At 49.1% G+C, this 136,100-nt stretch overlaps 2 protein-coding genes across 2 annotated transcripts; one reads left to right on the top strand and one right to left on the bottom strand.

The window, feature by feature from the left end:
• Positions 1-14,679: 14,679 nt before the first annotated feature.
• On the top strand, positions 14,680-90,779 carry SCTR (secretin receptor). Its single transcript, XM_047082269.1, has 14 exons — positions 14,680-14,711; positions 17,959-18,142; positions 35,414-35,534; positions 52,981-53,088; positions 59,562-59,665; positions 66,784-66,881; positions 68,015-68,147; positions 70,309-70,462; positions 78,346-78,406; positions 78,723-78,792; positions 82,734-82,825; positions 84,507-84,633; positions 89,487-89,528; positions 90,609-90,779. Exons 1-14 carry the CDS (start codon positions 14,680-14,682, stop codon positions 90,777-90,779), a joined length of 1,497 nt encoding a protein of 498 aa, XP_046938225.1.
• Positions 90,780-93,383: 2,604 nt separating this feature from the next.
• On the bottom strand, positions 93,384-100,119 carry TMEM37 (transmembrane protein 37). Its single transcript, XM_047083117.1, has 2 exons — positions 100,099-100,119; positions 93,384-94,023 (listed from the first exon to the last, which is right to left on the bottom strand). Exons 1-2 carry the CDS (start codon positions 100,117-100,119, stop codon positions 93,451-93,453), a joined length of 594 nt encoding a protein of 197 aa, XP_046939073.1. The 3' UTR covers positions 93,384-93,450.
• Between the last annotated feature and the right edge of the window lie 35,981 nt (positions 100,120-136,100).

The raw sequence follows: 136,100 nt of genomic DNA, 5'->3' as shown, positions 1-136,100 counted from the left end.
TTTTCTTCCCTTTGAAGTCCCAGACCCCTATCCCCTCCTCCTTAGTTCAGAATGACGTACATAACTTACTTTGCCTGTCTTGGGAATTTCTTGTCTGTCTGGATTCCCTGAATGTATGTCATTAAGTTTTATTTTCCCCTTTTAATCTGTCTCATGCTCATTTGATTCTTAGTCCAGCTAGTAGGACCTCAGCAGGCAGAGTAAATGCTTCCTCCCTAGCACACTCCACCTCTCAATAGAAAAGTGTCAACATCTTTGGGGTGATGGTGGGGTTGTCCGGAGCTCACAGCCAAGAAAGAATTCTTGAAGACATCTTTGGTGCAAAAACATGATTTTATTAAAGCATGGGGACAGGACCCATGGGCAGAAAGAGCTGCACTGGGGTCATGACGAGTTACTAGTTATATACTATGAAGTTGGGGAGGTAAAGTCAAATGGGAGTCCTCCAGAGGGACTTTGATATGCTAAAGAGGAGAGGAGGAAGGGGCAAGAGAACCACCTGCAAACAGAGTCTGAACCACGCATTCATCCACCCTGAAGGACACTCTGTCTCCGGATTCTCTGTCACATAAGCCAGCACCCAGCCTTATTGCTACGTCAGCCAGTTTGAGTTGGTTTGTCCATTGTCTGCAGCCAAATGCATCTTAACTTGTATATCCAGACAATTTAATTGTACTGATTTTTTTTCAACCTCATACTGCTGAAAGATGGGTATTATTTGGCCCATTACGCAGATGAGGAAATTGAGGCCTGGAGGGTTAAAGTGACTGCCTGATAGCACATGGCTAATTGATGACTAAGTCAGGATTTGAATCCAGGTTTGTTTGTTGCCAGCATTCTTTTCTGAATGCCAGGCCAAATTGCCTAATCAGGCCGAAATGTGGGGAGCCTCTGGGAGGTCGGGGCATACCTCATCATTTTTTGCTCCATCCGGAGAAGATAAGGCCTTGGGAACACTGGCAACATTGTCTTTCAGATTTGGTTTTATTTGCCCTTTTTTAATTTGATCTGTTTTAACAAATATATTTCATAGAAATATTTAAAAGGATGCTGACAGGGGCGCCTGGGTGGCTCAGTCGGTTAAGCATCCGACTTTGGCTCAGGTCGTGATCTCACAGTTCGTGAGTTCGAGCCCCACATTGGGCTGTGTGCTGACGGCTCGGAGCCTGGAGATTGCTTTGGATTCTGTGTCTCCTTCTCTCTCTGCCCCTCCCCCACTTGTGCTCTGTCTCTCTCTGTCTATCAAAAATAAATAATAAAAATGTAAAAAAAAATTAATTAAAAAAATAAATAAATAAAATAAAAGGATGCTGACAAATGGAGGCAGAAAATAAGAAAAGTAAAGGAAAAACTGCTTTCCTGAGAAAGCCAGCCCACATTTCCAGAGTGTAAACAGTGAGCCTGGACCATAAAAACCTCATTAAAATGTCAGTGTTATACCTTTGTACTTCAGCACTGAATGGGAAATCATGCTTGCCCCATTATTTATGGCTCATCAATAATACATTAGCTCGGCTCCAGAAAAGCTCACATTCAAGAGAGGACAGACCTCTTTGTTTGGTTTATTGAACAGCTGAAGGGGCAGAGCAAGTTCATGTCATCGGTGTGTTCATTTGGTGAAGGCCCCCGACCTCCAGGGACAGCCAGCTCCTCACTCCTTCACAATGTCCTCCTCATCCCCTACCCCTAGTCCCTTCTGCTCACATATCACTTTCCCAGGGACACTTCCTGAAGTGTATGCCAGGGGAAATTGTTACAAGTGACAGAAATGGATTAGTGACAGAATGGATTCAAAAGTAAAACAAAGGTTAAAAACGTATCTACCTGTCTATCTCCTGTCAAGAGAGGCTTTAGTCACAGTTGCCTCTAGGTGCCAGAGGATGGGGTTAGGATTTTGTCTTTCTTTGTCTCTGGGTTCTCCACTCAATGTTGACTTCATTTCCAGCCAAAATGGCTTCATGATATGGGAGGGCCGCCATCTTGCTACTGGCTTGAGTATAATGCTAATGCCTAGGTTTGGTGGCGCCACTCTTATTGGCCCAGCATCAGTCAAGAAGGTGAGGGAGTATGAAGCAAGCTGAAGCTCTGCAAACCACCCCCTCCACCACCACCACCAGGTGGGATATGTGTGACATGCCTCAGGCACTCCTAGCTATGGAAGAACAAGAGAAAAGAAAGAAAACAAATGGTTAACTGATAGAGATCACAGTCAGGATGGACACTAGTCTCCAATTAGTTTACAAATGTCTTAGTAAATGACAAGAAAAAGGCAATCTTATCAATAGTCTAATCTCCAGAAACCTATAGGTTTCCTGGAGCCCCAACATCACCCCTCGATAGTGATGTGGGGAAAGAAGGCAAGAAGGAAATGGCAGAGAAAATTAAATTTCCTCATAACCTGCAGCCCTTTGACAAATACTGGAGGCAAATACAGAGTATAACATTTCTCCAGGAACCTTCTACCGTGCTAATGTTAATGACCTCCTAGAGGGAAAACAACCTTAGCTTGACCATAGCAAGGCCTCAAGTAGCTTAGGAGTCCTCTTTAGCATCTCAAAGCCCTCTGGAGGCTTGCCAGTTGACTTTACCTCTCCAACTTCATAGTATATAACTATATAACCAGTGCAGGTCTTTCTGCCCATGGGTCCTATCCCTGTGCTTTAATAAAATCACCTTTTTGCACCAAAGAGGTCTCCAGAATTCTTTCTTGGTCGGCAGCTCCAAACCCCCATCACTCCAAAACCCCATCAATGAGCCCAATCCTGAAAGCAGTTATTGTGGTTAGTTGCTGGTGGTGCCTCTCCTCGCCGAGGTCTGGGTCATATGCTCACCTCTGGGCTGCTGTTGATGGAAGTCCCACCCAAGCCACAAGGTCTGAGAGTAGGGGAGGGGAAGGGAGATCCTTATACCAGAAGAAGAGGGATTAGAGGCTGGCCAGATACAGCAGATGTCTGTTAGGTTGAACCTTATAAAATGATCGATATTCAAATATATTTTACGTACAAGAATGGTGACTGATATGGCTCAACCTCATACATTAACCCACGAGGCTTGGTTTGGTCCTTAGTACATGCTCCCACGGAATGTATCAGTTCACAGTACCATCCACTGTACACTCTGGAGTTGCTCACTTCAGCTGAACGACTGGTTTGTGAACTGTGTGGTTATGCAGGCCTCTCAAGTCTTGACCACCAGCCTCCATCATCTTGCCAGCCGCCCCCCCCCCCCAGGAGGGGTTGCAACTGAGTACCACAGGCTTTGTGTACAGGGTTGAGGTCGCCACACGGGCAATTTCCCCAGGCTTCTATCATTCTGGCACAGCCACCTGGAACAGAGTAGGAGCTCAATGAATATTCATCGAATGAATGTACTTAATTAGTTCTCCAACAAGTGTTTGTTGCTTTTGGAAAAATGCAAAAACAAAACAAAGCAAAACAAAACAAAACAAAACCAACTTAATTTCTTGTTGGAGAAGTAATTTAAAATAAAATCTCCAGCCAACTGGGTGAACCGTCTCCCCCAAATGAAGAAAAGAATGAATCAGTTTTATTGTTTAAAAAATTTTTTTAATGTTTGTTTATTTTTGAGAGACAGAGAGAGACAGAGTGTGAGCGAGGGAGGGGCAGAGAGAGAGAAAGACAGAGAACCTGAAGAGGCTCCAGGCCCTGAGCCGTCAGCACAGAGCCCTACGCGGGGCTCGAACTCACAAGCAGCAAGATCATGACCTGAGCCAAAGTCGGACGCTCAACCGACTGAGCCACCCAGGCCCCCCAGTCAGTTTTATTGTTAAGCATCAGACCAGACTGTGATGCACGTCGCTAAGAATCCCCAAAACAGATGCCAAAGACAAATAAGAAATCTTACCATTGTATGGAGCCCAGGCAGATACAATTCATTACACGCAAGTTAATTGTCTTTATCCAAAGGAAAAATAAAACTTCTCATATTTTTTTGACAAACAGGAAATTACAGCTTGGAGCCAAATGCCTGAGCCAACCTCCATGGTGACAGCCGGGGCACCATCATGCCTTGATGTCCACATTTCACGGAGAGGTATCCACGACCTTCAAGAAAGGCATTTCTGGGATGCAAAACTGGCAATAGGCTTATTTCACTTTTAAAAAGATTTACATACATCTCAAAGAGATGGAGATTTCTAATTACAAGGTTTCTAAAGGAAATGCTAAGATATGTGAGAGGAGAAAAGATCTCTTCCCCTTGGGGCTCCAGGGAAGTTTCTAAATTTAATTTTTGGAGGATTGTATTGTAGGGGAGGGAAAAATCTTTTACCCCCTACCTTCCCAGGTTCAATGGCTGAAGCTTGCAAATCAATCTGATAAAAGACAGCGTAACAGGGGCAAAAGCAGATGAGTTGGAGTTTCACAAGGAAATGAGATTCAGGAAGGTGGCCAGATGATTGAAGTGTATATACCATTTTAGGCTAAACAAAGGAAAAGGGGGTTGGGGACTTCTGGGCTGGGGGGGGCGAGTTATGAGAAGGGGAGGGGAGCAAATGCATGGTAAATAAGGTTTGTCTTCTTATGTGGACAAGAGTCTTTTAGGTGATAAGAGTTGTCTTGGGGATAGCTCTTTTCCCGGTCTGGAGACTTTTTTACAAATGTAAATTTCCTTTACAAATGTAAATTTCCTTTACAAAAAAGCATGTTTTATACTTTATTATTAGGTAGTGGGAGGTGGGGTAAAGAGCTTTTCCTGTAGCTGCTAGTTGTCAATTGCTTTTGGCTCAAAATAACCCTTAGACTGAGGCGCCTAGGTGGCTCAGTCATTTAAGCATGTGGTTCCTGAGGTCAAGCCCAGCGCTGGGCTGTGCACTGACAGTGTGGAGCTTGCTTGGGATTCTCTGCCTCTCTCTCTCTTTCTCAAAAATAAGTAAATAAACATTAAAAAAAATTCTTCACACATATTTCGGTGCCCTTCAGTTTTTACCCTTACATTCTGCCTCACTGGGGTGATAAGAATATCTGTATGAAATCAATGGAGAACAAGTTAGTTACCCTAGAACCAAATGCAGGACCTTCCATCCCCAGGGTAACTTCTTTATTATTTTTTTTTTATTTTTTTAAATGTTTATTTATTTTTGAGAGAGACAGAGCGTGAGCGGGGGAGGGGCAGAGAGAGAAGGAGACACAGAATCGGAAGCAGGCTCCAGGCTCTGAACTGTCAGTGCAGAACTTGACACAGGGCTCGAACTCAGGAACTGTGAGATTATGACCTGAGCTGAAGTCGGACACTTACCCGGCTGAGCCACTCAGGCGCCCCAGGGTAACCTCTAATTACTGTTAGGAGAACATGAACCTCCAGTGTTTGGGGTGGTCATGACTTACATGTGTATGCCCCACTCTACCGGCAGGGGTACTAGGAGAAAAGGATTAGAATCGAGATATAGAAAGTCATCAGAATCAAAGAGAGGACCCCTGTCATGGGGGCTGTAATGAAGTTTAAAGGGTTTATAGCATGGTATTTCCCCACAGTCCCCATAATGGTATTTATGGTCTCACACACTCTTCCAAAATCTTCTCATTCCCCCATAAAGAGGTTGAGTCTGTGCTGTCTTCCCTTGAACCTGGGCACGCTTTTGTGGTTGTCTGGATGTCAAGAGTGAGCCCTCTTGCTCAACTAGACCGCAACGGTTATAACCAGAAATAGACAAGACCCCTTAACTCAGCTCTAACTAAAACCCATTGTGCTTATTCCTTATCACACTTTCTTGAGGCTTTGACAAAGACATTTTGCAATAACTGGAACATTCCAACCACCAGTCTAGAGCAACCGAATGCCTAGAAGACCACTCCACATATCCCTTTCCCCTCCTGTGATCCTGTGCTGAGCACATACTGACCCCCATCTCTCACACACAAGCCCCCATCTCTCTCTGTAAAACTCTAGTATCCATCTTTCGGGCTAAGAGGTTGGTTGTTAAGGCATAAGCTTGCCACCTCCCCCTGCTGCTGGCACCCAAAATAAACTTATTTTCCTTTCTCTTTCCAAGCCCTAGTCTCTGGAGTTATTGGCTTGTCTTGCCACGGGTTTATCTGAGTTTGTTCAGCAAAGGTGTTGGCCAACTCAGCCAGGAGCTGTGCTTTCCAGGCTCCTGGGGATCCCACTGGGACAACCAGCTGGTCCCAGCAGAATGGTGGGGCTCATTTGTTCCTTTCCTCAGTTAACAATTATGAAAATTGGTAACATGGACCATAGAAAGCCGCAGCAGTAGCACTGTGTGATTTCCAGGGCTCGCTCATCAATTACAACACAGTTTCCGTCTACTCTTTCTTGGGATGCACACCTTTAGGATCCTGAGCTGCTACCCGAAGCTGCCTGTCCCTGAGACCACTCTGTGTGAAGAAAAAAAATCCAGAGTTTCAGTACCAGCAAGCCTACCTCCCAAATGTGTGATCTTGAGCTACAGTCTCATCATATCTCAGTTTCTTCATCTGTTAAATGGGTATAATGGTATTTCCAAGTGGGGTTGATGCGGTTTGAAGTGTTGGGGTTTGGAGCCAATGGCCAAGAAGGAATTGAGACATTTTTGGTTCAAAAAGGTGGTTTTATTATTTTTTTTTTATGTTTGTTTATTTTTGAAAGAGAGAGAGAGAGAAAGCATGAGCGGGGAGGGGCAAAGGCAGAGGGAGACACAGAATTCCAAGCAGGCTCCAGGCTCCGAGCTGCGAGTCAGCACAGAGCCCGACGTGGGGCTCAAACTCACAGACCATGAGATCATGACCTCAGCCAAAGTCGGACACTCAACCGACTGAGCCACCCAGGCACCCCCAAAAAGGTGGTTTCATTAAAGCAAAGCACAGGGACGGGACCCGTGGAAAGAAAGAGCTGCACTTGCGTTGTGAGGAGTGACTGATTATATAAGATGTTCTATCCTGTGGAGGGGAGGGTGATGCTACGGCTCCAGGAAATTGAGTCTATAGGTTTCTGGAGATTGCTCTTTTTTTTGTTGTAAATCATTAAGACAATTGCAAACTGGTGGAGAGTCACGTCCTGCAAGCCCGTGATCTCTATCAGTTAACCACTTGTTTTTCACTTTCCTTTGTTCTTGGGCAGCCAGGAGCGCCTGAGGAATGTCACACATACCCCCCTTGGAGGGAGTTTGTGGGGGTGGGGGTGTTAACTTGTGTTTTACTCTCAGCTTTCCTTTGTTCCCTCATCAGGATTTTTCTCCTTCTGCCTCATCCCTCCCAAACCCATTTTCTACGTTTTCCATCCAGCAGGTAAACTATGTGAATAGTTTCTTTCTCCTGTCTGTCCGCCTCGTCTCTGGCATTGGGTTGTGTTCAACCAATGGAAAACATCTCCAGGAGATCTGGGGACGGGAGAGGAGGGGTCAGGGCATTTATCTGACCTCCTGACCCCTTTGCCAGGGCCACGGTTTTGACAGTGGCTGCATTGCTCTATGCATTGCTCACCCTATGGGTGAGTCTAGGACAGCTCTTGCCAGCTTCGGGGACACTGTTTTCTCTCCTTGCCCCTTGTTATAGAAAACGTTATCTGACAGTTATTAAAATGGTAAAGAAGAATTCATTCAAGACTTACAATAGTGGTATTGCAAGAAGGGAAAGAGACGGAGCCCAACTTGGAACAAAGCAAGAACGAGTGGGGATTTATGGCCAAGGAGCACAGTGAGGGGGCAGTGGATGGAAGATCCCTAAGAGGAGATACCAAGGTGGGGGTGGGAATTGTTGCTAACAGGATTTAACAGGATTCTTGCTGAAGGCAGGCCGGGATTGAGACATCAGAGGCGGGAATGAGGGACTTGATTAGATATCAAGTTTGGTCAGCCATCAAGAGTTGGAAGGATTCTCACTAAGCTGAAGACGGCCAGACTCTTGCTAAGACTGGGCTGGGCAGGCCAGAGGCAGAGGGCACCAAAGTCAAGTCCTAGTCAAGAAACAGGCCCTGAGGAGCTGAGCTCAAGTTTCCTCAAGGAGAGAGTCTTTGCCATTCTTTTGGCCCACTGTTGTTGGTCCCTGGAACCTTAGTGTCCGTCATCGGTGCCCTTAAACTTGCCCACACCTCTGCTCCTTTAATGGTTCTTTCGTTAAATTCGGCTGACTTTCGTCAGTGAAACTTTTTGAGCCAAGGGTTCTCCCTCTCCTGCCAGACCTCCTGCTGGGCCTGCTTGCCCCATGGGGTTTTGAGGGTCAAACAAGATGATACACGCAAAAGCACGGTAAGGAAGTCATCTCTTTAAAAATATTTTTTTAGGGGCGCCTGGGTGGTTCAGTCGGTTAAGCGTCCGACTTCGGCTCAGGTCACAATCTCGCGGTCTGTGAGTTCGGGCCCTGCGTCGGGCTCTGGGCTGATGGCTCAGAGCCTGGAGCCTGCTTCTGATTCTGTGTCTCCCTCTCTCTCTGCCCCTCCCCCGTTCATGCTCTGTCTCTCTCTGTCTCAAAAATAAATAAAAAACGTTAAAAAAAATTTTTTTAAATAAAAAAAAAAATATATATATATATTTTTAATTTTGGGGCGCCTGGGTGGCTCAGTCAGTTAAGCCTCTGACTTCGGTTCAGGTCACGATCTTGCACTCTGTGAGTTCGAGGCCCACATTGGGCTCTGTTCTGACAGCTCAGAGCCTGGAGCCTGCTTTGGATTCTGTGTCTCCCTCTCTCTCTGCCCCTCTGCCTCTCATGCTCCCTCTCTCCCTATCTCTCTAAAAAAATAAATAAACATTAAAAAAAAAAACTTTAAAAAACTTTTTTTATTTTGGGGAGAGCGCAAGGGGGGAGGGGCAGAGAGGGGGGCAGAGGGTCTGAAGCAGGCTTTGTGTTGACAGGCATGACAGCAACGAGTCCCATGTGGGGTTGGAACTCACAAACCATGTCCGACGCGATGCTCAACCGCTCAACCAACTGAGCCACCCGGGTGCCCCAGGAAGTCATCTTCACGATTGAGAGGAACCCTAGTCCAGTGCAAAGGGCAAAGGGCAGAGGCTTTGCGCTCAGTCCTGGGTTTAAACCTTGCCCCCCTGTCCCTTGTTAGCTGTGTTGTTGGAGGTGAGTGCCTAAGCCTCAAGTGTCGTCAACCAGTTAAGGAAAGTAAATATCCCTCATATAGGCGGGAAGGATTGGCTACATGACCTATCCCAAGTTCCTAAAAGGTTCTCCAGCTCCTGGCAGGTACTAAATACGTTGTTCTTTCACTACCTCTTCCCTCCACTCCTATCATGGAGTTGTTTTCTCAGACGGGTTTTGCAAAACCACTAACTGTATCCGTGGCTTGTAAATGGGCTTCTCACCAAGCACTTGAGACCCTTTTCTCAATGCTCAGAGAGGCTGCCTCTCATTTAATGAAGAATAGCTTTGCCGCGGGCCAGAAATTTATTAAATTGCCCAGAACAAATGTTGCTCTGCTTTGTTACTGGCAATCTGTATACAGCACAGATCACGTTTTTGTGTATTGTTTTCTTGAAAAATTTTTTCCATCAAAAAAGCAATACATACAGCGGTTTACAGAAGATGTTCAAGCAACATGGAAGTCTAATCAGTAACAATGGCAAGTCCTTACAGCATCTTCTTTCGGATGCACATTTAGGGTGTTGGGGTTTCAGGGGCCCAGGAAGCAACATTCTTTCTAGCCTGAATCTTGAACCATTTAAGAATTAAGGTTAAGACAGATGAGGCCAGGGGCTCCTGAGTGGCTCAGGCTTAGGTTAAGCGTTGGACTCTTTGATTTCAGCTTGCAGGTTTGTGAGTTTGAGGCCCGCGTCGGGCTCTGTGCTGACAGTGTGGAGCCTGCTTGGGATTTTCCCTTTCTCTCTCTGCCCCTCTCCCCAGCTTGTGCTTTCTCTCTCTCAAAATAAATAAATAAACTTTTTAAAAAAACGTAAGACAGATGAGGCCAAATATCACTTTCATGGGTAATAAAGTCAATCTTGGAGAATGTGGTTTATACTTACAGGCAAGAGGGTTTTCTAGCACCGAACTGCAGAATTACATAGACCACCACCCTATCACTGGTGATACTGGCTCACAAGGGCAGAGTTGACCTGCAGTGACAGCCTGGCTACAGCAATCCAGTGACAGGCTCTCTGCAGGTGGGGGACCTGTCAAAGGCAAGGGAGGGAGGGGGGAGGTGCAGAACCTCATGCCAGTCCTTATCCTAAATGTGTGAATCACATAGAGCTCCCCCACCTGTGTGTGTGTGTGTGTGTGTGTGTGTGTGTGTGTGAGTGTGTGTGTCTGTGTTAGGGGGAGGGCGTTACTGAGCAGGTAGAGAAAGGTCAGGAGGGTTATACTCATGGCTGCACTCCCGGAGGAAGGAAATATCAAGGTGGGGCTAAGTGTTCCCCTTCCACATACATTATGTCCTGTTCTCTGGTCCTGTGACAGTGCTTCCACAAACATCCCTGCATATATTTCATTGAGTCTTTGGGTGAGTATTTCTGGGGCCAAAGTTCTTAAAAATGAGCTCATGTTCATGTATACTTTAGGCGGATACATACAGAGCATTTAGTGTGGAGCTGAGAGCTGAAAACATTTTTTCCCCTTTTATTTCTGCTGTGATTTACCAACTGTACCTTTATCAATAGCCTCTTTGGGTAGGGAAGGCTGCTAAGGGCTAGAATGTGTTGTTTTAAGAGCGAGCAGGTTAGCAATCCGACCAGAGGTCAGTCACAGAAAATCAGGTTAGCTATGGAAGTGTATGCAGACCCAGGCTTTTCCATCTGAACTGCTGAGTCGCATGTACCTGGCAACAGCACTGTTTTCTGCATCCTCAATGCCCTTCTCTGTCAAATGGGCATAATATCGCTAAAGGGGTGGGGGGGAATTCAAGGAGCTGATGTGTACTTAAAGTGCTGGGAGAAAGGGTAAGATAGGAGAGCCAAGAGGAAGGGAGTGGGCACCAGAGCAGAGAAAGAAAAACTTGAATCTAGACGAGCCATTTGAGGGTGCCTTGTACTGAGAGGCTAAAAGCCAGCCTCCAGGCGGTCTGGGCACTCAGACTCAGGGTTGAGCAGGCTACTGGGAAGACCTGCCTGGTGCTTAAATAGCTTCTCAGGGACACCAGGAAGCCTCCAGGCGGTTCTCTTCAGCACAGCCACCAGAATTCCTGGGTGTGCCACAGGGTCCCCCTGGGTCTCACCTGGTCACCCAAACTTCCCCCGGGGTGACAACGCCCATGGGCTTGTAATGTCCTACAAGGAGCGTGCACAACTTTAATAATGCATGAAGAAACACAAAGTGAAAATCAGAAATAAAGTGCCAAGTAGCTGACCCACCCAGTAGATGCAAAGGCATTCACGGAGCACCCGCTGTGCTATGCCCACAGAGCACAGGCACAACCTTCTTGCACCCCTAAGGTGGGTCTCGTTAGCCCTGAGACTCAACGAGGTAGCAGCAAGGTTGTGGCAGGGCTGCCCCAGAACTTCGAGAACTTCGAGAATGCTCTTTCCGGACTCGGGGGTGCTGCAGCGTGGAAGGCTAAGCCAGCATGCCCTCCCCCGGTCTCCTCCGCCCCCCGGGCTGAGCTTGCTGGAGCCGGCTGCAGCGCCCCCCCCGCCCCCCACCTCCTCCCCTGAAGCCCCCCCCCCCGCCTCCTCCGTTGTAACCTCCGCCCCCCCCCCCGCCTCCTCCCCTGCAGCCCCCCCCCCCGCCCCCTCCCGCCTCCTCCCCAGCAGGCCCGCGCGCCGGCTCCCTGCCAGTAGCGGCCGGGTGGAGGAGCGCGGGCGGGCGGGCGGGCGGACGGCGCGGCGTCCTTATCAATGGGCTGGGCGGCTTAGCGCGCTGCCACCTCTTCCGAGGAGAAGCAGTCCCGGGGCTCGCCGCGGCTTAGGTGGCCCTGCCATGGCTCCTCCGGCCGCGGCTGCCGGCCGGGGCGCGGGACCCTGCGGAGGGCGTTGAGCCCCCGGGCCGGGGGTGCGCACAGGTGCGCGGCCGTCGAGGCGCCCACGGGGAGAGCGCGGGGCACCATGCGTCCCCGTCCGCTGCTGTTGCCGTTGCTGCTGCTGCTCGCCTGCGCTGCGCACACCGTGAGTACCGTGCCTCTCCGCGGATACCCTGCGTGGCGGGCGTGGAGGGGTCCGCAGATCTTCCTCGATGGAGTGGGAACTCTAACACCTCGTCCCCAGCAAGGATCATCCCTGTCAGCTCCTCTCCCTATAGCCTTCTCTCCCAGGATAAAAACAGCAAGTGAGTCGGGCAAAGGCAGCTGTAAGATAAACCCCCTCCGCCCCCCAAGCCACCCCTTCCTCCAGGCTGCACTTCGACGGAAACTCTGGAGGCGCCCCTGGCAGCGCCTAATGTGTTCTGGGCACCCTCCATCCATAGTTCATTGGAACCTTACAATCGGCTGATATTGTCACCCTCGCTTTAGGGTCTAGGAAACCGAGGCTCTCGGAGGCCAAAAATCTTGCCCCAGGAAAAGGCGATTGGAACCCACATCCGTCTGCCCCAAAGCCTTGACATTTACACACACACCACACACACACACACACACACACACACACACACACACACACACGCACACATGCACACGCACACCGGACTGCAGAAGGGAAAAAACCTCAAAAAGCTCTGGCTGGAGCTTCCGGCTCTGTGGTGGGAGCAGTCGCAGCTCCCTCCCTCTCCTGTGGGATTTGGCTCCCTAAAGTCTGCACGTCTGGGGAGTTCTGGGAGTAGCAGTCTCCACAAACCCGGTCCAGGGAGGAGCTGGAAAAGAAAAGAGAAAGGCAGAGTGGGTGGCTTGTTTTCCTTTCCCACAGAAACTCCTGGGAATCCGGGGTCTCTCCCACTGGGATTTGTGAATGAGAGAGTGGCTGTACTCAGACAGGCTGGATGGAAGGAATAAGGAGGGGGTGCAGATTCCAGAATCACTTCTTCCTCCCAGCATTGCCAACTGGCCCTCAAGTCCTCTGTGCCAAGAAACTCCCCAGGAAAAGTGCTTGGGGACCCAATTCTGAGTCTCCAGTCTGTGTCCTGGGCAAGTCCTTCCCGGTATCCAATGACCTTGCCTTCGGTAGTCCTCTCCTGTTTGACTATAAGAAAAACCTTTGCTTCCAAAGCTGATGGGAGTGTTGATGCTCAGGAGATGCCCCCATCTTTCTGGCAACTCCGTGACATTCCAGCAGCAGTAAGTTTGGAAGGGTGGAATTTGGGACTTTCGTTCCCATCTCCCATGTAACCGCGGAGCCTCTTCTCATCAGTGGCAGTGCTGGTACTGGAATATGCTAGAACTACAGTACCCACTCATTAATCTGAATTCCCAGTTTGAGGAAATGCCACCTGGGACACTGGGGACAATTCAAAGCCTCTAGGTATGTTGTTATAAAGAGCCCAGGGATGGGAGAGGCAACAGCTTCCTCCTTGTGACCTTTCCCACCTCCTTCTTAAGTATTTGCAGTAACCCTGAGGTTGTCAGAAGAAATCAACAGGTGTCTGGGCTTCAGGACCGAGGGTTAACTTTTTCATCTCAAAGGGACCCCTAGGGTATGTCAAGAATAAGCAGTGGGGGAAATGAGAGTCTTCAGTGTGCCTTGGAAGGCTGCTTCCTTATGCTCTGGTCCAATTCCCTTATTGTAAAGATGAGCAAACTGAGACTCACAGAGAAAAGACACCTGCCCCAAATCTGCAAGTTAGTGGTGGAGCTGGGACTAGAACCCAGATCTCTTGATTCTCACTCATCCAGGGCCCTCTCCCTTATGTCGTCTTAAATGTCCTTTTCATACACTCATGTACCGCCTTGTATTATTATAAGATGGTTTCCTGTGTGCAAGTCTTGGTCCTCCGGGAGTTTCCTGGGCTTATCCAGACCTGAGGTCTCATACTTCTTGGCAAGAACTCCTTTAATAAATAAGAATGGAGCTGACCTACTTTGGTTGGAGTATTTCCCAGGCTTTGAAACCTTGCTTACCTTCTGGTTTTTTTTTTTTTTTTTTTTTACTCTGAGCGGTCAGACATTTGATTTAGACATTTAAGGGCATTCAAACAATTTTTTTATTCATTTGCCCCTCCCCCTTGAGGGAGATCACAGGCCTCTTCTTAATGGGCATTATTAAGCCAAATTGTTGATTGTCACTCCCCACCCCAGTCCCTCGCCTTGCCATACAGGGAGGTGTCAGGGGGATCCCTTGCAAATAGAAACCAGAAAGTGATGATGGTTGAAGGGGCCAGTGTTCTGAGACCTCCATAGGACATGTGGGCCACACTCCCCTTTGCTATCCCAGGCCCCGTGTATCTCATGAGGGCTTTTACCCGGAATGATATTGTCGTTATTTACTAGTGCATCTGTCCTCCTCCTCCCCAATACACACACCCTGAGAGTTCTTTCTATTCACTCTCTGTCCCTAGAGCCACCCCAGTGTAAGGAGGAGCCCAATGAGTCTGTGTTGGTTGAGTGAATGGGTGAATGAATGAAGGAGTGAAAGAATGAAACAGTGATACCCAAAAGGAGTGTCGTAAGCTGTGGCGCTCTCATATTAGCAGCGAGTAAGAAACAATGACACCCTGAGGACAATTGTTGCTTGCAAAATTGTGCATAAGCGTGTCAAGCAAATAAAAAATAGTCATTCAAGGTCCGGTTTTTTAATCTGTGGCATCTGGCAAGCTGCCAACTTGATAACCTTAGTGAGTTAAAATCAAGCGAGGTTTCTTGACACCCCTAATCCCGGATACTAAAGCTGAGTTTTCGGCGAGGGGTGCCAGGAAGGGGGCTATGCCCTCCCTCAGCATGGAGGAAGCGATAAGGTGGGAATAATGGAGACACGATGGAGAGAGGGGAGCCCCCAATTCTTTGTTGTGGGGGACTGGCCTGTGCCTCGTATGCTGTCTAGCACCATCCCTGGCCTTTACCCACTAGAAGCCAGGAGCATCTCCAAGTTGTGCCAACAGAAAAATCTTTCCAGACACTGCCCAGTGTCCCCTGGGAGGCTGAGAGGGCAGAACTGCCTGCGGTCGAGAACCACTGCCTTGAAGGTTGTCCTGTTTCCAGGGAAACGCGTTAGCGGAACTACCAACAGGTGTTCATCGCGTGTTGGATTCGGGGCAGTGGGTTTGGTGACAGGGAACGTGGGCCGAAGACAGAACAGGTATACCTGATGAAAACCCACTTCCCGACAAGCCTTGCACCGAGACTGGACTTGATCTTCTCCAGCCTCCCTCCCACTTTCCCTCCTGTCTCCATCCCATCTCAGTTGATGGCTCAGAAACAGAAGTCGTGGCACATGGCGTTCCTGCATCCACAGGCTGACAAGCTCTGTGGCAAGCCGGGGAGCAGACTTGTAGGAAGGCCTGCAAGGGTCCTGAGGGGTCTGGCTATTGATAACTCCTCAGAGGAGGGTCCCTGGGATTTTTTATGTACCTGAAAAATCACTTTCTCATTTTCTGGGGAAATATTTGTGGATTTCTTTTGAAATCTTTACTATCTCTAAAATTAACGTGAATGACGACGGTGATAACGGCTTGCCTTTTTTGAGCACGTACGTCACACCGGATACTCGGCCAAGTCCTCGCCAGCACGATCCAACGTCATTCCCACATCAACAATTGGAGCCTTTGGGGCCCCCGGGTGTCTCGGTGGGTCGATCGTTGGACTCTTGTGTTCAGCTCAGGTCATGATCTCATGGTTCGTGCATCGGCGCCCCACATCTGGCTCTGTGCTGATCCTATGGAGCCTGCTTGGGATTTTCTCTCTCTCCCTGCCCTTCTCCTGTTCATGCTCTTGTGCGTTCTCTCTCTCTCTCCAAATAAACTTTAAAAAAAAATAACGATCATAACCTTCATTGTGCAGAGGCAGAAACAGGCTCAGAAAGAGGTGAAGCCGTTTGTCAGGGTCGCCCAGCCAAACGTGATGTGAGGACCCAGCCCAGGGATTCCTAACCAGCACAGGCATCTGGTCCCAGAAAGAGGCCTGCACTGGTTTCTGGTGCCCAAGGGGCTGTCATAAAATTCTCTCCCAAGCCTATAAATGATATTAATTTCAGTTTTATCTAATCGTGTTATAAGACATAAAACAAATATTGAATTACACACAGCATTTTATTGAGGCGGGTAGAGATGAGCTTGGGGTCACAAAATCAATCAAACAGGAGGTACACTTCTCAAACTGGTTAGGGGGGTTCTTTCAAGAGATTGCATATAAGAAGGGGAGGGGCAGAGAAAGAGAGAGAATCCCAAGCAGGCCCCCCAGTGCCAGCGCGAGCCTGAGGCTGAGCTTAAACCTAGAGATCATGACCTGAGCCGAAACCAAAAGTCAGCCGCTTAGCTGAGCCATCCAGGCACCCCTAGGAGGCTCCTTCTCTTAGCTTTGACATCACCTTTCTGCATTCCCATGGAGCCCACCTCCCTCCACCCTGTCCCCCAAATCTCTGGCCTATGACTTCCTTCATGCCATGGGAGGGCTCAGCTCTCTTCCTGGCACCCCTCGCTGAAAGATCAGACTTCGTAACCAGCGTGAGAGTTCCCTGCCACAGTGGGACCCCCAATGTCCCTGATTTGCTCCTTGCTTCCCTGCCCTTAGCAAGCTGAGGTTCCTCACCACTGACCTTCACTGGGGCGTTGGGACGGCCTGCAGCCCGAGGTAAAACCCACAACACTCAGATCCTATCGACTTGCTTACATTATAAACAGAGGGCTGCTGAACATTCATGTGGACTCCAGAAAATAATAATATCCTGGTGCCCAGCCTCAGTATTCTGTGTCTGACCAATTCCAGAGGGCATTTGGGAAAGGGACACTCCTGCTTGGCCATGTCCTGCAGTCCCAGCCCACCATACTGCCAGGGCTCCCAAGGTTTCCAATCTTCTCCAGAATCCTCACATGTCCAACATCAGTCCCTCCTCTGTGGGCTCTCCATGATGTCCATGGGTCATCTCATGTTCCTAACGTTACCAACCTCTTTCATTTTCAATGGACAGGCTTGCTTCCTATTTCCTGAAAGTCAGAGAATGAACTTACTCTGACCAACATCTTGCCCTCTTAGACGTGCCTAATTGTCTGCCACTCCCCACCCCTGACCCATCCCCTTCCCTCCCATCTGTCTCAGTCGTCTTGGGCTGCCATAACAAATTACCACAGATTGGGTGGCTCAACCAACAGAAATTTATTTTCTCATGGTTCTGGAGCTGGATGTCCCAGATGAAGGGCTGGTAGGGCTGGGTTCTGGTGAGACTTCTCTTCCTGCTCTGTCCTCATCTGAGTGGGTACAGAGAGACAGAGTGAGATCTCTGGTTTCTCTTCTTGTAAGGACACTAATCCTATCAGATCAGGATTTCACTGTTATGACCTTAACCTTAATTACCTCCCTATAGGCTCTATCTACAAATATAGCCACAATGAGGGATGGGGTTTCAACATCTGAATTTGGGGAGGACGCATTCGGTCCATAGCACCATCCGAGTGGAAAAGAGGCTCTCTTGCTGCCTGTGTGGCCAGTCCCTACCCCTATGCTCCCAATCCTCCCACCCCAATCCATGGGGACCCCAATCCATCCTGAGATTACACAGTGAAGTCACTGTGCCCAGTCTTTACCGTCTTCCTCTTACCTGGCTGTCCCCATCAGCTGGTCAACTTGCCATGGTCTGTCCACCTGGTAAAGAGCCCTCCCTCTGCACTCTGGGCCTTCTAGCCACAGGTCCACTTCTGCCCCATAATGGCCAGTTACTTGGAAAAAGCATTCATGATGCCTCCCCTTCCACTGATTTCTCAGCCCACTGTAGCCTGCTCGTCCATCCCTCCCCCCCCCCCCCAACTGACATCAGTCTCTTCATTTTGTGTGGCCTTCATTTTGCTGTCCTCACTACACGCTTTTCGGCCCTGGTCCTACCTAGGGTGACTGCATGATTTAGGAGAGAGAAGGAAGGTTGTAAATAATGATGTTGAGACAGCAGGCATACACCCAAGTGTCCTGGGCAAAGTGGGCATGGGACCCTGGCCTCTCAGAGGCCTCTGGTGTGGGAACCTCCCTCCTCTCCACTCGCCTTTCTGCTCTTCACAGGCTCCTGGTCCCCATCCTGGGCCCCTTGCTGCCACTTTTGGTCCCCTATGATCTGGCCGCTGCCTTCACTGTGTCCTTTAGCTGTCGGCCTCTCTGGACCCTCTTGGACCATGAACTTCGAGAGCAGGAATTGTGTCCCATTCACCTTTGCGTCTCCAGTGATGAATCAATTGCTGTCCATAAAGTAGGTGCCCAGTGAATATTTGATGAAATTTTGCATTTTGAACTGGTTGTACGATAAGTTTCCTTTTCTTAGTTCTCATTGTATAAACTTGACTAGTATCGTATCTCCTTTTACTTGAAAACATTGAAAAAAATTCTTTCCAGTCTCAAGTTGGCAGGCAAGTAACTATATTGTAAAGTGTGTACGCAAAGTGATGTTGAGTTTCTTCATCTTCTTCAGAATTCTACAGAGTTTTAGTTTATCTCCTCCCACATTTTACCTTTTCAGATTCAAGTGTCCAGAGTTACACTAACAGAACTCTCGCTTGATGTCTTTCCTCCCTTATTTTGCTTAGTTATTCTCTCTCTCTGCAGACTGGATTTTTCTCTCGCTTTCTGAAGGATAGAATATGGTTGCCCCATAATTTTCAAGATTACATGCTTTAGGAGTGGGAGAGGTTGACCTTGATCCCCCTCCCTATACCAAATATCCAAGAGAGGAAAGTGCATTGTCCCAAACTGGGTTAAATTTCCTCTAATGGTCTGATCATTGAGATGGGACCTCACAGCATATCTCAGGATGAAGAGATCTTCCCAGGGAGGAGTTGTTGGCTAATAGGTTGAGCAGACACCTCAAAATATGTCTACCATCCGAGCAAATCCCCCTAAGAAACGGACAGTGGAAACTCCTCACAATCATCAAGCCACAGGTATGAACTTATACTGTAGTGGGCCAGCCATGATTAACTACTAAGTGACATTCAAAGAGTGATACTTACATAGAGACATTGCTAGGTACATGGTCTTAGAACGTTTACAATGCAAGTGACTTTCTAAAAAGAAATTACTGTAGGTTATACCCAACGAAGCCGAAACTGAATCTAAAATATGAGATACAGGGGAGCCTGGCTGGCTCAGTTGGTAGCACATGTGGCCTTTGATCTCAAGGTCGTTAGTTTAAGCCCCACATTGAGAGGCTAGTTTTAAAAAATTAAAAATAGGGGCACCTGGGTGGCTTCGTCGGTTAAGCATCTGACTTCAGCTCAGGTCGTGATCTTGAGGTTCATGAGTTCAAGCCCCATGTCAGGTTCTGTGCTGACAGCTCAGAGCCTGGAGCCTGCTTCCGATTCTGTGTCTCCCTCTCTCTCTGCCCCTCTCCCGCTCACTCTCTGTCTTTCTCTGTCTCTCAAAAAAAAAAACAAATAAACGTTAAAAATGTTTTCAATTTTATTTTTTTAAACTTACATCCAAATTAGTTAGCATATAGTGCAACAGTGATTTCAGAAGTAGATTCCTTACTGCCCCTTACCCATTTAGCCCATCCAGTAACCCCTCCCACAATCCCTCCAGTAACCGTCTGTTCTCTATATTTAAGAATCTTTTATGTTTTGTCCCCCTCCCTGTTTTTATATTATTTTTGCTTCCCTTCCCTTATGTTCATCTGTGCTGTGTCATAAAGTCCTCATATGAATGAAGTCATAGGATATTTGTCTTTCTCAGACTGACTAATTTCACTTAGCATAATACCCTCCAGTTCCATACACGTCGTTGCAAATGGCAAGATTTCATTCTTTTTGATTGCCGACTAATATTCCATTATATACATATATACCACATCGTCTTTATCCATTCATCCATCAATGGACATTTGGACTCTTTCAATACTTCGGCTATTGTTTATAGTGCTTCTATAAACATTGGGGTGCATGTGTCCCTTTGAAACAGCATACCTGTATCCCTTGGATAAATGCCTAGTAGTGCAATTGCTAGGTTGTAGGGTAGTTCTAGTTTTAATTTTTTGAGGAACCTCTACACTGTTTTCCAGAGTGGCTGTACCAGTTCGCATTCCCACCAGCAATGCAAAAGAGAGCCTCTTTTTCTGCATCCTCGTCAACATCTGTTGTTGCCTGAGTCGTTAATGTGAGCCATTCTGACAGGTGTAAGGTGGTGTCTCATTGTGGTTTTGATGTGTATTTCCCTGATGATGAGTGACGTTGAGCATTTTTTCATGTGTCGGTTGGCCATCTGGATGTATTCTTTGGAGAAGTGTCTATTCATGTCTTTTGCCCGTTTATTCACTGGATTGTTTGTTTTTTGGGTGTTGAGTTTGATAAGTTCTTTATAGATATTGGATACTAACCCTTTATCTGGTATGTCATTTGCAAATATCTTCTCCCATTCTGTCGGTTGCCTTTTAGTTTTGCTGATTGTTTCCTTCACTGTGCAGAAGCTTTTTATTTTGATGAGCTCCCAATAGTTCATTTTTGCTTTTGTTTCCCTTGCCTCTGGAGACATGTTGAGTAAGAAGTTGCTGTGGCCAAGATCAAAGATGTTTTTGCCTGCTTCCTCTTTGAAGATTTTGATGGCTTCCTGTAAAAATTTTTTTTAATTAAAAATAAAATAAAATAAAATAAAATAAAATAAAATAAAATAAAATAAAATATGGGATACAAAAAAGTGGAGTTTACAAAGGACAGCAATGGGCAGATCAGTTCCACAGTTCTGAAAAAGAGAGGATTTAGTCCGGAAAGTCTAAGGACTCCTTGAAGTCAGTTCCAAAGAGGTTCATAGACAATATTCCACAGAGCTGCTCTATTCAGAACCTTGGAGTGCAACTATGCTATGTAATTGACAAGGTGAAGGCTTATGGATTTTGTGATCAACAAGAAAAAAGAAAGTTGACTTAAAATTCTAGGAAAAGACAAAGGTATATGAAACATTTTGCAGTCTAAATATTTAAAAAGCCAAAGTTTTGACATGATTGCGCCAATATTTTTAAAACTCCAGATGTAAAGATGGGCTGAACTCAAAATCTGAAACTGAAGAAGAAAGTAATGTAATGTGTGTTTCTGTTTGGTTAATTAAAATAACAAAGGGGTGGCTGGGTGGCCCAGTAGATTAAGCTTCCCCTCCCAATCTTGTCTCGGTTTAGGTCAGGATCTCACCATCCCTGGGATTGAGCCCTCTCCTACCCTCCCCTTCACCACAGCATGGAGCCTGCTTGGGATTCTCTCTCTCTCTCTCTCTCTCTCTCTCTCTCAAAATAAATAAATGCATTTAAAAAATAATAAAAATTTTAAAAAGTACAATTTGGTAAATTTTTTTTCTGATAATCTCTTACTGAATTTATGGGGAATACATATTTTTAAAGGTGCTTAGTTCTGAGGTGCTATTTGGTTTTTTAAAAGTGTTTATTTATTTTTGAGAGAGAGCATGAGCAGGGGACGGGCAGAGAGAGAAGGGGACAGAGGATCCGAAGTGGGCTCTGCACTGACAGCAATGAGCCTGATGCAGGGCTCAAACCCACAAACCTTGAGATCATGAACTAAGCCCAAGTGGGAGGCTTAATGGACCAAGCCACCCAGGCGCCCCCTGAGGTGCTGGGTGTTTTTAAAAAATTTTTTTTAACGTTTATTTATTTTTGAGACAGAGAGAGACAGAGCATGAACGGGGGAGGGTCAGAGAGAGAGGGAGACACAGAATCCGAAACAGGCTCCAGGCTCTGAGCTGTCAGCACAGAGCCTGACGCGGGGCTCGAACTCACGGACCGTGAGATCATGACCTGAGCCGAAGTCAGCTGCTCAACCGACTGAGCCACCCAGGCGCCCCCTGAGGTGCTGTTTTTTCTACCAAACAGCATCCCATTCTTGGCACCAACTATTTTGGTATTTTCTGCTCAAAACATTTCACTTATGACACTAAATATGTGGTTTTTTTCCCCCCTCACATTGACAATCAATTCCCCAACTCTCCAGATACCAGCTGGGTGTTCTAAAATTCAATTCAGTTCTGACTCTAAGCACCTGGAATTAGCACAGACCCTACAGGTTGAGGACAGTCCACAAGATGGCTTCTACTTCAGACGCCAGTCCCAACCCCGGGCCAAGTGCCCTTCTGACCAACCAGCTGTACTTTGGGGGCTCCCGTGACCTCCTCCTTGGAATCGATCATTTGCTAGAAGGGCTCCCAGACTCAGGAAAGCACTTTACTTACCATTACTGGTTTATTATAAAAGATACAATGCAGGGACAGCCAAGTGGAAAAAATGCAGAAAGCAAGGAAGGGGACATGTGGAGCTCCCAGCATCTCCATGTATTCACCCACCAGGAAGCTCCAAACCCTGTTATATAGGGTATTTACAGGCTTAAAAAAAAATGTTTATTTATTTATTCTTGAGAGAGAGAGAGAGAGAGCAAGAGAGAGAGAAAGAGAGCAAGCAGGGAAGGGGCAGAGAGAGAGGGAGACAGAGAATCCAAAGCAGGCTCCTCATGGTCAGCAGAGAGCCCCACGCAGGGTTCGAACTCACAAACTGTGAGATCATGACCTGAACTGAAGTCAGATGTTTAATCGACTGAGCCACCCAGGCGCCCCTACAGAGGAATCATAGGCATGATTGTTGAAATCACTGGCCGTTGGTGATTAACTCAATCTCTACCCTGTCTTTCATCTCCTGTGGCCAGAAGGGCAGCCGGAAGTGCCAGTCTCTAACCACCTGAAGTGGTTATCTCTGCTGAAGTTATCTGCGACCCCCTCCCGCCCAGCCACCGATCATCTCATCAGCATTTGCAAAGTCACTCATCACTTCCGAGATTTGCAGGGTCTTGGAAGCTCTTGTATTAGAAGAGTCAGACCAAATATTATAACAAAAGATGCTTCTCTCACCCTTACTGCTCCGGAAACTACAAGCGTTTTAGGAGCACTCTGCCAGGAACCAAGGATGAACACCAAATGTATATTTCTGTTATATCACAATGTTACATGAGGACATCCAGTTTAAAATGGCAGATTATCCACAAGTGTTTATCTGCTCTTCCCTTGGGAGCATCCTTAAAATGATAGTAAAGGAATCACAAAGGTATAAGCCCACAAAGTCAAAGGGAACAAGATAAGACAACAATGAAGCAGAGATTTCAGGAAATCTTCAGGAATGAAACAATGGTAGCAGTCTGGGAAAAATAACAATCTACGTCCCTGCACCGGGTGGAGGGGGATTGATGACAAACTGTTTGATCGGCCCGCATCGCCCTGGAAAGTCTCCAAGTGTGGAGGAGAAACATAAATCCTGACTGGGGGGACCCTCTCAGCCTGATTATTATTATTTTTTTTTTTTTATAGCAAAGGCTACAAACTGTTCAGGCCCACAGTGGTTCCAAGGACCTCTTTTTTTAAATTTTTTTTTTTCAACGTTTATTTATTTTTGGGACAGAGAGAGACAGAGCATGAACGGGGGAGGGGCAGAGAGAGAGGGAGACGCAGAATCGGAAACAGGCTCCAGGCTCTGAGCCATCAGCCCAGAGCCTGACGCGGGGCTCGAACTCACGGACCGCGAGATCGTGACCTGGCTGAAGTCGGACGCTTAACCGACTGCGCCACCCAGGCGCCCCTCCAAGGACCTCTTTAGTGCCTCAAGTGTAACTGTGGCATTAATCGCAGCACAGGGAATATAGCCAATGGTATTGTGACGGTGTGGTATGGGGACAGAGAGTGTCTACACTTGTGGCGACCATAGCAATAAGGTATGGGCTTGTGGAATCATTATATTGTGCACCTGAAACTAATGTAATAGTGTATGTCAACCATACTTCAATTACACACACATATATATATATACCTACATGTATATATGTAGGTATACACACACACACACACACACACAGATACATACGTATGTATGTAGATATGGCATTGAGGAAGACCTCCAGTGTGAAAGCAAACAAACAGGAGAAAGGAACTTAGAGAAAATGTCGTCCATGCAGAGAGGAGGAAAAGATCACGTGACTATAATTAATATCCTGATATACAGTTCTTAACAAGGATGCCAGATTCAAGAAGAGGGACTGTGGGAAAGAGGGTGCTGGAGAAATGGAATCACCAGAGAGTAAGAAAGGCTGCCTGGAAAGTAATTGTATGATGATGACAAAACATTTATTAGGAAACTCAACCAGCATATCAGGGCGCCTGGGTGCCTCAGTCGGTTGAGTGGCCAACTCTTGATTTCTGCTCAGGTCATGATCCCAGGGTTGTGAGATGAAGCCCTGAGTCAGGTTCTGTGCTGAGTGTGGAGCCTGCTTAAGATTCTCTCTCTCTTTCTGTCTCTCTCTGTCCCTCTCCCCCACTCATGCTCTCTTTCTCTCTCTCTCTCAAATTAAAAAAAAAAAAAAAAGCATATGACACAACGGTAGAAGAGTCGAGAAAGGTGAAAAGATTAGAGGGTCCATCCACGTTGCCCATTATTCAAATAATATGAGTTCTAGGAAGACAGAACAGAGAAGATGAAGGGAGGAAATAATAAAATAAACCATATAACATTTAAAAAATTCCAACATGAAGAACACAAATCTTCAGATAGAAATGGCCCCTGAGTCTCTTGACCAATGAATTAAAAAAGGACCATTTCCTCAAGGAATTTAAAAGCGACTAAAAACAGAAAAATCCGAAATATTTCTACAGAGAAGAGAAAAGTCACATACAAAAGGTTTGGGAGCACAGTTGGGTATCTTATCAATACAGGAAGAGAGAAGGAGAAATGCCTTCAAGATCTGGAACGAAATTTATTTTCAACCTAGAATTCTCTGCCCAAATTATTCATTTGATAATTAATCAAACTAATAAAAGCTTCTTCGCTCCTGCAAAGATTTCAAAGTTTATCTCCTACTTACACTTTCTTAGGCGGCAACTTCTGCAAAATGAGGAAGTGAGGCAAGGAAAAAGATGTGGAATCTGCGAAATCAAAGTCTAGCCAGAAAAGTTGGGGGGAGGGTACCCCAAGCCACAGCCAGGCATCAGGCCCAGGTTGGCACAAGAGGAACGAGGACCGGCAGAGAAGTCTCTGGAGGTAAGACAAGTACAACCGTTGATAGATGTCCCACGGAGCTGTTGGAGCACTTAAAAAAATTAGCCATATGTACATAGAACGCTAATCAAATGAAAAAACAAGGTAATAATTGACCTCAGGAAAAACAAAATGTACAAGAAGAGACATAATCATTTTACATGGCTAGACTCAGCAGTGGACAATACTTCAGAGTCAAAAGAAAACGTTGTAAATACACACCATTCATTTCACTAAAAATTAAATCAGCAGAAGTATATGTAATATATGGGGAAAGAAGTATATGTAAGGAGATTTAAAAACATCTACATCTTTGTCTTCCATAACAGAGTTTTGGATAATGTCTCAGATTAACAAACCAAGAAATAGTAGTATAAGAACATAATTTTAAAATATGGAGGGGCGCCTGGCTGTCTCTGGTCATGGAGCATGGTCTCAGGGTTATGGGTTTGAGCCCCACGTTGGGTATAGAGATTACTTGAAAATAAAATCTTGAAAAAATATGGAGATAAAAAGGAAAATAAACAGCTAAAAAGAGTTGAAAATGATTGCCCCCGGAAAGCAGGTAAAGGTTAGAGAAGGGAACTGCTGTTTTTCATGACAATTTCTTTGGCACTAGTACAAGTAAAAGAGGGAAAAAAACCATGTACAAACACAAACTCAATTTTTTTCCAACTGTTTAAGGGTACTTTTTAAGGACTAATAGTTCTGGTTTTGAGGAAAGTTTTAGCAATTCTCTAGTCTTCATTTGCTGTTTCTCTTGTGAATTTTGAGTAAAATTATATTTAATAAGTATACAGAAATATATGAATAAATATACTAATTTTCAGCTACTAGTGGCTACTAATTTTCAGCTCCCTCCCCCCCCCCCCCCGCTTTTCTGGGTTAATTTAGATGGTCAGGGGGCTTGTGTCCCGTTTATTCTCCCTCTGATGCCTCTACCAGCTGGTTCCTCCATTGAACACACTCTTCTCAGCCACTCCCAGACCCCCGAAGGGCGCCTTTTCTTCTCTACTGGTCACCATCGGGGGGCCATGGGCTCAGTCCTTTCAGCAGAATGCTTTCGCTGTCTTTAGCGGGCATGCCACCACAACCCAAAATTATTTTGGCTTATTAAGTTTTATTGGAAGGATCGAGGGTGAAAGAAATGTGGAATGAGCCCCTTCACACCCATCAGGGTGACTGTCACGAAAACAAAACACAAATAGGGGCGCCTGGCCGACTCAGTCAATAGAGCATGCAACTCTTGATCTCAGGGTCCTGCGTTCGAGCCCCACATTGGGGGTAGAGCCTACTTCAAAAAAAAATACAGTGGATAAAAAACAAAACAAAACAAGGGTTGATGAGGATACGGAGAAAATGGAACCCCTGTGCTTTGCTAGTGGGAATGCAAAACGGTGCAGCTACTATGGAAACCATTTGGTGGCTCCTAAAAAAGTAAACATAGAATTACCATATGATTCAGCAATTCTTTCTCTGGGGATACACTCAAAAGAATCAAAAGCAGTGATTCAAAGAGATATTTGCACACCCATGTTCATAGCAGCATTATTTATAATAGCTAAGTGGTCGTAGCAACCCAAACACCATCCATCAACAGATGAATGGAAGAACAAAATGTAGTGTCTATACACAATGGAATATCATTCAGCTAAAAGGGAATGAAATTCCAATAGATTCTACAATGTGGATGAGCCTTGAAAACATACTAAGTGAAATAAGCCAGGTACGAAAGAACAAATATGTGATTCTACTTACGTGAAGCACCTACAGTAGGCAAATTTGTAGAGTCAGAAAGTAGACTAGAAGTCACCAGAGGCTAGGGAAGGAGGGAAATGGGTAGTTATTGTTCAATGGGTATGGAGTTTCTGTTGCAATGCTGAAAAAATTCTGGAAATGGATAGTGATGATGGTTGCACACCATTGTAAAGTACATTATAAATGTACTTAATGCCATGGACTTGTACACTTAAACATGGTTAAAGTAGGGGCTCCTGGGTGGCGCAGTCGGTTAAGCGTCCGACTTCAGCCAGGTCACGATCTCGCGGTCCGGGGGTTCGAGCCCCGCGTCGGGCTCTGGGCTGATGGCTCAGAGCCTGGAGCCTGTTTCCGATTCTGTGTCTCCCCCTCTCTCTGCCCCTCCCCCGTTCATGCTCTGTCTCTCTCTGTCCCAAAAATAAACAAAAAACGTTGAAAAAAAATTAAAAAAAAAACATGGTTAAAGTAGTAAATTTCATGCTATGTATATATCACTACAATTAAAAAAAAAGGGTCAGTCGGTTAAGTGTTCAGGTCTTTTTTTAAAAAATATATTTAATGTTTGTTTATTTTTGAGAGAGAGAGAGAGAGCAGGGTAAGGGCAGAGAGAAGGGGACAGAGGATCTGAAGCAGGCTCTGTGCTGACAGAGATCTCAACACGGGGCTGGAACTCATGAAGCATGAGATCATCACCTGAGCCGAAGTCGAACTCTTAACCAACTGAGCCACCCAGGTTCCCCCATTAAACATCCAGGTCTTGATCTCAGGGTCATGAGTTCAAGCCCCACGTTGGGCTCTGCAATGGGCATGAAGCTTACCTTAAAAAAAAAAACACAAATATATATATAAAGTTAAACTGTCTTCTGATTATTATTCTTAAAAAAATTTTGTTTAACTTTATTCATTTTTGAGAGACAGAGACAGACAGAGCATGAGCAGGGGAGGAACAGAGAGAGAGGGAGACATAGAATCCGAAGCACGCTCCAGGCTCTGAGCGGTCAGCACAGAGCCCGATGCGGGGGGACTCGAACTCACCAACTGCGAGATCATGACCTGAGCCGAAGTCAAACGCTCAACCGGCTGAGCCACCCAGGTGCCCCGTGATTATTATTCTTTCTATAGTCCAAGGTAAAACTGCCAAGGAAGTTGAACTTTTCTTGGAGAGATGTTCCCAGGATAGGTGTTCTGTCATTTCTAACCTTGCTCCATTGCTCTCAAGAGTCCACTCTGTGGGAGTACTCCTTTCTTTAACCCCACAGTGCAAATCGCCACCCATTTGGTAGAAACTTCAACTCCCTAAATCATGCACCTTGGTGCTGCCTCAGAATCTCTTTCCTACCGTATGTCATGCATAACAATCACAAAAAATCTCAGGGATATTCAGCAATAAGGCTTTATTTCTCTCATGGTGTTCGCAAGTCAACTAGGGTTTGATTGATCCAGGCTGGGCTCAGCTGGCTTGGCTCCAGTCCCTGGGTTGGGTACAGGTCTGCTGCACGACCTGCAAGATACCCCAGGTGGCAGAAATGCAAGAGAGCAAGCACAGCTGTGCAAACATATTTTGAGCCTCTCTTCCTATCAGATCTATCTAATACACCAGTGACCAGTCACATGGCTAGGCCCAAGGAAGGAAGTATACTCCGCCCACCTTGAACTCATATGTATAAACTCCTATATGGAATTGGGACTGATAATTCTGACTACGATATGCCTCTTTCCCTGTCCTTGGCAGTAAATCTCCTAAGTCTGTTACGAGTTACTTTGTCAATGTTAACACCGAAAGGATGCTATGAAGTGTGGAAATTCACAAGTGTAGTCCCCCATGGGTTTTGTCCTCTGAATCTGGCAACATAGTCAAGCCTGAAGCATTGCCCTCATCCCCACGATTGAATATGGCTCATCACCGTATCCACGCATGAAAGGGGGAAGCATGTCCCTTTCCTTTTATGGGCACGAGATTGTGCTTGCACATGTGTCTTTTGCTCTACTCCATTGCTAGAACCTAGTCATGTGGGTGCACTTTAGTTGCAGGGAAGCTGGAAACTCTAGTCTCCAGATGGGCAACCATATGCCCAGTTAAATTCTGATTGCAGCAGAGGAAGAGTAATTATTAAAGAGACAAAGATCAGTCTCTGCCAGAGAGGTTACAACTGGAGGTAGGAATGGGAACAGAGCCACGGAATTAAGTATCTACCTTCCTCTATATATTTACATATTTTTAAAAGTGTATTTATTTTGAGAGAGAGAGGGGGGCGGAGAGAGAGAGAGAGAGAGAGAGAGAGAGAATCCTAAGCAGGCTCTGTCCTGTCAGCACAGAGCCCCGATGTGGGGCTTGATCCCACAAACCTTGAGATCATGACCTGAGCCAAAACGAGGAGTTAGATGCTTAACGGACTGAGCCACCCAGGGGCCCCTACAATGTAAACTTTTGCCTCTGAGAGAATTGTAGATGGTAAGAAATAATGCGGAAAGATCCCCGCATAGCCTTTTGTCAGTTTCTCCCATTGATAAAATCTTTCAAAACTATAGATAGTACAACATTACATTGATGCAGTCAAGATACAGAATATTTTTGTCACCCCAAGAATCTTTCATGGTGCTCTGTTACAGTCACAGCCACTTCCTTCCCACTCCCGTCCCTTCGTTAATTCCTGACCACTAATTTGCTCTCTCTTTCTATAATTTTGTCATGTCAAGAGTTCATACAAATAGAATCATATGGTATGTAACATTTTGGGATTGGCTTTTTTCACTCCGCATACTTCTCTGAAGATTCATCTCCTTTTTATTTTTTTAAGCGTTTATTTATTTATTTGTTTTTGAGAGAGAGAGAGAGAGAGAGAGAGAGCACAGGAGAGGGGCAGAGAAAGAGGGAGACAGGAGACAGAATCTCAAGCAGTCTCCTCTGCACTGTCTTCGCAGAGCCAGATGTGGGGCTCGAACTCATGAACAGCGAGATCATGACCCGAGCTGAAATCAAGAGTTGGATGCTTAACTGACTGAGCCACCCAGGCAGCCTTAGTTTATTCCTCTTTATTGCTGAGTGGAATTCCATAGTATGGATGTGCAGTGATCTGTGTAATCATTCACCCATTGAATAAAAACCGCTATAAAGATTCGCACACTGGTTCTTGCAGGAATATAAATTTTCATTTCCCTGAGATAAATTGCTGGATCATGTAAAAGCTGCATGTTTAGCTTATGTAAAACACTGCCAACCTGTTTCCCAGAATGGCTACACCATCTTACATTCCCACCAGCAACCTATGAGTGATCTAGTTTCTCCACGACGTCACCAGCATTTGTGGTTACTAGTTTTTTGTATTTTAACCATTCTGATAGAGTATAGTGATAACACATTGTGGTTTCAATTTGTGTTCACTTAATAGCTAATAATTTTGGAAACCATTTCATGTGCTCATTTGGCATCTGTATATCTTCTGTGAAATGTCTCCTCGTGTCTTTTGCCTATGTTGTAATGATATTGTTTGTTTGTTTACTGTTGAGATTTGAAGGGTCTTTATGCATTCTAGGTATTAGTCCTTTCTTGAATATGCGAATGCAAATATTTTCTCCCAGTCTGTAGTTTGTCTTTTCATCTGCTTAACATGAAGTAAAAGGCTTTAAAAATTTTTTTTAATTTTTTTTTAAAGTTTATTTATTCATTTTGAGAGAGAGAGAACCCATGCACTTGCAAGCAGGAGGAGGGGAGAGAGAGAGAGAGAGAGAGAGAGAGAGAGGGAATCCCAAGCAGGCTCCGCACTGTCAGCACAGAGCCTCATACGGGGCTCGAACTCACAAACCGTGAGATCATGACCTGAGCCAAAACCAAGTGTCAGACGCTTCACTGACCAAGCGACCCAGGTGCTCCTTTTAAATTTTTATGAAGTCCACTTTACCCGATTTTCCTTCTATGGATTGTGCTTTTGTTGTCACATGTAACCCTGGAAGTCTGTTCACTTTTTGTTTTGTTTTTATTTTTTAATTTATTTTTTAGGGACATTTGGGTGGCTCAGTCGATTAAGCATCCAACTTCAGCTCGGGTCATGATCTCACGGGTTTGTGAGTTCAAGCCCCACATGGGGCTGTCTGTTATCAGCATGGAGCCCTCTTCGGATCCTCTACCCCCTCTCTCTGCCCCTCCCCAGCTCGCTCTTTCTCTCTCTCAAAATATATAAATAAACTTTAACAGAAAGTAATTTATTTTTTAAGGATTATTTTAGCGTTTTCATTTCACTTTTTATTTTCGTAAGTAGGCTCCACGCCCAACGTGCGGCTTGAACTCATGACCTCAGAGTGGCATGCTCCACTGACTGAGCCAATCAGGCCCTCCAAAGTATGTGCCTTTTTATTTTCAGTTTAATTTTTCTCTCTGCTGAGCCCTCCCACTGAGCTTTTCTACTTCAGTTATGGTCTCTTTCAGTTCTAACTTTTACATTTGATTGCTTTATATCTTTCACTTCTTTGCTGAAACTTTCCTCTTTTTGCCGAGGTGTATACTTCTAGTTGTTCCAAGTGTACCTGTAATTGCTCACGGAAGCATTTTTATGATGGCTGCTTTACAACCTTTGTCAAATCATTGCAGGTCCCTGTCACCTCAGTGTTGGCATCTATTTTTTTATTATTATTTATTTATTTTTGAGAGAGAAAGAGAAAGAGAGAGAGAGTGCCCAAGCTGGGGAAGGGCAAAGAGAGAGAGGGACACAGAGCATCTGAAGCAGGCTCCAGCCCCAAGCCATCAGTGAAGAGCCTGACTCAGAGCTCAAACTCATGAACCATGAGATCGTGTTCTGAGCCCAAGTCGGACGCTTAACCAACTGAGCCACTCAGGTGCCCCTAGTGTTGGCATCTGTTGATCATTTTTCATTCAGTTTGATGTCAACCTTAATGTGATGAGTGATCTTTGACTGAAAGCGGGACATTTCGGGGGCATCTGGATGGCTCAGTTCATGGAGCATCGGACTCTTGATTTTTGTCTCAGGCTGTGATCTCGTGGTTCGGGGGATCAAGCCCCACATCAGGCTCTGTGCTGACAGCGCAGAGCCTGCTTAGGATTCTCTCTTTCCTTCTCTCTCTGCCCCTCCCCTGCTTGTGCTCTCTCTCTCAAAATAAATGAACCTTAAAAGAAAAAGATTAAAAAAAAAAAGAAGAAAGTGGGGCATTTTCTATGCCGTAGGGCTCTGGGTCTTACTTAAACCTCTTCGTGGGCTTTTTCTGATGAGGAAGGGGGTGGATGCTCCCTCATTTCTTCCAGGTGCAAATAGAAGTCCAGCTTCCCCACTCTGTCTGATTTGACACTGACAGAGGAGGAAGGGTCCCCCTTACTGACAAGTGAGGGGTGGGACTATCAGCTCCCCACATGGTCTCATAACACTACAGAGGGGGCTCCCGTCACACTGGTGATGGTGAAAGTGCTGAGTGTCTGCCAGGCCTCCTTGTGTTTAGAGAACCTTCCTTTAGCCACTCTTTTAAGGGAGGATGCTGACAACGAGTTCTTTGAGTTTTCCTTCCCTGAGAATGTCTTGACTTTCCTTTCATTCCTGGAGGTATCTTTTGCCGAGTATAGGATTCTGGGTGGGCAGTTCTCCTGCAGCACCTGGGACACCACCCCGGTGGGGAGATGAAGGGGACCTCCTTCCTTCTGGGCTGGGGGGAGAGTCCAGTCTCCGCTGGCATCACGGGCTGGGGGGGCTGTGTTACCACACAACAGGGCTGAATGCGCCAGCTCCTTGCTTGGCCATCTGAGACACCGCCCTGGCAGGGAGGCTGGGGCCCTGCGTCACAGCCTGGGGAAGGTGGAAGTCCTGGCTCCCCAGCTGACCGCAGGCTTTTCTGTGGTGTTTGGCTGGAGTGGGCAGTTATCGCCTATACATTTTCTGTCTTGCTAGACTTCCTCTTTCCTGGCCCTTGGCTAGAGCGAGCAGGCTTTTGTTGGGGCTTTTTCCTCTGCATCTGGCTGCATTTCCTTATTGCTGACTTCTTCGGCTCCAGGAATGGGGTATATGGGGTGAAAAGAAACCTGACAGAACTCACCACTTCCTTGGGTCATGAGGTCTTTAGCCACTTTGCCTTCTGTCCACCTTCCAGAATCTTCTAATGCTTCTTTTGAATTTTTTTTTTCAACGTTTATTTATTTTTGGGACAGAGAGATACAGAGCATGAACGGGGGAGGGGCAGAGAGAGAGGGAGACACAGCATCGGAAACAGGCTCCAGGCTCTGAGCCATCAGCCCAGAGCCCGACGCGGGGCTCGAACTCACGGACCGTGAGATCGTGACCTGGCTGAAGTCGGACGCTTAACCGACTGCGCCACCCAGGCGCCCCACTAATGCTTCTTTTGTATATAACGTCCAGGGTTTCTTGTACTTCGCGGGAGCAATAGGAAAAACGTACGTGTGCTACATCTCCCAGAAGCCCATCCCTTTGTTTTCCGTTATACTTAAAGCTGTCGCAGAATCCTTCTATATAAAGCTTTTGCCACCTACAGGGTGGATTCTCAGAAGTAAAGTCAGTCGGCCAAAGGGTCTGGACATTTTTGTGACACTTAACATATGCTTACATATATACACTTAAAAGATTGTACCTGTTCACACTCCCTCCTGCAGCGTCTCACCTTTTAAGAGTAATGTTAGCTTCAAAGTGGCACCGAACAGGCTGTGTGCCTACTTGAGACCTTTGGTGAACTAATGGCAGCCTGCCAACCCACAGGTGGATTTTTCCACTCAAGCTCATCTACCGCCTCCGCCGAAAAGCCAGAGGGTGGTGGTGATGATGGGCTTCCGCGAGGACCCAGAGAGAACGCCACAGGGAGACAAGGGCACGAGTATGCGGGGCTGTGTGCCGGTTCTCCTGACAGTGACTATATTCTTAGGGAACGTTTTAACATAAGTGTCTAAATATAAGAGTCATCACAAGCGAGGTGATGAAGTCATGTGTTATAATGGTCAGGCATGAGATGGAAACTTAGGGGTGATGAACGGGGAAGGAATGAATTTTAAGTGTATTTATTTTGAGAGAGAGAGCGCGTGCGCAGGGGAGGGGCCGAGAGAGAGAGAGAGAGAGAGAGAGAGAATCCCAAGCAGTCTCTGTGCTGTCAGCACAGAGGCCGATGCAGGGCTCAAACGCGCAACCTGTGAGATCATGACCCGAGCCGAAACTAAGACTCGGACACTCAAGTGACTGAGCCACCCAGGTGCCCCACATAATGTGATTTTAGTGCTGGGTAGACACAGATGGTCCTGCAACAGGTCTGTTGTGACTGACTGTGGGCTCCGTGCCAGGGGAGGTGATGTGTGTGTTTCATGGGGATCACGGATCCAGTCACTTATGGTCAGGGAGTAGCTGGAAGAGAGCAGCTGCTGACAGCTGATAGGTGCTTTCTGACTGCATTAGTGAAGGGTCATGAGATGTGGAAGATCCAAATTAACAGAGAGATCGTCAGATTATTTATGTTTGCCTTTGGAATCGTTTGAATACAGTGCTACCTTAGGTGCCCTTCTCTGGCCCAGAGCTTTTGTTTATTTGGGCCATTTTGGAGCATGGCCTTGTCGCCGGGGACTTCTCCCCCTGTTCCATTATGTTGACATTTCCATCCACGAAGCATTTAGTGCAGGGGTGACAAGAGGGTTTAAGACTTGGTCCTTGACCTCTTGGAAGGCCGGTTTCTGAAATTCAGAACCTTGGGTATAGGACCTTGGTCACATGCCCTAACTACTATGGGCCTCAGTTTCCTTTTCTGTGTCTCTTTACGGGGTTATTTTGATGCTTAAGTAAGTTAATGTATGCGAAAAGACTCTAATATTAAAATTCCATACTCTGTAGGGGCGCCTGGGTGGCTCAGTCGGTTAAGCGTCCGACTCTTCGTTTTGGCTCAGGTCATGATCTCACGGTTCATGAGTTCGAGCCCCACATTGGGCTCCGTGCTGACCACATGGAGTCTGCCTGGGATTCTCTCTCTCCCTCTCTCTCTGCCCCTCCTCCGCTCTGTCTCTCAAAAGAAACAAACTTTTAAAAATTTATAAAAAAAATTCCCTACTCTGTAAAAAGTAAAATAAGGGTTCAATTCATTGGTGTTTTGAGTTGTTCCTTCCTTCCTTCCTTCCTTCCTTCCTTCCTTCCTTCCTTCCTCCTTCCTTCCCTCACTCACATATTTATCAAGTGTCAGCACAAATGAAAGAATGGAGCCATGCTCTGGAAATCTACTCTAGGAAGAGCTAGGAAGCCAGGACTGTGTGCCAGTCCTTCCTGTCCAACACATCCCTCCGTCAGTGTTTGCCTGGGGTGGATATATGCTCTCTTCTGGGGAACAGGGAGATGGTTGAATGTAGGTTTCAAAGACCCTTGAATCAAAACTTAACTTGCCAAGCCTGAGAAATGAACACTGTTGGAATAAACGAAGTCCTGCAGACTAATAGGTCCCCAGAAAGTAACTCACCGGGCTCGGGTGTCCTCGTAAACTCAAGGGCAAGATTTGCAGGGGACAAGCTACAGATGGTTCGAGCATCCTGGCTGTCCCAGAATTCAGTGGCCTGAATTTTCTCCCAGGAGTGGCTGCCTCTACCTCACTGTGAAGAGCTCCCTGCTGGATTTTGCCCTCCTCAGTTCGAATCCTCACTGTCTAGCCCCACTCGTGCTCACAGAAAGTCTCTTTGTGGTACAGTGGAGTTAGTGGCACGGATGTGCATTCTTGGTTTTGGACTTGCAGGTGGGCGCCCTCCCCCGACTGTGTGATGTGCTCCAGGTGCTTCGGGAGGAACGGGACCAGTGCCTGCAGGAACTCTCCAAAGAGAAGCCGGGAGACCCGGGTGTGGAGCAGCCGGCCCCAGGTATGTGGCCTACTTTAGTCCACTCTTGGACATGCATTGTGGCCAAACCCACTGCAGTACGGGAGGCGGGGCCAGCTTGGGGATGCAGGGGACGGGACTGGCTGAATTCATTCAGACAATCAGCTGGGGGGAAGGGTCGGGAGTGATCCTGGTGAGCGGTTGACTCACACCCAAGAAGCCACATCAACACCACTCACCGTTTCTCTGGGCTTGTGGATACGGCCTGTGTTTTCATTCCACCAACTTCTGCATCATGACTTCACCAAGGGAAGAGTTTGGTGAGAATTACAAGTCAAGGAAGTGTGCCTCTTACCCATTCTTTCGCCTCCTCTGACAAGTTTGTTGTGTGAGGTAGTCAGAGAGGCAGAGAGGGGTCAGAAAAACCTGGGGTCCGAAGTTGGCTCACACTCGCTGGCTGTGCAACCATGGACAAGTTATTTAACCTTCTGAGCCTTGGTTTCTTGATCTATACAATGGAGGTGATAATGTCTACTTTGGATTATGATGATAAATGAGATAAAGTATGTTAAATACTAGTGATTCTTAAATATTATTAATGTAAACATTATCATTAATCATTAAAAAATACCATTAATTTGATATTTTATATGTTAATTTTATTTTTATTCTGTTTTTTAAGTTTCCCTCTTCTAAGGGTAAGGAAGGGTGTAGTATTAAGAAAATAATCCATTATAGGTCTTCAAACAAAGACTTGTACATGCATATTCATATAGCACAACTAGTCTCAATGGCCAAGAGGCAGAAACAATCCAAGTGTCCATGGACTGATGAATGGGGAAAAAAACGTGGTGTATACACACAATGGAACATTATTGAGTCTTAAAAAGAAATGATGGGTTAATACATGCTACAACATGGATGCATGCATCTTGAAAACAAGTTAAGTGAAGAAAGCCAGTTACAGAAGACCATGGATTGTATGATTCCATTTATATGAAATGTCCAGATCGGGCAATCCATACAGACAGAAATTAGATTAGTAGTTGCCTGGGGCCAAGGGGAGGGAGAATGGGGAGTAACTGCTGAGCAGTTCCCTTTTGGTGGTGGTGAAAATATCTTAGATCTAGATAGAGGTGATGGTTGCATGATACTATGAATGAGTTAACCACCGCTGAATTGTACCACTTTAGAATGGATAATGGTTAATGTTATGTTGTATGAATTTTTATTTTTATTTATTTTTTTAAGTTTATTTATTTTGAGGGAGAGAGAGTGCCAGCAGGAGAGGGGCAGAGAGAGGAGGAGAGAGAGGATCCAAAGCAGGCTCCACACTGTCGGAGTGGAGCCCAATGTGGGGCTTGAACTCACGAACTACGAGATCATGACCTGAGGCGAAATCAAGCGTCAGACGCTTAAGCGACTGAGCCATCCAGGCACTCCAAGGGTTGTATGAATTTTAAAATGTACTTTATTTTTTAGAGCAATTCACTGCAAAATTGAAAAGAAAGTGCAGAGTTCCCATACACTCTCTGCTCCCCACTCAAACACACAGCCTCTTCCCCCATTAACATCCTGTACCAGAGTGATAACGCTTGTTATAATCGTTGAACCTGCATTGACACGACATTATCACCCAAAGCCCATAGTTCACATGAGGATTCACTCTTGGTGTACATTCTGTGGGTCTTGACAAATGTATGACATGTGTCCACCATTATAGTATTTTCTGTGCCCTAAAAATGCTCTGTGTTCCACCTATCCGTCCCTTTCTCTCCCCTAACCCTTAGCAATCACTGATCTTTTTTATTGTCTCCATACTTTTGCCTTTTCTAGAACATTGTATAGGTGGAATCCTACAGTAGTACGTAGCCTTTTCAGATTGGCTTCCTTCACTTAGCCATATGCATTTAAGTTTTTCTCCGCTTCTTTTCATGTCTTGATAGCACGTTTCTTCTTTTTTTTTTTAATTTTTTTTTAACATTTATTTATTTTTGAGACAGAGAGAGACAGAGCATGAACGGGGGAGGGGCAGAGAGAGAGGGAGACACAGAATCTGAAGCAGGCTCCTGGCTCTGAGCCATCAGCCCAGAGCCCGACGCAGGGCTCGAACTCATGGACCGCGAGATCGTGACCTGAGCTGAAGTCGGACGCTTAACCGACTGAGCCACCCAGGCGCCCCGCACGTTTCTTCTTAAAGTAGAGTAATATTCCATTGTCTGGATGTAGCACAGTTTACCCGTTCACTTACTGGAGGACATCTTGGTCGCTTCCGCATTTCGATAGTTGTAAATAAAGCTGCTGGGTGTGGACACAAGTTCTCAACTCGTTTGGATAAATACCCAAGAGCTTGATTGCTGGCTCATGTGGTAAGAGTACGTTCAGTTTTGTGAGAAACTGCAGAACCGTCTTCCAAAGTGGCAGTGCAGTTCTGCGTTCCGCGAGCAATGAAGGAGTGTTCCTGTTGCTCCACATCCTTGCCAGCTTTTGGTGTTGTCAGTGGTTTTTTTTGTTGTTGTTGTCTTTTTCTTCTTAATTGTGGTAAAATACGTATAACATAAGATTTACTGTCATAATCAGTTTTATTATTTATTTTATTTTTTATTTTTTTTAACGTTTATTTATTTTTGAGACAGAGAGAGACAGAGCATGAACGGGGGAGGGTCAGAGAGAGGGAGACACAGAATCTGAAACAGGCTCCAGGCTCTGACCGACAGCACAGAGCCCGACGCGGGGCTCGAACTCACGGACCGCGAGATCGTGACCTGAGCCGAGGTCGGCCGCTTAACCGACTGAGCCACCCAGGCGCCCCTGTCATAATCAGTTTTAAATTTAAAACTTTAAGCTTTAGTGGAAAACACGTAACATGAAATTTACCATCTGAACCGTTTCTAAAGGTACAGTTGGGGTGGTGTTGAGTACATTCACCGTGTTGGGCATCCAGTCTCCAAAACGGTTCATCCCGCAAAACTGAAACTCTGTACTCATTAGAACAACAGCTTCCTTTCTCTCCCTTCCCTTAGCCCCTGACGGCCCCCATTCTACTCTCTGTTTCTATGAATTTGACTACTCTAGGTACCGCACGTAAGTGGAATCATACAGCATTTGTCTTCTGGCTATTGGTTTATTTCACTTAGCATCATGTCCTCAAGATTCATCAAGGTTGTAGCCTATGGCAGAATTTCCACATTTTGGGAATCCATTCATTCCTGAAAGGACACCGGACTTGCTTCCGTCTTTTATCTGTGGTGAATAATGCTACTCTGAACATGAGTGTGCACATATCTATCTCTTCAAGTTTCCGCCTTCCATTCTTTTGGGTATATACCCACAAGTGAAATTGCAGGATTGTGCGGTGATTCTATTTTTCATTGTTCCTGGGTCCCATATACTGTGTTTTTCCATAGTAGCTGTACTGTTTCACATTCTTACCAGCAGCACACACGAGTTCCAATTCCTCCACATCTTCACCAACACTTGTTACTTGGTTGTTTGGGTTTTTTTAGTAATTTTTTTTAATGTTTATTTATTTTTGAGAGAGAGACAGAATGTGAGCAGGGGAGGGGCAGAGAGAGAGGGAGACACAGAAGCAGGCTCCAGGCTCTGAGCTGTTAACACAGAGCCTGACGCAGGGCTTGAACCCACGGACCGTGAGATCATAACCTGAGCCGAAGTCGGATGCTTAACTGACTGAGCCACCCAGGCGCCCCGTCACTTGGCTGTTTTTTGATGATAGCCATCCTAATGGATGTGAGGTGATATCTCATTGTGGTTTTGATCCGCATTTCCCTAACAATTAGTGATGTTGAGCATCTTTTTATGTGCTGGTTGGCCTCTTGTATATATTCTTTGAAGAAATGTTTATTTCAGTCCTTTGCCCATTTAAACTTTTTTTTTTTTTTAATTTTTTTTTTCAACGTTTTTATTTTATTTTTGGGACAGAGAGAGACAGAGCATGAACGGGGGAGGGGCAGAGAGAGAGGGAGACACAGAATCGGAAACAGGCTCCAGGCTCTGAGCCATCAGCCCAGAGCCCGACGCGGGGCTCGAACTCACGGACCGCGAGATCGTGACCTGGCTGAAGTCGGACGCTCAACCGACTGCGCCACCCAGGCGCCCCTCCTTTGCCCATTTAAAAATACGGTTGTTGTTGTTTTTTGCCAGTGAATTATAGGAGTTCTTTATATATTCTGGGTCTTACCCCCTTATCAGATATGTGATTTGTAAATAATCTCTCCCATCGTGTAGGATGCCTTTTCATTCCGTTGTTTGTGTCCTTGGATGCACAGAAGTTTTTAGGTTTGATATAGTTGGCTGCATCTAGTTTTTACTTTTGTTGCTTGTGTTTTTGATGTCATATCCAACAAATGATTGCTAAATTTAATCTCAGGAAGCTTTTCCCATATGTTTTATCCTAAGATTTGTTTATAGTTTTAGCTCTTACATTTAGGTCCTTGGTCCTTTTTGAGTTCATCTTTGTATATGATGTCCACCTTTGTCCTCTTTTTTTTTTTTTTTAATGTTTATTTATTTATTTATTTATTTATTTATTTAGAGAGTGAGCGCCCGCATGTGCACGTGCCTTCTCTTGGGGAGGGCAGAGAGAGAGAGGGGGAGAGGGAGAGGATCTCAAGCAGGCTCTGTGCTGTCCATGCGGAGCCCAGCGTGGGGCTGGATCTCATGAACCGTGAGATCATGACCTGAGCAGAAAGTAAGAGTCGGATGCTTAACTGACTGAGCCACTCAGGCGCCCCAGAACGGCTAGAACTTTAACAGATACTTTGTATGCACGGCTCACCTGAAGACAGTTTCCCATCTTTTCCTAAGGGGTTCAAGTTGGCACTCTTTGCCACCACTGGGTGCTGAGGGACGGGGTGAACAGAGTAAGGAAGGGGTGTAGTGCCTTGCAAACAGGACAGGGAATCAGAACGCCTTTCAATGGTGATAACTGGCGGTTCATGCTGGGGCGGGGTTGGCAGCTTTATCACTTGGAGTCCCCTTGGGGGCATTTTAGGAGCCAGCACAGAATATACACCTCAAAGTGGCAGAGGATCTGGGATATTTATCCACCAACACCCCATCAGTCAGAACCTGGGCTGTTTCTGGGGAGGGTGCATGGATTCCCCCGCATTTCCCTTTGCCTGCTGTCCTTGGGGGAAAAGTGGGTTCCAGCACCTGGAGAAAGCCTTCAGACAAAGGGATCCAGGGGCTACCATTTGAAAGTGAGGTTGGGGGGGGCGTCTGGGTGGCTGAGTTGGTTAAGCCTCTGACTTTGGCTCAGGACACGATCTCACCGTTGGTGGGTTCAAGACCCACGCTGGGCTCCACACTGAGGGCGCGGAGTCTGCTTAGGGTTTTCTCTTTCGCCCTCTCTCAGCCCCTCCCCAACTCACACACACACTCTCTCTCAAAATAAATAAATAAATTTTAAAAAAAGGGAAGAAAGACAATGAGGTTATTGTGTGCAGGAGAGGTAGACCAAGGAGATAGATAGGAGAGCAAGGTCTTCTCCCGAGGGAGGTGGAGGTGGAAAGGAGCAGCTGCATGTAAGACCAGTGTAGATGGTAACCCAGACGGGACGTGGGGGTGACTTTGCTCAGGGGCAAGGTGGGACAGTGCATGTCCAGGATAACCCCCAAATGTTCCTTCTGAGCAGCGGGAAGATGGGGCAAAGGAAGACCAGGGATTCTGGGCAGTAGAGACAAAGATCAGGAGGTGAGTGTCAGCTGTGCAGAGCTGAGACTTCGGAGGAGGGGCCAGGGCTGGGGAACCCCTCTGCACAGGTGACAAAGGGGCTGAGGTTGTGTGAGGTGAGGGTGTGAGAGAGGAGAAGAGGTGCCCAGGAGTGGACCTCAAGATTGCCAGTGTGCATCGTCGGGGGCAGCCAGAGGCAGGAGGAAGATTCAAGGAGTCGTGGGCAGCGGGGGCCAAGCGGTCTGGATGTTGCAATGTGCTTTAACCGAGTCGCCCACCCTCTGCCTGAGGGACAGGGTCAGGATGAGCCTCTCCCATAGTTCCAGCCTTTCCCTCCTCTCTGCTGGCTATGAAAGCTGCTTGTGGGGAGGCAGACTATGGTCTTGCGCTGCTCACTGGGGGGCACCACTGAGCCTGAGTCTCCTGATTTCCCAAACCCTCCTGCTACCCTAGAAACTGTTTGGAACAGCAGGAAACAAGGTCTGCCTGCTTGTCCCCAGTGTGAATGCCTAAAATTCCAATGACAGGGCATGGGCTTTTCATTCAGCTCTGAGACATACAGCCTAGAGATGCTAGGCCTTTGGGAGAGATATGGTGAGCTTCATCTCATGCTGACAAGTAAGGGACACTTATTTTAAAAGTCAGCATCTGATGTGTTTAAAATGTCCCACTGCTCTTCATCCCAGGATAAGGTCCAGCTCCTGACTTGGCCCTTGTCCCAGCCTCCACTCCAAACATGTCCTCTTGGCTCAACCAAATTGCTTACAATTTCATGACTATGTGACTATGCGGGTTTCTCTGTGCCTCCAGGCCTTTGCACATGCTGATCCCTCTGCTACACCACCATTCCCTCTTCTTCACTCGGCCAACCACTCTGCTTTTCAGACTCTTCCAGGAACAATTTCTGCTGCCACCCTGAGTCCTGCAGGACCCTCTGCTCCTCTCCCCTGCGGCACCTTGCCCTTTCCCTGGTGCATGGCACAGGGCTTGCACAGATCGGGTACTCATTGTGTGTTTGTTGACTGACTTACTGAGTGAATGAGTGAGTGCAGATACTTACTTGGCTGAGAGCAGAGAGAGAGGAGAAAACAAAAGAGCTGGCCCGGAGGAAACAGTGGGAGATGAGACAAAGCCTTTGGAGTTCTAAGGACCCCACAGGGGACGTGGATGGCCCCCACCTTGCCCAGCTTGTCACATACTAGCTGAGGTGAGCAGTGTAGCCCATGCTGCTCATGCAGGGGTGCTCTCTGGAGCCTGACCTGGTGGCAGAGAGGTTGAGCCCTTTGTCCTCCTAGGGCCTCCTATAAGAAGCAATCCGCTGCTCTGCCAGCCCCACTGAGGCCCTGAGTGACCCACCCCACTGGCTGGGCCCCCTGCTTGACATTCTGGGTGTCCCAGTGTTCCTGTCGGCTTCCACACCGCAAGCGCAGATCTGTTCCTGTAACAGTGGGAGGAGGTGGTCGGCTGTGGGCTTAGCACAGGGCGGGGGTGGGGGGGTGGGGCGTGAGCGCCAGGCTGGGGGACAGGTGGAGCCAGCCAAGGTGTCAGTGCTGCTGCTTCCTCTCTGTGATCTTGGGCAAGGGGGGCTCATCCCTCCGCTCCTCAACGTGCGCATTTTCTTTTATTTTTATAAAAGAAATAAAATATTAATTTTTTTTAGAGAGAGAGCGAGGGTACAAGTGAGCGAGGGGCAGAGAGAAAGGGAGAGAGAATTGCACGAGGGGCAGAGAGAGAAAGAGAGAAAGGGAGAGAGAAAGAAGGGGGACTCACCCGAAGCAGGGCTCGTGTCACCTGATGCGGGGCTCGAACACACAAACTGTGGGATCGCGACCTGAGCCGAAACCAAGAGTCGGGTGCTGAACCGACTGAGCCACCCAGGCGCACCTCAACTAACCCATGTTATTTATTTTTTTATTAAAAAAATTTTTTGGGGGGCGCCTGGGTGGCTCAGTCGGTTAAGCGTCCGACTTCGGCTCAGGTCATGATCTCGCGGTCCGTGGGTTCGAGCCCCACGTCGGGCTCTGGGCTGACGGCTCAGAGCCTGGAGCCTGTTTCAGATTCTGTGTCTCCCTCTCTCTCTGACCCTCCCCTGTTCATGCTCTGTCTCTGTCTCAAAAATAAATAAATGTTAAAAAAAAATTTTTTTTAAGTTTATTTATTTATTTTGAGAGAGACAGAGACACAGTGCCAGTGGGGGAGGGGCAGAAAGAGAGGGAGGGAGAGAAAATCCCAAGCAGGCTCCACGCCGTGGGCACAGAGCCTAACTCGGGCCTCCTGTTCACGAACCCTGAGATCACCACCTGAGCCGAAACCAAGAGTCAGACGCTGAACCGACTGAGCCATCCAGGCACCCCTCAACTTGCCCATTTGCAAATGGGGATATAATCTTATGACCTCACGGCCCTGTTGGCAGGACGCGAAGGCAGGGATCTCGTTGTCGCGGGGAGCTTCTTTCCTGGCACGGTTGCTCCGTGCGGACAGGCTGGCCTCTGCCATGGATGGGCAGCCTCCACCGGGCCCTCTGTCCCCCTGCGTGCTCAGCCTCGCCCCGGGAGGTTCCCCACCCAGTCACCCTGTGGACGCCGGCCTCACGCTTCCAGTGCTTGGGTAGGTTGTAAGGGTGCCCTCACTCAGGTTCTGGGCTGACTCGTCTGGAGCAGATCTGGTCATGTTTCCTCCCGAAGGCTCTCGTGGGGTCCTCATTGCGTATCCAGGTCCGAGAAAGCTCACTAAGGACTCCTGCCCTCGTTCCGCCTCTAACTCCCTGGGGAGATGTGGGTGAGGCCCTGAATACACCTTGTCTGGACCTCACTCGCCTCATGTGAGAAAAAGGCTGCGTCGGATTTGCAGTATTTGAGACTGTTTGGCAAGGCCTGGCCGGTGAGTGAGAAGGTGGCCAGGATCCTCCCCCCCCCAGCCCCCTCCCCACCACTGCCATCACCTCCAGTGTAAGGAATCTGTGGCTTGGCAAGCCTGGTTTAAGAGCCCTCGAGGCCGAGGATGTCTGAGCACTTGGCCTGCGGGAAAGTCTTCAGGCCTGCTCTGCTGAGAGACTGAGAACGCGGGGTCACTCATCTCTGTTTGGAACGAATGTGTGGCCAAGGGGGAAGAACTCCCTCAAAGACAGAGGGAGAGGAAGACAGAAACAGCAAAGGGGGGGGCGAGCCGTCGGGCGTGGGTGTCCGTGTCAGAAACACGCAGGCACAGGGCCTACACGCTGGCCCAGCCCTGCTCTGAAGACTGTCCACGTCCCCACCAGGCCACCCAGGCCCACAGGCCCACGGGAACTCCGTCCTTTGGCGCCCGAAGCAGGAGAGGCTGGTGGACTCTCTGTTGGGGGCACAGGGTTAATGGTTAAGCTGCCCAGTCCTCCCTGGAGAGGAGGTTAATGTTTGATCGCCAGACGAGTCGCAGGAAATGCCACTCACGGAGTTGTCAGTGAGCCCGGCACACTTATCACAAATAAAAAATTAACTCTTCAGCTATTCCGGGTTAGGTGGCCAAGGCCTTCCCAGCATTTTGTGGGAACGTTTCAGGGTCACCCTAATAGCTGCATGGACTGCTCTACTGGGCTATTTATTGCTCTGTTTACAGAAGCTGATACCTCCTCAGAGTTGGCTGGTGGAAGAGCTTTGGCTCTTCACAGGGAAGAATGTTCCAGAGAGTCAGTGTGGTGGCAGGAAAGGTGTGGGCTTGGCCGTCAGAAAGACCTGGGCATGTGCACTCCTCTGTCACTTAGGGGCTGGGTGACCTTGAGCAAGACACTAATCCTCTCTGGGCCTTAGTGTCCTCACCTTCAGAGTGGGTCATTCCCTTTTTCCCAGCTTGCCTCTGCTAGCTGGTTGCCCAATCCTGAAGAACATGGGCAGGAGGCAACAGGCTGACTTCTTTTCAAGGGGTGGGGTGGGAGGGGCCACTGGGGGTAAGGGGGCAATGAGGCGAAATTCACAGAAGAACTTAACCATCATACAGTGAGCAATTCCATGGCATTCGGTACATTCACAAAGCTGTGCAGCCAGCCCCCCTCTAGTTCCAAAATGTTTTCATCGCCCCCAACTAACACCTCATGACCTGTAAGTCAGTCCTCACTGCCCCCCTCCCCTGCCCCTGGCAACCACCAATCTGCTTTCTGTCTCTATGGATTTGCTGACCCTGGATTTCTAAATGGAATCATACAGTATGTGACCTTTTGTGTCTGCCTTCTTCCAAGTTCACTCACACTATAGCACGTATCAGTGTCTTACACATGCTGGCTTTTAATGCGATTTTCTCTCACAAGCATTCCTGGCTCCTGATGGCTTTCCACAGCCAAACACCCACCCTGCCCACAGCTCACCTCCCCCCATTCTTTCCTTGGCACAATGATCTTGGCTCATTTTTCAGAAACAAGCATATGTTTGTGTAACATTTCAGTCTTTTTATTTTTATTATTATTTTTAAAAAATTTTTTAACCTGTAATGTAAGCACCATTATTGACCCCATTTTACAGATGAGGAAATTGAGGGTCTGAGAGGCTCGGGATCACCCAGATCTGAAACAGGACTCTCAGCCCAAATCTTTGACTCTAAATCCTGAAGATTTTCTAGTTTGCATTCCAGACTGAGCTGTGAATGAGTAATGTCCTCACCCTCCCAAGAAGGGATTTAGAAATCAGTGGGGGTGCCTGGGTGGCTCACACGGTTAAGCGGTTAAGCGTCTAACTTTGGCTCAGGTCATTATCTTGTGGTTCGTGAGTTCGAGCCCCGCAGCAGGCTCTGCCTGACAGTGCAAAGCCTGCTTGGGATTTTCTCTTTCTCCTTCTTTCTCTGCCCCTCTCCAACTTGCAGGCACACCCTCGCTCTCTCTCAAAAACAATAAATGACTGGGGCGCCTGGGTGGCGCAGTCGGTTAAGCGTCCGACTTCAGCCAGGTCACGATCTCGCGGTCCGTGAGTTCGAGCCCCGCGTCGGGCTCTGGGCTGATGGCTCAGAGCCTGGAGCCTGTTTCCGACTCTGTGTCTCCCTCTCTCTCTGCCCCTCCCCCGTTCATGCTCTGTCTCTCTCTGTCCCAAAAATAAATAAACGTTGAAAAAAAAAATTAAAAAAAAAAAAACAATAAATGACTAAACTTTAAAAAAAAAAAAAAAAAAGAGTGTCTCCTGGGTGGCTCAGTTGGCTGAACTCAGGTCATAATTTCCTGGTTTGTGGGTTCCAGCCCTGCATCAGGCTTGATGCTGTTGGCACGGAGCCTGTTTTGGATCCTCTGTCCCCTCTCTCTGCCTGTCCTTCACTTGTGCCCTCTCTCTCAAAAACAAATAGATATTAAAAAAAAATTAGAAATTAGAAACAAAAAAGACAGACTGTTGACGCCAATTAATCTTTAATTAGTGTGAGAAGTGGCTTGAAATGAAGAGCTTTCAGCCAGGGGAGGGGGATTTTGTGAGGCAGGGTACAGTTTGCACAGTGCCTGGGAGGGAAAGGCTCAGCATAGAGTGCTCAGAAGCTCGTCTCCAGCTGGCCTCCTGGAGGGGGACCAGAAAATCAGCCTTCGGCTTCAGGCTCGAAGCTGAAGTGCAGCCTCCATGCAACGTCTGAAGCATATCCCCGTCGGCTAATTCCGTGCCTCTATCTGCTTGAATACTTTTAGTGGTGGGAAACTCACTACTCCCAACACAGTTTATCCCATGGAACAGCTTGTGCTTCGTGGTTTAAAGAGAACCACTGCCCCCTCCCCCCGACTATCTAGCTGCTCCTCCTGTGCTGTGCTTTGAAACGCCCTTGCCACCTGGGACTTCAGCCCTCTGACCCCATCCTGACAACTTCTGTGTGTGGTCCAGCCATCGCCAGGAGGGCAACACCTTTCATGACCTAAGTACTATAGATCAGCTAGTTAGCAAAGCCAGGGAAACCTCACCGAGTTGCCCCTTGGATGGCCTAGGGATGAGGCCAGGGTAGCTAAGAAAGGCAAAAGGAGACAGGAGGAAGCCTGAACCACCAAGGGCTCTTGGGGAGGAGAGAGGGTGAATGGTGGGAAGCAGGGTCTGGAGGCACCTGGGAGATGAATATGGCAGCTGTAGGTGGAAAGAGTTAACCCTGCACAAGCAGAAGCCAGGGGACGACCAGAAGGGCAAGGTGAGGGGGACCTTGGATTCCGTTTTGACCTCCATTAGCCTGCACAGAGAGCAGCCGGGGGCGGGGCGTGGAGGGACGGCAGACCCACTGCCCGAGTCAGCATGGCCCCGGGGCGGCCTGGCTTGATCCTGGCCCTGTGGCCCCACAACCGGACACGTGGCTCCCGAAAGGCTCCCAGGTTATCGTCAGACCATCTGAGCTCATTTATAAATAAATCAAGGACTGGAAGATTGATGCTCCTGTCTGGTGGGACACAGGGCAGATGGGCAGTTCGCAGAGGGCCGGGCTGTATTCCAGGCACCGGGCCGGGTGGGGGTTTAGACATGCCACAGGCTGTCCTGCCCTCTCCAGTCACCTGGGCCTGTATTCCAGCCCCTTCCCCATCGCCAGACCTGCCTCTGGGGCCACTCTCCTATGGGGGCAGGGGGTGGGGGAGGACGGCGGGACCAGGATGGCAGGACAGAGGGAGCTCTGGGCCTGGCGCGGTGCCGGGGGCTTCACAAGAGTAAAGGAGACCAATCTCTGTCCGTCAGCTCCAGTGGGCAAAATAGAATTTCCTCAGTTTCCTAAGTTTAATTCTGACTCCATTCTCCTGGGGTGGAGAAACCTCAGCCTTGATATTTTCTGGATCTTCCTCAACTTGCCCAGGGTTTCAGAGATTCACACGGTGCTGGGGTACCTGGGGGAGCCCGTGTGGTCTTGAGCTCTACAGAGTGGTGGCCGACAGACCTCTGTGTTTCGTGGGGAGGCATGGGAGCCGCGAGGCTGTCTGTGGTCCTGCTCTAGACATGTCCCCACAGCCATTTATCCTGTGGGCTATCCCACCATCCGGGCCTGGTGGGCAGCGGGGTACCCCTGCCTCTTTCTGGAACCTTATCTGTCCTGCTCATCGCTTGCCCTGCTTACCTCCCAAGTCTGAGGGAGGTCTCGCTCCTTTTTTGTTTTCTCAAGCATTTTGTTTACACCAGAATTCTTGTCCACCTCCTCCTGCTCCCCGCCCCCTATACCGCAGGGCCTTTGAAACCCCAAGCTAGGAAGATTATAAGTTTTCCTGACCACCTCTGAGAATGTGAACCAGTAGTCTGAGGAAGAGGGACCAAAAAAGGCGGGGAGAAAAACCAGAATGGAGATGAATACATCAGAAAATATTCTCCTGCACACAAATCATTTAATCCACACCAAAATCCCCGGGTATGTTACTATGCCCATTTTATAGATGAGGAAACTGAGGCCCGCAGAGGTAACTGGCATGCCCAAGGTAGATTTGGGTCCAAAGCTAGCTCTGTCTCCACCACACCACCACTTCAACTCAGGATCCTGTGCTCTCCTCTGGGGCCATGGCTCAGCAGGCGCCCCCTGCTCCCGCAAATGACACTTGTGGCCCAACATTGTTTTTTCTTGTCTCCCCACTTGAGCTTCCCCAACCTTCCACCCCATCCCTCCAGCTGGGCAGTCAGTGGTGACAGTGACCCATCAGAGATGGTGGAGGGCTGCGAGGTTCGCCCGTCACCTGCCCCGGGCCCTGCTGGCCCAGGCGGCAGCTAATTTGTGTGCATTTGAGCCCTGCCTTTCCAGAGGCAGTGAGCCTTGCCTACTGGCTCAGTAACATGAGCCGCCATTTACCAAGCTCCACCAATCTTTTTTATCTCATTGGACGGCCCCTCACCTCCAACTCAGGAAGCAAGCGCTGGGGCTCAAGATTTAAAACTACCCAGGCTTTGTCCCTTCCCCACCAGTACTCCAGAAGGAACCTAGTGCCAAGACACCCTCCCTCCCTCCCATCCATGCTCCACCTGTGCAGGCCTCCCCGCCCCCACCTCAGAGCAGGAGACTGGTGGGAAGTGGGATGTGAGGCCCTCCACTCATACCCTGGAACAGTGCAAGCAAGGGAGGTCCCTGCCAGCAGTCAGGAGGCCACACAGAACCACCCTGCTCGCCTGGCCACAGTCCTTTGAGCCCAGCTGCAGCCATGCACAACCTGTACTGGTTTCCTTCATCCTTTCTCTTTAAATCGATTGACTTTTTTTTTCCCAGCATGCTGTACATTAGATCTTAGACTTACTCATCCTTCATATGAGGCTTTGTGCCCTTTGACTAACCTCTCCCCGTTTTTCCAACCTCAGCCCCCAATGACCATTCTACTTTCCGCTTCTGTGAGCTCGAATCGTGCAGACTCCACATGAGGGAGGTCACGCGGCACGTATCCGTCTGTGTCTGGCTTAGTTTATTCAGCATAGTGTCCTCCAAATTCATCCATGTTGTCACAACGTGGATGTCTTTTTTTTTTCTTATTTTTTTTAAAAACTTTTTTTTTTAACATTTATTTATTTTTGAAAGACAGACAGAGCCAGAGCGCAAACGGGGGAGGGCCAGAGAGAGAGGGAGACACAGAATCTGAAGCAGGTTCCAGGCTCCGAGCTGTCAGCCCAGAGCCCGACACGGGGCTCGAACTCACAGACTGCGAGATCATGACCTGAGCTGACGTCGTCTGCCGCCTGACCGACTGAGCCACCCAGGCGCCCCTGATTTCTTTCTTTTTTAAGGCTGAATAACATCTCACTGTAATTTTCCTTATCCATTCATCATGTGATGGACACCTAGGTTGTTTCCACACAGTGGCTATTGTAAATAGTGAAACATGAATAGTAAAACATGGGTCAGATATCTCTTTGGGATCCTGATTTCATTCCCTTTGGCTGTATACCCAGAAGTGGGATTGCAAGATCAATGGTAGTCCTACTTTTATTTTTTGAGGAACCTCCATACTGTTTTCCAATGGGGGCCGTACCAGTTTACGTTCCTGCCAACAGTGTGCGAGGCCTGCCTTTTCTTTCAATTGACTGTTATTTTTTAACTTAGCCCCATCCTAAACAATGATAGCTGTAAAATCACTTTTTAACACATGTTAAATTCTTCCTAAAAAAAAAAAAAATGTGGAGCTATGGAAATGAAAAGCATCCGACCATGCACCAGCTAAAAGAACGTGCCAGCGAGGATGTGCTTCCTGCACTGGGAGCACTGGGTCTGTCCCCAGACGGCGAGGCTGAAGCTGGGAGAGAGCGTGGCCGTGTCACAGCTGTGTCACAGTGCTCCAGACACGAGCAATGCCACGGGAAAGTAGCATCAGGTCTGCTGCCACCGAGGGTCAGCCGGGAGGGTGGGATCCCAGCTCCACCAGTGGCAGCTCTGTCCCCCCACACATGTCCCTTTGCCTCTTGGAGCTTGCGTCCCACGTCTCTATCATCCCTGCTGTGGGGCAGCGACGTTACCCAATCCCTACGGGGTGCACGATGTCTGAAACGTGCCCGGTGCCAGCCTGGCTGGCCCCTTCCCCAGCCTTTTCGCTCTGCAGGGTTGATATGAAGGGCGTGACAGTGACCCAGCTGTCAGGGGGACCCCAGGCACCCTCAGGGGAGCCGGCTCCCACCTTACCACCAGTCACTCCCCCGCCGCCTTCTGCCAGCACCAGGGCAGTGTCCCTGTGGGCCCTGCGCAGCATGACCCGGGGCAGGACGCCTGCCAGGTGACCTGGCTCCCTCCCCATCTGTCTGGCCAGCTGCACATGGGTTGTCCAGCTTCATGGGCAGGAGGTGTGGGCCGATGCTCTGGCTGACCTGGCCGGCTCCAGCCCTGAATCCATTTCTCCCAAAGTGAGGAAAGAGGCCCCTAAATTTTTCCACAGCTGGGAAGTGCACCAACTGCTTCCACTACAAGAGATGTGGCTCATTATAAATGAGGCATCCTGCTGCCAAGGAGAGTTCTGGGTCAGCCTCACCCCCCAGACTCCAGATGCCGGAAAAAGTCAGAGTAGACAGACACAGTGGGACATCTGTTACGGGCCTTCCCAGCACCGTGTTGCCGTCCCAGGGGCATCTGGGGAGGCCCGAGTCATGGGGTGGGGGTGGGAGCGAGTGGGGGAGGGGTGAGCCGCGCCCACAGCTGGAATCTGGACAACTAGCTGCCTAGATGGCTGTAGAACCCTGCTTGGGTGCTTTGGGTGGGGGGCTCAGATGGAGAGCTCCAGCGGCTCTTTCAGGGCTCGCTGTGAGAGTCGGGGTGAAGGTTCAGGGACATCCAAGGGGCTGCTCATCTCCCACATTCCTTGAATGACACAGACCCTGGTCCTCAGTCTCCACATGCTTCCACTGTCCTGCACAAGCCCCGTCCGAGCCCTGCCTCTGTGTCCACGCGCTCTCTCATTCTGCACCAGCTCCCTTGCCCAGGGCCACAGCTGTCTGTCACTTCAGGGGCTTCTCTGCCTCCAGAGCCCCTAGCCAGGCATCCTGACCTCAGGCCTGGCCTCCTGGGGGCAGGGCTCCCACTTCCTCTCTCCCTCTAATCCCTCTGGGGGCTGGCCCTCCTGCAAGAGAAGAGCCCCATCCGCCCTCAGCCCAGCTCTCCGCATCCTCCCTCTTTCCCTCCTGTCCCAGCCTCACACCCTGCCTCCCCCGACTCCTGGCCTCTCTCCAGCTTCCCTAGCCTGGCTCCATGAGCCTGGCTTCCACTAGGAAGCTGGGGTTGGTGCCCGAGGAGACAGGGCAGGTGGGCAGAGCCTGTGAGGTGGCACCGAGCAGTGTGACTGGAACAGCCACTTCCCGGCCCCTGCATTTCTGGGCTGTGTGACTCCAGGAACCTTCTTCTTTTCACTGCTTATTGCTTCATTTATAAAACCAGGACAGGGCAGATGCCTTGGAGCACGCTGTGGGTGCTTCCTGTGTGTGAAGCACGCGGTGACTGCCTCCCACTAGCACCAAACCAGAGCTGGTAGGCAGAGGACCGGAAGGCCAGGACATTAACATGGAATTTAGAAGTCAGTGCCCAGATAAAAGCCTGCTTCCAAGGGATGCACGCCAGGGAACGGTGCGGGAGCTGGTTTTAACACAGTATTATGCCTGGCCCCCTCCCAATACCGATGAAATCAGGATCCCTGGGTGTAGGGCCCCATCTGTATGTCTTTAAAACTCTGCAGACGGTTCTACCGTGCAGCCAGGATGGAGGCCCGTGGCTGTCGAGTCCTTTAATGCAAACTGAGGCCAAGAGGTATTTCGTCTTCCACTCTAGAGAAATCCACACCAACCCTTAGGAGGCTTATGTAAGATAATGGGTGTTCCTTCCTGCCTTCATGCCTTCAACATGAGCACTTACGGCAGAGTCAAAGATTAAAGATTAAAAGCATGTTAGGGGTGCCTGGGTCGCTCAGTCAGTTAAGCGTCCGACTTTGGCTCAGGTCATGATCTCGCAGCTTGTGAGTTCAAGCCCCACATGGGGGGTAGAGATTACTTAAAAATAAAATCTTTAAATGGGGTGCCTGGGTGACTCAGTCGGTTAAGCGGCCGACTTCGGCTCAGGTCATGATCTCACAGTCCGTGAGTTCGAGCCCTGCGTCAGGCTCTGTGCTGACAGCTCAGAGCCTGGAGCCTGCTTCAGATTCTGTGCCTCCCTCTCTCTCTGCCCCTCCCCTGCTTGCACTCTGTCTGTCTGTCTCTCTCTCTCTCTAAAAAATAAGTAAACATTAAAAAAATAAAATAAAAGCACATTACATACCACTGGTTCCTGATGTCAAGGGGTCAGGACCTGATGGGAACTCCTGGCAGGCAGGGGGGTTGGGGACGGTGACAAGGTGGTGGAGAAGGCCCTTGGCCCCCGCTCCATCCCTGACTAATGCTACTGTTTCTCTTCACAGGTTGCGAGGGGCTGTGGGACAACATGAGCTGTTGGCCCTCCTCTGCCCTGGGACAGACTGTGGAAGTGGGGTGCCCACAATTCCTCCAGATGCTCACAGGCAGAAACGGTAAGCTCTCAGCCAGAGGGTCTTGGCTGCGAGACAGTGGGTGGCCCTCTGGGTAGGGCCTTGGCCCGGAGGCCACAGAAACTCTAGGGACAAGCAGTGACTGGAATGGTGACAGGTGGTCTTTGTTGGGAATCGGAGGCCTTGCTGGGGGTGTGGGGCAGGTTCCACTCGTGGGGTCCCAAGGAAGGGGGCCAGGAAGCATTGTATCAGAAAGTGATGAAGGAGACTGGGTTTGCTTCTCTCTGTCCCACACCTGCATTTATGGGCTACCCCACTCCCTTTGACGTTTCTGTCCCCTAAGCAACCAGACCCCTTGTTCTGGCTCCTGGATCTGGGTCCCACCCTGGCACAACCCAACTTTCCAGAAATTTACTTCCTATGTGTCCATTCTGTCAGGCCCTGCTGATAAACCACACCCTCCCTGAAAGCCCCTGGCCTCCTGGGTGATTTCTTGGCGAGGGAAATTGCAGTTTACAAGGATTTTCTTAATTTGAGGCAGAGAAGTACGTAGGCTGTTTCAGACAGGGGATATTCAGGGACTAACATTAGCTGAAGCTCCCCTACGTGCCAGGCATTTTTAAACACATGGGCTCATGCAATCATTACAGCACCCCTACAAGTCACAGACCTTTCTCCTCCACGTGACCCAGTAGAGTGGAGATAACAGGGACAAATAGGGGCTCAGCAGTTTGCTTAAGGTTCACAGCTAGAAGACAGCGAAACTAGGATTCAAACCCAGATTTCTCGGACTTCGAAACTATGCCCTGTCCTCAAGGGCATGGTCAAGGTGGGACTCTGGCCCCGTGGTGGGGGTGATGCTGGGTGGAGGCAAGGTCGCTTCATGGCCTTTGGCCCCTGGCCTCAATGAGGTCATTTAAAGTCTAAAGCCTGACCCAGCCCTGCTGCCCTTCTCCCTTCACCGGTTTGCAGCGAGAAAAGCTGGCCAATGAGGCCCTTAACAAGAAGGAACCAACAAAGATGATTTCACAAAAAAACCCACCAGCATCCCAAAGCTAGGGATGGAAACCAAGACCGGGTGGTGTGGGAGAGGAGTGTGAATTCCTCAGTCTGTAATTCTCTAGTACGCATGTGTGCACACATGCATGCACACACACACACACACACACACACACAAATTTGGGGAGCACACTGTGGTAGCTGGCTGTCCCTCTCAGCCTCATTGGTACCCAACATACAGGAAGTGTAGGGGGACCAGGGAGACAGGTTTGAGTCCCCTTCTCTGCTTACTGCTTGGATGCCAGCTGCAGACACAGACAGATCTCCCAAATCTCAAAGCCTTCGTTCACACAGTGCCTTCCCCGCCTAAAGTCCAAAACGGGTGCTTCTAAAAATATTTTTTTTTACATTTATTCATTTTTGAGAGACAGAGAGAGAAAGAGAGAGAGAGAGCACGAGCGGGGGAGGGGCAGAGACAGAGGGAGACACAGATTCCGAAGCAGGCTCCAGGCTCCGAGCTGTCAGCACAGAGCCCGACGCGGGGCTTGAAATCACAAACCGCGAGATCATGACCCGAGCCGAAGTCGGACGTTCAACCGGCTGAGCCACCCAGGAGCCCCCAAAACGGGTGGTTCTGATTAGCAGCAGGCCTGAACGTGACCCCGCTTCTGCCCACATTGCCTCTGCCAGAGCTAAGTCATGTGGTGACATTTAACTGCAAGAGACGTGGGAAAGTGTGGTCCTGCCAGGTATCAGTCTCTGCCTCAGAGCCCAGGCTACTCATTCTCGGCCTCATTTTTCTCGCCTGTAAAATGGGGAGAATAAACAAGACAGGTCCCTAAGGCCGTGCTTGGAAATGAACTTTAAATACCTTCCTTTATCTTTTCTCTCCCTCTCTTCTCCCTTCTTGCCCTCCCGCCCATCCCCCCAAGTCCCCCCACCTGCACACACATGCTAGGAAACTTACCAACAGCTTGACCACTCCCAGCGTGACCCCTCCACATCTGTGTCTGGGACCCACAGAACTCTAGAAAGACCCATGAGGTTAATCCACACATGGCTGCCCCGGAGTAAACGCTGGTCAGGTGTAAGGCTAGGACCAGATCCTGGACTCCCCGTCCAGTGCTCCTCCCTCGCTGACCAAGTTCTCCTGTTGGAGGGACTAGAAGCTCTCCTCCTTTCCCAGCCTTCCCTTCACAGCCTTCCCAGAGCCGCGTTGCCTCTGCCTCCCCCAACACCACCGGTCCTACTTTCCCCCAGAGCGGCAGGCAGATCCGTGCTCATGGCCAAATCCTTCCCAGTCATTTGCTAGAAACCCTGCTTGCCTCATTAACTAGTAGCCCTCTCACTCCTCTTTCAGGCTCCCCAGCCCTTTCATTGCTCGAGACCTACCAGAGTTCACCCAGGAGTGCAGTTCAGGTCTGCACGCTGTGGGGGAGGAAGCTGGGGTCCTACGCCTACCTCTGTTGCAGTTTCCTCTTGATGACACATGGTGTCGCTGTGGGGCTGCGGGACCCACCCGTCCGCCTGTCCACAGGGACCCTGCACCCCAAGCGTTACCCACACGTTGGGAGGCAATGTCATCTCCCCTCCCCCACCTCCCTACCGCAGGGCCACACCCAGCCCCAGGCCCAGGGCATCGGCCAGTCCAGGAGCACAGGTCGGGACCAGGCCAGCCTCAGTCACCAAGAACCATCTCTTACCTCCACCTTCACTCCTCATAGATTCCAGCACCCCGGTCTCCTCTCAGGAGGGAAGGCTCCCCTTAGGGGTGTCCTACAGGATTCCAGGGCTCACCCACCCAACCCAGAGAGGAGCACCCGATGAGGACAGTCTGGTGTTTTGGTCCAACCCTTCCTTCTGAAGGAAGAAAATAATAGTAATAAAGTAATTCTTTCTCAGGGCACCCACCACCTGGGCCCAGACAGGATGGTTGTCCGTGTGACTGGAGAAATGGCAGGCTGGACTCTGCTCCCAGATATTTTTCTGTGTGTGCCAAGGTCTAGAGTGTTCCCTCCAGGATGCATTCCTTTGATTCTTAATAGGACACTGGTCTTCCAGAGTGCCTCATTAAAAAACACACTTCCCGGGCAGGGTCAGACCTTGGCCTTTCTCTTCTATCTTGGGACTGGAGCCTTAAAGCAGTAGAGGTTCCTAACCTGATTAGGGTCCTGGAGCCTTTTGAGGATTGGATGAAACTTTGGACTGGCTTTTCCCCAAACTGCACATATGTATATGCACAAAAATCCTGACCGTGCCCTCAGGGGCCCTGGAGGTACACATTAGTCTGAAATGGGAATCACTGATCTTATCTATTGGGAATTAAACCCAGGGGAAGTGGGTGGGGTTGAAGGGACTCCAGAGAGAGGCTAACCCTTGTCTCTGCGTTTCTGCCAAGAGCCCCGTCAGTAAAGGGCACTGCCTTGTGAGCCACGCTGGGCGCCTGGCCTGGGTCACATTCAGCATCTGTCTTGGGAATCCCCCTGGGTCGGTGAGAAGGGCTCAACACAGGCGGCCCGGCTCAGCCTCTAGGCACACGCTGTCTGATAACCTGTTCTGGGCTCCAGGGAGTGGGTGTTCTCGTAGTTCAACTTCCCATCCAACCAGCCTAAATCTGACCACCATTCTCTCCTGTCTGACAACCTGTAGCTTCCTTGACTTAACTAGAAATCTTCCAGCCCCTACTAAATCCCGAGATTCCAAGCCCCACCGCTCCTGGTTTGTTTGCGAAAGGCCAAAAGGAAAAGGGAGCCATGCCTCGGTGTTTGCAGGTACTCAGCCTGGGCAATTCTGATATGCTGTCGTGCTTCCTGCCCCGTCCTGCAGAGGGGGTGGTTACTCCGCAGGGCACAGAGAAGTCATGCACCCAGGTGACCCCAAGATGACCAAGAGGCGATGCTGGGTTTCAGACTCAGATCTGGCTAGTTCGAAACCTGTGCTCCAGGTCTCGTGAGCCTTCCTTCACAGGCTGGGCATGCCCAGAGTCCAGAGGGCGTGGTCTCCTGGCACTGGAAGCTGTCCCTGGGACTGCAGGGAGAGTGCCCAGGCGGGAGGGAGGCACAGTGAAGAGTCACGTCCTGGCTGGACCCTGTGGCCCAATTCCGGGCCTTGGTTTTCGTACCTGTAAAGGAAGCCAGCAGCGCCTTCCTCGCTGGGTGCTGTGAGGATTAGATCGGAATCTGTAAATTAGCATAGTGGCTGCTTCTAGAAATGCCAGCCATATTTCTCCAGCTCAGTGGAACCCATTTGACCCTGAACCCTGTGAGCCAGTGGTCCAGACCCTGAGGCCTGTCCGAGAGGAGCACGGGAGGCCCAAATGGGGTGGTTAAGGCCCCTCCAGAGGGTACCCATTAGAGCAGGTGGCGTGTGAGGGCTCCTATCTCCAGGGCTGTGACCAGCCCCCTGTCATACCCGCTGCAGCCGGACCCAGGGACCAGCACTCGGCTCTCCTGGGCATCCAGAGTAGAGGATGCAGCTGGGCTAGTCAGTCCATGGAGGGAAACTCCTCCTGGAGCTCCTTCTTGGACCGGCAGCTTCCCTTCCCCAGTCTTCGGGCTCCTGCTCTACAAGCTCCTTGTGGGCAGACCCCCCTGTTCTCTCACAGAGGAGCTTAGCCCGGGGCTGCTTCTTCTCCACTCAGCTGCTTGTCTAGGCATTCAGCCAACGCTGGATGAGCAGGGGCTCTGGGCCGGCACCGGGAGCCCTCGGGAGCTCATCGTCTGCTGGGCGAGGCAGGGAAGCACAGTGAGCTCTGCGGGAGGACCGCAGTGATGCAGAGAAATGCGGAGCTGGCCTTGTCCTGGTTGCTGGACGACCAAGAAGGCCTTCCCTCCCGTGAGAAGCAGCTACCTGGAAGGTTTCCCTCGGTGCCGCTCTGGTGGTTTGCAGGTGTGGGGAGCAGGACGTGAAGTTAAATGTGAAACAGAACTTCCTTGGCGTGGGAGCAGCACCCGGAGCCTGAGAAAAGTTCACTCTGGGAGTGGCCGGGTCCCTGCCAACCACGCCAGATTCTTGGGGGATCCAGCCTTTAGATGGTGGCAGGACCCCGGATCAGGATACGCAGGAGAAGGAAAGGGGATCGGCACATAGTGTGTGGCTAAGAGTAAGGGTGCCCGGATGGCTCAGTCAGTTTAAGCATCCAACTCTCGGTCTCAGTCCAGGTCATGATCTCACGGTTTCGTGGGTTCGAGCCCTGCATCGAGCCCCGCGCTGGCAGCGTAGAGCCTGCTTGGGATTCTCTGTCTCCCTCTCTCTCTGCCCCTCCCCCACTTGCACTGTCTCTGGCTCTCTCAAAATAAACTGGGAAAAAAAAAAAAGGGTAAGGGTCTGAGACTCAGGGTTCAAATCCCACTTCCCTCACTTCCTCTGCTGTGATCTTAAGCACCTTATTTAACCACTGAGTGCCTCAGTTTCCCCAACTGTAAAATGGGCACAGTATTTACATGTTATGATATATTTTATTATAAAAGTAATTGCCAGGTTCATAGTCTCGTTAGGGTTAAATGAGCTGCTACCTGTCACAAGCTTAGGACAGTGCCTGGCACACAGTCGTCATCATCATGTGTAGTATTACTATAGTAGAGCACAGAACTTTGTAATTGAGCAAATACGCAATCATTAGGGAGTGAGATCAGTGGCTTTTTGGTTGGGGGGTGTATCATCGCTTGGGACTGCTGTCCTCGAGCACTACACTTGGCCCCTCGAGTCCTATGGGACATGACAACCCCTGAAAGAGAACTGGTGTCCTACCAGTTCAAAGCACGAGGACTTATTATTTATCTCCCGTGAACACCCAGGGGTGGGGGAACAGCCCCCTGTTTGGGGAAAACCCTCCAAAAGCCAGCAGTGGCTCCTCAGCCAGTGGGGGTAGAGGATGGGAAAGGGAGGTCCCTCCTGGAGCTCTGAGGGATGTTGGAGCTGAGATCGGAGCCGGAAGGGGAGGTGAGGGGTGCGGTGGGAGGGGACGGCCACGGGGTCTAAGAGAGCCCTGGAGTGAGGCTGGGCCTGGGGGCAGCAAGCTGGGCTGGGGAGCCGTGACCGGAAGTTCTGCAGGGGCCTGGGGTCTGGTGGAGGAGAGTCACTGGGGCCGTGGGGGACTGTGACCTGTGTGATAAGGTCCCCCTGTCTGTGAAACCCTGGGCCTGGCACAGAGGGACGGGCGGGCGGGTGAGGCGGTGAGGGCCCCGGGAGGAAGGCAGCAGTGCTTGGAGGCTGGACGGGGTACGTGTTCAGAGCTGGCATGGTTTGTAGATCGAGGCATCAGGGGTCAGCCGGTCTGCCCGTCTCTCTCACATGTACACACACATCTGTGTCTTCGCCCCTTCTGAGGCCACCTCCCTGCATTCCTTTCCCACCACCTCTCCTTCCTGACTCTTACGTCTTCTTCAAGGATCAGCTGGGGCCGGGTGACAGGGCAGGGCCTGGCTGCCCCTAAGGTGTGGCAGAGGGGACCCAAGACACCAGGCCGTCTGCCTCCGGTCCCCACTGCTCACCTGCAGGATGCTTGGCTCCCACAGGCTCCGTGTTTCGAAACTGCACAGAGGACGGCTGGTCAGAAGCCTTCCCTAGGCCTGACCTGGCCTGTGGGGTTAATGTGAACGACTCATCCAACGAGAAGCGGGTAAGCCTGGGCGCCCCTCTTTCTCGGGCTGGGGGCCTGCAGGGTGAGAAGCCCCTGGGAGAGGACAGAGTGGAGCCAGCCCAGGGCCACGGCCAGGGGACCGGGAGCTGCTCCTGCCACCCACCCCCTCCCACTCATCAGCTGGGGTTCGTTGGGCCGGCCTCACTGCCCTAGTCTGTCAGTCTGGAGACGGTGCTCATGGAGACTGTGGCACAGTGTGAACCGCCCCACGCAGCCACGAGACTGAGGGTGATTTAGTCAGGAAACCAAAAGAGCGCCAACGTGGTGGCTAAGTGCCTGGAGCCAGGCTGGTGAGTCTAACCCTGACGGTGACCTTGGTGGGGGTGGGGGGGACTTAACTTCTCTGTGCCTCACTTTCTCCATCGGGGAAATGGGGCTAATAATGGTTCTGACCTCACAGACTAGTCAAGAGAACCAAATGAGGTCATCCAGGGAGGTGCTGAGAAGGGTGCCTGGTCATAGGAGGTGTTCAGTGAATGTTCGATCTCAGGAGTCTCGGGCTCTGACGGGAAGAAGAGAGCCCAGCTGCTGCAGGGCAGGTCTGGTTTGAGAGAGGGTGCTGAGCTGTGGGCGGAGCTTCCTCGGGGGCTGCAGAGGCCTCCCGGAAAGTGTCCGTGAGTCTCAGAGAGCCCTTCTGTCCTCACTTTTCCTGCCTGATTTATACACATCCTCCAAGACTTCACTCCTGCCTGTCAACTCCAGAAAGCCCTTTCTCCCCACCCCCACCCCCAGGGAGGGCCCTCTTGATAATGCTGAGTTGGTTCCACCGTTACCTACTAGTTACCTACTACGTTACACGAAATCGTCTGCATGTGCCCATGTGCATCCGTTCCTCTCACCAAAATGCGAGCTCTTCAGAAGCATTAATTCACTTAACATTTATTAAGCACCTACTGTGAGCCAAGGATGGGTCTAGATGTGGGAATGTGGCAGGGACATATCAGAATCTTATTCATTTGCAGGCCCCCAGTGCCCAGCACAATGCCTGGCGCCTACTAGGTGCCCAGTGAATGTTTAGCGTTGTACTGAACACCTACTATGTGCCGGCTTCCTGACACACAATCACACTAAGTCCTCAGAAGGATCCATTATTTTCTCCATTTTGCAGATGAGGACACTGAGGCTCAGAGGGGTTAAGGAACACACTCAGACAATAGTGGAGGCAGGAGTGAAACGGAATCAGTTCCAAAAAGAACCCGTGCTCCTTCCTCTAGCTTCTGCTGCCTCCCTGGAATGGTGCATGCCTCCCCTAGGAGATGCGCTTTTGCAGTTTCCATGGGTTAAACTCCCCAGTGGGAATACGGATGGGCAAGCACGTTTGTCCCTTGGAGGATGGGGTGGGGTCACGTTAGAGAAGCGTGGGGGGCAAAGGGCAGAGTGAAGGGAGAAAGGCTGAGGTTGGAAGACAGACCGTGCCCGCTTCTGAAGTTTTTCTAAGACTCCTCTCTCTAGCCAGTCAGTCCTCTGTATGAAAGACACTGAATGGGGGACCAAGTTGGAGCCTCAAGTTTCTTCCCTCCAAGGGAAGAACTTGTTATCCAGTTGGGGGAGACACATGAAGTCTTCAGATCTGGCCAGAGTGGGGTAATTTAATAACGAGACCCAACATAGATTGATCAGTGGGTACAGATGGTCTTGGGGGGGGGGTGGATGGGCTCTGATCCCTGCAGGTTACCATTTCCATCACTGACTTACATGAGGACAGGAAGTTTATGTGTATCACGTTGGTAAGATCCATAGAATTAAGAGGGAACATTCTTATGATGAGCGGCAGCATGGAAGTTCAAAGGAATGCTTTGGGCTGCAAGAAAGAAATTTCCAACTTGCCTAATAAACGAATGTGGCTCATGGAACTGGGCTGCAGAGAACAGCCTCCATGGCTCTTATAAAGTGGCACTAAGAAGCTACCCAAGGACCGGGCTCTTTCCATTTCTCTCCCTGCTATCCTGATGGTTCCTTCCCCAGGCTGGCACCTCCCTCGATGTAAGATGACTGCCATTGGTGACGATAGCCACAGACTCCCCTGTGCCTGCTTGTCCAGGAGAAGGGATAGCCCGAGTTCCTATGGCTCCTTCCTGAGAGCAAGAAAGCTTCTTCTTCTTCTTCTTTTTTTTTTTTTTGTTTAAAGTTAATTTATTTATTTTTGAGAGAGACAGAGAGAGTGCACAAGTGGGGGAGAGGCAGAGACAGAGGGGGACAGAGGATCTGAAGCAGGCTCTGGCGTGACAGCAGACAGCCTGACGCAGGGCTCGAACTTACAAACCATGAGATCATGACCTGAGCAGAAGTCAGATGCTTAAATGACTGAGCCACCCAGGCGCCCCAAGAAAGCTTCTTTACCAAACCCCAGCAAGCTGTCCTCACATCTCAGTGGCCCAGTGACTTGAGCCTGCCCACCCCTCGACCGACCCTGGCAGGGGGGTGGAATACAGGATAGGCCTAGGCCAGTGGTTCTCAAACCTTTTGGCCTTGGGATCCTTTTATACCCCTAAGAATTGTTGAGACCCCAGGGACCTCTTGTTTTTGTGAGTTATGTCTACTGAAACCACATTTGAGACTCCGTTGGCTTAGACTAATCAGCTGGGAAAGAACAAAGCCCAGGGCCTTAACCATGATATCCATCCAGGGTTGAAACTGTAACATCTCCAAACAAGGAACTAAGAGTTAACAAAGGTAAATGCAAAGTTTGGACTTAACTCAGAATATTAATTGGCCAAAAATAGTGGAAAGGAGACTTACCTTGGCTTCAGCTCACATAAAAAAATTAAAAAATTAAAAAAATTAAAATTCCCAAGATCGGAAGGGTTTCCAGACCATCATGATTTCCTGGTGCCTAGATGTTGGTCCACACACTTTGCCTTTTATCCTGAGGTTTGAATCATCCTATTTCTTATTGTTGAAATGTCTTTTTTCTTTTAATCAAAGGGTGATGGAAATATACATTTGTTGGTTGTCTTTTTTTTTTTTTTAATTTCCTTACTTGGCACATAATACTCTATTCATTAACAAAAGTCAATAGCGGACTCAGATTAGCAGAAAGACCAGGTTTGCTTACCTGGAGCAGAGTTGGGCAAACTATAGCTCTTGAGCCAAATCCAGCCCACCGCCTGCTTTTGCCACTAAAGTTTTATTGAAACATAGCTACGCCCATTTGCACTACAAGGGCAGAGTTAAGTAGTTGCAAGAGACCAAATGGCTCCCAAAGTCTAAAACGTTTATTATCTGTCCCTTTACAGAAAAAGGCTGCTGACCCCTGCTCTAAAGGATATAGAAGGAAAGTGGCCTAGTCAAGAAACGCAGCAGAGACAGGCAACTTGATCCAGGGCTTCTGGACCCGATGCCCTGTGAGGACTGGTGCACCGTTATAGATTATCGAGGGCTGGGGCACTCAGGTCATATCAAGCCCCCTAGGAGCAGGGCTTTTTCTGGGTCCGAACTTAAAGACATAACACAGGAATGAGTAGAGTTGGCTGGTATCCTGAGGGTCCCCCGGCAATAATGAACCCAGCCACAGGACAGTGCAGAGTAATCAGCCTGAACGCCCCATACTTGCCACCCCATGCCTCCTCACGCTGCCACAGATGGGCCCAAATCTGTTTCTGAACTGAGGGCTGCAAAACCAGGTGTCCTCAGGAGTGAGGCTCATGCCCTCTTGCATGCGGCTCATCCTGCCCGTGGCAAGATTATCGGCTGACAGCTGGGACCTCTAATTTCTTGACATCTGCTCTTTAATATCCCAAAGTCTAGGCACTATGGATCTAATGCAACCTACCACCCTCTTGGCTCTCTTTCTTGTCCCTGGGAGGTGGCTCCTGGCTTCTGGGACCGCCGTCACATTAGTGGGGAAGCTCAACGTCACATGACAGCCATCCCATCGAAGGCCACCTCTTGCTTTCAGAAAACTTTCGGGCACTCTGAGTCAGATTTCTTCTTGGTAACTTCGTCCCACTGGAGCTCACCGATTGGGTCTTATGCTTCTACCTGTCAATCATTCTAATCTTTCTCTTCCCTAAGTTTACTTGTTAGTTTCCTCAAGGCATAATGTACCCAGTGTTTTCCATGCCTTCTTCCCTTCTCCAGAAATGTTCCAGTTTGTTAATGTGCCTCTTAAAATAGCATGATGCCCAGAACTGGACGAAGCACTCCAAACGTTCCAACTTTGTCCACTGTCCCCACAGCACTTCATTACTGTAACTGAGAAGAGGCCTAATTTTTTTAGCAGCTATCTTATACCTCATAGTTCATACCATAATCTTGGACTGGTGACTCATGTTGAAGGGTGGATGATGGGGGTGGAGGGTGGAGGTGGGGAAAAATGAACATGCCCTGAGTGTCTTCTAAGTGCCAGGCATTGTCTAGATATTCTACCTGATACTTTATTTGTTCTTCCAATGAGCCTGCAAGGTAGATATTATCCCCATTTTACAATGAGGAAGCTGAGGCTCGGAGAAGTTAAGTAATTTGCCCAAGGTCACACAGCTGGTGAGTAACAGTCGTGGGTTTGGAAACCTTGTCTCTTGGCTCTGAAGCCTGTGTTCTTTCCCTACGGTACATTTTTTTGTTTTAATGTTTATTTATTTTTGAGAGAGATACAGAGCATATGCAGGTAAGGGGCCGGGAGAGAGGGAGACACAGAATCTGAAACAGGCTCCAGGCTCTGAGCTGTCAGCACAGAGCCCGACGCGGGGCTCGAACTAACAGACCGTGAGATCATGACCTGAGCCGAAGTCGGCCGCTTAACCGACTGAGCCACCCAGGCGCCCCTCCCTAGGGTACATTTCTTAACACCACGGAGCTTGGGCCATTTGAACCTCAAGGTCATTTTCATATGAACAGCTGTCGGCAAGATTTCCCCAATACTATTCTTGTGCCTGTTACTTATTTATTTTTTTTAATTAATTACCCTCTTCTTCTGATTATACCATAGTACTTACCCACTGGAGAAAAATGAAAAGAGTAGAAAAAATACAAATAAAAATAACCACTCTAACCACAAACTTATCATCCAAAGTTAACCATTATTAACCTCTAACATCTTTTTACATCTTTTTTCAATCTTTTTAGAATCTTTTTTCCGTGCATGTTTGAAATTGAATCACATGAAATCATTTCAATCATTTGATCTATAAAAAAGGGCAATTTGATCTATAAAAAAGGGCAATTTCATGTAATGCGACCTAACACTTTTTTTAAACATATAGCAGGAATCACACTGCACATGTAAAATTTGTACTCTGCCTTTTCACTTAACATTACACTCTTAGCACATTCTGACCTCGTTTAAAACCCTTGGTAAGCTGCATTTCAATGGTGGAGTCACATTAAAATAATTTGATTTGAAATAATTTAGTTAATTGTTCTATTGTTGGACATTTGAGTCTTTTTCATCGCAAATCGTTCGGTGATAAACATCTTGATACATAAATATGCTTTTCCATTTGTGCTTACTTCTTAGAATTAATCCCTAGTGGTAGAAGGGAGGTCAAAAAGAATGCATATGTCAAAGGTTCTCGATACATGCTGCTTTCCAGAGAGATTGAAGCAATTTTTGCTCCCACTACACCCTCACCTACATAGAATATTATTACCATTAAGTATTTGTTAATTTGATTGGCAATAGACAGTACAGCATTGTTGGTTTAAATTTTTTTCTTGATTCTTTTTCAGATTGTCGTACAATTTATTTTTTTGAACCTAAAAGATGTAGGTCTTAAATTGATCTTTATGTGTCACATTCTTCCATCCCATTGAGATCTTTCTTTTCTGTTGTTGTTGTCTTGTTTAAGTTTATTTATTTATTTTGAAAGAGAGAGAGGGAGTAAGAAAGCGTGTGTGTGCACATGAGCGGGAGAAGGGCAGAGAGAGAGAGAGAGAGAGCGAGCGACAGAGAGGGAGAGAGAAAATCCCAAGCAGGCTCTGTGCTGACAGCATGGGGACTCAATCCTATGAACCATGAGATCATGGACTGAGCGGAAATCAAGAATTGGACACTCAACCAACTTGAGCCACCCAGGCGCCCCTCCATTGAGATCTTTCTGAATCAAAGATGAGTCAGTAATGTGAAGGGGCTGTTGGCTACGTTAAGTAAATGCCTGCTTGGCTGTGTTAGTGTAAGTGCAGTGTATGGGTCCGGGGAGGTGATGGTCCCACTCTACTCCTTCCTGGTCAGAGAATACACTAGATTTTTCCAGCTGTCCGTTCTGGGTATCTTATTTAGGAAGGGCATTGACAAACTGGAGCATATTAATTGAGCAGAAGGATAAAGGACTGTGGAAAGATACAGAAGGCACAGGAAAAATGTAAGGCTGAAAATACATGTGAGAGATGAGAGGGTAGAAAAGCTGTATTAAGAAATGACAGACCTCTCTAAGATCTTTGCAACTCTTCCATAAGTCCAAAACTATTCTAAAATGAAACGTTTATTTAAAAAAAATAATGACAGAGGGGCGCCTGGGTGGCTCAGTCAGTTAAGCTTCCGACTTGGGCTCAGGGCATGATCTCATGGTTCATGGGTTCGAGCCCAGTGTGGGGCTCTGTGCTGACCGCTGAGAGCCTGGAGCCCCACTTTGGATTCTGTGTCTCCCTCTCTCCCTCTCTCTCTATGTCTCTGTCTCTGTCCCTCTCCACCTCACGCTCTGTCTCTCAAAGATAAATAAACCCTTTTAAAAACAATTAAAAAAATAATGACAGGTCTTAGGTACATGACAAATTCAGTTTATTTTAAGTGGCTCCAGAAGCAGACTTGGGACAAATAGCTGCAATTTAAAATAGGTTTTAGTCTCACATGAGAGAAAAAACTATCTAATATTCTGCCCTGTTGTATACCAGACGACTTCCTCAAAAGGCAGTGAGCCCTGAATCCTTGGAGGTATTCCGGCAAAGGCTTGAATTCGGGGTGGGGGTAAGGGGTCCTATACACGGGGTAGAAGTTTGAGTTGGCATCCGATGATCCCCAAGATCTTTACCGAAGCCGAGGTGTTCCGAGTCTGTGAACTGATGTCCGTGGAATCGGATCAGCACAGCATTAAGAGCTGAAAGGTTCAAGCAGCCTGAGCAGGTGCACTCAGGCTGGGACTGATGCATGCCTCTCTCTGCAGCACGAGTACCTGCTGAAGCTGAAGGTCATGTACACCGTGGGCTATAGCTCCTCCCTGGTGATGCTCCTGGTTGCCCTCAGCATCCTCTGTGCTTTCCGGTGAGAACACACTGCCAGCTCTGTCTCCCCAGCCTTCCGCAGACACAGATTTTGGGTCTTTTTCAGTTGCTCGGGCCAAGAGAAAGGAAGGTCTGGGTGGGCCACTTTGTTAGCCCTTGATCTAAATGTTACCTGTGGCAAAACATTGATGTTTCTGAGACCTCGTTCGTTCTTTTATGCATTCAACATCGACTCGGTATACATAACTAAGAACGTAACGCACAGTTGCTTTACATGTACTATTTCTGATTTTCACACAATGCTCTAAGGTAGGTATTATCACCCCCATTATACAAGTATGTTAGCCAGACTCTTGGGTACAAGAAACAGAAATCCACCTTAAAACAGTTTAAGAAGGGGCGCCTGGGTGGCTCAGTTGGTTAAGCATCCGACTTCGGCTCAGGTCACGATCTCGCAGTTCATGAGTTCGAGCCCCGCGTCGGGCTCTGTGCTAACAGCTCAGAGCCTGGAGCCTGCTTCAGATTCTGTGTCTCCCTCTCTCTGTGCCCTCCCCCGTTCATGCTCTGTCTCTCCCTGTCTCAAAAATAAATAGACATTAAAAAATTTGAAAAAAAAAAACAGTTTAAGAAAGCAAAGGTGACCTGGCACACATAACTGACAAGTTCAGGGGTCTCTGGCTTTAGGAATGGCCGGCTCGAGGCGGTCAAAGGTATCAGCAGAACTAGATGTGTCTCCCTCCCTTTTTCCAGTCTGCGTTGGCCACATCCTCAGGCAGGCTCTCTGCAGGGGCACCTTCCACCAGCTAGGTAACACCAGGACAAAGAGAGCCTCTTCTCCATTAGATGCAATGAAAAGTCCTGGGGGGAATGGGGGGCGGGGGTTGTTCTCATAGGCTGGGCTTGGATCACATGCCCAACCTGAGCCAGGGGTGGAGTACTGTGATTGGTCGAGTCTGTCAACAGGGTGGGAGGGTGGAGTCGCCCCCACCCAGAGCTGCAGTGGGTTCCCCATAAGAGAGCGTGGTTCTCGTACCAGAAGACGAGGAGCAAGCAACTGACGCTGACCCCTCCAGCAGAGGAGGAAACAAAGTCCCTGGAAGGTGAAAAGGCTTGCTCGAGGTTGTACAGCCCTTGTGGTTCCGGCCCCTATGGCCCTGCATTCTCTCCCTCCAGGAGGCTCCACTGCACCCGCAACTACATCCACATGCACCTGTTTGTGTCCTTCATCCTGCGTGCCCTGTCCAACTTCATCAAGGACGCGGTCCTCTTCTCTTCGGACGATGTCGCTCACTGTGACGCCCACAGGGTAACATGCCTGCGTGCCCTGGGGTGTGGCCAGGCCGGCCCGCTCTCCCCAGCCTGACTTTGGAGAGGGTGGTAGCCACTTTGCCCTTCCCGAAGGTCCCTGCGAGGCTGCACCCAATGCTTCGTAGAGGGCCCAGCACTGGAGCCGGGCCAGGAGGTTTGGGGAGAGTCCCATGTCTCCCCATGCAAGGTCTGGGTCATGTATGAGAGCAGTTTGTCAGGAAGCCCCTGGGGGCTGCCCTTCAGCTCCCAGCATCCAGGAGTGGATTAGCCACTGTGGCAATTAGATGTATAGCAAGGCTTGTCTTTTCCCTTCATCTGCAGAGTCCTAACTGTAGAGAGATGGTCAAGTTTAAAGAGGGTTGAGGTTGGTGGTAGAAAGAAAAGTATGAGCGTATTCCTATATATCTGCACACACAGGTCTGCAGTACAACAATTGTTTTGCTAAGTCTAACACTTTTCTCCTTCTGAGTGCTTAGAGAGCCTTATTTCTTAGCAATATCTCTCTGTGTATCAGTTGAGACTCTCTTTTGCTGCATATAACAGAAAACTGCACCTCAGTGGCTTAAACAGACAGGAGTTGTTTCCCACATAAGCAGTCCACAGATGGGCAATCTAGAGGTGGCACAGTGTCTCCATGATGCCATGGCGGGCCCAGTCATTTTCCCTCTTTCTGCTCTGCCATGTTTGATTCCATGCTTTACACCACATGTTTACAATACGGCTGCCACAACCCCAGGCTTCACATCCATGTTCCAGGCACAAAAAAAAAAGAGTCAAGATGAAACTTTTTTTTTTGTCTTTGGGCAGCTTTGCCTTTTTATGGTGGGAAAGAATCCTCACCCCAAGACACCCATCTACATCTCGTTGGCTAGAACCATGTCATGTGACCACACCTAACTGCAAAGGAGGCTGGGAGATTGAGGTTTTTTTTTTTTTTTTTTTTTTTTTTTTTTTTTTTTTTTTTTACCATCATAGTCTCCACAGCAGAGGCAAACAAGAGAGAAAGGGATTGGAGATTCAGATTGGTTCAGTCAACCTGCCTGTCACTTCCCACCACTCACATCTGTAATTCCTTAACAGATCTGTTAAGTTTGTACCATTTGTAGTTGTGTGTGTGTGTGTGTGTGTGTGTGTGTGTGTGTGTGTGTGTGTATTTTGACTCGAACTGAGCCGTCCCTGCAGGAGGGCCTTGTCCCTTAGGGAGATTGGCAGGCTGAAGTAAGAGTAACCAGTGTGGGAGTCAGAAGACTTAAATTCAGACCCTACCCTCTCACTGACCAGCACCAGGGAAGTCCAGCAATGCCCAGCAAGGAACCTTCTAAGGTTCTACTAAACATTAGACTCGTGAGCCAAGCATGGGAACCTCTGAGAAGCAGAGTCTGTGGGTCCGTAAGGCAGGAACCACAGCTGGCCGGCAGGACAGTACCAGGTGCCTCTCCTCTGTGGATGTGACCTCGAAGCAGTCCATGCAGCAGCCCTCGGGCCATTCCAGGAGCTGTCCTCTCCCCAGGGGTCAGCGCAGTGAAAGGAAAGGGACACTTGTAGTGTGGGAATGGTTTCCTTGCTGGCGCCCAAGTCCCGTGCTCCACATCCCCCCAGGCATAGCTTCCAGTGATCCTGGCAAGAGACAAACCTGTAATGTCACTGAATCGAGTGCCCTCATCCGGTATTTAGAGGTCTCCAGAACAGATGCAGAGTGCCAGTCAGGGGCCATTTTCACCGTCAGTGTTGCCTGCTAACATAATTGGTACATCCCTTCAACCGTTTCTGGGGAAACAGCATGGAAAGGATTTTGTTAACCCTTTGCTCAGAAATCCCTTTCCTTCTCCAGGCTTCTTTTCTCATCTGCAAATGAGGAACTTGGGAGTCGGGTGACATCTGACACAGGTTTACAACTGGCAGCCAGTTCCAGAATTTGAATGTAGTTCCTGCTTCTGTGATGGCCCATTAACCTTTTTGACTGAGCTAGCTGGCATGTTGAGTTCCACCCTCTAGAGAACTCTGTGGGCCTGGTCTTCCGATAATGGAAGGCCACAGGGGATGGCCATGAACCTCAGGGACTCGGTCTGCAGCATACCGTGTCACTTCCTTTGGGGGTGGCCACCAGAGGGAAGCCCATGGTTACCCAGCCTGGGGCTCACCTGCCTCTCTCTGTCCAGGTGGGCTGTAAGCTGGTCATGGCTTTCTTCCAGTACTGCATCATGGCCAACTATGCCTGGCTGCTGGTGGAAGGCCTCTACCTTCACACGCTCCTCGTCATCTCCTTCTTCTCAGAAAAGAAGTGCCTCCAGGGATTTGTTGCCCTCGGATGGGGTATGTTTCTCCGTAGGTATAATGGCTGTGTGTATGTGGGAAATGGCACTGAGTCAGAGGATTTGGTTTTGAGTTCCAGCCCCACACTTAGTTAAGTTAGCTAACTTGTGTCATCTTAGGCAAGTTGCTGCTGCTTCTTTTTTTTTTTTTTTTAATGTTTATTTTTGAGAGAGAGAGAGAGAGAGAGAGAGCAGGGGAGGGGCAGAGAGAGAGGGAGAGAGAGAATCCCAAGCAGGCTCGCACTGTCAGCACAGAGCCTTATGCGGGACTTGAACCCATGAACCATGAGATCATGACCTGAGCCGAAACCAAGAGTCGGCTGTTTAGCCAACTGAGCCTTTCGGGCGCCCCTCGGCAAGTTGCTTCTTGTTTAACCCCCTGGCTTTGGTTTGTTTGTATGTCAAGTGGGAATTAACAGCTAAAATTTAGCCCCAATTTCTGCCATCCAAAGTCTCTTACAATGTGATACCCCCCACCCTTGTTTCATCTTCCTTAGACATTTATTCATATATTTTCATTCTTGCTTCCTTTCTATATCAGGGTACTTTTGATTATAGAAAATCTGGCTTAGATCAGCTTTAAACATAAAAGAAATTAATTGGCTTATCTGTCTGAATGAAAGTCCAGGGGTCACCAACTTCAGGTGAGGCTGGATCCAGCAGCTCAACATTTCTTTGTGTCTTTCCACTTTGCCTTCTGGAACATCAGCTTTGTCATTAGGCTGGTGCTCCCAGTGTAACTGCCAGCAACTTCTGGGCTAACAGCTTCCTTGTTACATCTAAGGAGAGCAAAAGGCTGTGTCCCAGCATTCACAGCAAATACTCTGAGGTTCACCCTGATTGGACTGCTTTGTCTCATACACGTTCCCTGACCTGAGGAATACACTGATTGGCTTAAGCTACTCAAACCACATGGCTTCCCAAAGGAAATTCAGGATTCCTTTGTAGGAAGGAGACGACATAGTAGTAAGACAGCCAACTCAGCCTCCATCGAATCTCTTCCCCCTTCCCTTTCTGACCAATGCAGATGATAACTCCCATTTCTTGAGCACTTACTATGAGCACGGTACTTTACATGCATTATTTTATTGGCACAACTTCCAGAAGCTTCTCAAAGAAACCTGGCTCAAGGACATGAGGTAATATCCTCAGCTCACACTGCAGACAAGGGCAAACCAGGATTCAAACCAAAGCCTGTCTGTTTCCAGAGCCCCTTAACTCCTATTCTGCCATTGATGGACATCTATCCATCTGTCCATCCATCTGTCTGTCTGTCCATACATCCATCCATCCATCCATCCATTCATCCATCCATCCATCCATCCATGTACCCATCCATCCATCCATCCATCCACTCAACCATCCATCAACTGTTCATTTGATAAACATATGTAAGTTACCCACTGGGTTCTGGAAAGATCGCCAGATTCTTCTGAGTGCCTCACATGCTTACAAGGATAGTCATGTGTACCAGCCATTAATTTCATTTGTTTTCTTCTTGGTGCCTTTAATTAAGAAGTGCCCCTGCCAGGAATGCTGTCTTTTCTGCTTGTCTAAATCCTTACAGGCAGAGGCTCTATCTCCTCACATCAGGGAAGTCATCTGAGCTAGAACTGCTGCGCCCTCCTGTAGACTTTGGCAGCCTAATTAGCACATGACCTTTGGCCAGCGGGAGCTGTAGGGAGGACTCTGCAGACCTTTGGATTTCTGCATAGGCCAGTCGTCCCAGAGTGCTGGGGGACCAGGGACTTGCTTTATGCAGTTGACTGCCCCCCAAAAAGCACCCAGTTCAAAACCTAGTTCACTGACCTTGACACCCAGATCTGCCATGACCTTGCCATATGAACACGGGCAGTTTCATTAGCTATAATATCAGGATCATAATTTATTCAGCTTTCTTTGACCACTTCTTTGTGTTCAGAGGGGCTTCTAGAGATTACAAAACCCAAACCAAAAAAGTCTCATCATTCAGATAAGATCAGGTGTGTTCAGTGTGGTATAGCCGTAGACGAAAGTTCCATCATTCAAAGGAGTCACAGTCTGGTGGGGAGATAAAATTGCATTGTCACATCTCCATCACAAGTTTTTAGAAAGCCCCCCTTTCTTCCTCAAATATTTACTGAGCATCTACGATATGCCAGACCCTGGGGGTGGAACAGCACATAAATCAGGGGTTCCTCCCCTCCCCGCCTCTCTGCCTGCACAGCCCTAAGGAGACCCTGAAGGGGCTCACGAAGGTCTAAAGTTCTCCAACTGGGAGAAGCCTTTCTCTTGCGAAAGCAGTGGCCCCTTCTCAATTTGTCCGCCAACTTGTCTCCCCAGAGATAGGTTGCTTAAATGAGTACACACGCGCTCACTGTAAGACTTTGCAAAGAAAAAAAAATTAAGTAGAAAAAAACTTAACGTCGGTCCCATCTATTGAACACTTTGGAAGGGTTTCCTTCCAGACTATGTTTCCTCCTCCGTTCCCCCCCCCCCCCACACACACACATTGTTGTGCTCATGCCGTATGGAGAATTTTGAATCCTGCTTCTTTCCACTAACATGTAAGCATGCTCTGTATCCTTCCGCCTCTGCCGATAAACATTTTTAACTAGTCTATGGGTGTATTTAACCCAATACCTATCATGTGGGCATTTAGGTTGTTTCTGATTTCCACCATCATAGGTAACACCGTGATGAATACTTTTATGGGCAAAGCTTATTTCCATGTATGATATGGAATCCTAGAATTAGGATCACTGAATCAGAGGGAGTGAACGCTATTGAAGTTTTTGACTTAGCCGACACTTTTACTTTTCGCAAGGTGGCTGGGGTGTCAGTCTGTGCCTGGAAAAGGGCCATACCTCTGGCTTTTATGGGGACGAATGAAGCTCCTACTCACTGAGCTGGTGGTTCTCCAAGTGGAGCCAATATCAAGAGTCACATGGAGGGTGTGTCAAACCCAGCTGGCTGGACCCCACGTTCTGTGCCTCTGAGCCAGTTGGCCTTGCGTGTAGCCAGAGACTCTGGATTTCTAACGAGTCCCCGAATGACTCTGATACTGCTAGTCTGGGGACCACACTACGAACCCTAAATCAAGGCATTATCGGTTCTCCCGCTTTCCACCAACTCTGTTAAAGATGGAAGGCAGTGAACAGAAAGGCTTTCAGAACCCATGTTTTTGCCCAAAGCATTCAAAATTGAGGCAGGAATTTTTTTTTAAGTTTATTTATTTTTGAGAGAGAGAGAGAGAGAGTGCAAATGGGGAAGGGACAGAGAGAGAGGGAGACAGAGGATCTGAAGCAGATTCCACGCTGACAACACAGAGCCTGACGTGGGGCTCGCACCCACAATTGGCAAGATCATGGTCTCAGCTGAAGTCAGGGACTCAACAGACTGAGCCACCCAGGCACCCGAAGGCAGGGAATTTTTTTTTAGTGTTATTTTTATTAAAGTCATGCACATACTTGGTTTAAGGAATTAAATAGTGTGGAAAAAAAAAAGCAGTCTTCTGCCCCCACTTCTGCTCCGCAGAGGTAACACCCTCAAGATTCCTTAGCTGGTCCTTCTAATGTTCACTCTCATGTTTCTGAACAAGATTCTGCTGTTTCCTGATTTGTCCATCTGAGGCGTTACCGGTTGCCTCCTTATGATGGAAGATAAGGATATAAAGTTCTCCATCCTACCATTAGTTTTTTAGTTTTTGGTTAAGTTCGAATCAATGTATATATCATTATGTCTGTGTAAGTGTTGTTTACTCTTGAGCCAAGTGATGTACAATGATTTTACTTCCAATGTTTAACCTTTTGTTTTTCATGGAGTCCCTTTTTTTTTTAAGTTTATTTATTTATTTTTGACAGAGAGAGAGAGAGAGAGAGAGAGAGAGAGAGCATGAGCAGGGGAGGGACAAAGAGAGAGAGGGAGAGAATCCCCAGCAGACTCTGCATTGCCAGTGCAGGCCCCACATGGGACTCGAACTCACTAAACACGAGATTATTACCGAAGCCAAAACCAAGAGTCAGACGTTTTAACCGACTGAGCCACCCAGGTGCCCCTTCATGGAGTCACTTCTAATTGATTTATTTGTTTTGGGTTGCTGTCATTAATTCCCCTAAATTCTCCACCAGAACCTGAAAACCCTCTAATGCTATTCTTCAAATCAACCAATGCCAACAGGAAATCTATTAGTTCATATTTGGTTGGTTTCTTCCTGCTGGATTCGTTTCCTAGGGGTTGCCTAACGAATTACCACAAACTTGGTGGCTTGAAACAATAGACATTTATTCTCTCGCAGTTCTGGGGGCCGGAAGTTCAAAATCAAGGTTCTGGCAGGGCTGATTGCTTCTGAAATGCTTCGTGCCTCTCTTCTGGCTTCCGGTTGTTGCTGGTAGTCCTTGGTGGTTTTTTGGCTGGTGGCTGCATCATTGCAATTTCTGCCTCCATCTTTACGTGGCCTTCTTCCCTCGATGTGTCCTTTCCCTCTGTGTCTCTCATGACCTCCTTGTAAGGATGCCAGTCATATTATATTAGGGGCCCAGTACAACTGGCATCCTTATACATATGGCCTCTTCTTTTTAAAAAAATTTTTTTTAAACATTTATTTATTTATGAGAGACAGAGTGAGACAGAGCATGAACAGGGGAAGAGCAGACAGGGGACACAGAATCCGAAGTGGGCTCCAGTCGCTGAGCTGTCAGCACAGAGCCCAACCCGGGGCTCGAACTCACAGACCACAAGATCATGACCTGAGCCGCAGTCGGACGCTTAACCTACTGAGCCACCCAGGCGCCCCATGTATGGCCTCTTCTTAACTGATTACACCTACGAAGACCTTATTTCCAAATGAGGTCACCCTACAAAGTTCTGGGTAGTTATGAATTTGGGGAGGATGCTATTCAACCCAATAGACCCACCGGTGTTCTTTTTAGAGCCTCTGCCCTCCTGCTCTATTTGGGCTGGTGGTTCTTTAGACTTGCTTAGTCCCCTCACTCTCATGCGGAGAATTTCCTTCATTTTCCTCAGCAAATCCTATTCCTTTATTTCTTGTCTCTTCCCCTTGGTTTGCTCCCTAGTTGTGTTGGGGCACATGTTCCGGTACCTAACAAAGAGTGTGTGGAAAGTACGTTTTTGCATTGCATATCTGAAAATATCTTTTTCAACGTTCACACCTAATTTGTGGTTTTCCCAGACATAGAAATTAGGTTGAAAAATCATTTCCCCCCAGAATTTTGGAGGCCTTCTATTTGGGCAGCTGGGTATAGAATGTGCCGTATTATTCTGTTTCCTGAGCATTTTTACTCTTTGTAAGCTACAGAAGCCTCTCTGTCCCCCGTGTTTTGAAACGCCATCGGGATGTGTCCCCACGAGAACTGCTTTCATCCTTTTTGCTGACATCCGGTGGTCCTTTCATCTGGAAACTCCCATCCTTCATTTCCTGGACAATGTTCTTAACATCACCTATTTGATTTCTTTCCCTTTGGTTTTTATCCTCTCTTTCTGAAACTTTTAATCAGATGGCACACATCCTGAAATGGACCCCTGAGTTTCTCATTTCTTTCCTCCTGCTTTTCATTACATTCCTTTTGTGTTCTGCTTTCTGGGCGATTCTTGGTCTTTATCTTCCAACCCATCTGTGGGTTTTTTAAATCTCGGTTATCATGTATTCAATTTCTAAGCCCTCTTCCTTGTTCTTGGAATGCTCCCAGTTTTCAGCATCCTGTTTGGGTCCTGCAGAGGTGATCTTTCCTCTTATCTCTCTGATGATATTCCCTAGAGTTGTTTGTTCAAGTTCCTCCAGCAGCCTGCATGGTCTGTTTCCTCTGAGTTCCTTCTCTCTGATAGTTTTGTTCCTTGCCTTTGATGTAATCAGCTTTCCTCAGATGTTGGTGACCTTGACTGTTCGTGTTTAAGAATGAGTCACTTCAGGGACACCTGAGTGGTTTAGTTGGGTAAGCATCTCAGGTCGTGATCTCAGGTCGTGATCTTACCGTTCATGAGTTTGAGCCCCCAGCGGGGCTCTGTGCTGACAGTGCAGAACCTGCTTGGGATTCTCTGTGTCCCTCTCTCTCTCTGCCCCTCCCCTGCTTGCATTCTCTCTAAATAAATAAACAGATAGATAGATAAATAAATAAACAAATAAACAAACAAACTTAAAAAAAAAAAAGAATGGGATGCCTGGGTGGTTCAGTCAGTGAAGCATCCAGCTTTGGCTCAGGTCATGATCTTGCAGTTCGTGGGTTCCAGCCCCATGTTGGACTCTGTGCTGACAGCTCAGAGCCTGGAGCCTGCTTCAGATTCTGTGTCTCCCTCTCTCTGTGCCCTCCCCTGCTCTCCTTCTGTCTCTCTCAAAAATAAAAATAAACATTTAAAAAAAAACACTAAAAAAAAAAAAAGAATGAGTCACTTCAGAGCTGACTGAAGGCCCTGTGTGTGGGGTGGGGGTGGGGGTGGGGGGGGTACGTACGTGGTATGTCTCTCAGGGAGACTGGCCTGGAAGTGGCCGCTGTGTTGGGGGGTCCCCAGCATCACCATCTGTAGGCCCTTTGTCTGAGGCTGTTTGATTCCTCCAGAGAAAACTCCTTTGATCTCCTCCCTGGGGTAGAGGTGTGTGTGGAGGGCTGGAGCTAGGGTATAAACCTGGCTGCTGGAGGTCTGGAAGCCACGCAGCCTGGGGACGTGGCTCTTGCCATTCAAGTGCAGACAAGCATGCCCATTAGAAATAGAACGAGCCAGGGCGCCTGGGTGGCTCAGTTGGTTAATCATCCGACTTCTGATCTCAGCTCAGGTCACGATCTCACAGATTGTGGGATTGAGCCTTGAGTCACAGAGCCCGCTTGGGATTCTCTCTCTGCCCCTCTGCCTCATTCTCCCTCAAAATAAATGAACTTAAAAAGAAATAGAATGGGCCACATATATAACCGAAAATTTTCTAGGGGTACCTGGGTGGCTCTGTTGGTTAAGTGTCTGTCTTGGCTCAGGTCATGATCTTGCGGGTTGGGAGTTCAAGCCCTGCGTCGGGCTTCCCTGCTTGGGATTCTTTCTCTATCCCTCTCTCTCTGACCCTCCTCCACTCTCTCTCTCTCAAAATAAACTTAAAAAAATAAATGCAGGGGCGCCTGGGTGGCGCAGTCGGTTAAGCGTCCGACTTCAGCCAGGTCACGATCTCGCGGTCCGTGAGTTCGAGCCCCGCTTCAGGCTCTGGGCTGATGGCTCAGAGCCTGGAGCCTGTTTCTGATTCTGTGTCTCCCTCTCTCTCTGCCCCTCCCCCGTTCATGCTCTGTCTCTCTCTGTCCCAGAAAATAAATAAACATTGAAAATAAATAAATAAATAAATAAATAAATAAATGCAAATTTCCAGTAGCCACAGTAAACCCATTAAAAAGAAACAGGTGAAATTAATCTTAATAGTATATTTCATTTAGCCCAGTGTAAAAATACTATCATTTCAACATACAATTAACGTAAAAATTAACACACTTCACATTCTTTTATTCCTACAAATCTTCAAAATCCCGTGTCTTGCACTTACAGCACATCTCCCCCGAGACCAGCCACGTATCAAGTACTCACTCGCGACATGTGGCGAGTGGCCACTAACAGCACAGGTGTAGACCATCACTTCAGCCTTCTCTTCCCGGCAGAGGCCCTCCTGAGTCTGGCCCGGGCTCCCAGGAGCCCCGGAGCCCCTCGTGGCCTTCAGGATCCATCTGATGCCCAGGGCGTCCTCAGTTCCCAGGGCGTCCCTGCCACCCTTGAAGCAGGAGGCTACCCATTTGCACAGGATTTCCTAGGGGGTTCCATGCACCTGTTCACTACTGGGCTGGGGTAACTGACCTGTCCCTGTGCGGGTGTTGAAAACTGAGTCCCCTCTCTCCCGTCCCTCCCTTTGCTTTTATTCTTCAGGTTCCCCAGCTGTTTTTGTTGCTTCGTGGGCCATCAGCAGGCACTTTCTGGAAGATGTTGGGTAAGCTGCTTGAAGGAGAGGTAACGGGAGAGTATTTTATATCATCCAGCTCTTCGAACAGGATGGACACTTGTTGGGAGCTATCTAGGAGAGGCCTGTTTTTCAAACTGGGGGCCACAGGCGAGTTCTCTGGAGGCATCGTCAGCCTCAGATGTGCTCTGAGCCAGAGGGGAGAGTCGGTTCTGATAGCACTGGGCACACAGCCGCAGTGCTCAGGGTCACCAGCATGGGCCATTCATACGAAGGGCTCCTCAGAGGACTAGCCTTTCCAGGTCAGCTCAGCTCTCCATGCCTAACGGAGCCTGGCTGTCCACAGGTGCTGGGACATCAACGCCAACGCGTCCATCTGGTGGGTCATTCGAGGGCCTGTGATCCTCTCCATCCTGGTGAGTGGCCATCTTCCTGAGCTGGGCTCCAGTGGGAGAGAGGGAAACAGTGACTGGCCTGGACAAAAGGCCAAGAGACAGGGCTCCCTCCTGGTGCCGGGAGGGATCAACCACAGAACTTCCAGAGGTTGGCGGGCCCGCAGGAGGGTTTAGAAGCTCCGCCCCCTGAAGAAGGGCGGATGGAAGTGGGAGGGGCAGTTAGGAGGTTACATAACTCCCTTTGGTCTGTGAGTAGCCACTGAAATGTGATTAGCTGAGCTCCTTGCCCTAACCTGGCTGCCTCTGTGATGAAACCCCCTCACCTTCAGATCCTTTGGGTCCTGTCCTGATCTGTTTTCTAGGCATCCCCTTGTTACTGGGAAGAATCATTGAGCTGGGATCATAGGCAGGGAGCTGAGGAAAGCTGAGTGAGGCATGGTCTTGGGCCCTCAGGGTGCTGTTGGGAGGGGCGGGGAGGAGATACAAGAGTGACTTAGGGACAGGGAACCCAGAGGGTCTCAACTAGGATGCCCTTCAGAATCACCTGGGAGCTGTTTAACAATACTGATGGCCAGAGCGCCCGGGTTCCTCAGTCAATGAGCGGCCGACTTGATTTCAGCTCAGCTCATGATATCACGGTTTGTGAGTTGGAGCCCTGCATCAGGCTCTGCGCTGACAGGCGAAGCCTGCTTGGGATTGTCTCTCCCACTCTGTCTCTGTCCCTCTCCCCGTCTCTTTCTCAAAGTAAACCAATAAACATTAAAAAAAAAAAAAAAATACTGAGGACCAGAGATTCTGCTCTTGTTCTGGGGAGGGGCCCGGACACCAATCTCTGGTTTACGTTCTCAGGTGCTTCTACTCTGCAGTCAGGGTTGGGAGCCCTGGAGCTGAGCCTGTGGGTGTGGATATGAAATAGGGGGACAGAGGACGGGGGACACCCTCGGGTTGTCTCCTGGATGGAATCAGCCCCTCAGCCGGGTGCAGGGTTCAGGGAGACCCCATGGCTACAGGACCAGTTGACAGGAAGTGCCCTTCATGGGTTCTCTGGGGTGGGGCAGGGGTGCCGCACAGGGCAGCAGCCCCTCCTCTTCCACTGGCTGGCTGGTGACCTTCTAGGGGCAGTTGGGGGGAGGGAGCCATCCCGCCATCCCATGACCTCCCTCCTTTTTTCTTTTTTAACATTAAAAAAATTTTTTTTGGAGGTGGGGGGAGGGGCAGAGAGAGGGGAACAGGGGATCCGAAGAGGGCTCTGTGCCGACAGGCTGACAGCAGTGAGCCCGATGCGGGGCTCGAACTCGCAAACCATGAGATCCTGACTTGAGCGAAACTTGTAGGTGCAACTGACTGAGCCCAGCAGGTGCCCCTTTTGAGCATTTTTTAAAAGTTTGTTTATTTATTTTGAGACAGAAAGTGAGTGCACATGCGTGAGTGGGGAAGGGGCAGAGAGAGAAAGGGGGAGAGAAAGAATCTCAAGCAGGCTCCATGCTGTCAGCACAGAGCCCTACTCGGGGCTTGATCCCACGACTGGGAGATCATGACCTGAGCCAAAATCACGAGTCGATGCCTAACTGACTGAGCCACATAGGTGTGCCCGCCCCCTTTTTCTAAATAATAGACTTCATGTAAAAAGAAAAGTTGGAAGATACAAAGTCTGGTTTTCAAAAGGGAATAAAATCACACATACTTTTAGCACCTAGATACACACAATGAATACACATGTGCTTTTCTTTCCTTTTTCTTTGAGGAAAAACATACTTTTCTCAAAATGCTTAATATAGTTTTGTATTCTAGTTTGGTTTTTCACTTAGCAAGAGATGTGAGGTGTCCCATGTCCTTTGAAATTATCTAATGAACCAATGTGCTATGACTGCACGATATTCCCACAGGAGGGCATTTCCTCATTCAGTTAGGCCAGTTTCCTTGCTATAATTCTGGGAATCTGACAGCCCAGCCCAGGAGAGCCACAGAGGAGGGACAGTGGGCCCCAGCGTCCTGGCAGATTTCATGGGACTGGGTCTATCTAGTGACTGAATGTTTGGTGGATACTCCTGATGCAACATATCTCCCAACAAGGGCACCTGGATGGCTCGATTGGAAGAGCATGTGAGTGGGGCACCTGAGTGGCTCAGTCAGTTAGGTGTCTGACTTCGGCTCAGGTCGTGATCTCACAGCTTGTGGGTTCGAGCTCCATGTCGGGCCCTGTGCTGACAGCTCAGAGCCTGGAGCCTGCTTTGGATTCTGTGTCTCCCTCTCTGTCTCTGGCCCTCCCCACTCATGCTCAGTCTCTGTCTCTCTCTCTTTCAAAAATAAATCAACATAAAAAATAAATAAAGAAAAATATAAAAGGTTTTATCTTAAAAAAAAGAAGAAAAAAGGAAGAGCTATGACTCTTGATCTCAGGGTCATGAGTTTGAGCCCCACATTGGGTGCAAAGACTACTTAAGTAAGAACTTAAAAAAACAAAACGAAACAAAATAAAAACCTCCCAACCAGTTGGTCACAGGGCCTGGAATTTCACTATTTGGGACTCATTCTTGGGATCTTAGAGATTTTTTTTTTTTTTTTTTTTTTTTTTTGCCTTCCAGTGCTCCCTATTAAATTGAATCCAACTCTAAGACAAAAAATAAATGGAAAAAAAAAGCTTTTATTCATATACACCATGCATAGCCAGCTCTGAGCGAGAGGCATAAACAAACAAGCTGAGAAGCATATTCCTGAAGAAGCAGCTGGGCTAGGAGTCCTGACAGGCCTCTAATCCTTGTCTTGTGGCCAGCATTCCCAGGCCCCAGGCTGTTTGTGTGAACAATGAGGGTGCCCGGCTGGCCGAGCCCACTGATCCCTGCTTCTGTAAATGGTGCTGGAGCCCGTAGGTGGGTGAGAGAGGAGGAGAGGTACCACCGTGTGGGCATCTTTATAACATTCTGGCACTGGGCCCCGGGAAGGCAACACCAAAAGAAATTAACAGACTACATTCCTGTCCTTTAGGAAGTTGGGATTGGGACTGGCGGATATGTGGACACGCACAAGTTTGACAGACGCATGCGTTTGTCCTCTTTCAAACATTTCAGGTGCTTACACAGCGACATGATCCCTCACTGCAATATATCAGGAAAAGAGGTGATCAAGGGTGGCTTCCTGGAGTTGGTGATTGAACTGCAAAGTGAGGCTATAAGGCTCTGAGGCAGTGGTTCTCAAAGTATGGTCCCCAGGCCGGCAGCTTCACCATCACCTGGAAGCTTGTTAAAAGTGCAAATTCTTGGGCCCCACCCCAGATTTACTGACCTATAGCCTTGGGACCCCACCCCCACCCCCCAGTCAATACCCTAAACCTTAAGAACCTCTGCTGGTGGGGCACCTGGGTGGCTCAGTTGTTAAGCATCTGCCTGTTGGTTTTGGCTGAGGTCATGATCTCAGGGCTCGTAAGTTCGAGCCCCACATCGGGCTCTGCACTGGCAGTGCAGAACCTGCTTGGGATTCTCTCTCGCCCCGTCTCTCTGCCCCTCCCCTGTTTGAGCTTTCTCTCTCTCTCTCTCAAAATAAATAAACATTAAAATGACAACAACAAAACCTCTGCTGGAAGAAAGCCCTGCTACTCAAAGTGTAGTCTAGGACCAGCTTTGACATCATCTGGAGCTTGATGGAAATACAGACTTCCAGGTCACCTGAAACCTGCATTTTAACAAGGTCCCCAGGGGTTTCAATGCACCCCCCAGTGTGAATAATCCCTGATGGCAACTGAGCAGACCTCAGAGCTCCAGCAGCCAGGGGGTAGGAGCGGGTGCCGGGTCAGTCATCCCCTCCCATAGGTTTGCTCCACCAGGACTGTGGGGCAGGTGAGGGGAGGCACAGTGGTGCAGTCTCGGGTGTGGCCTGCAGTGCCTTGTCTGCCCTCAGGTCCAGGGGTCAGGGGCCTGGAGGGGTGGCGATCACCTTCAGCCCCACCTCTGTCTTGTGTTTTACAGATTAATTTCATCCTTTTTATAAACATCCTAAGAATCCTGATGAGAAAACTGAGAACCCAAGAGACAAGAGGAAATGAAGCAAACCATTATAAGTAAGTGGAAGGCAAAGACAAGGCTTGCTCAGTCAGCGCTTATTTCCTGAGCACCTATTGTTTACCCAACTGGACCTAGTTCCTGGGAGGTTACAAATGTAAATAGGAATGGGGGCGGGGTGGGGGGTGGGATGGGTCCTTTGTGCAGCCTGAGAAGGCTGCCCCAGTGGTGGGAAGATAAGAAATCTCTCAGGATCCCAGGAAGCAGAGATTTGTGCTTGGGGCAACGCCAGGGACTCTCCTGATGGGTTTCGGGGACCCAGCTTCAGGGACATCAATATAGGTCTGTGTATTGTTCAAGGGAGAATGGCCTTCATCAGATTTTCAAGATATGTGATCCAGAAATACTCTGAAACCTTTAAGAAGTTGAAGGGAGATGCTGTACTAGTTTGCTAGGTCTACCATAACATAACCACACACTGGGTGGCTTAAAGAAGAGAAACTTACTGGCAGTTCTGGAGGCTGGAAACCCAAGGTCAAGGTGCCGGCAGGACTGGTTTCCTCTGAGGCCCCTCTCCTTGCCTTGTAGATGGCTGCCTTCTCCCTGGGTCCTTTTGTCTGTGCTCAGAGGTGTCTCTTCCTCTTCTTAAAAGGACGCCAGTTGTGGGGCGCCTGGGTGGCGCAGTCGGTTAAGCGTCCGACTTCAGCCAGGTCACGATCTCGTGGTCTGTGAGTTGGAGCCCCGCGTCGGGCTCTGGGCTGATGGCTCGGACCCTGGAGCCTGTTTCCGATTCTGTGTCTCCCTCTCTCTCTGCCCCTCCCCCATTCATGCTCTGTCTCTCTGTCCCAAAAATAAATAAAAAACGTTGAAAAAAAAATTAAAAAAAAAAGGACGCCAGTTGATTGGACTAAGGTCCCATCCTAACAACCTCCTTTTAACTTAATCACCTCTTTTTAGGTCCTATCTGCAAGCAGAGATAGGTATTTCTGAGGTCCTGTAGTTAGGGCTTCAATTTATGAATTGGGGCTGGGGAGATGTAATTCAGCACAGAACGGTTAAAGACAAATCAGTGTCCAGCAAGGGCTTTCTCTGTGAGGTTCTGAGCTTTGAGAATCCGGCAGTGAGTTGGACTACTTGGTGACAGATTCTCCAGGACATCTTTAGAGCAGTGGTGTCCAGAGTAAGCTGGAGCCGGAGATTCAGGATAAAGCTGCAAGATAGAATACAGGATGCCCAGTTCAGTGTGAATTTTGGATAAACAACAAATAGTGTTTTAGTTACTTACTCAAAAAAATATGATCCTTTGTTTATCTGAAATTGAAATTGAACTGGGCATCCTGTATTTTTTATTTGCTAAATTTAGCAACCCTAATCTGGGAAGAAAAAAAAAGCACATCTCCTTATAGGTATTTATTATAAAAAAAAAAAAAAAAAGAATCCTGGCTTTGCGAATAATATGTTAAATAACACATGCACATCATTTATAAATAATAAAGTTGTTTGGGTGGGTTTGTGTCCAAATGTTATTTGCCGATAGGGGTGCGTAATCAGGTATTTTGGGGACTGGCCATGGGTGGTGGGTATGTGGGAGTTAGAAATTCTCCAGAATGAAAAGTCAAACCACAAAGGTTGGGGGGGGCCCTCCGCTGGCCTCCTGCAGTCAGGCAGGTTGGGTGTGTGGAGCTGTGCCCTAGGGGAAGGGGGCAGGACACCGCAGCGGGTCTGGGTCTGTGTCTGTAGGCGCCTGGCCAAGTCTACCCTCCTGCTGATCCCCCTCTTCGGAGTCCACTACATCATCTTCGCCTTCTCCCCAGAAGATGCCATGGAGGTCCAGCTGTTCTTTGAATTGGCCCTTGGCTCGTTCCAGGTAAGTTTCGCGGGACTGTGACTTTCGGGAGTTCTCTCTTTCCTTAAAGAGAAATGGAGACCACAGAGGCGGCAAGCCAGGTCTTCCCAGAAGGGTCCAGCAGGGGGTTTTGGGGTGCCTGCTTTGGCCGACATCCAAGAGAAGCTGGGCAGGACCTCACTGTGCTGTGGGACCCAAGTTCCCTACCAGTCAGATGGGGGTGGGAGGTAAAACTAAGGAGAGAGACTGACTCCAGGGAAGACGAAAGGGAAAAATAACCCCACATACTGCATTGCACACCTCTCCACAGTTTATAGGTAGTCAAAATAGCCTTACTGCTGAGGGCTATGGCTGAGCCATCAAAAAGCAGGGCAGGAAGAGGAACATTGTGGGAATGAGGGAGAGGGCGTCTGAAAGAGAATAATATCTTCGTCTTCATACTGGGAAGTCCATAAAAAATGCCCCAAACCGAAAAATCCAGAAGTAACATCATCAGCATATTCTTCAGAACCAGTGAAAAGAATTCCAAGTAGTTGCCTCTGAGGAACAGGAAATGGGGGCAGGGGTGTTAGGAGGCTGCTGTTGTTTTGTGACAGCAATCATTTGACTCTGAAACTTGCATGCATACACAACTTACTGAGAATAATACCCAACCTAAAAATAAAAAAGGAAGAAAGAAAGTGAGGGAAGAAACCAACCTACCTATTCATTCAAGATGTTGTGAGGCTTAAGAACAAAACAAAACAGTAAACGTGTTTAGACAGAAGGACTCTTAACATGAATCCCAAACGTCACAGTGTTATTTTGTTTACTCATCGCTGTCTCCTTCCAAAAATAATATGATGTAGCTTTCAGGAAAACCATACAGAGGACAAAAAAAGAAAAGAAAAAAAAAAGGTAGTGAAGGATCAGTGAAAAAAATAAAAATAAAAACCAGAATTGAGTTCATACAGAGAAGCAAATTCAGGAGAGTGCTAGGAAGGTGGGAGAACTTAGAGATTTCCAGTAGCCAGAGCAAAAACAGAAACACAGTCTGTTCTAAGATTTATAATATCCGCAATGGAAACAAGCAAATTCCCAGGAAGAGCCTAGAGATTATAGGCTTCAGGGCCTGAGAGAAATTTCTCCCAGCGGATTTTCCTAAAGAAGCCAGCCTGTCCGCAACAAGATTGATTATCCTGCAAAGTCCTCCTCACTGGGGAGGCTTTGGTCTCAGGACGGGGCTCAGAGTCTCCCTTGTTGCCTGAGTTCAGTTCAGGGTGGGTGAGGCCGGGGTCACTCTTCTGTCACTTTCAGGTTCCGGGGAGGACACATCACTGGGCACACGTCATTGAGTAGAGTCAGGTCTTCTCCACACCCTGCCTTCAGACCCTACCCCAGGGCTGTCCCCTCTGCCCAGAGCTCCCTGCCGGTGCCCCAGGCTCCAGAGAACCCAGCCTCTTATGTAATCCACATTCTTCGTTTCTTCATCCAGAGTTTCCGTGTCCACCTGCTCTTGTAATGTGTGGGAAGGCTGGGCTCACAATGGCCCATTCAGCAGGTGGTGGATTCCAGGTCCACATGGGTGGAAGGCCATGACCTGGCTTCCAGAAGTGGGTAGTGACCTCACTGAGAGCACAGATACCCGTGTCTGCCTCCCTGCACAGAAAGGGAACTTCCTGTCCCCTGGAGTTGGGGCTTGTGGCTGGGGCTGGGCCATTTGGTTTCTCTCTAAGGAAATGGCTTGTCAAGAGAAAACCCAAAAGCACTTTCAGAATGTTCTCACAGAAACATTCTATGTTTACAAAGAAAATGGATCGTTAAGGTTTTTTTAAACTTTGCTCACACACAAACATATATCACTTGATTATCTATTACCCATGTATATTTTATATAATGTATATATTTTAAAAATTCTATATTATAGAAAATTTCTTCCATATATTAAAGAGAATAGTAGATAGTGAGCCCCCATGTAGTCATTGCCCACTCAAGGAGGGTATGTTTCATGTCTGTCCCCAGCTGCTTCCTCCTCCATGTCCCCCCTCATTTTAATCAAATCAAAGACTGTTTTATTCAAATGTGAATATTCTAGTCCGAATCTCTAAAAGACAGGGGCTGAACGAACACACACAGAACCACAATACATTATCAACGGCATATACTTTTATTTTAGTGTTTATTTTGAGAGAGAGAATCCCAAGCAGGCTCTGTGCTGTCAGCACTGAGCCCCACGCGGGGCTCGATCTCACGAACCGTGAGATCGTGACCTGAGCTGAAATCAAGAGTCGGACACTTAACCGACTGAGTCACCCAGGCACCCTGTCATATACTTCTGGCTTTTTCTGATTGTACACGTAAGAGTTGTTGTAGAAAATTTGGAAAATAAGGAACCATTAAAAAAGAAAAAAAATCATCCATAATCTCATGGCCCCAGAAATAATCTGCTAAAAATGATGGTGGGTTTACTTCTACGTCTTTTTTTTTTTCTTTTCTTTAAAGTCTCTTTTCTATCCAGGAAGACACTTATGTACGCACAGCTTATATAATTGAGGTCATGCTATGTGTGGTTTCCCTTTTTTTTTTTTTAATGTGTGGTGTCCTATCTTGTGTGTTCTAATTCTCTATCTTCCTGTTGCCTCCACATCACTAAAATTCTTCAAAGACTTCATTTTTAATGATTGTATAAAAACTGTGGAATTTCTTTTTTTTTTTATTTAAAAAAAGGTTTTTTTTTAATGTTTATTTATTTCTGAGACAGAGAGAGACAGAGCATGAACGGGGGAGAGTCAGAGAGAGGGAGACACAGAATCTGAAACAGGCTCCAGGCTCTGAGCTGTCAGCACAGAGCCCGATGCGGGGCTCGAACTCACAGACCGTGAGATCATGACCTGAGCCGAAGTCGGCCGCTCAACCGACTGAGCCACCCAGGCGCCCCAAAAACTGTGGAATTTCTTAAACTCACTGGCTGTAGGAGGCCTGCCCTATATGTACTTGGGGCACAACTCACTTTCCCTCACCCAGGGCTCTGGCCCTCACCTGAACTGTGAAAATGTGTCTCCGGATCTTGGAGGCCCAGGCACCCCCGGGCCCCATGAGGTGGGCGCCATCCACAGCCAGCAACCTGACCACTGGCTCTGGGCCAAGCACGGGGCCAGTCCTGCCTAAACCCCTGTGACCCAGTTCCCTCACCTGTAAAATCGGGGTCCTCCCCCTCCCCCCTAGGGTTTTGGCAAGGATTCAGTGAAGCCCCTAGAGCCCAGAACCCCACGGTTATGTAGGTCAGACAACTCCACATCTAGTTGTCTCACCTTAAAGCCTGACTTTTCCATCTGCTGACAGAGGCTCCCAGATGAGAATGCCGGAGAACCACCTGGGATTTTTTTTTTTTTTTTTTTTTTTTTTTTTTGAGACAGAGAGAGGGGTGGAGGAGGGGCAGAGAAAGGAGACAGATTTTCGGAGACAGATTTTCAAGTAGGCTCCATGTCCAGCATAGAGCCCAATACGGGACTTGATTTCTCCATGTGATCATGACCTGAGATGAAATCAAGAATCAGACACTTGACTGAGCCTCCCAGGTGCCCCAGTCTGAGATCATCCGTCCTCAGGCATTCGGATTTGGGGTAACCTAGGCAAAAGCTCCCAGGCGATCCTAATGTGCTACAGAATTTGGAAACTGCAGCCTTGAGTAGGCGTTCCTGCCGCCCACTTCCCCCAAATGGTCTCCGTTCTACGTAGCAGTCCCCGATGCCCGATAGTCTAAAGCAAATCCTTGAGTTTTGTCACTGTTAAAATGCCAACAGCCCTGAGCCATTGTATGTATTAAGTCCACCATAGCTGGGCTGGTTCATCATCCTCTGGGGTCCTTTCCAATGTGGTAAGTAGGTAAAGGCAGGTCTGGATGGGACCGGGAAGGGGAGGGGAGCCCCCCTGAGGTCAGCGCTATGGCACGCAGACCTCTGAGGGGAAGGGTGCCCACCAGCCAGGGAAGCTGCAGGGCAGAAGGAAGGGCAGGCTGACCTGAGGGGTCCCTGAGGAGGTGAGCAGAGACCCTGCCCTTGGCTTATGGTCCCCAGCAGGCCTCTTGGCCTCAAACCCTGCATCTCAAGACTGGAGTCCCTGGCCGAGCTCCGTGCCAGGACCACTGGGAAAACAGAAGCTGCAGATACTAGTGAGGAAGGGTCCTGACAGGCACAGACCTCCATCACACCAGGGAACATAAGAGTGCACACAGCCCCGAGGCCCCTAACCAAGGAGATGTATACGGGGAGGTCGCACACACCCCACTTTTGGCAGGCCAGCACCAGCACGCGGGCTTTGCTGATTTCACATTCACACCTTCGTGTTTCAGTGTGAAGAGCTGGCCGTGGTGGACCGCCTCCGGATTTCCAGCTGATCTTGAACATGAGCCCGCACCAGGCCCAGGGTCTCGCAGGGGCCGGCCCCTCCCCCTACCTGAGGGACAGTGCGCTTTGGGCGCCACCAGTCTCTGCTTCTCCCAGATGGCCCGCCTTACTAACTCAGGGGACTGGCCTGGTCCCCACGGGCCCAAGTTAGCAGCTTCTACTCTGTGGTTGCTGGAACCACAGGTGTCCAATGCCCGACGCTGGACACTGGGCTCACAGACAAAAGGGGCCCTGCCCTTGCCCCAAGGAGCTGAGTCTATGCTGGATGATGCCAGCAGAGCCAGGGGTACAGTAGGGGGCTCAGAGGAGGTAGCCTTAATTCCCCCTGAGGTGAGAGGTGTGAGAAGGCTCTGGGACACTTCCTGGGGAGAAGTGAGCCTGGGGCTGGCAATTCAAGGATGTGGGGGGGAAGCTGAAGGGAGGCTGGGTACAGGAGTACCTGCACTGACCCCTGCTGCCTTGCCACCCCCCCCCCGCCTCCCTCCGCAGGGCCTGGTGGTGGCCGTCCTGTACTGCTTCCTCAATGGGGAGGTGAGTTCTCAGCTGGCCTGGAGAGAGGAGCTTCCTAGCCACTGGGTCCCTGTTCAGGAGCTCCCCGGAAAAGGTGGTGGGGAGAGGTGGGGTGCGGGCTGGGTCTCCTGAGCTCACTTCATGGGAACATCGAAGCACCCAGAAGCCTAGTTCACACAATTACTGCGCATGACCCTCAGTTCAGCACAAGGGGGATTCTGTATGTCTGGGCTGGAGCCTGAAAATGTTTAACAAGCTCTCTCCAGGAGGTTCTTACCCTAGAGCAAGTCCAGGAAAGAGGGAAGTATGGGCACCCCAACAAGAACCCGGGCTCCCGACTGCTCTGTTGCTTTGCCTGGTGGGCGACCCTGCTCACTGCCCACTGCCCTTCAATGGGCCTCAGTGTTCCCATCTGTAAAATGGCGCAGAGGCAGTAACAGCAAATCCATCCTCAAGGACCCTCCAAATGAGTGTTGACTCCTGGGAGGGCCAGACACTTACTATGAAGTCTCTGCTCCTGCGCAGAGCAGTTGGGGGAGGACACACACAGAAGCAGCCCAACCACTAGTTGAATACAGTCCTTCACACAAGTAAGGCCTTTCTAGAACTGTCGACCATCAAACTGGTTCGCCACACTTGAATGGGAATAACCTGTTTTCCAAAACTCAAGCATGAAGCCTGGCTTCAAAGGTTTGGGCTGCTACAGCTGGGCACCGTGGAGGACATTTCCAAAGAGCAACTCCCGGGCCCCCAGATTAAGTTGTGAGCTAGGGAGGCTTCATGGGAAGGAGTCCAGTTTGTCCCAGGTGATGACCTGATTAATTCTGGAGTTCTGGAATTTGTGAAACAGCCCTAAAGCCCCCTTCCTTGGGACCCAGGCGGCAAGATTGAAGATGAAAGTGTCCAGGAGAGAGGGGCCCTCAATCCCTACTGGATGTTGGGGCCGGAAATGGCCAATCTGAGGGGCCTGCAGGAGAGGGGAAGATACGAGTCGTGGGACTATGCTGAGGTCCCGGGGTGGGGGTGGGGGGGGCGGTGAATGGGACTGTGGGTACAAGGTCGGTTCTTCTCTCCTCCACTGATGGTGGTCTCTGGGGGCAGGTGCAGCTGGAGGTTCAGAAGAAGTGGCGGCAGTGGCACGTCCGTGAGTTTCTACTGCGCCCCGTGGCCCTCAACTCCACCTTCGGCAATGGCACCAGCGGCCTCACCCACAGCACCAAGGCCAGCACCTCAGAGCAGAGCGGGGGCACCTGCAGGGCCAGTGTCATCTGAGAGGCTGCAGCAGGGCCACGCACGGGACAGAGACCAAGATGGGTCACGAGAAGCCTAGACATTGCTGCAGGACAGTCCGTATCGGTCTTCTCAGCAGACATCATAGGCTTTTCTCCTGTGACCAGGAACTCCCCTCCTCTGGGCCTCGGGTTGGGGAGGGGGCTGTGGTGAGAATTCCTCAGAACTGATCAAAGCACAGGCACCGTGGGGCAGGACGAGGGCCTGGGATTTGGGTCTGTTGTGTTATGCGAAGGGCAGTTCAAGGGTTCCAGAAGGCAGGGAAATAAATGGTAGCTGGGATGGGTCTGGTATGTAATTGCCCGCTCTCCTTTAGCCCTCGAGACACAAGGTGAAGGATGCTGAGGCTGGCCTTCCTTACCCCTTCCTGCAGGAATAAGCTCGAAGCCCAGGAAACATGGCAGTCGAGACCCTTGGCCCTAGATGGACCCTCCTTATCCCTCACTACAACTCACCTGTCCAGTAGCTCTTACCCTAGAGCCTCAAGACAACTGGATTAACCTGACCATGTCAGTGAAGCCAAGAGAGACGCCAAGACCCCCAGCTTCCTTTTAGTAACCCAACAGGGTACAAGGCACCCTCCCGTGCCTCCTCTTTCACAGTCACCTGCAGCCCAAGAGGCAGAATAGCCAGGAAGGGGGCAGGATTCCATTGAGCAGAAAAAGAAACAGGTTCACGAAGGTCCTGTGACTTGCCCAAGATACTCAGCAAGCAGGGGCACAAGTTCAGTCCAGGGCTTTTGGGTTCAAATCCCTGTGCTCCAAGGCTGTGTCTGTCTTCACTCCTAGGCAGGGGGGCAAGGGCCTGTCTCCCTGTCCCATGGGGATCTGTCTCCCCTTTTTGTCTTTGGATTTTAGTTTCCTGGACTATTGGCACTCCCTCTCCCACCAGCCGTGTGAGGATTAAACGGGACTATTTGAACCCTTTTACAAAACACAGCCTATTAGTGTTCAGGGGAAAGCATTCTGGACAGAAGCCCCAACATAAAGGAAAAGGCATCTTGCTGGTGGGGGACCTTGGACAAGTGCTGTCCCTTCCTGGGCCCTGGCTTCCCACCCCTGCATCTCCCCACTGCAGAGACAAGGAAGTCACCCCTTTGTACCTTGTGAAGGGTCTCTGGAATGAAAGCCCAGGTGCTTATTTTCCAGGGCCAAGAACGCAGCCTGTATGGTTGATGAGCTCTGCTCTCTGAAAAACTGGTTGGCCCATGACATCTTTCTTGATCTCCATGGACTCCACATGCATTTGGAAATAGAAGTTTTTAAAAAGCTACAGGGGGTGCCTGGGTGGCTCAGTTGGTTAAGCGTCTTGATCTGGGCTTGGGTCATGATCTTACGGTTCAGGAGTTGGGGCCCCGCATCGGGCTCTGGGCTGAGAGCCAACGCAGAGCCTGCTCAGCATTCTGTCTCTCCTTCTCTCCACCCCTTCCCCACTTGTGCTTTTAAACTTCAAGTTTAAAAAATTAAAAAAAAAAAAAAAAGCCACAAGGGATAGATAGAAGCACCCAGAAAGGGCACCTGCAGTAATAAGGGTGGGGCAAGAGACCAAAAATCCATACAGTGACCAGCAGCCAGGATGGACCAGGTGGAGGGGGAAGGGGCTAGTGTGGAATGAAATGGTTGAAGCTACTGGGCAGAAAAGAAACTGGGAAGGGGGCAATTGGCTGCACAAAAACGCAGATTTGCCAGCAAGGATGGAACTCTCCACTGGTTCCTGGTCCCCTTCACCTGCACTCATCCCCAGGGCGGGTGGTAATCATTACAAGTGTAGGCAAGTCCCCTTTACCCCCTGGAGTCCAGCAGGTCCAGATATGTGCTCTGGGAGCCAAAAATGGTAACTTGAGGCCGTCTGACCCTTGCCGAAGACAGACACGCACACATGCTCGCCTCAGGGAGGACTGTGTATTGGAAGGTTGGTGGGCCATCCTGGGAAGCTGGTTCGAAGAATTAAGGCAGGATTCCCACAGACAGCAGAGATGGCCGGCTGCTGGCGGCTGAGGTTATTCATGGATTATGCCCCACCCCCACCCCCACCGCAAAGGCAGGGTTCAAATCAAGTCAAAGGGTTTAAAAACCTATTATGTGCAAGACATTGAGGGAATCCTCAATAACATGACCAAAGCTATAGCAAGGAAAGGTGCACAGAGGTCCTTTGGGCTGGTGGAAGAAAGTCCTAGGCACTGACTGGATATGCTTAGCTGGAAGAATGATCTGCTCTGGGCAACCCCAGGGGATCCCAGGGACCCACCTGCCCCTATCCTGGCACACAGTCAATAAAACAAGGGTGAACTTCACTTAGCTGTGTAGCCAGCCCAGGCACCAGTCACCCAAGCTGCTTCCTAATCTAGTCCCATCCTGGGAAGAAGGATTCAAGAAAAGAGTTTTAAAATGTGTTAACTTCTAAAATCAACATCCTAATAACTTGGCTAAGGCTGTGCAGCTGGTGGCACTAGGGACGCTCCTGGCCTCTGCAGGCCAGCTGCAAAGGCCACTGGGCTGGTTCTGGCCAACCACCAAAATGTTATGGTCTAAGCAGCAGCAGTTTCAAGGTCATGGTCCCACCCCTACCCCCATCAGAGGTCACGTGTTGAAAAAGTCCCGTCTTGACCACACTTTCTTGTAGAACCTGATATCCTCGGATTTAGGAGGGAGGCCTAAAACTTCCTTGGTTGGCTCCAGGGATGGGTGATGCTGTTGACGTGAAGGCCGCTGATGGCATTCAGAAAGAAGAGGAAGGAGGCCGTGAACTCGCACCAGAACATCAGGGTGAAACCAATGAGCGTGACCTGGTTCCAGAGGAGGATCACGAAACTCAGGAGCCCCCCGGACGAGAGGATGAAAGAGACGAGGAGGAGGACACAGCCCACAGCCCACTTGCGCCGTGAGTGGAGGTCTTCACACACCTGGGACACCATGAGGAGCTCCAGGCCCAAAATGGCGACCACCACAGCCAAGGCGCCCACGCTGCGGGCCAGGACCATGCCCACGGCCAGCCCAGGCACGTGGGCCTGACTCAGGTCTCTGAGGCAGCGTGGCCCCGTCTGGTTGGAGGAAGTGCAGAAGTGCCAGAGCCCAAAGAGGCGGTCCTCAGCCAGCAGCCAGTGGCCATCGCAGATGGAGACGGAGGAGAGGACCAGGGCCAGGGCGGCGCACACAATGATGAGGACCCGGATGAAGGATTCCAAGAAGGGCCGCTGGGGCCTCCGCCGGGCCAGCAGCCTCTGGGCCTAGAAGACACCACAGTTGGCATGTCAGGGGAAGCCCTTGCCCACGCTCCCGGCTTCCCATAGCCTTATTTTCTGTTGCCGTCCCCTGCGAAGCTTGGGAAGCCCACCTTTGCAAGTAGCTTCCCTCCCTCCCAGCCCCTCCTTAACTTGCAGCACAGACCCGCCTTCTTGGGGAGCCCTTCCCCCACTCCACCTGCTCCCTGTCCTCTGTTCAAGACCCAGAAGCACGGACTGTCCAGCTATTCACCACAGGCACGAAGGGTTCCCTGACCTTTCTTTCTCTAACGATCTTTATGAAGAAGAAATCCAAATTCTACTGACCAGCAAGGTGGCAGATCCTAGTCTGTTCAGAATTCAGAAAACTTGTCAGACCAGGCCAGTGTGACCTTGAACTTGCAGCGCCCTGTGGGTTTCTTTGTATGCAAAGCAAGAACCCTGCCTAAAGCACTGTGAAGGTTGTTAAAAGCACTGGAATATTATTCTTTTTTTTTTTTTTTTTTTTTTTTTTTTTTACTTAGCCTTCTAATACAAGGCTCCATTTTCCCTCTCCCAGGATTTCCCAGTAGACTTCAGTTTCACCCTACTCTCCACCCAGCTGGTTCTGCACATTCCAGGCTAGGTGTTATTACCTTGTTTTCCTCAGTACCGAAAGCGATGTTTGCACCTTACCCTTTAGTCTTGCTCAGCCTGAACCTGAACCCCACCCAGCGCTGGCCAACTGAACTGTCTAGCAGCTTCTGGGCGTGGGGGAGCCACGGAGGCTCTCCCTCAGCCTCTAGTTGCAGCCCTGGAAGAGTGCACCCACCCCTCTCTTCTGGCAAGCTGGGCCAGGCGTCCGGTGAGGTGTCCCTTATCTCACAGCCCTGGGACACCACCCGGGCATGGGTCCCCTCCCCAACCCAGAAAGCAAAAAATAAAAAGAGAAACACTTTGAAGAATCAAACTCCTTACGACACACCATAAGCCCTGCACCTTCTGCCCTGCCTCCCCCTCCTGCTTCACCTCCCAGCACACGCTTCCTGGCCCCCTCACTCAGACACGGCTGCACTCGTTCTAGGCCCAAGGACAAGCCCAGAACTTTCTTCCTCAGACCTACTGGTCCCTCTGCCTACAAGAGTCTTCCCCCGACTGTCTCCTTTTCTCCATTCTTCATGTCTCATTGGAAATGTCACTTCCTCGCAGAGATCTGTCCTGCCTCCCCAGCCAAACCAGGTTCCCTCCTGTCAGGAACCCTGTTGTCTTCTCTGTTCCGACCACCAGTCATCCATTTCCTTTTGATTTGTGCTTATATGTTGTCTAGCTCACACAGACACCGCTCACCAAGAGGGCAGGGCCTCCCATGCAGGCACTGCTGCGTCCCCAGTACCTGGCACAGTGCTTGTCCTGGGCATTCAGTAGGTCTGCAACCACTGTCACTTCCATCTGAAACTCCTGTCCCAGCCCCCCGCTTTTTTGAAAGTTTATTTACCTATTTCTTGAGAGAGAGAGAGAGAACACGAGAGGGGGTTGGGGCAGAGGGAGAGGGAGAGAGGATCCCAGGCAGGCTCCACATGCTGGTGCAGAGCAGGAAACTCGAGATCATGACCTCAGCTGAAATCAAGAGTTGGATACTTGACCGACTGAGCCACCCGGGCCCCCCTGGAGCTCCCTTTAAACGAATCTCCTGCCCCGTCATAAATTACCCCCTTGACAGTGCCTATGGAAGCAGGTTACACCCCGCTTTGGGAGGTAAGCAGACAGCTCATGGGGCTCTGTCACTGCTGGGAAACTGAACAGGGACTATGGGGTGCACCCTATACATGTGCAAATGGAGGCAAGTCTGGGTCATGCTTTTCAGGGAGGGACAGGAAGCAAAGCCAGGCTCTGGGAGACTCCTGCTTCGGTCAGAGCCCCAGCAGGAACATCAGACTGGTTGCTGACCTGCTCACCTAAGTGGGAGCCACTGTGAATTTTCTGCCCCAGGGATACATGAATAAGGACCTGGTTTGCTTTCAGCACTTCTGCCTAAGCAGGGGCTTGTTTTACTCAAACCTGTGAGGTTGGCAGAGTAGGAAGCTCCCATGGGGGCGGGGGGGGGGAGGGGGGAGGAGTGGGGAGGTGGCATAAAGAGGGAAACTATGTCACCCAGAGGCCAGATGACTTACCCAAGATCTCTACCTAAATCACAATAAAGCCTGTTACGGCTGCCTGGACAAACGTATAATGTCCAGGATGCATTCAGCCAATAAATACCGACTGGGGCCTTCCAGGTACAGGCTCTTTGGTTAGGGGCTCAGTATTACTGGTGAGAGGAAGGAGTAGAGAGTGTAGAGGGATGCCCCAGGGGTCAGGGCCCCAACTCCTCTTGCCTCCTATGCAGGGTTCTAGGTGCCGCAGGAGGGGAATAGGGGAAGCTGAGTTGGCCCGCTCGGGCCCTGTCCTCACTCAGCCACAACAGGTCATTCTTTTTTTTTTTTTTTTTTTTTTCCTTTTCTTAATTTTTGAGAGAGAGAGAGCAAACGAGCGTGAGCAGGGGTTGGGGGGGGGGGGTGGAGCACAGAGAGGGAGACACAGAATCCAAAGCAGGCTCCAGGCTCTGAACTGTCAGCACAGAGCCCAATGCGGGGCTCGAACTCATGAACCACGAGCTTGTGACCAGAGCTGAAGTTGGACGCCTAACCCACTGAGCCACCCAGGCGCCCCCACGACAGGTCCTTCTTACCACCTGGACACATTGGTAGTCCAGGAGTCTGTGTTGTATTTCATCATAAAAAAACAGCTTGACTACTAGGAAACAAACCAAGGAAAATTTGAAACCTCTGTGTCTACAAACCATTAAAGGTGTTTGTCCTTGGGCAGCTTCTTAACCTCTTTGGCCCTTGGGTTTTTCATCTACAAAATGGGGTAGGTGACCGCCGCAGGAAAGCAAGAGCCATGAGGGTACCTGGCCGGGTTACAATGCCCCTAGAAGTTGGCTGGTAAGGTCCTAGGATGGGAGAGCTTTGGAAGCAAGGCCTCAATCAAGTCACAGAACACAGGACCCAGAAACCTTTTGACCCTAGACATCACGCTGTCTAGACAACAGGTATGTCCCATCCCTCCCTCAGCCCCACCTTCCTTGGGCACAGACTGGACTTTAGTCTCCCGGCCCATCACACTGGGATCAAAGAGAAGACAGCTCACGTCAGTTCATTTCTTCCCCCTCCCACCTCAAAGCAGGGCCTCCTTTAAATTCTCTGATCGCCAGGGCGCCTGGGTGGCTCAGTGGGTTAAGTGACCAACTCTTGATTTCGGCTCAGGTCGTGATCTCACAGTTTGTGGGGTCAAGCCCCAAGGAGGGCTCTGTGATTGACAGACAGTGCAGAGCCTGCTTGGGATTCGCTCTCACTCTCTCTCTCTCTCTCTCTCTCTGTCCTTCCCCTGCTCACGCTGTCTCTCAAATAAACTTTAAAAAACAAACAAAAAACAAAGAAACTCTGATCACCAAGAAAACTCCCAAGAATTAAAAGACAGCATATAAAGGTGTTGGGGAACTATTGATAACATGAGTAACAATAATAATATATATTGGAGTCTTCATTCCTCACCACCCTGCACCACACTGGTCACTGTTGGCAGCTCCACTGGCTTTCAGTGACCTAGGGCCTGAAACCCTCTCCTGGAGAGGCAGCTGGTAGCAGTGTGGTCAGTGGAGGGCCAGTGGACAAGAGGGAACCAAGGCAGTCGGGTCTTGCCCCCGCCCTGCCCGCCTGCAGCTGTGGGACCTTGAGCAAGGAACTTTAATCTCCTTTCCTCGGAGGAAAAAAATGTGAGTGTTTCTCTTTTCCCTCTCTAACCCTCAATGATTTCTATGATCTGTAGGACAGGGTCACTTGACGCTCCTGGGCCACTGAGTCCAAGGCTAAGGGCTTCCCTTCCGCAATCCCCCAGGACCCCACCTGCCCCCCCTCACTACTCATCCTTCACGTCCCCAGCCCCCCCCTCCATACTTGCCTCTAGTCTCACTGCCCACTCTGTGCAGGCCCAGGCCAGGCCCCTGTCATTATTCACCAGAAATTTCTTCACCAGTTTCCTAAAGAGTTGGCCAGCCACCGTCCTTAGGGCCACAGCCCGCGCCTGCACTGGCCTGCATGACCCCCGCCGGCCTGCTTTTTAGCTCTCTGTCCCCGGGCATGTTATTTATCCCCTCTTTCTCTGGGTTTCCTCCCCTATAAATGAAGATAACATCATCTACCTCCGCTGGTTGTCTGGTGGGACTGGAATGAGCTATCACTTCAAGTGCTTACAACAGTCCCTGGGGCTGATTTAAGGGGCTACTAGGCAGCAATGACTAGAGTCACGCTGGGACAGCGCCCCACCCTTGGGGCAGAGGCTCCCGGCTTGAGCCATCGCCCACGAGCTCCCACAGCCTATCCAGCTCCCAAGGCCTATCCCACGGCCTCCCCCTCTTCCTCCGCTTACTAGGTCCCCTCCACCTGCTGCCAGACTTCAGGCCCCTCTGGGCCCAGCACACAACGCCCCTGCCAGTTAATCCAGCTTGCAGCTTCTGCACCTCTTAATTTAGCACTCACTTCCAGATATGTCTTCTAAATCCTTGTTTACAAGGATTTACAAGGATCTGCAGCTGCACCTTGCGGGCTTCTCGAGGGGAGAGACCACACCCGGTCCCACCCTCCTCACTGCCAGTCCCCTTCTTCCCAGGGCCTGTCCCAGATGCTCCCTCATCAAGACTCAAGATTATGAAGGAAAACAAAGACAAGGGACTCGATGCAACCCGCCGTCCTTCTCCAAACGCCTGTGTCCGGGGGCTTGGGGGGGTGGCTACGATTTCTCCTGTTAGTCAAAAGTGGAAAGGGCAGGTACGATATGCAGCCAAGAAGTCCTGTTTTGAATCTCGACTATGTCGTTTGGCTGGCTACCGTGAGCAAGTTACTTCACCTCTGGGCCTCAGTTATTTTGTCTATAAATTGGGCAGAACAGCGTCTACCAGAGTCACAGCTGGGGGCGGGGGGCGGTCTGGGCATTTGCAGGCAAAGTCAACTGAGCCTCTCTAATCGTTAGAAGGTTCCAGCCAGAAGACTCTGGGGGAGGCGAGCTGGTGAAATGCCTCCGCGGAGAAGCAGCTTGCTCGCCTGGTAGCTGGCGGTCGCGCCACTGACTTGCCTTTGGACAGCAACGCACCAGAGGGCAGGGGGCAGGAACGCGTAGGTTCTGGGCCAACAAAAACATCTTGCACCAGTGTGAGAAGTCAGACCTTTGGGGATGCGAGTCCCTCTCCCTCCCCTCGCCACAACCTTCTCTCTCTCTCTTATTTTAATTTTTAAAACTGGTTTTTATTTAGTTTTGCGATAGAGACAGAGTGCGAGCAGGGGAGGGGCAGAGAGAGAGAGGGAGACAGAATCCCAAGCAGACTCTAGGCTCGGAGCTGTCAGCACAGAGCCCGGTGAGGGGCTCAAACTCCCTAACCCCGAGATCTGGACCTAAGCCGAAGTCCCCCACTTAACTGACTAAGCCACCCAGGCGCCCCTACAACCTTCTCTCTTAAGTGCCTGCGCGCCCCAGTGAGTCTGTCCCCGCCCCAGCACCCCAGATGCGTTTGGAGAAGCGCAGAGATGGTCTTTCTAGCCCCCGCCCGAGAAAGTTCTGGCTTCCCCGGAGTCACATCTTCATGTTATGTAAGACAAGCCTCACTCTGCAAGTGGACTGCGTCCATCCTCCACCCCAGACGCGCCTCTCCTTTTTAAAAAGGACCCCTCTGGAAAGCCTAATCATAGCTACTGGTGACCCCAAAGAGAGGCAGAAAAATCCACCGCAAGAAGCTTGGGGGCCTCGGGTGCTAGCAGGGCCCCGAGCGGAGGCCAGAGGAGACCGCGCTGCAGGAACAGCGTCGGGGGAGGTGGGGGGGGCAGCGCCCCCAGGTTGCTTCCCGCCCACCTGCCTGCGAACCCCACAAGCTTGCAACAGAAGACAGGCAAGGCGGGGATCCGGGGTTCCGCGCAAAGTCCCTTCCCACCTCCCGGTGGGGCAGACCCCCTGACCGCTCCGGGAGGGTCGGGGGGCAGCCGGCCCAGCGCCCCGCCGGGTTCCCGGGGTTACCTGCACCGCGATGGCAGTCATGCTGCGCCCGAGCTCCGCCGCGCGCTCCTCCTCGCGCCCTCCGGCCGCTCCGCAGCGCCGCCAGCTCGGGGCCCGGCACCCCTCCCGGGGGGCGGAGCGGGGCGGCTGGGGGGCGGGGGAGAGGGAGGGGGCAATCAAAGCGGAGCCCTGGAGCCGGGGGCGGGCGCGTCTGACCCCGCCGCCCTCCGCGACTCGGCTTACGCTGAGTCAGCGCGGGCGGCCCGGAGGAGCCCCCGGGCAGGGGCGAGGAGGAGGGCTCGGGACCCTGTGGGCGCGAACCCTGCCCGAGCCGGCAGGGGTCCCCCGAGAATGAGGGAGGAGCATCCGGCTCTCGGGGCAGGGCCGACCCGGCTGACTTCGGGGCGGGAGTTACTTCCCCGCTCCTGAACCTGGGGCGTCGACATCTGGGTCTCTGATTCCTCGAGGGAGGGACAGGCGGGCGCGGGAGGAGTCCGCCCCAGCCCCAGCTTGTCCGGAGGAGGCGCTAAGGTCCAGAGAGACTAGGCACGCGCCCGGGCTCTGCTGCTTTCAACCACCCGCTGTGTGGCCTTGGGCTGCTTGTTAAACGTCTCTGAGCCAGGGATAATAAGTAAAACATTTGTGAAAGATCGGGGTCTTGCGAGGCCCTTAGTATGTGTAAACGCAGTGGGACCTTCTGGAGCCATCCTTGCATCACTGTTCTCCTCCCCGGAGGGGGATATACAAACCTGCTCCCCTCCTGGCCTCAGGGACCATTGAAAAGGCAAATACAACAAGGCATTGTGCTTCCTCGACTTTTTTTTTTTTTAATTTTAATGTTTATTTATTTTTGAGAGAGAGACTTTAATTTTAATGTTTATTTATTTTTGAGAGAGAGACAGAGTGTGAGCGGGTAAGGGGCAGAGAGAGGGAGACACAGAATCCGAAGCAGGCTCCAGGCTCTGAGCTGTCAGCACCGAGCCTGATGCAGGGCTCAAACTCACGAACCATGAGATCATGATCTGAGCTGAAGTCCGTGGCTTAACCAACTGAGCCACCCAGGTGCCCCTTGCTTCCTCAACTTTTGACGGGGCCTGAGTTCAGAGCAGGCAGCCCATAAAGTCCCCACACCGGAATGGAGTGGCAACAAATTCCAGACTAAGGGGGTTGTGAGGAGGGCGACTTCTGCTTAAGGCAAAGCGAGATCCTCTTTCTCCTTAACTGAATCAGGGATAAATGAAATGATCGGGCTCAATTAGGCAGGCAGGCAGCTTCCTGGTGACTTTACCCAAGGCTATTTGAAATAACTACGCTTCTCCTGGACCTGAAAATTTCTAGACGCTAAGAAAACCCAGAAAGCCATGTGAGAAAGGGGGAAAGTTACAGTGGTCTGAATCTCCCACTTAGATGTTCCTTTTGAGTCCCTCACTGCCAGGTTCTCCTCCCTCCACAGCCCTGGGCTCTAGAGGAGGGATTCACCCAGGAAAGGAGGGCCTGGCCCTGTTGGGGTCCCTTTACAGAGCCCTAGGATGCTCTGTGGGAGGGAACTTCTGGGTTTCTGGGGCCTGAAGAATTTCACATGACCAGGAAGGGAGTGCCTGGAATAAAAATCAGGAAGAACTGTTAGGTTGGGTGATCCAGCCCCATTGTGCGCCTCCAAATGCCTTCTACGATTCCATGTGTGGTCAGGCATGTTTGGGGATATATTGTCTGTTATGCTTTCTTGGTAAGAATAGAAAGTCTTGAATCAGTGGAATTTAGAACAACATGTCCTGTCAGCAAGACAGCTGGAGAAGCAGAAATGGCTTAGGAATAATAAGGAGGAAGTAACTGTCATTTTACTGTCTTAAGAAGGCCTGGACACAGCCAGGAGTCTGGATGGAGTCTGTGCTGGTCCTTTGCATTCTAAAATCCTTGGTACCTTGGTGCCCAGGGCTTGGGACTCAGTGGGTACACAGCACTCCCTTGGTGTACTACTCTACCCCTGGGGAGATGGAGAGAGAGGCAAATAACTCACCAGATGACTGTCCGTCCAGAGGGGCAAGGGTTTCCCCATGCCGTGGGGGCCATGGCAGGGGCAGAGGCAAGGGGTGGGGTGATAGGGTGGGACTCCCAGGAATTAAAACCAGAAACAGCATGGGGGTGAGTGGGTGGCCTCTGGGACAGCACCACCTGCCTTATTCCTTGACTGTCTCTGCCTTTCCTCTAGGTGGTGTGACAGATTCAATACCTGTTCCTCCCTCTTCCCGACTTCTAGGCCTGGCCTGTGCTGGGGAAAGAGGGACGGCGTAAAGAAAGGAAGGAATCGGCTCCCATTCCACCCCTCTGACCACACTTGTTTGGTGGGAAAAAACCCAGGCATTGCTCTCAGATACTTCCAAGGCGGAGACACAGGTACTGATTAATGAATCAGCAAGTAACAGATCTATTAGTCAGTCAACAAGCACTCCCCCACCTCTGGGCCTTTGGACTTGTTGCTTTCTGTCTGAAACGTACTTCCTCAAGATACTCACATCTGACTCACCACCTCACTCTTTTGAAGTCTGGGCTTAGAGGTCACCTCGTCAGGAAAGCCTACTGTGACCACCATATCAAAAACAGCCCCCTCTATTCCCCTCTTCCTTCTCTTATCACTAATCACACATGCGCTTGAGTGCACACACGTATCCTCTCCCTCTGTAGTGTAAGCTCCGAGGGGCCAAGGACTTTTCCATCTTCATTGGTATATCCCTGGTGCCTAGGACAGAGCCAGGCACATAGTAGGTGCTCAATAAATATTCACTGAATACATAAATGAATTGAATACCTACTATGTACCCACCACTGTCCTAGCCAATGAGGGACAAGGAAGAAAAAGACAAAGTTTCTGTCAGTGGTAAAATGCTTGGGTTGAAGGGTTAAAATCTGCTTCCCTCTCATTTCTGCTTCCTCCCCGGCCTCCTCAATTCTGTCTCTATACTCCCTCGCGCCTTGGGTCCAATCCATCCTCCTGCCCATAGGCTTCATCATCTCTGAGCTGGATACCTGTGGAATGGCCTCCTGCCTGGCCTCCCTGCCTCTGCTCTCACCTCCTCTGTCCCTTCATGAGGCTTCCCAGCTCCTTTCCCAAAGCCCACGACGCTCGAGGCTGGAGTTATCTGACCCGTGCCCACCCCTCGGTGCTCAGGTCCAGCTTGGCTGGCCTGCTTGCCGCGTGGGCCCAGGGCAGGAAGCTCCATCTGGTCTCAGGGCTTCTGTGCTCACTGTTCTCTCCATGTGGCAGGTCCTCCCCCCCTGGGGAGCTGGGGTTGCTGGGCAGGGGCCTCCCTTGACTCCCCAGCCTGAGCAGTAGCCCCCACAGGCTTGCCCCTCTAGATTACCTTTTCATGTTCTTAGTCATTAGCTCAACTTCTCTCTTCGCTGCTTGATTTTCTGTCTTCCGCTCTAAAATACCAGAAGCCCCCTGAAAGTGGAGACTGTCTCTCACGGCCGCACGCCTGGTTCCAAGGATAGGGACTGTCCGTAAAGCTTGCGGACTGAGTGACCAGGCTTCAGATGCATCCTGGGCCAATCACTTCCCCTCTGTGTGCCTCTCTTTGCTGCCCAACGGGGAAACGTGTCCATCTCGGCGTCCTGAGGGTCACATGCGACAATGTGTGCAAAGTGCCCTGCAGACCGCTCGGCATCCAAGTGCCCGATAACCTGTGGTCACCTCCATCCCGTGTCCCCGACCCCAGGGAACCTCAGATCAGAGAAGGGGCTCAATCCCTGAGTGTCAGCCTGAAGAGGGAGATCCCTGCCCTGGAGTTTTTTCCTCTGAGGGGTTGGCGTTGGGGGACAGGGGCTCCAGGTCTAAGGGGCAAGGCAGGCAGACACTCCGGAGACCCAGAGGCAATGACAGGGATTCTGCGGTTTGCTGGGTGGCTTGAAAGCTGATGACTAACCCTGCCTGCCCCGTGCCCTGCACTTCGGACCTCTCCAACTCTTGCCTGGTTTCTGGCCTTGGAGAGAGAGCAGCACCACCGGGCTGCCCCTCCCCTCTCCCCTCTGCACCTCCCGCTGCCCTGCCTTCACCCACCAGGTCTTACTCTTCTCCCAGCCCCGTCCTCCTGGCCAGTCCGGCTCTCCCTCCACCCAGGCCTCCTCCTGCTCTTTGCTTCCTCTGCTCTGCACTCCAGCCCTGCATTATGACCTCCTCTCAGGCAGAGGATTGCAACACAGACCTTGTTTACCGCATTCTAGTGGGGCTGGGGGCCAGGGGATCTGCCTCTGTCTCACCTTCTTTCCAGAAGAAAGAAGGTGTAATGTTTACCCTGCATCTGAAGAAAGGGCCTGAGGCAGGCTTAGCAAGCCCCATGGCACCAGCTTCTGCTGGGGAAAGTGGGGAGAACTAGCTGTGGTTGAAGCAATGAATGAATGAAGCAGGAAACACACACACACAGAGGCACATGCTTTTTGAAGGGCGTGGGAAGTGATGTACAGGGACATCTGAGGGTGGGGGTCTCTGCTTTCCAAAGCAAGTCCTTCCTTGAGATGGGAGCCCTCCAGGGCACCAGAAGCCAAAGATCTCCAGGCAGACCTCATACCTGTGCTGGGGAGACTTCTAGCACCTTCTCTTCAGACTTGGACTTAGGACTTGTTGGCACACACCGAGGCACCCAGTCTCTTGGGGACAGTCCCCTGTTAACGAAACACACTCAGAGAGGTTGCATAGAGCAGACTGCCATCCCATCCCTGCCTGAAAAAGGTGGTGTTCTGCCCTATTCAGGGCACCCCGTTGACATCAAAGTGCCCGCAAATCAAGATTAGGCAGCAGGAATCGGTTGGTGAGCACAGACTGATGACAAGGGGAATTCAATGGTGTAGACACGGCTTTGCCTGAGCTCTGGGGAAGCCCAGGAAATACTCTCCCCCCGGTTTATTAGATTTGATGTTTACAAGAAAGGCACGCTGGGTCAAAGGATCTGGGAGGGAGGAGTGATAAAGGAGACAAAATTCTCTAGGGAATTCATTAGGGAGGATTGTCTCCCCAGGAGGAGGGCGGTGGCCTCTATGTGCTGGCTGCTTACATCCTCCGTCCTTGGACATGTTTTGTCCACAGTGTTTTTAATTAAAAGCAAAAAAAAAAAAAAAAAGTCAATACAAAAATCAGGAGACTTGACACTAAATTCCTGATTTTTAGCTTTGCTAGGAAATACGACAGCTTGGAACCCTGAGGGTCCCTTTTCCACATGGAAACGATGGCCACTGTGGATAGATGTTCTTCGGACAGACCGTGCTCGACGGGCCCCACTCGATCTTACTCCAGGCTCTGTCCACGCCTGTGTGTTGCCTGCCTGGCCCTTGTAGGGTTTCCGTTTGTAAGCCCAGCTCTGTGTTGTGCTGGTAAAGTAACCCAGCCATGCCTTCCGAGTCTGCATGTTTCCACCCCACCACCCCTGGCTTCTCTGGCTTGGCCCTGGTTTTTGTTCCCTGTAACTCTGGCCTGCCCCAGACCCACCCCCGTCTCTCCTGCCCAGACTTATGACCGTCCTGCTACAACCCTCACTCCTATGGCAGTGATGTCTCCCTCCCTTGTTCAGGGCCCGGACACAGAATTCCCTTTGTCCAGGAGAGCCAGTCTGCTCAGTTGAAAGAGAATCAGACATCTCTCCCGTGCTCTCTCTCTCTCTGCCCTCCCCCGGCTCAAAGAATAAATAACATTTAGAGGGAATCAGACAGCCCGAGTGCTCGTTCCTCTGGGGCTAGGGGTCAACCCAGTCCGGAAAAGCTGTGACCAAAGGCTGGGGACAGGGTCACATAGTATAAGATATGGCCTCCTGGGCAGCAAATGCGGTGGGCCAGAAAGGGACCGCAGCAAGGCAGGGTATATACCAACCAGCCAGGCCTCTGATTCATCTCTTTGCAAACTTCCAAGCCCACTGCCTTAGTTTTCAGCTGGCATCTCCTTATCGATGGTGAAGGGACCCTTCTTCCTTTCTTCCAAGTGTGTCCTGGATGATATTTTGTCTCTGACCCTTGCAAACTGATTTTATTAATGCATTTCAGGATTTCTAAATATGGCAGGGGTGCCTGGGTGGCTCAGTCGGTTGGGCATCCGACTCCGGCTCAGGTCATGATCTCACGGTTTGTGAGTTCGAGCCCCGTGTCTAGCTCTGTGCAGACAGCGTGGAGCCTGCTTCGAATCCCGTGTCTCCCTCTCTCTGCCCTCCTCCGCTCGCGCTCTGTCTCTCTCTTTCTCAAAAGTAAACATTAAAAAAAATTTTTTTGTTTTTAAAGAATTCTAAATGTGGCATTCTCTGGCTCTTACATATCTCTGGATCTTTCCACCCCGTCTCTGTTTTTTTGGACCCTGGTTTAGGGCACAATCAACCATTCTGCTCCAAGCATGGCCCGGTGGCATAATCCTTGCATTCAAGATCCTTCTGGCATTTAATTTTCTTTTTTCATTTCCCCTCTGGCACCCCCTTTAATATATTTGCTTTATTTCCTTAACCATGTGAAGACCCATGTGTGTGCACATGTGCTTTTGTTTCTCTTAAGTGGCATTGGGCTATAAATCTTATTCAGGGTCCTATTTTTTTTTCCCACCCAACCACCTGATTTAAGACTATCCCTGTTAATGTACCTATAGATCCAATTCAATGTTTTCCAGATGCTAGGTTAGGTTCCAAGAGCGGCTACTGAAAACGATTTGGCGGAGGCATCACCAGCATTTATAAGAAATGAACAGAACTTAACAGAAAATATCAGAGTGGCTCAAACATAATTAGGTAAATCTTATTTCATGAGGTTTTTTTTTGTTGTTGTTGTTCAAAGATAGATATAGGGGCGCCTGGGTGGCTCAGTCGGTTAAGTGTCCGACTTCGGCTCAGGTCATGATCTCGCGGTTCGTGAGTTCAAGCCCCATGTTGGGCTCTGTGCTGACAGCTAGGAGCCTGGAGCCTGCCTCGGATTCTGTGTCTCCCTCTCTCTCTCTGACCCTCCCCCATTCATGCTCTGTCTCTCTCTGTCTCAAAGATAAATAAACGTTAAAAAAAATTATTAAAAACAATAGATAGATAGATAGATAGTCATGAATTACAACGTGAGAAGTATTTCTTCCTGTGGGTACCAGTAAGAAAAGTCTGAAAGCTCCTGGTCTAGCTCATTGTTTCTTACTGCTACAGAGTGCTCTATTCCCCCACTGTATTGTATTTGCTTATCTTTTTTTTTAATTTATTTCTGAGCGAGACAGACAGGGCATGAGTAGGGGAGGGGCAGAGAGAGAGGGAGACCCAGGATCTGAAGCAGGCTCTGGGATCTGAGCTGTCAGCACAGAGCCCGATGCGGGGCTCGAACCCACGAACCGTGAGATCATGACCTGAGCCGAAGTCGGACGCTTAACCGACGGAGCCACCCAGGCCCCCCCCCCCCACCGCCCCAGTGTCTATCTTTTTGATGAGCAGTAGGTTACTTCAGCGCCCCCGCCCCATGCTGACCACTGATGAATATCTTGATTCATGTTCTCTCGTGTGGAGAATTACCTTCATGCTATGAAAACCTCCAGGTACACTACCAAGCACGTTGATCCAAAGATTACAAAATCTTGGACGGCTCATAGACCAAGTTGGGATACTTGACTCACAGGGAGGATTAAATCAGTATAAAGTGCACAGAGAGTTAAGACATGGGATGGGATACCTGGGACAGGGTGCAGGGCGGGGCATGTGCTACCTGGCTCCTGAGTATGCAATGCTTACATGTCATATGTCTCCATCTCTCTCTCTGACATTAGCCTTTTCCATTGAATGTGAATTATATGGGCTAGAATTGAGGTTTGAGTAAGGGGCCCAGCAGAGAGAAAGTGCCCTGGGGCAAACACACAGCCTTGCTCGATTAGAGTCAAAGGGACAGTGGGCCTGACCCAGCTGTAACTCACCAGAGGTCTGATGAACAGCCCTGGGCTTTATCTGGCAGAGGGACCCTGGGGCAGAATGGGTGCCCGCCCGCATCAAGATCAAGAATGTTAGGTGTCTTGGATGCCTTGTGTAGATCTAGCGTATTATAAATAGACTGCGCCCCATGAAAATGTCACATATCAGGAATAGTTCCCATCTTCTCTTCCTTCAACCCCTTTCTATCTATATTCGCAGTATGATCTTTTGGTCCATCTGTTCTGTCCTATCTGTCTGTACTTAACACCTTCCGAGTTTCATCCTTCCCATTTTTCTGACAGAACTGAATGTTCTCAAACAACTTAGCAAATGCACATGACCTGTTCCCAAGATACTGGGGCATGAAGCATCTGTGTATGTACTTGAAATTGTTAAGTGTGCCCGTCGCTCCTCAGAAGGAGTCCTTGGCGCCTACCAGCACCAGCAGCTGCATCAGACTTTCTGTCTCCCCACATCCTTGTCAACATTGGATTTTATCCTCTTTGTTAAAATTTGCTGTTTTGGCAGACGGCCTCTCCTCTGCTGTCCTGCTTGCCAGTCCCTTGTTGTATAATCAATAAACTATCTCTTTAAAAAAAAAAACAAATTGCTCTTTTGATGGGTGTAAAACAGGGCACTTTTATAGCTTCAGAAAATGTTCAGAGTTCTACATGATAGTTTCTTGATTGAGCAAAGTACATGTTTGCATGTGGATTCCCAGATTCCTTGCAAAAGCCTCCTCCAGTCTGCTTCCCATGACTGGTGACCACTGGTCTAAACTGTTGACCCTATGGGGTGCCTGGGTGGCTCAGTCACTTAAGTGACCAACTTTGGCTCAGGTCATGATCTCACGGTTCATGAGTTCAAGCCCCACATCAGGCTCTGTGCTGACAGCTCAGAGCCTGGAGCCTGCTTTGGAATCTCTTTCTCCCTCTCTCTCTGCCCCTTCTCTGCTTGCACTCTGTCTCTCTGTCTCTGTCTCTCTCTCTCAGAAATAAATAAACATTAAAAAAAAATTTTAACTGTTGACCCTATCAAAGAACCATTGTTCTCAATTTTTATCTGTCTGAGGACCTGTTGATGTGCTCTGTAGGGGTGGTGGGGTGACAAGTACATAGTAGGGGCCCAGAAGGCCCCCCAACTCCAACTTCCAAATTGAGTAGAATTCATGATATAGGTATATGTTACACATTTACACATTTATTTGTAGGTATAAAAAGGTTTTCCTAACCATGGAGGTAATATGTTCCAAACGTTCTCCCCTTGTGATTTTCAAGCTTTCCTCTGGAAGTTTCTTGCTTTGACTTGGGTGTGCCTCTCCTGGAAGTTGGTTATACGTGGTGAACATGCCTGGCCCACTAGAGCTGTATCATGGCCCCAAGGCTGCCATCTTGGAGGACTGGGGTACAGGAGGGGAAGAAGAAATTCTCTTTTTCCCTGAACACAGGCTCAGGTCTCAAAGAGGTTAAGAGTTTCAGACTTGAAGGGATCCAGAATTCACCACTGGGACATCAAAACCTTTTGGAGCGGAAGATATTTCAAGATAGGTTGTTCTGTGTGTTTGTTTTTTTTCCTGAACTGTTTTGTCCACCTAAATGCAGAGCTTCTCGAAAGAACTTGAAGGGAAGGAAAAACTTGTTTTCCCTCTACCCATCTTTGGTTCATTGTCTGGGGCCCTGTACATTGGACTGACAAAAGACAGATTAACAAGAGGAAAACAAGTTTGTAAGCATGAGTATTCCCCACATACACTGGGGAGCACTCAGTGATTAGTAACTCAAAGGGGGGTAGGTTAGAACTTGGCGATGCAGCATTTTAGTAAAAGAACAATAGATTTTCATTTTATTTTATTATGTTTATTTATTATTGAAGTATAATTGACATACAATGTTATAGTAGTTTCAGAGGTACAACTTAGAGATTCGACAATTCTATTTATTTATTTATTTATTTATTTATTTATGTTTTACCTTTATTTATTTTTGAGAGACAGAGCACAAGTGGGGAAGGGGCAGAGAGAGAGAAGGAGACACAGGATCTGAAGAGCCTCCAGGCTCCGAGCTGTCAGCACAGAGCCCGACACGGGGCTCGAACTCACGAACCGTGAGATCACGACCTGAGCTGAAGTCGGACGCTTAATTGACTGAGCCCCCCAGGCGCCCCGAGATTCGACAATTCTATACATTGCTATACATTTTTGTTTGTTTTATCATAGATTTACTTATCCACTTTAAAATTTCTATTACAAACATATACTTTATAATATGCATAGTATTTTATAAGTGTATTATATTATAAATAATAAACATTGGAGGTGTGTGCTCAACATTTTTTCTGAGAGGGCTGTAATGTGAAATATTGAGTAGCTGTATTTCCATGACCCTGGGTACTCCAACTTGAAGACATTCTCTGGGGTTCCACATATGTGTCATAACCATGGTAAGTGTAGTCACCAGCTGTCATCACACAACATTATTACATATTATCATTATTTTTAAGTTTATTTATTTTGAGAGAGACAGCACGAGTGGAAGCGGGTCAGGGAGAGAGGATGAAAGAGAGAGAGAGAGAGAGAGAGAGAGAATCCCAAGCAGGCCCCACACCGCCAGAGCAGAGCCCAACACGGGGCTCGAACCCACGAATCGCGAGATCATGACCTGAGCCAAAGTGTGTGGCGTAACCAACTGAGCCAGCCAGGAGCTCCGTGACTTAGTTATTTTACAAGAGGAGGTTGGCACCTCTTAATCCTCTTCGCCTATTTCATTCATTTCCCCTCATTGGTAACCACTGGTCTCAACTGTTGACCCTATGGGGCACCTGGGTGGCTCAGTCGGTTAAGTGATGACTTTGGCTCAGGTCATGATCTCACGGTTCATGAGTTCAAACTCCACGTCAGAGGGTGAACAAACCACCACTTTGTTCTCTGTATTTCAGTCTGGTTTTGTGTGTTTGGTCTTTTTTTTTTTTTTTTTTTTTTTTCCTTTTTAGATTCCACATATAAGTGACACCAAAATGGGAAGACACAGGAAAGAGACGGAGTTTCTAGGGCGGCAAGTACGCGGGGCAGATTAATGGAAGGTTAGGGCTCGGCCGTAAGCTTGTGCTGCAGCGCCATCTCTGGGCTGGTAAGGGTCTACTGTTGATCAAGTTTTGTCCATCCCTGTAGAGAAGGGAGGAGGGATACCTTTGTGAACCTAAGTTCTGCTTCTAGAGAAACAGGGGGAGGGCGGAGAGCTTTTCTTGTATCTGCTTTTTCTCAGTTGCCTTCAGCTCAAAACGATCCTTAGGCCACCGTGACCTATTTCAGGGCGGCTTCTTCTGCCATCCTTCTGACTCAATTGTCACGAATCCCCTCCCCAGAAGCAACCAGGGAGGAAGGACTCTTATCACTAGAGACTAAAAATCCACATCCCACCAAAACAGACATTGTCACAAGACCGTCTTGTCTCCCATCAGCTCTCCTGAGAGCCTGTTTATCTTTCCAAAAAGTCTTTGTTTTCCCACAAGTGCCCTTTCTCTCCTGTTTCCCCTATTAAGAAGCCCATTTGTTTTTTCCAGCAAGTACCTTCTTCCCCTCTCTCTCCTCTATTTAGGTGGTATATAAGCTTCAAATTCCAACTATCTCTTTGAATCATATTTTGTGAGTATGTGTGTGTGTGTGTGTGTGTGTGTGTGTGTGTGAACTCCTGTTTGTACATGATTAAGCCCTGTCTTTTCTCTTGCTAAGTTGTCATCTGTCTGTTTAATTCACAGGCCCCCATAACCTAGCATAAGAGAGTAGGGGAAAAGTTATTGTCCCCCAACCATATTAGACCATCTTCTTTCTTATTATGAGTCTGCTTCCTGGTGACTTTCTCCCCCCCACACCAGTGGTTCCCCAACCTTGGCTGCTCAATGGACGGAAGTTCAGATTTAATGGTCTGGGCTGGCCAGTTAACAACACTATCCTAGAGTTACAGCTGGGGCGCACCCAGCCCATGTACCCTCCCCAACATTCTCCAACTTCGCTTTCCCCAGCTTCCTTCCCTCATTGACCTGGAACTCAACTGGGTGTGAGGCACTAATTAACATTAAGTAGTAAATGGCCAATTTACTTCCTTCAAGGAAGTAAACTTTTAACAGGAAGGTACTGGTTTAGGGAGACAGATCCCTAATTCGAAGACTGTGTGGCAGTGTAGAAAAGTGCAACTAGAGAGAGTTTTAGGCTGAGCGAGACCCTAAACTAGGATTGTCAACCCTAACTGCATGGTAGAATCACCCAAGAAAAAATAAAATAAAATAAAATAAAATAAAATAAAATAAAATAAAATAAAATAAAATAAAACAAAGTAAAATAAAGTAAAGTAAAGTAAAATAAAATAAAATAAAATAAAATAAAATAAAATAAAATAAAATAAAATAAAATAAAATGGCACTCAAGACCATTCTCCACCCCAGACCAATCAATTCCGTGTTTTGGGGGGGCAAGGCATGGGTGTTCTTCCATAAAGCTCCCCAGATGATATGTGCAGGCAGATAAATAAGGTATAAATGTGTGCTCTGTGTTATTAGGGGCACAAGAATTTGGTAATGACGAGGGAGAATGGGGCAGGCTGAGGGGCAAAGCACAAGCTAGCGCCCCCCCACCCCCCGGTGGGACGGGTGTCATATTCCTTGGACACTCCCAGCTACCCCCAAACCAGGAGAGGACGAAAAAACAAATGGTGAAACTGATAAGAGTCTCCACCAGTTTGCCAGAAAGAGGCAAGCCCATCATAGCCTAAAGTTCAAGAACTCCCTATTGTCTTAATGTTAATACTTTGCTAGAGGGAAAAACAACTTCAGCTTGACAACAGCTAGACCTCCAGGAAGTCTTTACATGTGAAAGTCTCTTTGGAGACTCCCTCTTGACTTCCCTCTCATGACTCCATTAAATGGTTATTACCCCCCACACTTGCAGTATAGCTCTTTCTGCCCCTGGGCCCTGTCCCCCCTGTCCCCAAGCTTTAACAAAATCACCTTTTTGCACCAACGGGCATCTTCAAGAATTCTTTCTTGGTCTGTGGCTCCAGCCCCCCCCAAACTTCATCAGTAATATTTGCTGAGTGCTTATTATGTCCAGGTGCCACACCAGGCATGCTCGAATATATTGTTTGATTTATTCCTCACATTACCTTTTTTTTTAAGTTTATTTACTTATTTTGATAGAAAGCATGCGTGAGCGGGGGAGGGGCAGAGAGAGAGAGAGGGAGAGAGAATTCTCTGCATTGTCAGCACACAGCTGAACACAGGTCTCGATCTCATGAACCGTGAGATCATCACCTGAGCTGAAATCAAGAGTCAGTGGCTCAACTGAGTGAGCCATCTCTCTCCCATCGCCCTTTTAAGGCAGGTAATACTATTATATCCATTTGGAGATGGAAAACAAGCACAGAGAGGTTAAGCAACAGACCCAGGCACACACAGACAGTAACGGCATTGTGGGGGTTTAAATCTAGGCCTATCTGCGAGGTCAGCGCTCCGAACCTCAGCATGAGACTCACAACCCGGACTCACTACTCACATCCTGGGTGCCCTGAAGAGGCCCGTGTTTATCTGAAGAGTCTCCTAAGTTTACCACGGCTATTTTCTAGAGATTTTCCAGAATCCCCAGCTGCCAAGATGGTGAGCAGAGAACCAGGAAATGCCTCTCTCTGGGCAAAATGTAATTGGAGACTGGAGCAGGCAGGAGAATTGTGGGTCTGTGGCTCTCGGTCTGCCCACCCCACACCCCTGGGCAGAGGGGCTGGGCTGGGTTCTTCTGCCACTCACCCCAGGTCACTACTGTGAGGGTTCAGAACGAGTTGCCCCAGGATGTGCTATTTTGGCTTACAAATTACGTTGAGCTGAAAATGATCAAAGCACAGAAGACAGGAAGAAATTTTGGCCTTTCCCTTAATTGCCTAAAAGTATGTAGGTAGACGGCTTGCTCCAGGAAGGCAGTTATCACCAAAGGTAACTACCGGATGATAGGAACTAGGGGTGACGGAGAGGGAGGGATTTAGCAAAGTCTGTTTGTTAAAATTCCTCTCTGTCTCGTTCCAGAGAAGCCCCGCAAACATTTGTTTACCATTTTGTGAATTGTCTTCCTTCTCTTTGAAGTCCCAGACCCCCACCCGCTTCTCCTTAGTTCAGGGAGCCATGCATGCCTCATTCTGCCTTACCGTCTTGGAATCTCGCTTTTAGGTGGGGTCTCAGCATGTACGCATTTAAATTTGACTTTCTCCTATTAGTCTGTTTCATGTCAGTTTAATTCTTGGACCACTAGAACCTTGAAGGCTAGATGAAAAGGTCTCTTCCCTAACACCACCGACGGAATTGCTCCAGCAGGGCATAAATTTGCCCAAGTCTGTGGGCAGAGGACCCCACAAATCCCAGAAAATTACAACGCCTCCCTCTGCTGGCCTCTGCCTGAGATTACAGTCAAAGGATCAGTGTTTCATTCCCCCACCAAAGCCTTGCACCCAACTGCCTCCCATACACACACCCCTTCTGGTTACAGTTCTCTGGGGAGGGCGGGGGGGTGGGGCAGAGAATGACTCTTGCCCACCGTCCATGTCTCTCAATCCCAAAAGAGCCACAATCTCAGAATCCCATGCCCCCTGGCCATGGCAGTGGGCATGTGGCCGAAGGCAGTGACAGTGATGTGCCTGAGGGGTGGACACATAACCCAAACAGGACAGTCCTGGGGCATTATATGTGTGCTATGGAAGTCCCCATTCTCCTGGTTCTCTCCAGCTGGGAGCCTGGGTTCTTTGTGGGCTCGGCTCTCCCCCCACATAAGAAGCCTTGTCTACCACTGTAAGGAACAAGGCCGGTGTGCAGAGAAACCCGCTGGGGGTGGGCGGGAGCCTCACATGAGTTCTAAGATCCAGAGAGAGCTGACCACTGCCTTTATCAAATGCAGGCTTTGCTGTGGGATTTGAAACTTAAGTGGGGGAAAAGGCCCTAAAGGAGGAAGTTGGGAGTTCCTTGGAGGCTTTCCCATCTTCAAACTTCCTTGTGGACGTGGCTGAACTAACTAGCCACGTGTTCCCGGGAGTACCCTGGGTCAGTGAGCACACTACTTGTTAGATTGGTTGAATTCCTGTTTGTCAAACCCTTCTTCTTATGTATGTCTTTTTGTCCACCCCTCAACGAAAATGCCACGTTCTCTAGCTCTCTCCTGAGCTGGGAAAGATGCTTTCCTTCCTTCCAATTGCCCTTAGGGCTGAGGTCCCCTATTCAGCAAGGCCAAAGGAGAGAGCAAATTTTAAGGCCTGCATCATTTCTGTATTCTAGGGATGGTGGCAAAATTCTTCTGCAGGAAAAGATTTCCTATTTCCTTCCTTCCTTCCTTCCTTCCTTCCTTCCTTCCTTCCTTCTTCCTTCCTTCCTTCCTTCCTTCCTTCCTTCCTCCTTCCTTCTTCCTTCCTTCCTTCCTTCCTTCCTTCCTTCCTTCCTTCCTTCCTTCTTCCTTCCTTCCTCCTTCCTTCCTTCCTTCCTTCCTTCCTTCCTTCCTTCCTTCTTCCTTCCTTCCTTCTTCCTTCTTCCTTCCTTCCTTCCTTCCTTCCTTCCTTCCTTCCTCCTTCCTTCCTTCCTTCCTTCCTTCCTTCCTTCCTTCTTCCTTCCTTCCTTCTTCCTTCCTTCCTTCCTTCCTCCTTCCTTCCTTCCTTCCTTCCTTCCTTCCTTCCATCCTTCCTTCTTCTCTTCTCCTCCCCTCTTCCCTCCCTCCCTTCCTTTCTCCTTCCCTTCCCTTCCCCTCCCCTCTTCCTTCTTTCCCTCCCTCCCTCCCTTCTTCCTTCCTCCTTCCTTCCTTCCTTCCTTCTATCCTTCCTTCTTCTCTTCTCCTCCCCTCTTCCCTCCCTCCCTTCCTTTCTCCTTCCCTTCCCTTCCCCTCCCCTCTTCCTTCTTTCCCTCCCTCCCTCCCTCCCTTCTTCCTTCCTTCCTTCCTTCCTTCCTTCCTTCCTTCCTTCCATCCTTCCTTCCTCTCTTCTCCTACCCTCTTCCCTCCCTCCCTTCCTTTCTCCTTCCCTTCCCTTCCCCTCCCCTCTTCCTTCTTTCCCACCTTCCTTCCTTCCTTCCTTCCTTCCTTCCTTCCTTCCTTCTCTTTCTCTCCTAATGATCTCTGAAGGGTTTGGAACAAGGATTGTTGGGGCCAGACACACTAGGGCAGGACTAAAATGGGAACTCCCATTGGTGGGCCCAGTAGCAAGTTCTGGAATGTAGAAATATGGTGTATCTTTTTGTTTTTGTTTTTTAACAATCAGAAACCTAATTTTTTCTGACATAGCAAAAGAGCTGGTGTTTGGGCATCCAGGGTTGATACAGAAGGAGAAGAGTCAAGAGCGAAAGGTGCATCTCAGCCCCCTCTAAAAGGATTTTCTCAGATGCATCATCTAACAACCTTGGCTTTTCCTTAGCCAGAACTGGCCATTTCTATCTGTGAATAGACAGGAATTTATAGTTTTTGACTGGCACACTGCTTTCCCATACAAAACTGATGTCCTTTTGTAAGAAGGAAAGGAGGAATGGATATTAGGTGGGTGAGAGGCAGTGTCTGCCACGGGATCACACTTGGTCCATGCTGGAACGTTCCAAGATAGGCGTCGCCTTTGAGTCTCTACTTAGTGGCTCTCCTCACTGTTTGCATTTATTTCCATTCTCCATTCAGGTCCCAGATACAGATAGATGTTCTGCAGGGGGCTGGATGGCATTATTAATCTGAGTATCTCATGCAAGGAAGATACATGTACAAGCTGTCCACCCGCAGCTCACAGCCATTAGGATGGCTACTGTCAAAAATGCAGAAAGTAACAAGTGTTGGTGAGGGCGGAGAAATCGCATCCCTCGCGCACTGTTCCTGGGAATGCAAAACGGCACAGCCACTACGGCCAACCGTGTGGTGGTTCTTCAAAAAACTGAAAATAGAATTATCATGTGATCCAGCAATCCCACTTCTGGGTTTGCACCCCAAACAACAAAAAGCAGGGTCTCAAACACATATGTGCACACCCATGTTCAGAAGCTTTATTCACAATAACGAAAAGGTAGAAGCAACCCAAGTGTCCGTCAATAGATGAATAGATAAACAAAATGTGGTATATACACACAATGGAATATTATTCAGCCTTTAAAAGGAAGGGCAGGGGCGCCTGGGTGGCTCAGTCGGTTAAGCGTCTGACTTCGGCTCAGGTCACCATCTCGCAGTTCATGAGTTTGAGCCCCGCGACAGGCTCTGTGCTGACAGCTCAGGGCCTGGAGCCTGCTTCGGATTCTGTGTCTCCCACTCTCTGCCCCTCCCCTGCTCACGCTCTGTCTCAAAAGTAAATAAACATAAAAATAGCAAAATTCATGGAATCAAAGAGTAGAATTATGGTTGCCAGGGCCGGGTGGGGGAGAGTGGGGGAATAAGGAGTTAGCGTTTAGTGGGTATTGTTTTGCAAGATTCAAAAGTTCCAGGGTCGCCTGGTTGACTCAGTCGGTTAAGCGCTGGATTCTTGATTTCAGCTCAGGTCGTCATCTCACGGTTCATGAGCTTGAGCCCTGCATAGGGCTCTGCACTGACAGCATGGAGTCTGCTTGGGATTTTCTCTCTCTCTCTGTCTCCCTCTGGCCCTCTCCTGCCCACACTCTCTCTCTCTCAAAATAAATAAATAAACATTAAAAAAATTTTTTTAATTAATAAAAATAAGAAAAAGTTCCAGAGATGGACGGTGGTGATGATCGTAGATCACTGGGAATGTACTTAACACGATTGCACTGTATACTTAAAAATGGTTAAGATGGTAAATTTCACGTGATGTATATTTTACTACCATTGATCTGATTTGAGGAAATCTCAGCAGTGTTCAGGCCAGCCCCGGGGTCACTCTTGAGCTTTTATTCGTGGCACCCCAGCCACCCACGGAACTGCCCAGATGGGGTGAAACTCCAAGAGAAACAGATCTGTTTCCCAGAGAGATTACTACTCTCAGTCCCCATGTCCTACCATGGGACAGGAACTAGTCACCATTCTTTGGTAAGAACTTTCAGGTCAAAACATTGTACCAAACGTTTGTCGAAACTACGGTGTCCCGTTATGTCACCAGAACATTCTGGGACCAACCACTCGGCAGTGTGCTGTATGAGCTCTTCTAGGGTGAATGAATTGTTTCCTTTAGGATTCTTGGAGGAGTCCGTCTGTCTTTCCAGGCACACTCCATCTTCAGTCACCCACGACACCGAATCTATACCACTGTCACAAGCAAGCCCTGAAGAGGCACGCACGAGTTGTGTTATGTCCACAACGTCAGCTGTATTTACTCACAACGTCAGCTGTATTACTCAGCAAGGTTAACATGATTGTAGAGAGGTTTCAGGATTCCAAACTCAATGGCATGGCAGCACACATTTCACTCGGCTCCACACAGGTCACACAAAGCAAAGCACAAGACAAAGTCACACAACAAGCAAGGTACGATAAGGAGTAAGAAGTTAATGACCCAAGCGCACAGTGAGTCTGTGAGCACACAGTGGAGGTGAGGCCCAGATCAGGTCCGATGCGGCCCAGCTCAGCAATCCGCACACACTCCTTCTTTTCCTCAGGCAGCGGTGGGCCGCTGTTGCATTTGGAGATCCACGGGGCACAGCCTTCGGTGGCAGTTGCCTTTCAAATGCAGCCCGATGGGGAAGGGTCAGTGTCTGGAGGTTCTGACAGTTGGCCGCAAAAGTTCTTCCTTTTTATTTTTTTTTTAAATTTTTTTTTCAACGTTTTTTATTTATTTTTGGGACAGAGAGAGACAGAGCATGAACGGGGGAGGGGCAGAGAGAGAGGGAGACACAGAATCGGAAACAGGCTCCAGGCTCTGAGCCATCAGCCCAGAGCCTGACGCGGGGCTCGAACTCACGGACCGCGAGATCGTGACCTGGCTGAAGTCGGACGCTTAACCGACTGCGCCACCCAGGCGCCCCAGTTCTTCCTTTTTCAAGTTCAGTCAGTGTTGGGCCTTTGCAGATCTCTGGTTCTAACGATCACCAGCATTCATCCCTTTCTTCCACGCTCTCCTGGCTTTCTTGGTTACCACTTGTGGCAGTTGTGGGTGTTAACAGCCTGTGTTGAGTTTGCTGCCGTCTCGTCTTAACCGCAATGCCCTTGGCTGCTTACGCGGCTGCTTGACGTGAGTCACTGCTTGACGTGAGTGACTCCATCTTGCTCTCTACAGCCATCTTCAAGAAGTCTTCTGTGAGGCTGTGGTGGTTGTACCATCTGGCCTGAAATGGCTTCCTGAACATTCCTTCAAAATCCAGAAATACGTTAAAAGAACCTCCAGCCTAGGAAAAAAGTTTTCAAGGGTTTGGGAGTTTTGTTGTTGTTGTTGTTTTGTTTTTAAATTTTTTTTAATGTTTATTTTTGAGAGAGGGAGAGACAGAGCACAAGCGGGAGAGGGGCGGAGAGAGAGGGAGACACAGAATCTGAAGCAGCCTCCAGGCTCATGAGCTGTCAGCACAGAGCTCGACGCGGGGCTCGAACTCACAAACCATGAGGTCATGACCTGAGCTAAAGTCAGACACTTAACTGACACACCCAGTCACCCCGATAGATTTCTTTTTTTAATTTTTTTATTTTTTTAATGCTTATTTTTGAGAGAGAGAGAAAGACAAAGCATGAGCAGGGGAGGGGCAGAGAGAGGGGGAGAATCCAAAGCAGGCTCCAGGCTCACAAGCTGGCAGCACAGAGCCCGATGCGGGGCTCGAACTCATGAACCGTGAGATCATGACCTGCGCCGAAGTCAGACGCTTAACTGACTGAGCCACCCAGGCATTCCTCAAGAGTTTGGGAGGTTTTAAAGAGCTGGGAAGACCTGACTCACTCCAGAGCATCCATTCTTTACCTCTTTTGCAAATCAGAGCCTCTGAAAAAAGTCATAAGAAACCTGTCATAATATTATGATTTATAATAAGAAATGTATATTTGATCTTTGTCCCCATTCTGACACAGAGTCCTGAAACCCTTGGAAATTCCTAAGTGGGGAGAGGTGATAAAGGTGTCTTGTTGTATAAATGAGTGAATGCACCTAAGGATGGGGGCTGGATGTCATGAGAACCAACCTTGTGGCTGGAGGGTTGGAACTTTCAGTGCCCCCACCCCAGCATCCCAGGCGGGGAGAGGAGCTGGAGGTTGAACCAGTGGCCAATGGCCAATAATTTAATCAATTGTGCCTGTGTAATGAAGCCTTCATAAAAACCCCAAAACAGGATCAGAGAGCTTCTGGGTTGGTGCTGGGACGGTGGTGCACCTGGAGAGACCATGGAACCCCCCACCTTTTTACACGCCTCACCCTACATATCTCTTCCATCTAGCTGTTCCTGATTTACATCCTTTGATGATAAAGCGGTAATCTGGTACCTAAAATGCCTCTCTGAGTTCTGTGAGCGGCTCTAGCAAATGAATTGAACCCAAGAAAGAGGTGGTGGGAATCTCTGATTTATAGACAGCGGTCAGAAGCCCAGGTGACAGCCTGGCTGTGACTGACATCTAAAGGGGAGGAGGGCAGTGTTGTGGGACTGAGCCCTTAAGCTGTGGAATCCGATGCTGTCTCTGGGTAGATAGCATCAGAATTGAGTTGAATTGTAGGACACCCAGCAGGTGTCAGAGAATTATTTTGGATGGGAAGCTCCCCGACCTTCCACACATTGAAAGGTGAAGACCTCTAGCCAGATCAAGACCCTTGGGGCGCCTGGGTGGCTCAGGTGGTTAAGCGTCCGACTTCGGCCCAGATCACGATCTCATGGTACATGTGTTCGTGCCCCACATCAGGCTTTGTGCTGACAGCTCAGAGCCTGGAGGCTGCTTTGGATTCTGTGTCTCCCTCTCTCTCTCTGCCCCTCCCTAGCTCACGCTCTCTCTCTGTGTCAAAAATAAATAAACTTAAAAAAAAAAAAAGACCCACGTGCACTGGTTGTCCATTTTAGTGTGTTCTTTTGGGGAGGGAGGTCCTAGGTCTAGTTAAGCCCAGGTTAAGGGCTTGGGTTCCAACTTCTAAACAAGTGTTGCATAGACAGAAAGTGTGTTCATTTCTCTTCTCTATCAGGGAAGTGCAATTAACGAAGAGAATCAGAGGGTGGTCATCAGGAAAGGGTGAGAGATTAGGGAAAGTGGGGAAGGGGATTCTGCAGTGGCTGACTAGTCTGCTGGCCCTTGAAGACCCCTAATCTTCAAAATCTTAGGGCCACTCTTTTCTCCTTCTAGGACCAGCCTTGTCTTATCCTTGAGGTTCAGGAACCAGATCTGCCGTGTTCCTATGGCCATGTATCACCTTCCAGGCTAAGGTGGGCCCCCATCCCTGGGGCTACTGGAGTGGTGGAGACCTAGCTGTCTAAGTCAAGGGTCACTCCTGATCCCTCAACCCCACCCCAGGTCACATGGTACCTTTGAGGGACTGGAATCTTTCAACTGCAGTGGAAAGACGGCCAGTGATAAGAAGAAAACCACAGGTCCAAATGGTATCACTTAGGCCATCACCACATCTGGCCAATACTTAACCTAAATGCTGTTTTAACCTCTCCCAAAAATGTAAACCTTAACCTGACAGTCAGGAGTTTTCTAGTAAGCACCATCTGTCACTTGGGGCCCTCTCCATCCCCTGAAGGAAGATGAGGTAATCCATGTAGTAAGCTCCCCCTAAGATGCTGTGGAACGCGTGGCATTTTCGCTAACACCGATTTCAAGCCTGCCCTATTCTATATCATAAATGCTTTTAGATCATAAGGTCTGCTGCCCATTCAAGTCCAGGCTCAGTCTGGAGAAGGGAAAGGCCACCTTGGGCTGATAAGTGGAACAAAGTGGAAGGCGCCAGAGAAACCCGCAGCAGCTTAAAGAGGTATTGTAAGAATCAGAGAAGGAAAAAGCTCTCCCATGAACCCCAGGAGGACACAGGGCCACAAAGAGTCCCATGTTTGATGTAGGCCAACTGTGATTCCTCGCCAGCAAGCACGGAGTAAGGAACGGCTCTTGACTTGGCTATTCTCCGTGTCTCCTGTCTCCACAGGCAGAGCTTTCTGTCTTCCGGGCACCCCGTACAGCATGAGGTACAGGAGCCTCTGCATAGGGAGCACTCAGTAAGTGACACCTTGCTCTTCACCAAGGCAGCCAGCTTCTGTCAGATTCCATTGGACCAGAGCTGGCCCCTGCAGTCACAAAGGGCCCCATGCTCAAGAGGGCCCTTGCTTGCTTGGTTCAACTTTCGGCTGCCACCATCTTGAAATTCTTAGTAGTGTTTGTACAAGGGGCTCTGCATTTCCATTGGCTCTGGGCCCGCAGCTTCTGCACCCGGTCCTGCTTGGGTAGGAGCAGATACAAGGGCAGAGCAGGGCCAGAGCCAGGACTGGAGAGGTGGGGAATCCAAATCTTTCCTACCCCTTCATTTTGCAGAGGAGGAAACAGAAATTCCAGGGGCAAGAGACCTGAGGGACTTTGGTTAGGCTCCAAAGGGAGGCTCTCCACCTCGACACCAGACTCCTCAACGCTGAAGCAGCTCCTGGGAATATCCCGGAGGCAAAGGCTCAGTGTCTGCTTCCTGCAGCTGCAGCCCAGAGCAACGGGGCATCCGGGTAGTGGTGTCAGATGGACTAGAATTTGCCAAATGAGCCCACTGACCCAATCAAAGGGACTCAGAGACTCGGAGCACAATGAAGCAAGGCTTCAATCAACGTTCTTGCAAGAGCAGGTGTCTGATGGACAGGCACACTTGGGGCGGTTACAGCAGACAATTTATCTCCCAGCATGAAGTCCCTCCCCTGATTCCTCATTGGCTGATACTCTGGAGGTCACAGCCTTGCCAGGAAGTCGCCTATGCCCATGTAAGGCAAAAAGTAGTCTGGTTGGAACAAATGTACATTTCCTTGAGGTGACGCAGAGACCTCAGTTCCTTGGCACGTGCTCATTGCAAAGCCCGTGAAAAATAAGCCTGCGAAATGGAGAGGGGAAGAAGAACCAAGAAGGGAAGTGTCTTAAGGGTTTGGGACTCCATTGTCGGGGGAAGGGGTTTGTACATATTTCCAATAGGTTGTAAACCTATTGTTGACTAGACAGCACAGCTTTTATTTGGTATTTCTGAAAATGAGTCATCTCACTTGCTCCTCACAGAATCCAATTCCTAGCTGTGGAATCTTGGACAAGACTCTTGGTCCTCCTGTGTCCTCATGGGAAAAATGGGAATAACACTCAGAGCTGATGCAGGGACTCTGTGAGGCATGGAAGGGGTGATCACACCCTATAAGCCTTTAAACAATTTTTTTTTTTTTTTTTAGAGAGAGAGAGAGCTCATGAGCAGGGGAGGGGCAGAGAGAGAATCCCAAGTAGGCTCCCCCAGAGCTCAAAGTCACAAACTGTGAGATCATGACCTGAGCTAAAATCAAGAGTCAGATGCTTAACCCACTGAGCCACCCACGTGCCTTGCCCTATAAGCCTTTTTGATAAGTGTTAGTTCACCTTGCCTGTGTGCACGTAGAGCCCAGATGGTTGCCGCACCCAGAGCATTCAGGGGGACCCTTAGACTCTCAGGGTCTGGGCTGGGTGGCCTCCGTCATGGGCTAGCCCTGTCCTGCACCATGAGGTCTATTTGCCTGCGTCTCTCCTGGCACCTTGTGTCCAAAAACTGAGACGGCTGCCCGGAGCAGGCGTCGTGGAGCAGGGCCCTGGAGGTTCCTTACTGGGTTGGTCTCTACCCTTGGTCACTGGATGTTGAGGACCTTTTGGGAGGGAGGCTGTGGGGGCGGGGCGGGGGGACCACTAAGGGAAGGGAGGAAGCTTCCACTTACTAACTGGGTACTAAAAGCAGCTGATCTATCTGGGCTCAGGGGACAGCTCACAGTGGCAGTCAGCAAATGCTCCCGGAGCTGAGTGAATGAACAGAGAACTGAATAATATACCTGGGTGGAGGAGAAACACTCCTTCCAAAAGCCTGCAAGCCGTGCTTCGGTTTGGGTCTGTATTTCAAAAGCCGAGCAGAAATTCCCTTGAGGCCCTGTATGGATTGGCGTGTGTAGCCGGAGGCGTCAGGAACGAGGGACCTTTGCCCTGCACTGTGGGTGTCTCCAGACTCTTGCAACTTTCAGTGCTTAGGAAAGCACTACCTTATCACTCGTGCTCTCTTTGCCTCTTGCCGCCGGGGAGTTCTAGCTCCAAGCTGGCTTGATTTGTTCCTTCTTCCTGGGTGGTGGTTCAGGACAGGTCAGGAAGAGGCAGAAGAGTGTAGAGCAGTGGTTCTCAAACTGTAGAAAATCTGGCACCCTATATATATATATATACATATATATATATATATATATATTTTAAATAATATATAATATATATTTTATAAAATAATATATATAATATATATTTTATATATTTAATATATATATAAAATGGAGGAGCCTCAAGTCTATGAGGCTCACACAGAAAAATAGGCTGCCAAATTAACATTCATCATTATCTGCTCAGTTTTCCATTAATATTAACTTGTTCACTTAGTTTAGTTTTGAAGACTTTATTTTTAAGTAATCTCTACACCCAGCGTGGGACTCGAACCCCCAACCCCGACATCAAGGGTCGCACATTCTTCCGACTGAGCCAGCCAGGCGCCCCTTCTACATTTATGTTTTAATCGGTTGCCACTAAAAAAAAAAAAAAAAAGAAAAAAAAATGTGTATGGGAAAGCAGTTAACGTTGAGAACATTCTACTCATTAACTTGGGAAAGCCTTGTTTCGTGGTGGAAAGACCTTGGGCCCCTTAGGAGCAAACTCAGGGTGACCAACCGTTCAGGTTTGCCTGGGGCTGAGGAGGTTTTTTGTTTTTCTTTTTGTTTTTTTAGGACACAGGACTTTCAGTGCTAATACCTGGGCAGTCCTGAGCAAACTGGATGCATGGGTGCCCTATGCAAACTATTTCTGTCCTCCAAGCCCGATGTGCTTACCTGCTGAATTGCTGTGTTAAATGAGCACAGAGCCAGGAGTGAGGGGATACTCAGCAGGTGCTCACTGTTAGAAGCTGGTCGCAGTGAGGGTTTGGCCTCCACGGGGCTCAGGCATCCTCACTGTTCGGGGTAGTTAAGAATGGCTGGGTTACTTCTAGAAATCTGGCTTCTCAGGGAGTCAGGGAGCCAGCCCAGGGCTTTAGGAGATGTAGAAGCACCCTGGCTTTCCTGAGAGTGGCAGAAATTTGGGGAAAACACGGCTCCTGATGGTGGGAGAGGCCTGGTTCCGTATGGGGAGATTCAAGCCCCGGGGGCTGGGCTGCAAATAGGGTAATTGATTCTTCACGTGCCTAGTTTTAAAAATTTCTACATAAAAGCAGAGATAAAACCCATGTACCTATCCCCTACTTTCAACAATTAGTAGTAACTCATGGCCACTCTTGTTTTATCTCTGTTACTACCTACTCTCCTTCCCCAACGGTTTTTAAGCAAATACATCATATTTCATATATAAATACTTCTGTGTGTATCATTAAATGTAAATGTAAGAGTTCTTAAAAAAAAAAAAAAAAGCATAACCTAGGGCGCCCGGGTAGCTCAGTCAGTTGAACATCTGATTCTTGATTTTGGCTCAGGTCGTGCTCTCGCGGTTCCTGAGTTCAAGCCCTGCATTGGGCTCTGTGTTGACTATGCAGAGCCTGCTTGGGATTCTCTCTCCCTCTCTCTCTGCCCCTCCTCTACTCCCACCCTCCCTCTCTCTCTCTCTCTCTCAAAAATAAACATTAAGGGGCGCATGGGTGGCTCAGTCGGTTAGGCGTCTGACTTCGGCTCCCATCATGATCTCACAGTTTGTGAGTTTGAACCCCGCATTGGGCTCTGCGCTGATAGCCTGGAGCCTGCTTTGGATTCTGTGTCTCCCTGTCTTTCTACGCCCTCCCCCCCTTATGCTTTGTCTCCCTCCCTCAAAAATAAATAAGCATTAAAAGAGAGAGAGAGTGATTTTGTTCAAATTAGGATCCAAACACAGTGGGCACATTGCACTTGGTCGATTTATCTTGTAGGGATTCTCCCCTGGTCTCTATGTTCCCCTACCATGCGTTTATTTGGACAAAGCTGGGTTTTTGCCCCATGGCAGCTTGTACATCTGGATTTTGCTGGTTTCAACCCTCTGGAGTCCTTTTACATGTTCTTCCTCTACCTCCCACACTTCTCGTCAGCATAGAGTTAGATCCGGAGCCTTGATCAGATTGAGGTGAGATTACTTGCAAGAAAAGACAGAGGTGGAGCAGTGGGTCCTCGTGCGCTGCTCTCTGGCGACAGAGAACTCTTGAAAACGCACGAGTCTAATTTACCCACGTGTGGCAGGACCTCTGGAAACCTTCGCGTCCAAAAGACCAGGAGCCTCAGCAGCTGTCCCTCACAAGATACAAACCTGGCCTCCCTAGGCTCCCGTACCCATCCCTGGCCAGGGGCACCCGAATCCCTCTTCCCAGTCACAGTGGTGGGGGGGTCCGCTCCAGGGCGGCTCTTCCCCAGACTCTCCCTGCCCCCCAGGACAGACTGAGGTGGGGACAGGAGGCAACTGGAGGGTCCCCGTTTCTATCTCTTGCCCTGGAGGAGGCGAGGTGGCGTATTCGGAGGAGGGCTCTGGGGCCAGACACCTGGGTCACAGCCACTCTGCTGCTTAACTCACTTAACCTTCTGGATCCCGATTGCTTAATCTGTCAGCTGGGGATAATTGCATCTACTCCATGTAAGGGCTTAGAATAGCCTTCCCAGTACACAGCTGATAAACGCTGCCAAGTTTAGTGGACCTTCTCGAGATCGGCTCTTGCATCTGCCTGAACACCCAGGTGAACCTCTCAGACAGGGTGGGAAAGGCAGCGGCCTGGGTTGGGAGGGGGCCCGGGGAGGTGGCATCACCCAGACACAGGTTCCCCGGCTCTCTGATGCTTGCAGGAGGAGTGAGTCATCTCTTGGAGTTAAGCATTGCTTTGTTCCCCCATTTCTCCTTTTGAAAAGCAAATACTCCTAGACGGCATTAAATCCCAAGTAATTTCTGGAGAGGGGTTGGGAGGGAGGGAAAAAAAAAATGAAGAAAATGGAGACTTGGCAGGGAGTGTCTATAAAGGCAGCTCCCTTCCCATCCTCGGGGGCAGTAACTCACCAGGTGAGAGGCTCGGGGCAGACTGAGCTCAGAAATGAATGGGGCTGTCCCAGGTTGTCCCAGGACGTCCTGGAGAACGGCCGCGTGGGCACACAGGCCTTCCAGAATCATTCTTAAAGGCTTGTGTGTGTGCGCGCGTGGGTGTGTAGGGTTATGAAAATCTCCAGGGTGGGATGGAACACGAGTATTTAGCGACCACGTCATATTATAACTTAAGTTTGAGAGAGGAAAAACGCCCTTCCGAACTGCAGCACCGCCTGCAGAATTAGAGCCCGACACAAAGTATCAGTGAAGCTGTGATAAGCTGGTAAGAATGAGGACCGGGAACACAGGTTTCAATGAGGCTGGAAAAACTGCGAGGCTGGCTTGGCCAGTGGAGGTGTCGGCGCGCCCTCTAGAGGCCAGGTGCCCAAAGTACAGCGCGAGCCACGGTCAAAGCGCCCTGCGGCCCCGCTGCTCTGCGGGGCCCGTGGAGCTCCGCTCGCGGAGCCCGGCAGCCTACGCGGCCCGTCCAGCAGGGAGGCAAGACTTACACAGAAGACAAGGCGCTGGGGGACGAGGCATTGGCCCAGGCAGATGTTCGTCCTGGCTTACCCTGCCATACCCCCAATCCACTGAGGATGGGAACTGAGCATTGGGGGTGGTAACGTGCAGATTAAAGGCACTGGGTTTCTCCTCGTTTAAAAGAGGCTTTTGCAAATATTTAGTTTTCAGATTTAAGACTCTCATCAGGCCTCTTCTTTGAAGGAGTCTACCCTCCCATCCTTCCTTCCTGGGAGACCAGGGTGGTCTCTGGCCTGGGCCTGTGTCTGGGGCACCCCTGGATCCTTTACTGGTGTGTGGATGTCTCCAGGAACTCAGGACCTGCTGATGTCTTCGGCCCCAAGCCCAGCACTCCCGTGGCCCTGTGCTCACTTGCCCTCACCTCGTGGTTGCTGGCACTGCTATCCTCGAGGCCTGGTTGCCCGGCTTATAAGTCCTGCCTATGTGCCTCTTCCTCAGATTCCCTTTGCACCTTGCAGAGGAAGTCAGCGCCTGGGTTATCCTTCTGGGACCACGAGCGCTTCTGGGTCCTGGAGCTGTCCCATCCCAGCCCTCAACATGGGCACACTGTTTTCCCTGGCAGAGGCCTTCAAGCCTTCCCAAGATCTGCCCGAGTGCCTGGAAGCGGGGGGTGGGGGGGGCACCTGTTTGAAGCACCCCCACCCTCAAATACCACGGTATTTTGCGCTTAGGGGACTTGATCTCCCTTCTCCATATTCAGCCACAGGAGGGAGAGAGGAAGAGATTCTTAGGATTCACCTCCTGCCCTCTCGCACTCTCTTGCCAGCTGCCTTCTCCCTCCCTCCTAGACCTACCTAGAGGCTCCTTTTTGTCCCAGGGAGTGAAATCACCCCTTCATTAGGCCAGATCTGCATTCTCTTTACACTGTAGTTTATATGAATGATCCACTCTCCACCCTCCAAGCTCTGCTGTTGATAAGTAATGGGAGGGAGGCTTTTGGAAATGAGAACCTTTTTTCTCTCCGTCAAGTCAGGTTTTCAAGATTGCTGTCATTTTAGGATTAAAAAAAAAAAACACAAAAAAACCCATTAATTTGGAATGTGAGCAATCACACAATCGAAAGACCCTTCTTTTCTAGGTCTATAACTTCAAAAATGACAGCAGAAGATTATTATTATTTTGCTTCATTTCTATGTACCCAGCTTTGGTACTTTAATATAATTCTGCACTAAAGGCAATCAGGACTCCATTAGAAGGTTAACGGATTCCAGGGATGCCTGGGTGGCTCAGTCGGTTGAGCATTCAACTTAGGCTCAGGGCATGATCTCACAGCTCATGAGTTCGAGTCCCGCGTCAGGCTGTGTGCTGACAGCTCAGAGACTGGAGCCTGCTTCACATTCTGTGTCTCCCTCCCTCTCTCTGCCCTTCCCCTGCTGGCTCTCTCTCTCAAAAATAAGTAAACATTAAAAAAAAAAGAAAGAGAGGAGGTAATGGATTCCATGTCCAGGGAGGAGAAGACAGGGATGGGCCTGACCTACCCTGCCGTTGGCCTCCAACATCAGAAGGTTACAGGGATATGGGGTGGGCCAGAGGGGCGGGAAGTGCTAACAGAACAAAGGGTCTGCGTGCAACCGTTGGCCACTCATCACAATTTGCGGGTCAAGCTGAATAATAATTGTAGTTGATAAGAGCAAGTTTCGTCTAAAAAGACCTGAGGCTATAGTGATATGTGGGAAAGTTTATATGAAGTATATACAAAAGGACAGTGTTTTAAATGTATTTCAGTGGTAGGGAGAGTGTGATGTATGGATCTCTTATTTCTTAAGTCTCTGTCTGTTTATAAAACGATGTCCAATGTGTTCTCTATGTTTGCAAGTGGGGATGGGTGAGTACAGGAAGCGTGAGCAGGTGAGAGGCGACCAGGATGGGTGGCGTTGGGGGTCACGCAAAGTCACAAAGTAGAAAGAAACCTGAGACTGTGTTGCAAGATGAAGGATGAGATAAATCTCCGGAAGGAGAGACTAGCTGCCTCGATGTTAGTCCTTGAGTTCTGGGAGATGAAACCTCTAGTCATCCTGCTCAGTTAAAATGAGTCCTCAGAAAGCAAGGGTGCTTTCTCCCCTCCTCCCTTCCCCTCTTCTCTTTTTCTGACCTTTTCCCTCTCTTCCCCCTCATTTTTCAAGGCCTCTTGCTGTATTCCTAGAAGCTGTCAAAATAATCACCACCATAATTCTTCTATAAAGGTAAAAGAAGAAGTGTAAAGGTGATGATTAGAAGATGATCCCGTGGTACTGATATTTATTTATTTGTTTATTATTTTTTTTTTTGAGAGAGAGAGACAGAGCATGAGTGGGGGAGGGGCAGACAGCGAGGGCGGCACAGAATCTGAAGCAGGCTCCAGGCTCCAAGCTGACCGACGCAGGGCTTGAACACACAAACCATGAGATCTTGAACCCAAGAACCGTGAGACCGTGAGATCATGACTCACAAGCCTAAGTGGGATGCTTAACCAAATGAGCTACCCAGGCTCTGCGTGATCAGCACAGAGCCTGACTTGGGGCTCGGACCCATAAACCATGAGACCTGAGCCAAAGTCCGACACTTAACTGAGCCACCCGTGTGCCCCGTGGGGCTGGTGTTTTAAAGCACGTATCAATGTAAATGTAGTAGCTATTGGATTTGTGGATATTTTTGTAACAGTCTAGGTCTTTTCCTTTCCTTTTAAAAAAGATTTTATTTAAAAAAATTTTTTTTAACGTTTTTATTTTATTTTTGAGACAGAGAGAGACAGAGCATGAACGGGGGAGGGTCAGAGAGAGGGAGACACAGAATCTGAAACAGGCACCAGGCTCTGAGCTGTCAGCACAGAGCCCGATGCGGGGCTCGAACTCATGGACCGCGAGATCATGACCTGAGCCGAAGTTGGACGCTTAACCGACTGAGCCACCCTGGTGCCCCAAAAGATTTTATTTTTAAGTAATCTCTATACCCAATACAACCCCAAGTTTAAGAGTCTCTACCACCGACCAGCCACACTCCCTTAGATCTTTTTCGTGAAGGGCCCAATAGTAAATATTTTCAGCTTTGCGGGCTACACGGGATGTGTGGCAACTGCTCAGCTCTGCTGTTGTAGAGCAAAAGCAGCCACGGACAGCATCCAAATGAAGGGCGTAGCTGTTGGCCATGAGAGCCATGTTGTGTGCCAATAAAAGTATTTATGAAAGCAGATAGTGGGCCGTACTTTGTGTATTGAAAGCTTCAAATAATCAGTTGTGATCAGACTATAATTTTGGTTTAAATTGTTTAGGATATTTATTTGTTTGCTTTTTAGAGACAGAGAGTGGAGACTGCCCGTGGGTACATGCATGCATGAGCAGGGAAGGGGCAGAGGGAGAGGGAGAGAGAGAGAGAGACCATGAGACCATGGACCTGAGCCAAAATCAAGACTTGGACCCTTAACCGACGGAGCCACCCAGGATAGACTATTTATTGAATTCAGTTTGTAATCAGTGTTCAAACATTTATGAACAATTATTCTCCAAATGCGGTTTATTTAAATTCTGTTGTGTTTAATAAAAGCGTGAATTCCCGTACAAGTGATGGGAAGTACTCCTCTCTGCTCTAAAAAGCCATTCTGATATTAAAATATTCTACCCATGGAAAAGCAAAAAATATTCCACCCATGTAAATGACAGAATGTAAATTCCCACATCTTTCAATTAGTAAAACAATTCCCATGTAGGTGGTGTGGCAGAGACTGGCTGGCCACAAAGCAAACCCATTTGCTTTCTCTCTGAGCACATACAACCAAAATACATTTCTCCACCTCACCTAGAGTTAGGGTACTGTGGGACTGAATGGTAGTCAATAGACTATCAGCCCAAGTGACGTACGTCAATTCCAGACCTGGCCCGTAAAAACCTCCACCCTGTGGGGCACCTGGGTGGCTCAGTTGGTTAGGCATCTGACTCTAGATTTCGGCTCAGATCATGATCTCATGGTTCATGAGATCGAGCCCTATGAAGCCTGCTTAAGATTCTTTCTCTCCCTCTATCTCTGCCCCTCCCCGACTCTCAAAATAAATAAATAAACATTAAAAAAAAAAAAAAAAAAGCCTCTGCCTTGCCTCCCAGGCCACACACTGAATACTGACAACTCCAAGGCTATAGGGGAGGACAGAGCCAATGTCTGGAAGGTGCCATCCACTGAGTGGGAAACCTGCTTTGAGCTTCCCATGAGTGAGCCATAAAATTCTATTGTATTGAGCCACTGAGATTTTGGGCTTAACTGTCACAGCCAATAATGTTATCTTAATTACGGTAATGGCAGATAGCAATGGAGATTTATTAATGTATTCTGGATGGAATTTTTTTTTTTAATTTTTTTTTTCAACGTTTATTTATTTTTGGGACAGAGAGAGAGCATGAACAGGGGAGGGGCAGAGAGAGAGGGAGACACAGAATCGGAAACAGGCTCCAGGCTCCGAGCCATCAGCCCAGAGCCCGACGCGGGGCTCGAACTCACGGACCGCGAGATCGTGACCTGGCTGAAGTCGGACGCTTAACCGACTGCGCCACCCAGGCGCCCCAAGAAGATGGAATTTTGACATCCATCTGTCCATACATGTAACAAGTATTTATTGAGGATTTATATGGTTAAGTTCTGAAGAGACAAAGACAAAGGCACAGCCCCTGCCTTCAAAGACCTCATCCAGGAGGGAGCAGGCAGTTATGCTAACAAATAATTGTTTTTGTTTTTGTTTTTGTGTTTGTTTTTAGTGTATTTACCAGAATGGGCGGAGAGAGAGGGAGCAAGCAGGGGAGGGGCAGAGAAGGAGGAGAAAGAGAATCCCAAGCAGGCTCCTCACTGCCAGCTTGAATGTGGGGCTCAAACTCACGAACTCCGAGATCATGACCTGAGCCGAAGTCAGACGCTTAGCCAACTGAACCACTCAGGTATCCCTAGCAAATAATTGTGATGCAGCACTTAGAGTGTCCTGTGATAGAAATAGATCCATGTGAGTTCGTAGGATAGAGGAGGGAGTTGCCATTTCAGAGGAAGGAGAGACCGGCTTCTTCCAAGGGCGTTCATGGCTGCCACAGCCTGGGGCCAGCTGGAACTATAACTTACCAGGGGGAAGTTGGGGAGGGCAGGAGTACCAGGAGGTGGGCTCGAGAGGCAGATACCCCTCAAGCCCCACCAGGCAGGTGGCAAGAGGCAGGTGGTGGGGTCCAGGATTGGGCTCTGCATAAAAACTACAGGATTCGGCAGAAATCTACTCTCACAGCACTACCATCAAGAAAAGGCTGCCAGGGGCACCTGGGTGGCTCAGTCCGGTGAGCGACCCAGTTCGGCTCAGGTCATGATCTCACAGTTCGTGAGTTTGAGCCCCGCATCAGGCTCTGTGCTGACAGCTTAGAGCCTGGAGCCTGCTTCGAATTCTTTGTCTCCCTCTCTCTCTGCTCCTCCCCCACTCATGCTCTGTCTCTCTGTCTCTCTCTGTCTCCTTCAAAAAATAAATAAAAACACAAAAAAGAAAAAAAAGAAAAGGCTGCAAGATGAGCTGGGCCATGGGCTTGGGTAAGCTTGTGGGGACTCCCACAAAGGAAGATGTTTGGTACCGTCATAGTTCTTCCCTTGGCCTCCAGAGGGCGCGCCAATGCTTCCTACGAAGGCTCACTCTTGGAGTACAGTCGTGTCCACCCAGCATCGGGTTTTTTTCTGTGGTTTCAGTTACCCCAAGTCAACCACCCACCGGAAGCAGCCGATCCTCTTTCTGATGTAGAATCAGAAGGTCAGTAGCAGCCCGATGCTATGTCACCATGGCTGCGTCATTCACTTACTTCCATCTCATCACGTAGCCATTTTATCAGCTCATATCATCACAGAAAGGGTGAGTACAGGACAATCAGATCCTTTGAGAGAAAGCGAGACCACATTTACATAACGTTCATGACAGTATATTGTTATAATTGTTCTATTTCATTATCAGTTATTGCTATTAATCTCTTACCGTGCCCAAGTGATAAGTTACACTTTATCGTGGGTATGTATGTATAGGAAAACACAGAGTGTACAAACGGTTCAGTACGATCCATGGTTTCAGGCATCCACTGGGGACCTTGGGATGTATCCCCCATGGATAAGGAGGGACTACTGTATAAACAGAGGGTCTATTGCGTGCAAGGTACAGCTCTAATCCCACTGTCTAGTAGGCAGTGGGACAGCAGATACATAAATAGATCATTTACATACCATGCCTGTGACTGGTCCTCCGAGAGACATGTACGTAGGATATCATAGGATCTCGGAGAAGGGGTTGGCTATGTGTCCATAAAAGGGAAAGACTCCTTTTCCTTACCTTCTGGGGTTAGTACACCAATTTTGTTTCCTCCACATAATAAAACCTGGCTCCTTTATGGGGCAGATGCTGAGTGGCAGGCATTTTGTACATCTAAACACATCAGATTTTGTTGAATCCTAGTAACAGCCCCCTTTCCGGATGAGTAAATGGAGTCATGGAGAGGTTAACTAGTAAGTGGAGGTGCCGGGATTTGAATCCAGACCTGCCGGCGCTGAAATAAATCCCTTGCTTTAGGCGTTCTGTTCTAGGGTATCCCAGGAGCTGTATGCTTTGCTCATCAGGCCCCCAACTTGCTGACCCAAAATATCCTCTGCCTTTACCTTGCTTATTACCTTCATTTCTGGAATGCTAGTTGACTCATCATATGTTGTCCCAAGACATGTCTCTTCCATAATACCTTTATAGGCTTTTAATAGGCAAATTTGAATAGGCTTAAAATATAAGATGTATTTAAAGTACAACATTATATTTTCCTCTGATCACATATTTTTGTTTAAAAATATTAGCCTTGTTGAGGTATACTTTAATACAACAAAATGTACCCATTTAAAGTGTATATTTTGATGGATCTTGACAAATTTATTTATTTATTTATTTATTTATTTGAGAGAGAGAGAGAGAGGGAGTGGGGGAGAGGCAGAGAGAGGGGGCGGGGAGACAGAGGATCTGAAGCAGGCTCTGTGCTGAGAGCAGAGAGCCCAATGCGGGGCTCCAACTCAACCAACTGAGCCACCCAGGCGCCCCTTGATGAATTTATATGCCATGTTAGACCGCCATAATCAAGATAGAGGACATTCGTACTATACAAAAGAATTTCCACGTGTCCCTTCTCAGTCAATTCCCCATTTCCATCTTGGCCCAAGGGAATCACTGATCTGGGTTCTGACCTTATAGATTAGATTTGTCTTTTCTGGAGTTTCATATAAGTGAAACAAAAAATACATACTCTTGTGTCTGACTTCTTTCACTCAGCAAAATGTATTAGATATTCATCCTCAGACCAGTATTTCTATATTACTGTGGAACAGTAGTTTCATTGTGTTAGTACAGCACGATTTGCTTTTCCGTTCTCCCATTATGGACATTGGAGCTTTCTCGGTCATTGACAAAAAAACGGCTACGGACGCCTGTGTACTGGGTTTTGTGTGGGCACATGTGTCCATTTGTCTGTAGTCGATACCAAAGAGAAGAATTGCTCAGCCATCTGGTAAGATTTTTGTTTCACTTTATAAGAAACTACTAAATTATTTTTTAAGTTTATTTATTTATTGAGAGAGAGAGAGAGAGAGCATGAGTGGGGAAGGGGCAGAGAGAGAAGGAGAGAGAATCCCAAGCAGGCTCTGTACTGGCAGCACAGAGCCCGACTCGAGGCTCAATCCCATGAACCGTGAGATCACGACCTGAGCTGAAATCAAGGGTTGGGTGCTTAACTGACAGAGCCACCCAGGTGCCCCAGAAACTACTAAATTATTAAGTGGTTGCGCCATTTTATATTCCCATTAGCAGTGCATGAAAGTTCCAGTTGTTGCACATCTTCAATGCTTAGTAGTGTTAATCTTTTGTAATCTGAGCCATTTTAGTGGCTATGTAATGTTACCTCACTGTGGCTCTAACTTGCATCATTCTGATAACTAATGATGTTAGGCATCTTTTCTTGTGCTTATTGGCCTTTTGCATATCTTCTTTTCTGGAGTGACTATTGAAATCTTTTGCCTAGTTTACAATTGGGTTGCTCGTCTTTTTTTTTTTAGTGGGCTGTAAGAACTTTTTACATATTTGAGATACAATTTCTTTGTCAGATAAATGTATTTGTAGTATCTTTTTCCAAGCTTAGGCTTGCCCTTTTATTTTCTTAACTATGCTCTTGAAAAGGTAAAGGTTTTAATACTAATGAAATGCAGTTTATCAATTTTTCTCTTCTAGGGTTTGTACTTTTTGTGTCTTATCTCAGAAATCTCTGCTTACCCCCAGTTTTCAAAAGTTGTCTCCTATGTTTTCCTCTAGTAGTTTTATTTTTTAATTAAAAAAAATTTTTAATGTTTATTTATTTATTTATTTATTTTTAAAATTTTTTTTTCAACGTTTATTCATTTTTGGGACAGAGAGAGACAGAGCATGAACGGGGGAGGGGCAGAGAGAGAGGGAGACACAGAATCGG

The sequence above is a fragment of the Lynx rufus genome, unplaced genomic scaffold (assembly GCF_022079265.1).
Source record: "Lynx rufus isolate CCGP_SWC_20201006 ecotype Redwood Valley unplaced genomic scaffold, mLynRuf1.p SCAF_2, whole genome shotgun sequence".
In the NCBI taxonomy this organism is placed as follows: Eukaryota; Metazoa; Chordata; class Mammalia; order Carnivora; family Felidae; genus Lynx; species Lynx rufus.
Note: the sequence above shows the minus strand (reverse complement) of the source record. Positions and strands in the feature narration are given on the sequence as shown.

Bases quoted from the DNA above. Each gene is read 5' to 3' on its own strand.
- SCTR (XM_047082269.1), top strand. From the start codon at position 14,680: ATGCCCTCCCTCAGCATGGAGGAAGCGATAAG. The intron at 18,143-35,413 runs GTAGGTGCCCAG...TTGGACTTGCAG, and splicing joins AATCAATTGCTGTCCATAAA to GTGGGCGCCCTCCCCCGACT. The intron at 66,882-68,014 runs GTGAGAACACAC...CTCTCCCTCCAG, and splicing joins AGCATCCTCTGTGCTTTCCG to GAGGCTCCACTGCACCCGCA.
- TMEM37 (XM_047083117.1), bottom strand. From the start codon at position 100,119: ATGACTGCCATCGCGGTGCAG. The intron at 94,024-100,098 runs GTAACCCCGGGA...GGTGTCTTCTAG, and splicing joins TGACTGCCATCGCGGTGCAG to GCCCAGAGGCTGCTGGCCCG.